Source organism: Cheilinus undulatus, linkage group 8 (genome assembly GCF_018320785.1).
Source record: "Cheilinus undulatus linkage group 8, ASM1832078v1, whole genome shotgun sequence".
NCBI classification, from domain to species: Eukaryota; Metazoa; Chordata; class Actinopteri; order Labriformes; family Labridae; genus Cheilinus; species Cheilinus undulatus.
This window is the reverse complement of record NC_054872.1, coordinates 12,662,566-12,786,828: the sequence shown is the minus strand read 5'-3', so window position 1 is coordinate 12,786,828 and position 124,263 is coordinate 12,662,566. Positions and strand designations below refer to the sequence as shown.

Sequence of the window (124,263 nt, the reverse complement as noted above, 5' to 3'; positions counted from 1 at the left end):
TGGTTACATAAATACTATTATACAATTCAATTATCACAGACAAATTCTTATTCTGAAGAGATATTCAAGGATTATTCCACAATGAAGTATGCTTTGGCAGTCTTATAGTTTCCTTTCAGAGACTCTTCATTTTTCTCCACATTGCTGAGAAATTTCTAACCATAAAACAAAGAGAGGTATTTTTTCAATTTGAGAAAACATGTAAGAAAACAGATTTTGAGAGCCGGCCTGAATATTTTTGACCTGAATCCATTGTTCTTCTTCGGTGTCTTCACCAGTATGGTGTAGGTAGAATGCTCGATTGGCAAGTTAATACAACTCTAAATCTGGAAGATTAAATCCTCCCTTACCTTTTGGTAAAACTTTACTTTTATTCTTGGAGTTTTCTTTCTCCAGATGAATTCTGAAAGAATGGAATATGCTTTTTTAAAGAACATTTTTGGTGGGGCCAGAGGAAATATGGAAAACAGAAATTTGGGCAGCCACATGATTGTAAATAGATTGATTCTTCCAGTGAAGGTTAAAGGAAGATTTGAGCATTTATTCATATCACATTTCATGTTGTTAAGTAGTGGAATATAATTGTCTTTGTATATCTGTTCCTTATTGTTATCAATGACACAACCTAAATACTTAATTTTAGTCATCCATTTAAATGTCTGTTGTAGAGTATGCTCTGTTTTTGGATCTTCCTACTGCAATTATTTCTTTTTTTCCTAAATTAATCTTATATCCTGAGACCACTGAGTATTCTGTAAATATTACAAGCACAGGCTGTATGGAATTTTCAAAATTAATCATATAGATAACAAGAGCATCAGCAAATACATTTAATTTGTATTGTTCTTTTCCAATAGTGACTCCTGTAATCTAATAATTTTTTGGCTAATTCTCTCTGCCAGAGGACAAATTCTTCTTTCTGATCGAAGGCAACCTGAAGAGACTATGCTAAGAGGTCTACAGGTAAAAAAAAAGCTCTGATAAGCTCTCCTCTCTTTCCATCGCCATTCCATCACCTATAGCAGACCAGCTGCCTTTCACTGTGGCTTCATGACCCCCAGTTTTACCTAAAAGTTTGGCACAGTCGGCCGGTTGAGTATAAAAAGTTTTCTTTACTTCACTGATATGCCATCTAAACATGAGTGCTGCAAAAAGCCCACCATTATCCGACGGACACACAACTCTTCCTGCCTCATAAGGATGACAGCCCTGCTCTCATCCTGAAGCTGAATCTTTATGCCACAAGACTTTTAACTTGCTGGAATGGTGGAAGAAACATGAATGGACTGACCTCTGCTCACTTCTGGATCTAAATTTAGTTGGATATCAGACTCTTATCACAAGTGATCACAAGAAAGAGGCTTTGATCTGGGCAGTAAAGCTGTCGGAAGTGCTTGTTTTGCATTTGTTGAATACTGCATTTGTTGTCTCGATGTCTCTGCTTGTGTGTTGTTGGTTTAAATTCTCATAAAGAGAAGTTGTCTGTGATTATTGTGCATACACATTGTAATATATTGCTGGTTGAGAGGTTGGAGCTGGAATTCCCACCTCCTGTTTATATAAATACAAACATCTATCAAATAATAATATTATCTTTATTTACATCTTAATTCTAAGACTGATTTTTGCTCCTTTTAGTTGATTTACAAGTTTATCTATTTATGTTAACAATTAGAATAATAATTATTGTTTTTTTTTTTCAAGTAACCAAAATCTAGCATTAAAATTCCAACAATATTCAGCCTTTCCAGATGTTTAAGCTGCCTGCGATATAGGCAATATAGCAACTCCATACCATCAGGAGCACTGTGCACTGATAAGAATCTGGATGGTCCCTCTCCTCTTCAGTCCGCAGGACATAACACTTGTGTTAGAATTTAACATTTTGATTAATCTGACCACAGAACAGTTTTTTATTTTGCCTCAGTCCAGTTTAAATGAGCTTTGACCCAGAGAAAACAACAGCATTTCTGGCTCATGTTCACATATGTGACTGAAGCCAAATAAAGTTCCTGCAAGTCGGCATTCCGGTGGTTGAGAAAAATGGATACAAAGTCGTTTTCTTCTAAATAATCATTTTCCGTTTTTCTCATTTTATGCAAGTCCGACATTTAAACTACTCATTCAATGAAAAAAGTAACACAAATATGATATTAAAAGGCGTTAATTTTGTGTTTTAAAATGCCCTATTCTCACAGTTGCTGCAAGGAGATTGAGGGGAGAGGAAAGCGAAACTGCGGGGTGATAATTGGCCACTCAGTCTTCCATTGTTCCCAGTTTTGCCCATTGAGATGGACAATAACAAACACGGCACGGCTCAAACGCCACCCCCCTCGGCACGTAACTACAGCTGTTTCTAGTTATCACCTTTAACTATTCAAATTTCATTATGAACCCTGCAGCGAAGAAAAGTGACGATGAAGAAGCAGCAATAACTATCAACAGACTTGGGAAAACTTCAGGATCACTCGACAGTGAAAGTTTGATGAAGGCGGATTTCCTGTGGGAATATGTTGATGAGCGTCACCAGTCCGATTCAGAAGCAGTTTGGGTGGACTTTATGTAAATGTGGCCCTATTGTTCACGCCCATCTCCCGGCCTGCCTGAAGTTAGGAGAAGTCCTGAAACTTTTGAGCCTGGTTTCCTCAGAAGAAGTAGGAACTAGAAGTTAACATTCAAATGAACATATCTTTGTAAAATATGCTCAGATTAAGGCGTATGATAGACTGTTAGAAAGCTTGGAATCTACATTTTCATAATGTGTAAAAAACTCAAAAATGACCTCGGACGAATTGCAGGAGTTTTTACCAGCTTTGGTCACATATGGTTTCTTCGTTGCATCGTACAGCTTTAACTTTTATTTTTGGGCAGCACAGTGAGCTGTGTAGACAGACAATTATTTCAGGAAGTGTTCTGAACCCATGCAGGGATTTCTAGTACAGAATCATGCTGGATTTTTAATGCAGTGCTGTCTGAGGGCTCAAAGATCGTGAGCATCCAGTGTTGACCTTCAGTCTGGATAGTCCCTCTCTCCTTTGGTCCAAAGGAGATGGCGTCTGTGGTCTCCAAAAGGAAATTCACATTTTGATTAATCTTACTGCAAACCATTTTTCTATTTTGCCTCAGTCCATTTTGAATAAGTTTGTGCCCTGGGAAGACAGCAGCATTTCTGGATCTCAGTCAACCAGTCATTAAACATTATTTGTACGCAAAATGATGCAGTACAAAGTGCTTTGTACATAAAATAAATGGAAAAAGAAAAGACCTTTTCCAGTCTTTTGTTGCCCTGTCCCTACTTTTTTGAAATGTGTTGCAGCTATCAGATTTAAAATGGGCCAGTATTCTTCATGAAGTGGTCAAATGTCTCAGTTCAACATCTGATATGTTGTTTGTGTTAGATTGTGGAAAAAATACAGGTTTATGTGATTGGAAAATCATTGCATTCTGTTTTTATTTACATTTTATACAGTGCCCCAACTTTTTTGGAATTTGGGTTGTACATCATTGATGTTTATCTCTTATAGAAATCAAGCTCAAACAGAATGCATGCAAATGAAAAGCTGTTTTGGCTTTCAAGCAGGTCACTGTTTTCTGACACTGAGTGAAAGAACAGGAGTGTTTTGGTCTTTTGGATCTATGTTGCTTCACATTCAAATTTTATCATGTTGACAGCACATACTGACTCTCCTCATGTTTGTTTTTGTCTGTGCATAATCAGACAGAAGACAAACACAGAACAACACTGGAGAGAGGGCCTGAAGGTCTTAAAATTAACCATCTAAAACTCATATTAAGTGAAAGTTATGAATATGGTGAGAAAACACTGTGAAAAGTTAATGAAAAGTACACCTTGCAAAACAACAGGGGCCAAATTGGGCGGGTTGACAGTATAATTAGTTTTAGTATGGCCAGATCAATTTTACATCAAACTAAGCTTTTTATTCTTGAATTAAAGATCATAAAGAAGATTTGCTGGCAGTGCTTGAATACTGTAATATCTGTTCCTCAGATAAATGGCATGCTATGTTGTCAGCTTTCTTTGATTTTCTTTGTTAATGTATGGACTTAGAACCTACTTTAGGGCTTTTTTTGTCAATTAATGTCCCAATAAAATGATTTGAAAAAATCTGTATTTTAGGTTTATTGTATGACAGGCCACTGTGTTATGAACCACCAGATCAAATTTCAGTCAAATTAAACATCTCTAAGCTTATAAAATTTAAGCTTCAGAAGTATGAAAAATGAGGCAGTAAAATCTGCTCCAGGGTGGTGTCAGCTGAATAAGCTGAAGCCACTCATGAGAAATCCAGTCCTCTCAAATATTAGAAAATGCTGAATGAAGGAATCATCTGTCTGCTATGCTGTTATGTTACAACGCCTCTTTTTTAAGCCATGGGAGAATCAATCCCATTTATGTCATGACAGGCAGTCTAGCTGAAAGTCTCAGTCATTTTTTTTATCTACCTGTATTTAACTCTTCAGGTAGGCTACTACTTTTATCTTATTTTCTGAGTCATGTGAAGTTATGTCTCTTTCCCTTTTAAAGGTTGCTGGTGAAAACAGTGTAATTCCTGATGTTCAAAATAAAAGTCTTCAGGGGTGATCAGCATTGGATTGTTTTGTTGGATTGACTTGGCAGGAAAGAATGTGTCTGTCATCAGATACTTCACTAAACTTTAGTAAAGCAGTGCTAACAGACATGAGAGGCATGACTGTTAATGCTTTGAGAGAGGCAAAGCAACAGTCTGCTTCTTTTGATCTTCCAGGACTAAAGACAAGTGAAATACAGATTAAAACACACCTTTAGCAGGTAAGATGTTTGCTGCTGCTGCATCTGGTTCAAGTAAAAAAACTAGATAAGCACCCTAGCAGTTAGCCTACCTCTGGGCTTTAAGGTTCACTCTGGTCAGAGCACAGCTGCTTGGATCTGTGTCATACTTTTAATGACTCGTAGGCAACCATGGCTTATATATTTTTGATATTTCTAACTCACAATGAACAAAAAAACAGCATGTAAGTGAATGTTAACTTTCAGTGAAGGCAGTGAAAACAGACTGCTCTGTGATTTCATGTCATTACGGCATTAGAGGAGAGGGGCAACCATAGATCACATAGATCTAAGTGTTTTCATGTTTGCACCAATTGTATTCCATATTTTGTGTGTTTATACATTTTGCATTTCACTTCACGGGGACTTTAACGGACTTTTCCAAAATTTTAAAGTTTGGTTGGATGAGGTGCTCGGCTATAGCAGTGGCATTAGCCTCCAGTGATTTCTGTGAAAGTTGATCCTGTGATTATTACAAGCTTAGTCAGAGAGATTCAACGCATAGTGGCTATAGACGAGATCGTTTTATCCACAAGTTTAACAAGTTTTACATAAGTTAAAGTCTTCTTTTAACCATCCAGGACTAAAGGCAAGTGAAATATGGATTAAAACACACCTTCATAGGTAGGATGTTTGCTGCTGCTGAATCTGGTTCAAGGGAAAACTAAACAAGCAAACCAGCAATTAGCCTGCCTCCTGGCCTTACATTGAACTCTGGTTAGAGCACAGCTGCCTGGATCTGTGCCAGAGCAGAGAGACAGAAGTAGGGGATTAAGTTTACTGTTTTCTGGCACAAATCCCTTCAATATGATGCTTTTAATTACTCTTAGGCCATCATGGCTGAAAGATTAGGGAAATTTGCCTAACAATAAACAAACACACAGCATGTAACCGATTGTTAACTGTCAATGAAGGCAGTGATATCAGCCCACAATAAACTGTACAGAGATATACTCTAGACTCCAAATGTGGCTGAATGTTTTTGGTAATGTGAAGCTGATATCAGCTGTAGCTTTGTGCCTCCATTCTCCACCTGAGAAAATCTACCATTAACTCTCTTCAACATCACAAGACACAAAACTGAGACAAGTCAGCTCAGGAAGTTTATTGCATTGACAATCCTCACCTTGTATCTCTTTTTGATGTTTGTAATGGTTAAATTAAAGGTCAGCTGTTTTTTTTTGTTTATGTTTGAGCTCCGTAGCTCCGCCCATCTTCTCACATACCTCCTCGCAGATGTGCATGTAAGCTGAATTGATTACTGACAGTGGCAAAGCTCCCGTGGATGATTTTTGCCCCACTTTTTCCATTGAAATCAATGACCGGATTACAGGTTAGAAAACACTTTGTCTCAGCATGAACAAATTCTACACAGGACCAAACACTGCTGGTAACTCTGCCATTGTATCAACTTCTCACTGAGCTGAGAGGCGGAAGCGCACCTACTAAAGCAGCCAATAGGAACACTTCCTCTGATCTGAGCCATGATTAACTACAGCTTTGATGAATTAATGTTTATTGTAATTATTAAACCTGGACTGTTAATTAACCTAATTCTCCTGCTGACTAATCTCAACTCATCATTTATGATAGAAGTGTCCTTATATGTGTAAACTGAAGTTTTAAAATTCATGTTAAAATAACAGATGACTTAGATCTGCTGCATCAAGGTTCACATTAAGGAAAGTTTTAATATCTTTTTTAACACTCTCTTTAAACATTACTGGAAAAAAATCAGATCATAGAAAAGGAACACTTTCACTTTATCTGGAAGAGACACATTATTCAAATTTTGAAAACTTTTGAAGCATAAACCGTAGACAGTTTCTTCTTCCAGAAGCTCTTGGTTGAACTGTTCTAATGATGCTATCCACGTCTTCTTAGCTCTTACAGAATGTTTTCTTAAAAGCCTGACACTTAGGTGACTTTCAGAGGTTTTAAAAGATGAAAACCACACCAGTAACTCTGATATTGAACGTCTTTTAATCCATCTATAATCAATTTCTCGATCATTCCGGCAGCTGGTCAGTTAGCCCACCACCATATCGTCTGTTTGTATCCCAGAATGCATTGTGCCTGGGCTGTGACAACCAATGGCAGACTGTTCCATCGTCACATCATGCTTTGCTACACAGCACATGTGCAAAGACTTATAAACTGGAGAAGAGAGACTGAATGACACATAATAGAGGAAAAAGACACAAAGAGGCCATGACGTGTCCCTCATAGTCACTGCAGACAGGAACTGCTTTAAATAATGACTCCAAATGTTAAAATATGAATATTTTGAAGACGTCTTGTCATAGATTCGTTAATGTATAATTCTTTATGCCCAAAGAAATGGGAGAATAAGTTTGTGCCAAATTTTTGGAGTCATTGATATTTACTGTTTGATGCATAAAAATCTTGGAGTTTCAATTTCTGGTTAGTTTTTCTTTCTGTTGTCTTTATGGACCTTTTTTTTTTTTTTAATTTAAATGACATTACTGCAGCATAAAGCCCAGGTTGTCCTGGAAAAAGGATGCTTAGAGTTTGATTGTGACCACAGCGTTGATGTTTTACAAGCTTTTTAAGACAAATGGTCCAGAAGAGACACAATGGTTAATGGAAAAGCTAAGAGCTCAGAGGGTTAAAGTAAAAGAAGAAAGTTCAGGTCTCTGTTTAACATCCAGTATTCCAAAACTTTAACAGATAGAAGCCTAAGTCTACACTAGCAACCCATATCCATGCGTGTTTGGTGGGTAGGGGTGTTGTTGTTATGTTTGCAGTGTTAAAGCCATCTCTGCTGCATTAAAAACACACAAATGATTGAAGACGCTGAGTAATTTTGAGGTCATTTTCACCAAAATATCCTAGAAATAGATCAAATGCACAGTTAGTGAAATATGCAGTGGCTCTGAGAAATTCCACCAGCCAAAGTGGCTAGTACAGGGCACTCTGGTACCCGCACGGCTGAATTCTACCTGCATTTGGCTAGTTGGCAGGTAGAAATGTCAAGCTCTGCTCTAAAGCCAGCTGATATATGATTGGTCAATACATCTTGGATTACAAATGTTCTACAGATGGAAAATAAATCACTTAATCACCTAATTAGTGCTGGATATTAAGACTTCAGTCGTGTCGTTTTTCTTTCACACAGATGCCAACATCAGAAGTGTGACAGTCCACTGAGATGCTGCCGCTGCCACACAAATTCTAGAGTTCCAACCACATGCATTATATGCTTTGATTGATGGCATAAACATAAAATGAAGTTTTCTGATATGACTTGTGTGCACTGCTTTAATCTCTTGTTCAAAGGAGTCTTATTGCACATTGACTGAGGCGAAAATTTTTAGAGTGCCATGTTGTGTAGTTGTGCATGATTAGATGGAGTGTTATGTGATTCCAAAATTTAAAAAAAGACAAGAAAAAAATAATAAAAAACAAATTTATTTGACCACCTGTCATGTTTGTCCCAGAGACCATCCAGCATCATGAAGTGCTTTAATGCGGACTCTTTCATTTTCAGTGAGCTCTCCACGTTTTACCACTTTAAACAGGAATGAGGGATTTCAAACTGAATTCACCCAAATTTGAGTGGCTCACTGGGCTTCTCTGAGGAGTCGGAAATTAATCAAGCATAACATTCAACCACCAAAACTAATTTTTCTCTTCAGAAATGCAAGTAAATAACTATAATTTCACATGTTAATTAAGAAATATTAATGTGCTTTAGTATTTTTTCAGTCTTTTTGTAAATCAGTACATTTGAAAATTGATGGAAAACAATAATAATTATATTTTAGCATTAAAAATATCATTTGGGTTAAAGAGCTTCTGCATATTGGTGTATTAACCATTGCAGAAAAATAAAAAATGATTTTGGTAATTACCAATGCTGTAACTGTGGCATAAACCTTATTTTGATTAGGATTAGGGTGGTCTAATAAATTTGTTAAGCACTGTGTATATATATATATATATATATATATATATATATATATATATATATATGCACTGATTAATCATTTACAAAAAATCATTTTTTGGATAAATAAATATTAACCATTTAAACCACAGATGATAAAGGTGTGTGTCGACTTCCTTACAAACCTACATTTCCAAAATAATAGGTAGCATGGTGGTATGTGATTCTATAAAAGTTAAACACTGTTGATGTACAACCCAAATTCCAAGAAAGTTGGGACACTGTGATTGTAAGTTAAAACAGAATGCAATGATTTGCAGATCTTGCAAAGGCATATTTTCTCACAATGGAGTTTAACACACATCAGATGTAGAAACTGACACATTTTATATTTCATGAAAAATATTATATCATTCAAATCCGATTGCATCAGGAGACCTCAAAAAAGTAGGGACAGGACCATGTTTTATTGCACAGAATCACCTCTTATTTTAATAACAGTCTGTAAATTTCTGAGAAGTGAGGAGACCAGTTTCTGGACCTTTGTGATAGGAATGTTGTCCTTGGTCATTTTTTTTTTAATTTTTTGTAATATTTTTTATTGTTTTATGATACACCAATTGTTTTCTGTTGGTGAAAGATCTGGACTGCAGGCAGGCCAGTTCAGCTCCCAGACTCCTGTCCTGCAAAGCCATGCTGTTGTGATGGACGTGGTATTTGGTTTACCATTGTCTTGCTGAATATGCAAGGCCCTACCTAAAAGAGATGTCTGGATGGGAGGATATGTTGCTCTAAAATCTCTTTATGTTGTCCAGCCATATGAGAAAACACTCAGCCACAGCAAAGGCCTGTTTTGTAGTTTTGGAGGGAAATTTCAGACAATGGGCCGTAAAACTGTTGGACTCATCATCCCAGGATCCACTGCATCTACAGAGAAGACATTTTATTCATTCTTTTTTAGAAAATATTTTATTTTATGTATTTTATCATAACTGTAATATCTATGATACAGAAAATTAAATATATGCATGTCTCCCTCAACAACTCATATGATGATCCTTTTTTTCAGGCATCGCTATTTCAACTGAAAAAATGAATAAATAAATAAATACTTCATCATCAGCACAGACAATTTGTACACAAACAACAGGGAGTCCCAGAATGCTATACCAGTGAGACAGACTAATCATGATGTTAAATGTTCAATTTTATATGAGCTCAGCACTTGTATTACTTTTCTCCATGTGTTTTAAAAATTAGTCACTTTATTCTTTTCAATTGCTGTGAGCTTTTCCATATTTAAATAATATGACAGTTCATTTTTCCATGATGAAGGGAAGGAGGATTTGTCAATTTGCAATGTTTTAAAACAGGTCTCTTTAATATCAATGAGGAAAAGAGAAAGCTCCAACTTTGTGGGGATCACACGCTATTGTTCCAAACATTTTGCAAAATACAAAGCAATGGATGGAAATTAAGCTTCATCTCCAGAGCCCCTGATAGCCACTTCTCTATTTCCACCAAATATTCCGGGATGTACAACATTCCCAGATGGCAAGAACCAGAGAATCTGTGATTTCACACTTTCATCATACCTATGCATTTTATCTCTGGTACAATATATTTGTAATGTACATTTTCATTAGTGGTAATATCATTTGTCATATTCCAACATTGTTCCCACTTGGAATTTATATCCTCCCTTTCTAAATCCTGGTTCCATGAACAGATTCTAGATCGCAGCAAAGTGTCAACCAAATAAGATTTCTGTAAGATTGTTTAAACTTTCCCTGTCAGTTTGTGACATGTTTCAGAATTAAATATAACTTCACTCTGCTGTCCAAAAGATTCAAGGTCAAAACTTTGAAAAAAACAATCAAACAAAAAACCCTCAGCTTCATGTACCTGAAGAATTCCCCATTAGACAGACCATATCTGCTTTCAAAGTCAATCCAGGAAATAAATCTGCTACCATTCATTAAATCCTCAACTGTTTCTATACCTCTCTCCCTCCATGTAGACCAGTTCAGCTCTTTATTCTGAAGAGATATCCAAGGATTATTCCACAATGAAGTATGCTTTGGCAGTCTTATAGTTTCCTTTCAGAGACTCTTCATTTTTCTCCACATTGCTGAGAAATTTCTAATCATAAAACAAAGAGAGGTATTTTTTCAGTTTTAGAAAACATGTAAGAAAACAGATTTTGAGAGCCGGCCTGAATATTTTTGACCTGAATCCATTGTTCTTCTTCGGTGTCTTCACCAGTATGGTGTAGGTAGAATGCTCGATTGGCAAGTTAATACAACTCTAAATCTGGAAGATTAAATCCTCCCTTACCTTTTGGTAAAACTTTACTTTTATTCTTGGAGTTTTCTTTCTCCAGATGAATTCTGAAAGAATGGAATATGCTTTTTTAAAGAACATTTTTGGTGGGGCCAGAGGAAATATGGAAAACAGAAATTTGGGAAGCCACATGATTGTAAATCGATTGATTCTTCCAGTGAAGGTTAAAGGAAGATTTGAGCATTTATTCATATCACATTTCATGTTGTTAAGTAGTGGAATATAATTGTCTTTGTATATCTGTTCCTTATTGTTATCAATGACACAACCTAAATACTTAATTTTAGTCATCCATTTAAATGTCTGTTGTAGAGTATGCTCTGTTTTTGGATCTTCCTACTGCAATTATTTCTTTTTTTCCTAAATTAATCTTATATCCTGAGACCACTGAGTATTCTGTAAATATTACAAGCAAAGGCTGTATGGAATTTTCAAAATTAATCATATAGATAACAAGATCATCAGCAAATACATTTAATTTGTATTGTTCTTTTCCAATAGTGACTCCTGTAATCTTATAATTTTTTGGCTAATTCTCTCTGCCAGAGGACAAATTCTTCTTTCTGATCGAAGGCAACCTGAAGAGACTATGCTAAGAGGTCTACAGGTAAAAAAAAGCTCTGATAAGCTCTCCTCTCTTTCCATCGCCATTCAATCACCTATAGCAGACCAGCTGCCTTTCACTGTGGCTTCATGACCCCCAGTTTTACCTAAAAGTTTGGCACAGTCGGCCGGTTGAGTATAAAAAGTTTTCTTTACTTCACTGATATGCCATCTAAACATGAGTGCTGCAAAAAGCCCACCATTATCCGACGGACACACAACTCTTCCTGCCTCATAAGGATGACAGCCCTGCTCTCATCCCGAAGCTGAATCTTTATGCCACAAGACTTTTAACTTGCTGGAATGGTGGAAGAAACATGAATGGACTGACCTCTGCTCATTTCTGGATCTAAATTTAGTTGGATATCAGACTCTTATCACAAGTGATCACAAGAAAGAGGCTTTGATCTGGGCAGTAAAGCTGTCGGAAGTGCTTGTTTTGCATTTGTTGAATACTGCATTTGTTGTCTCGATGTCTCTGCTTGTGTGTTGTTGGTTTAAATTCTCATAAAGAGAAGTTGTCTGTGATTATTGTGCATACACACTGTAATATTTTGCTGGTTGAGAGGGTCAAGCTTGAATTCACACCTCCTGTTTATTTAAAACCAAAATTTATCATATAAGAATGATATTGATCATTATTTTTCTACTTTTAGTTGTTGCTCACTGTTTCTAAGGTGCTACCCCATGTTTTTTTTTCATTAATAATTTTATTCATTTATATTGATAATTATTATTATCATTGATTTTTTTTAACCAGAATCTTGCATTAAAACTCCAGGAGTAGTCTTCAGCATTGATAGTGCTGTTTTCAGATGTGTTAGCTGTCTGTGCCATAACCACTAATGCAACCCCATACCATCAGAGATACAGACTTTTGAACTGTGCACTGATAACAGGCTGGGTGGTCCCTCTCCTTTTAAGTCCACAGGTCACTATTGTGAAAACATATGGGTTTATGTGATTTGAAAATCATTGCATTCTGTTTTTATTTACATTTTACACAGTGCCCCAACTTTTTTGGAATTTGGGTTGCACATCAATTATGTTTACCTTCTATAGAATTCAAGCTCAAACAGAATGATGAATAAAAATGGAAAGCTGTTTTAGACGTGTCCATCAGGTCACTGTTTTCTGACACTGAGTGACAGGACAGGAATGTTTTGGTCTTTTGGATCTGTGTTGCTTCACATTCAAATTTCCCAGGATGTACCAGGTTGGCGACACAGACTGACTCTCCTCATGTTTTTCTTGTCCTTGCATAATCAGAGAACAAACATAGGACAGCACTGGAGAGAGGGCCTGAAGGCCTGACAGGTAATAATACAACAATCTTAGACACACATGATGTGAAAATTATGAATATTGTGAGAAAACGCTGTGAAAATTTAATGAAAGGCACACCTGGACAAAAAAACAGGGAAAATTTGGACAGGCTGACAGTGCAGCTGTTTTAAGTATGGCCAGATCTCTCTCCTTCATATCAAACTAAGCTTTCTTTCTTTCTTTCAATTCAAGATCATAGAGAAGATTTGCTGCCAGTGTTTGTATACTGTAGGGTCATAATACACTGATTTATGTCATGTTATGTAGCTACTTTTTCTTAGATTTTATTTATTAATGCATGGACTTAGAAACTAAAAGATTGTCCAATCTTCCTTTTCAATGGAATTTACAAATGAAAAATGATATCGTGTTTGTTTTGGGGTTGTTTTTGTCATTTAACGTCCCTGTGAAATGATTTTTATAAATCTGTATTAAGGTTTGTTGTTTGACAGGCCACTGTGTTATGAACCACCAGGTCAAATTTCAGTCAAATTAAACATCTCTGAGTTTCTAAAATTTAAGTTTCAAAATCAGGAAAGTGGTGAAAATGATCTAACATAGATCTCAGTGCTAAGCTGATATCTAATGTAGCTTTGAGCCTCTAATCTCCACCTGAGAAAATCAACCATCAGCTCTCTTCAACATCACAAGACACAAAACTGAGACAAATCAGCTCAGGAGGTTTATTGCATTAACAATCCTCACCTTGATTCTGTTTTCATGTTTTAATGGTTAAATCAAAGGTCAGCTCATTTATTACCTTTATCAATTCTTTTTTCTGTTGTGCAACAGAAAATTCCTCTATGGATCAACACGTCTCTGAGTTACTCCATCATGGGTTGGGATGAAAGTTCATTACTGGGATGTTCTGCAAGTGATGAAGTAAAGCTGACCAGGATGAGTATAAATACAACACTGAACAACAAACCATCAGACACATAGTCACTGTAGGTTGCTCTGTTCTTACTGACTTCACCACTTCTTGTCTTCAAAGATGAAGATGTTCAGCGTTGCAGTGGCCGTCATGATCCCCTCATTTGCTCTGAGAGGAGTTCTGCTGTCCCCGTGGATGTAAGAGCTTCTGTAAACACATTTCCACTGTTCTTATCATGTACATGTTTGGTTGAAATGGTGAGACTTATTTCCTGTTTATTGAATTTACCAGCAAGGGCCTGCAGCCAGTGATGATCTGATTCCTGTAAATCAAGAGATTCCTGCTGAATCAGAGGAGGTATGTTGAGCACAGATTGAAGTTTACATTTTAGTGTAAATGGATGTGTTGATTTATTTCTCCATAGTATTTGATGCTGGAGATTAACAGTCAACCTTTTTCACACAGATGCCAGTGGTTAACAGGATGAAGCGTAGTTGTGGCACTTGCTGTGTGAATACTTCTAAAGGCAGAATCTGCACAAGATGCTGCGACATCTGATCCCTGTCTGTCTGTCTGGATGGATGGGAATTCCTCTGTAAGTCTGGTTACACCAGAGTGTTGTTTTACATCTTACTTTGTACACACCAAAGCAGGGCTTGACTTGCACTCTTTTACTCCCCAGCCGCTGTGGCTAGTGGTTTTTCAAAGGTATTAGCCACTCAGAATTTCTACTGGCCACAATTTTGTTTTTGGGAAAATCTGTATTTATGAGCCAAACAGTGTATGTGTGGATTTTTGTCACAGATTGATGAATGTATAATTCTTTATGCCCAAAGAGATGGGAGAACAAGTTTGTGCCAAGGTTATGGTGTCATTAATGTTCACTGTGTTTGATGTTTCAAAATCTTGGAGTCTTAATTTCCAGTTAGTTTTTCTGTTGTTTTTATGGATCCATAACTTTTTGTAAAATCAAGTGAAATTACTGCAGCATACATCTTCTTGAAGCCCAGGCTGTCCTGGAAAAAAAGGATGTTTGGAGTTTGATTGTGAGCACAGGGTTGATGTTTTACAAGCTTTTTAAGACAAGAAGTCCAGAAGAGACACAATGGTTAAAGGAAAAGCTTGGAGCTCAGAGGGTTAAAGCAAAAGAAGAAAGTTCAGGTCTCTGTTTAACATCCAGTATTCCAAATCTTTAAAAGATAGAAGCCTAAGTCTACACTAGCAACAACATACACATGTGTGTTTGGTGGGTAGGGGTGGGTGTTGTTCTTGTGTGTGTGTGAGTGTCGTACAGCGTTAAAGCCATCTCTGCTGCATAAAAACACACAAATGATTGAAGACAAGGAATCATTTTGAGGTTATTTTAGTGAAAATGTGACCCTTGTTTGTTCAAACAAGCATCTAAATCTTAAACTCTGATGTTGATAAACATGCACAGTTAGAGTGAAATATGTAATGGCTCTGAGAAATTCCACCAGCCAAAGTGGCTAGTTCAGGTCACTCTGGTAGCCACGGCTGAATTCTACCTGCATTTGGCTAGTTGGCAGGTAGAAATGTTAAGCTCTGCTCTAAAGCCAGCTGATATATGATTGGTCAATACATCTTGGATTACAAATGTTCTACAGATGGAAAATAAATCACTTAATATGCTGAAAATGGCAACTCCTGTCCACAGTCTACATATCTATCTGAAATTTGAAAATAGAGAATAATGATGATGATGATGATGATGATGATGATGATGTTCCTGGTATCAGTTGTATGAACTTTTCTTTGGCTGATTGTTTTAAACATCTGTGTTATACATTAACTGAAACAGAAGTTTTAGAGTTTCATTGTCATTCATGCTGGATATTAACACTTCACTCGTGTCGTTTTTCTTTCACACAGATGCAGAAGTGTGACAGTCCACTGAGATGCTGCCGCTGCCACACAAATTCTAGAGATGTAACCACATGCATTATGTGCTCTGATTGATGGCATAAACATGAAATAAAGTTTTCTGATATGACTTGTGTGCACTGCTTTAATCTCTTGATCAAAGGAGTCTTATTGCACATTGACTGAGGCAAAAAGTTGCCATGTTGTGTGGTTGTGCATGTTAAGATGAGGTGTTATATATGATGCCAATAATTGAAAAAGACAAGTAAAAAATGATAAAGTTCAATAAGAGAGAGATGAAACCTCACATTCATATTCAGGTAAAATACATTTACCTTGCTGGATGCAGGCTCACATGCAAAACTGCAACATTTGCATAATTTTGCTTTTTATTAAATATGATTATGTGTACAGGATGTAACTATGTATATATATGTATATATATATATATATATAATAGTGCTGTTAATAGATTAAAAAAACTAATCAAGTTAATCACATCACTATGCTGTGATTAATCATGATTGTAATAGTTTTAGTATTTTCTAATACATTTTAAGATTTTAAAACTTTCTTATCATCAAGTGTTTTATTTTTAATTGTCTTAATTCTATGATGAAAGTGCTTTATAAAAACATTATTTATAAACTATACCTATTAAATACTACCATTTACTCTATTTTGTTTTGGAAAAAAAATCAATCAAAGTAGTGTGTTTGAATCAAGAAATATTTAACAAACTATAGTTTTTAAACTTTAACATCTCAGCTTAGTTGTAATGATTTGTAAACCAGAGTGTCTTTATTCTCTGAGCAATTATGAGAAAACACTCAGCCACAGCAAAGGCCTGTTTTGTAGTTTTGGAGGGAAATTTCAGACAATGGGCCGTAAAACTGATGGACTCTTCATCCCAGGATGCACTGCAGCATCTACAGAGAAGACACATTCTTCTTTCTTTTTTTAAAATAATAATTTATTTTATTTATTTTATCATAACTTTAATATCTATAATACAGAAAATTAAATATATGCATGTCTCCCTCAACAACTCATATGATGATCCTTTTTTCAGGCATCGCCATGTCATCAACTGAAAAAAAAAATAAAATAAATGAATAAATACTTCATTGTCAGCACAGACAATTTGTACACAAACAACAGGGAGTCCCAGAATGCTATACCAGTGAGACAGACTAATTATGATGTTAAATGTATAACTTTTGATGAGCTCAGCACTTGTATTACTTTTCTCCTATGTTTTAAAAACAAGTCACTTTATTCTTTTCAATTGCTGTGAGCTTTTCCATATTTAATAATATGACAATTCATTTTTCCAGTGATGAAGGAAAGGAGGATTTGTCAATTTGCAATGTTTTAAAACAGGTCTCTTTAATATCAATGAGGAAAAGAGAAAGATCCATCTTTGTGGGGATCACACGCTATTGTTCCAAACATTTTGCAAAATACAAAGCAATGGATGGAAATTAAGCTTCATCCCCAGAGCCCCTGATAGCCACTTCTCTATTTCCACCAAATATTCCGGGATGTACAACATTCCCAGATGGCAAGAACCAGAGAATCTGTGATTTCACACTTTCATCATACCTATGCATTTTATCTCTGGTACAATATATTTGTAATGTACATTTTCATTAGTGGTAATATCATTTGTCATATTCCAACATTGTTCCCACTTGGAATTTATATCCTCCTTTCTAAATCCTGGTTCCATGAACAGATTCTAGATCGCAGCAAAGTGTCAACCAAATAAGATTTCTGTAAGATTGTTTAAACTTTCCCTGTCAGTTTGTGACATGTTTCAGAATCAAATATAACTTCACTCTGCTGTCCAAAAAAATTCGAGGTCAAAACATTGGGGAAAAAAACCCTCAGCTTCATGTACCTGAAGAATCCCCCATTAGACAGACCATATCTGCTTTCAAAGTCAATCCAGGAAATAAATCTGCTACCATTCATTAAATCCTCAACTGTTTCTATACCTCTCTCCTCCATGTAGACCAGTTCAACTCTTTATTCTGAAGAGATATCCAAGGATTATTCCACAATGAAGTATGCTTTGGCAGTCTTATAGTTTTCTTTCAGAGACTCTTCATTTTTCTCCACATTGCTGAGAAATTTCTAACCATAAAACAAAGAGAGGTATTTTTTCAATTTGAGAAAACATGTAAGAAAACAGATTTTGAGAGCCGGCCTGAATATTTTTGACCTGAATCCATTGTTCTTCTTTGGTGTCTTCACCAGTATGGTGTAGGTAGAATGCTCGATTGGCAAGTTAATACAACTCTAAATCTGGAAGATTAAATCCTCCCTTACCTTTTGGTAAAACTTTACTTTTATTCTTGGAGTTTTCTTTCTCCAGATGACCTCTGAAAGAATGGAATATGCTTTTTTAAAGAACATTTTTGGTGGGGCCATAGGAACTGTATAAAAAAGAAACAGAAATTTGGAAAACCACACAACTGTAAATAGACTGATTCTTCCAGTGAAGGTTAAAGGAAGATTTGAGCATTTATTCATATCACATTTCATGTTGTTAAGTAGTTGAATATAATTGTCTTTGTATATCTGTTGCTTATTATTAATGACACATCCCAAATACTTAAATTGAGATGTCCATTTAAATGTCTGTTGTAAAGTATGCACTGTTTTTAGTAATAATAATTAGTATTATTGATTTTTTTAACAGAACCAAAATCTTGCATTAAAACTCCAGGAGTAGTCTTCAGCATTGATAGTGCTGTTTTCAGATGTGTTAGCTGTCTGTGCCATAACCACTAATGCAACCCCATACCATCAGAGATACAGACTTTTGAACTGTGCACTGATAACAGGCTGGGTGGTCCCTCTCCTTTTTAGTCCACAGGTCACTATTGTGAAAACATATGGGTTTATGTGATTTGAAAATCATTGCATTCTGTTTTTATTTACATTTTACACAGTGCCCCAACTTTTTTGGAATTTGGGTTGTACATCAATTATGTTTACCTTCTATAGAATTCAAGCTCAAACAGAATGAATTAAAATGGAAAGCTGTTTTAGACGTGTCCATCAGGTCACTGTTTTCTGACACTGAGTGACAGGACAGGAATGTTTTGGTCTTTTGGATCTGTGTTGCTTCACATTCAAATTTCCCAGGATGTACCAGGTTGGCGACACAGACTGACTCTCCTCATGTTTTTCTTGTCCTTGCATAATCAAACAGACAACAAACTCAGGACAACACTGGAGAGAGGGCCTGAAGGCCTGACAGGTAATAATACAACAATCTTAAACACACATGATGTGAAAATTATGAACATTGTGAGAAAACGCTGTGAAAATTTAATGAAAGGCACACCTGGACAAAAAAACAGGGAAAATTTGGACAGACTGACTTAGAAACTTAAAGATTGTCCAATCTTCCTTTTCAATGGAATTTGCAAATGAAAAATGATATCATGTTTTGTTCTGGGGTTGTTTTTGTCATTTAATGTCCCTGTAGAATGATTTAAAAAGATCTGTATTTAGGTTTGTTGTTTGACAGGCCACTGTGTTATGAACCACCAGGTCAAATTTCAGTCAAATTAAACATCTCTGAGTTTCTAAAATTTAAGTTTCAAAATCAGGAAAGTGGTGAAAAATGATCTAACATAGATCTCAGTGCTAAGCTGATATCTAATGTAGCTTTGAGCCTCTAATCTCCACCTGAGAAAATCAACCATCAGCTCTCTTCAACATCACAAGACACAAAACTGAGACAAATCAGCTCAGGAGGTTTATTGCATTAACATTCCTCACCTTGATTCTGTTTTCATGTTTTAATGGTTAAATCAAAGGTCAGCTCATTTATTACCTTTATCAATTCTTTTTTCTGTTGTGCAACAGAAAATTCCTCTATGGATCTACACGCCTCTGAGTTACTACATAATGGGTTTGGATGAAAGTTCATTAATTGGATATTCTGCAAGTGATGAAGTAAAGCTGACCAGGATGAGTATAAATACAACACTGAACAACAAACCATCAGACACATAGTCACTGTAGGTTGCTCTGTTCTTACTGACTTCACCACTTCTTGTCTTCAAAGATGAAGATGTTCAGCGTTGCAGTGGCCGTCATGATCGTCCTCATTTGCTCTGAGAGGAGTTCTGCTGTCCCCGTGGATGTAAGAGCTTCTGTAAACACATTTCCACTGTTCTTATCATGTACATGTTTGGTTGAAATGGTGAGACTTATTTCCTGTTTATTGAATTTACCAGCAAGGGCCTGCAGCCAGTGATGATCTGATTCCTGTAAATCAAGAGATTCCTGCTGAATCAGAGGAGGTATGTTGAGCACAGATTGAAGTTTACATTTTAGTGTAAATGGATGTGTTGATTTATTTCTCCATAGTATTTGATGCTGGAGATTAACAGTCAACCTTTTTCACACAGATGCCAGTGGTTAACAGGATGAAGCGTAGTTGTGGCACTTGCTGTGTGAATACTTCTAAAGGCAGAATCTGCACAAGATGCTGCGACATCTGATCCCTGTCTGTCTGTCTGTCTGGATGGATGGGAATTCCTCTGTAAGTCTGGTTACACCAGAGTGTTGTTTTACATCTTACTTTGTACACACCAAAGCAGGGCTTGACTTGCACTCTTTTACTCCCCAGCCGCTGTGGCTAGTGGTTTTTCAAAGGTACTAGCCACTCAGAATTTCTACTGGCCACAATTTTTTGGGGGGGACAATTTGTATTTATGAGCCAAACAGTGTATGTCTGCTTTTTTTGTCACAGATTGATGAATGTATAATTCTTTATGCCCAAAGAGATGGGAGAACAAGTTTGTGCCAAGGTTATGGTGTCATTAATGTTCACTGTGTTTGATGCTTCAAAATCTTGGAGTCTTAATTTCCAGTTAGTTTTTCTGTTGTTTTTATGGATCCATAACTTTTTGTAAAATCAAGTGAAATTACTGCAGCATACATCTTCTTGAAGCCCAGGCTGTCCTGGAAAAAAAGGATGTTTGGAGTTTGACTGTGAGCACAGGGTTGATGTTTTACAAGCTTTTTAAGACAAGAAGTCCAGAAGAGACACAATGGTTAAAGGAAAAGCTTGGAGCTCAGAGGGTTAAAGCAAAAGAAGAAAGTTCAGGTCTCTGTTTAACATCCAGTATTCCAAATCTTTAACAGATAGAAGCCTAAGTCTACACTAGCAACAGCATACACATGTGTGTTTGGTGGGTAGGGGTGGGTGTTGTTCTTGTGTGTGTGTGAGTGTCGTACAACGTTAAAGCCATCTCTGCTGCATAAAAACACACAAATGATTGAAGACACTGAGTCATTTTGAGGTTATTTTAGTGAAAATGTGACCCTTGTTTGTTCAAACAAGCATCTAAATCTTAAACTCTGATGTTGATAAACATGCACAGTTAGAGTGAAATATGTAATGGCTCTGAGAAATTCCACCAGCCAAAGTGGCTAGTTCAGGTCACTCTGGTAGCCACACGGCTGAATTCTACCTGCATTTGGCTAGTTGGCAGGTAGAAATGTTAAGCTCTGCTCTAAAGCCAGCTGATATATGATTGGTCAATACATCTTGGATTACAAATGTCCTACAGATGGAAAATAAATCACTTAATATGCTGAAAATGGCAACTCCTGTCCACAGTCTACATATCTATCTGGAATTTGAAAATAGAGAATAATGATGATGATGATGATGATGATGATGATGATGTTCCTGGTATCAGTTGTATGAACTTTTCTTTGGCTGATTGTTTTAAACATCTGTGTTATACATTAACTGAAACAGAAGTTTTAGAGTTTCATTGTCATTCATGCTGGATATTAACACTTCACTGTCGCTTTTTCTTTCACACAGATGCAGAAGTGTGACAGTCCACTGAGATGCTGCCGCTGCCACAAATTCTAGAGATGTAACCACATGCATTATGTGCTCTGATTGATGGCATAAACATGAAATAAAGTTTTCTGATATGACTTGTGTGCACTGCTTTAATCTCTTGATCAAAGGAGTCTTACTGCACATTGACTGAGGCAAAAAGTTGCCATGTTGTGTGGTTGTGCATGTTAAGATGGGGTGTTATATATGATGCCAATAATTAGAAAAGACAAATAAAAATAGTAAAGTGCAATAAGAGAGTGATGAAACCTCACATTCATATTCAGGTAAAATACATTTACCTTGCTGGATGCAGGCTCACATGCAAAACTGCAACATTTGCATAGTTTTGCTTTTCATTAGCCTAATAGCATAAATGCATAAGTCATATTTGAACATTTTCAGAAAACAAGAAAAAACACAATTTTTACCAAGTGCGTTGGTATTTTCAACTGATATTTTAACTGTAATTTCAACAAGATGTGTGAACAAGTTTGCAAAAAGAAAAAGACAACATTGATTTCATAACAAATAAAAGTGACTTGGGCAGAATATGCCAATGACTTAGGCAATTTTTCTCTTATATATAAATACAAACATAACATAACCAAAGTTGTTTTACTTTCCTAAACATAACCCCATGGCTCTCCAGTCACATGTGGCTTAGTGCCAAGTCTACATGAAACCTTTATTTCTTTTTAATCTGTGTATTATTATCGTTGGGTGCGTGCAACAGAGGACTATACGTAAGAGAGCAGAGGAAGTCTGCTGGTGGTGTGTGTCTTCAGTAAGCTCAGTCATTGAGGTGTGCTGTCTTGTGTTCAAACTGAAGCTTTAATGCCCTTGTTTTAACAAATTTTTTCAGTCACTCCCTGCCCATGCTCTCCCATACATGCTCTCCCAAGTATCGCAACTGATCATTGTGATACACGTCGTCAGTGACCCTCATACACACAGATCACATGTTGAGATAATGTCATATCTAGTGAAACTTGTCCAAACATGAGTGTTTTACTTGATCTTTAGTGTACTGCTGATAATAAAAACTATCAAAAGAGCAGAAACAGGGAACCAAAGCTACTGAATGAGGCAGAGTGGAACGATGTGTCTATGAGAGCTGCAGGTGTGAGGCAGGGCCAGTTTTAGTCATTTTGAGGCCCAGGGCAAAGATCAATATGAGACCCCTCCTCCTTTAGCTAAAAGCATTAATAATAAGTTGGGGAAAAAAAATAGAAAACATCTCTTTTAAGTTCAACAGAGCTACAGAACTTAAGTAAATGTGGAGATTAATACCCAAATAGCCAACCTTAATTCCCCAGCTCTTTGAAAAGCATCTCAGAGCTCAAACTAATATTTTACCACATCATTGGACCAGGTGGGACTTGCATAAATAAAAAAATATATATGCTCATTATTAGTAACATATCCTTTTCTCTAAAACTATAAAGATTTTTATGTGACCTATGGCATCTCACTTAATTACAGAATAATCCAACAATTCACAGTTTCATTTTATTTCCACCATGGGTCAGTTAATCTGTGGATCTTCTTACATCCCCGGTTTTGGAATGTGGCTCTCTCTAAATTATTTTAAGACAATATGGCTCTTGGGTAGAATAAGGCTGAGGACCACTGGTGTAGACTGTCCTCAGACACAGAGAAATATCAGTGACAGGCAGAAATAAACTAAATAAGTTTGATTTGGAGAGCATGCACAGCCTGAAAGAAGAAAGAGAGGAGTTTTGAAACTACATATTTTACATCTTTTCCATGAAATCACTCCTGCATATAATCCCAACTCACTCAGGCTGTTATTAGAAAAAAGGAAGACTTCCTGAAGGCTGAAAGGACAGTCTTTTAAGGGAAAGAGAGTGAGCTGGATCATCGGTCTGATAAATGATCAACAACTAATAATTCATTAATTAAGTATTCTAAGTTGTGGAGAAAAAAATTTGGGATGCGCTATATGACAAGCATAACCTGCAACCCTTGGGGCTAAGCCCCCCATCTTTCCATCCTAGTGACGGCCCGGGTCATTTTTCTTCTTTCTCAGGTCTACTGTAATCTAAATCCTTCTCAAGTCCTTTTCTAAATTGGTATCAAGTTCATTCCTGACCCTGAAGCACAAGAAAACAAAGTTCTGCTGAGTGTTTTAACGCAGTAACACAATGTTAAATGAACAGGTGTACTGCAAAAACTCAAAATCTTACCAAGAATACTTCTCTCATTTCTAGTCAAAACAAATCTCTTGACCCTTAAAATAAAAAGCAAATATTCACTTGACAATTTGCTTGAAACAAGTGAAAAATGTCCAAAAAAGGTTACTTTTTTTAGGTGATGTGTCTTATTTTAAGTGTAAAGAGATTTGTTTTGACTTGAAATGACACAAATATTCTTGGTAAGATTTTGCTAGTGATAGCTAGCTTCTACACTACTTCATCATACCTTGTTGCAGAAATGTGATTAAAATTTAAACACCCAGCTCCTAACCCCAATGACTGACTGAAAGTACATTTACTGTCTAGAATGTTGAAGAAATAAAATAGTCTACCAGATGAATCAAAGAGAAGGGATAATGCTTCACTTGTGGTCAGCAGAGCCCTCTTTCTCATGTGATCTGCCATCTTTGAATGTAGCGTCAAAAATGCCTAAGTCTAAGAGATGACTTAGGCAGATAGTGATTTTGGACTGTAGTAAGTATTCTGATAGGCCAAGGACAAAAGCAATAAGGCAGGATGATGCAGCAGTGTTAGGAGAGTAAATTTAGGCAGAAATCACAGTTTGGCCAAAAAATGACTTAGGCAATTATGCGATTAGGCTAACGTTTTATTGAATATCATCATGTGTACAGGATGTAACTATGTTGTTATGACCCTGGGTCATATTGTTTCTGTTTTACTGCACATGTGCAGCTCTGTGAGTCCTCCCCTGCAGTGTTGAGTGTGTGAGTGTGTCTCTGTGTGGGTGTGTCTAAGTAATTAGGTGGTGATGCAGGTGGCTGTAGCCGATTGGATCATTGAAGAGGAAGGTGCTGCTGCTGATTGGATCTGACCACTCCCCCCAGCCTTTAAATGTCAGCTGCTGCAGTCTGCTCTCCCCTTCACCAGCCACTTCCAAAGAAGCCAGCGGCTCTGTGATATTGTAGCTTAGCTTTTTGTGAACTGTAGATTTGAGTATTTAGACTTAGAAATAGCTGTCTTAGCTTTGGTGACTTCACTTCGTTTGTGACTGTTGTAAATTTGTGAATATTTGTGTTAAACTTTAAGCTCTTGGCAGCAGGGAGTAACCACTTTTGCTAATTTGTTTGTTACTCTTATTAATTCAATTAAACTGCTGCTTAACTTTGCTTAATTTGTACCTGGCTTCCTTGGGAGTGGGATGAGTGGGGCCACACATTGTGTTATGTCCAGGTTCCCCTAGACTGGGACGTAACATATGTATATATATAATAGTGCTGTTAATAGATTAAAAAAACTAATCAGGTTAATCACATCACTATGCTGTGATTAATCATGATTGAAATAGTTTGAGTATTTTCTAATACATTTTAAGATTTTAAAACTTTCTTAGCCGCAGCAAAGGCCTGTTTTGTAGTTTTGGAGGGAAATTTCAGACAATGGGCCGTAAAACAGATGGACTCATCATCCCAGGATCCACTGCAGCATCTACAGAGAAGACACATTCTTCTTTCTTTTTTTAAAATTATATTTTCTTTTATGTATTTTATCATAACTTTAATATCTATAATACAGAAAATTAAATATATGCATGTCTCCCTCAACAACTCATATGATGATCCTTTTTTCAGGCATCGCCATGTCATCCACTGAAAAAAAAAATAAATAAATGAATAAATACTTCATCATCAGCACAGACAATTCGTACACAAACAACAGGGAGTCCCAGAATGCTATACCAGTGAGACAGACTAATCATGATGTTAAATGTACAACTTTTGATGAGCTCAGCACTTGTATTACTTTTCTCATATGTTTTAAAAACAAGTCACTTTATTCTTTTCAATTGCTGTGAGCTTTTCCATATTTAATAATATGACAATTCATTTTTCCAGTGATGAAGGGAAGGAGGATTTGTCAATTTGCAATGTTTTAAAACAGGTCTCTTTAATATCAATGAGGAAAAGAGAAACATCCATCTTTGTGGGGATCACACGCTATTGTTTCAAACATTTTGCAAAATACAAAGCCTTGGATGGAAATCAAGCTTCATCCCCAGAGCCCCTGATAGTCACTTCTCTATTTCCACCAAATATTCCGGGATGTACAACATTCCCAGATGGCAAGAACCAGAGAATCTGTGATTTCACACTTTCATCATACCTATGCATTTTATCTCTGGTACAATATATTTGTAATGTACATTTTCATTAGTGGTAATATCATTTGTCATATTCCAACATTGTTCCCACTTGGAATTTATATCCTCCCTTTCTAAATCCTGGTTCCATGAACAGATTCTAGATCGCAGCAAAGTGTCAACCAAATAAGATTTCTGTAAGATTGTTTAAACTTTCCCTGTCAGTTTGTGACATGTTTCAGAATTAAATATAACTTCACTCTGCTGTCCAAAAAAATTAAAGGTCAAAACATTGGGGGAAAAAAACCCTCAGCTTCATGTACCTGAAGAATCCCCCATTAGACAGACCATATCTGCTTTCAAAGTCAATCCAGGAAATAAATCTGCTACCATTCATTAAATCCTCAACTGTTTCTATACCTCTCTCCCTCCATGTAGACCAGTTCAACTCTTTATTCTGAAGAGATATCCAAGGATTATTCCACAATGAAGTATGCTTTGGCAGTCTTATAGTTTCCTTTCAGAGACTCTTCATTTTTCTCCATGTTGCTGAGAAATTTCTAACCATAAAACAAAGAGAGGTTTTTTTTCGGTTTTAGAAAACATGTAAGAAAACAGATTTTGAGAGCCGGCCTGAATATTTTCGACCTGAATCCATTGTTCATGTTTGGTGTCTTCACCAGTATGGTGTAGGTAGAATGCTCGATTGGCAAGTTAATACAACTCTAAATCTGGAAGATTAAATCCTCCCTTACCTTTTGATATATGTAAAACTTTAGTTTTATTCTTGGAGTTTTCTTTCTCCAGATGACTTCTGAAAGAATGGAATATGCTTTTTTAAAGAACATTTTTGGTGGGGCCATAGGAACTGTATAAAAAAGAAACAGAAATTTGGAAAATCACACGACTGTAAATAGACTGATTCTTCCAGTGCAGATTAAAGGAAGATTTGAGCATTTATTCATATCAGATTTCATGTTGTTAAGTAGTGGAATATAATGGTCTTTGTATGTCTGTTGCTTACTTTTATTAATGACACATCCCAAATACTGGATTTGAGATGTCCATTTAAATGTCTGTTGTAAAGTATGCACTGTTCTGAGTAATAATAATTAGTATTATTGATTTTTTAACAGAACCAGAATCTTGCATTAAAACTCCAGGAGTAGTCTTCAGCATTGATAGTGCCTTTTTCAGATGTGTAAGCTGTCTGTGCCATAACCACTAATACAACCCCATACCATCAGAGATACAGACTTTTGAACTGTGCACTGATAACAGGCTGGGTGGTCCCTCTCCATTTTAGTCTACAGGTCACTATTTTAAAAAACATATGGGTTTATGTGATTTGAAAATCATTGCATTCTGTTTTTATTTACATTTTACACAGTGCCCCAGCTTTTTTGGAATAAGGGTTAAACATCAGTTATGTTTACCTCCTATAGAATTCAAGCTCAAACAGAATGAATACAAATGGAAAACTGTTTTAGACGTGTCCATCAGGTCACTGTTTTCTGACACTGAGTGACAGGACAGGAATGTTTTGGTCTTTTGGATCTGTGTTGCTTCACATTCAAATTTCCCAGGATGTACCAGGTTGGCGACACAGACTGACTCTCCTCATGTTTTTCTTGTCCTTGCATAATCAAACAGACAACAAACTCAGAACAACACTGGAGAGAGGGCCTGAAGGCCTGACATAGGTCTGTCAAAATTAACGAGTTAATGCTGATTAATCCACCATCATGATTAATCTCATTAAAAATTTTAACGCAATTAACCCATCTAGAGCACAGAATGACTCAAAATCCCTGAAAAGTCCCTGGCAACGCATTTCAGGCAGTTTGTCCAAGTAGGGTTACCGTCCAGCATGCTGCCGCATGCGCAAACGGGCTGTTGATCCGGTAGTGACCAACCAACTTGATATGGGAGACGCTAAACAGCACGTTGGCCCTCTCGATGGGAAATTTGAGTACAAAAAACAAGATGGAACAAAAATTTGGTCCAGCTGATTTTGTAATTGAATAGCCCTGGCATATATATTCCCTTCTTTCTTGAGTCTGTTTGATTATGCAAAATGAAACACGATTAATAAAGATTAAAAATGACTGATATTTAATCATGATTAATCTAAATAAATCCACAGCAACCCTGCGATTATTCTGATTAAACATTTTCATTGTTTGACAGCACTAGTAATAATACAACAATCTTAAACACACATGATGTGAAAATTATGAATATTGTGAGAAAACGCTGTGAAAATTTAATGAAAGGCACACCTGGACAAGAAAACAGGGAAAATTTGGACAGGCTGACAGTGCAGTTGTTTTAAGTATGGCCAGATCTCTCTCCTTCATATCAAACTAAGCTTTCTTTCTTTCAATTCAAGATCATAGAGAAGATTTGCTGCCAGTGTTTGTATACTGTAGGGTCATAATACACTGATTTATGTCATGTCATGTAGCTACTTTTTCTTAGATTTTATTTATTAATGCATGGACTTAGAAACTAAAAGACTGTCCAATCTGCCTTTTCAATGGAATTTGCAAATGAAAAATGATATCATTAGCGCTGTAGTCAACCAAAGAAAAACTTGGTCGAATAAAATCGCATCATTGATCAACAATTAATCAATTGGTCGTGGGACGGACCAAATTCATCATTTTTAACAAAATGTTGCCACATCGCTGACTTTTTTGACATGTTGTTAATTAACTGGAAACAGAGTATAACGTGTTTCAAGGGCTTTGCTCTCCTCTAAGGTGGGAGGGTCCTAGTGACGTTGTGTTTGACTTTCTGGGTAATTAATCTGTAATTAATTACCCTTAAAGGCACATATAAATTATATTTGAATAGTTATATTCATAGGTTTTTTTTTTTTTTTTTGTAAATATGTTTTGTAACATAAAATTACTGAAAAAAATTTAAAAAACATTACGTCTACCTTCTCACCCCTCCAAAAAATGGATTCTTCCACTTAAAGTAGCATGTGCGATTGTTCAACCAATTGGATTTTGGTCAAACATGAGGTCATCGACCAATTAATCTACCAATCAACTTGAGGCTGTCAACCCTAGATATCATGTTTTGTTTGGGGTTGTTCTTGTCATTTAAAGTCCCTGTAAAATGATTTGAAAAAATCTGTATTTAGGTTTGTTGTTTGATAGGCCACTGTGTTATGAACCACCCGGTCAAATTTCAGTCAAATTAAACATCTCTGAGTTTCTAAAATTAAAGTTTCAAAATCAGGAAAGAGGTGAAAAATGATCTAACATAGATCTCAGTGCTAAGCTGATATCTAATGTAGCTTTGAGCCTCTAATCTCCACCTGAGAAAATCAACCATCAGCTCTCTTCAACATCACAAGACACAAAACTGAGACAAATCAGCTCAAAAGGTTTATTGCATTAACAATCCTCACTTTGATTCTGTTTTCATGTTTTAATGGTTAAATCAAAGGTCAGCTCATTTCTTTACTTTATAAATTCTTGTTTTTCTGTTGTGCAACAGAAAATTCCTCTATGGATCAACACGTCTCTGAGTTACTCCATCATGGGTTGGGATGAAAGTTCATTACTGGGATGTTCTGCAAGTGATGAAGTAAAGCTGACCAGGATGAGTATAAATACAACACTGAACAACAAACCATCAGACACATAGTCACTGTAGGTTGCTCTGTTCTTACTGACTTCACCACTTCTTGTCTTCAAAGATGAAGATGTTCAGCGTTGCAGTGGCCGTCATGATCGTCCTCATTTGCTCTGAGAGGAGTTCTGCTGTCCCCGTGGATGTAAGAGCTTCTGTAAACACATTTCCACTGTTCTTATCATGTACATGTTTGGTTGAAATGGTGAGACTTATTTCCTGTTTATTGAATTTACCAGCAAGGGCCTGCAGCCAGTGATGATCTGATTCCTGTAAATCAAGAGATTCCTGCTGAATCAGAGGAGGTATGTTGAGCACAGATTGAAGTTTACATTTTAGTGTAAATGGATGTGTTGATTTATTTCTCCATAGTATTTGATGCTGGAGATTAACAGTCAACCTTTTTCACACAGATGCCAGTGGTTAACAGGATGAAGCGTAGTTGTGGCACTTGCTGTGTGAATACTTCTAAAGGCAGAATCTGCACAAGATGCTGCGACATCTGATCCCTGTCTGTCTGTCTGTCTGGATGGATGGGAATTCCTCTGTAAGTCTGGTTACACCAGAGTGTTGTTTTACATCTTACTTTGTACACACCAAAGCAGGGCTTGACTTGCACTCTTTTACTCCCCAGCCGCTGTGGCTAGTGGTTTTTCAAAGGTATTAGCCACTCAGAATTTCTACTGGCCACAATTTTGTTTTGGGAAAATCTGTATTTATGAGCCAAACAGTGTATGTGTGGATTTTTGTCACAGATTGATGAATGTATAATTCTTTATGCCCAAAGAGATGGGAGAACAAGTTTGTGCCAAGGTTATGGTGTCATTAATGTTCACTGTGTTTGATGTTTCAAAATCTTGGAGTCTTAATTTCCAGTTAGTTTTTCTGTTGTTTTTATGGATCCATAACTTTTTGTAAAATCAAGTGAAATTACTGCAGCATACATCTTCTTGAAGCCCAGGCTGTCCTGGAAAAAAAGGATGTTTGGAGTTTGATTGTGAGCACAGGGTTGATGTTTTACAAGCTTTTTAAGACAAGAAGTCCAGAAGAGACACAATGGTTAAAGGAAAAGCTTGGAGCTCAGAGGGTTAAAGCAAAAGAAGAAAGTTCAGGTCTCTGTTTAACATCCAGTATTCCAAATCTTTAAAAGATAGAAGCCTAAGTCTACACTAGCAACAACATACACATGTGTGTTTGGTGGGTAGGGGTGGGTGTTGTTCTTGTGTGTGTGTGAGTGTCACAGCGTTAAAGCCATCTCTGCTGCATAAAAACACACAAATGATTGAAGACAAGGAATCATTTTGAGGTTATTTTAGTGAAAATGTGACCCTTGTTTGTTCAAACAAGCATCTAAATCTTAAACTCTGATGTTGATAAACATGCACAGTTAGAGTGAAATATGTAATGGCTCTGAGAAATTCCACCAGCCAAAGTGGCTAGTTCAGGTCACTCTGGTAGCCACACGGCTGAATTCTACCTGCATTTGGCTAGTTGGCAGGTAGAAATGTTAAGCTCTGCTCTAAAGCCAGCTGATATATGATTGGTCAATACATCTTGGATTACAAATGTTCTACAGATGGAAAATAAATCACTTAATATGCTGAAAATGGCAACTCCTGTCCACAGTCTACATATCTATCTGGAATTTGAAAATAGAGAATAATGATGATGATGATGATGATGATGATGATGATGTTCCTGGTATCAGTTGTATGAACTTTTCTTTGGCTGATTGTTTTAAACATCTGTGTTATACATTAACTGAAACAGAAGTTTTAGAGTTTCATTGTCATTCATGCTGGATATTAACACTTCACTCGTGTCGTTTTTCTTTCACACAGATGCAGAAGTGTGACAGTCCACTGAGATGCTGCCGCTGCCACACAAATTCTAGAGATGTAACCACATGCATTATGTGCTCTGATTGATGGCATAAACATGAAATAAAGTTTTCTGATATGACTTGTGTGCACTACTTTAATCTCTTGATCAAAGGAGTCTTATTGCACATTGACTGAGGCAAAAAGTTGCCATGTTGTGTGGTTGTGCATGTTAAGATGAGGTGTTATATATGATGCCAATAATTGAAAAAGACAAGTAAAAAATAATAAAGTGCAATAAGAGAGAGATGAAACCTCACATTCATATTCAGGTAAAATACATTTACCTTGCTGGATGCAGGCTCACATGCAAAACTGCAACATTTGCATAATTTTGCTTTTATTGAATATGATTATGTGCACAGGATCTATCCATCTATCTATCTATCTATCTATCTATCTATCTATCTATCTATCTATCTATCTATCTATCTATCTATCTATATAATAGTGCTGTTAATAGATTAAAAAAACTAATCAAGTTAATCACATCACTATGCTGTGATTAATCATGATTGTAATAGTTTTAGTATTTTCTAATACATTTTAAGATTTTAAAACTTTCTTATCATCAAGTGTTTTATTTTTAATTGTCTTAATTCTATGATGAAAGTGCTTTATAAAAACATTATTTATAAACTATACCTATTAAATACTACCATTTACTCTATTTTGTTTTGGAAAAAAAATCAATCAAAGTAGTGTGTTTGAATCAAGAAATATTTAACAAACTATAGTTTTTAAACTTTAACATCTCAGCTTAGTTGTAATGATTTGTAAACCAGAGTGTCTTTATTCTCTGAGCAATTATGAGAAACACTCAGCCACAGCAAAGGCCTGTTTTGTAGTTTTGGTGGGAAATTTCAGACAATGAGAAACTGATGGACTCTTCATCCCAGGATGCACTGCAGCATCTACAGAGAAGACATTTCTTCTTTTTTAAAATAATAATTTATTTTATTTATTTTATCATAACTTTAATATCTATAATACAGAAAATTAAATATATGCATGTCTCCTCAACAACTCATATGATGATCCTTTCAGGCACGCCATGTCATCAACTGAAAAAATAAAATAAATGAATAAATACTTCATTGTCAGCACAGACAATTTGTACACAAACAACAGGAGTCCCAGAATGCTATACCAGTGAGACAGACTAATTATGATGTTAAATGTATAACTTTGATGAGCTCAGCACTTGTATTACTTTTCTCCTATGTTTTAAAACAAGTCACTTTATTCTTTTCAATTGCTGTGAGCTTTTCCATATTTAATAATATGACAATTCATTTTTCCAGTGATGAAGGAAAGGAGGTTTGTCAATTTGCAATGTTTTAAACAGGTCTCTTTAATATCAATGAGGAAAAGAGAAAAGATCCATCTTGTGGGGATCACACGCTATTGTTCCAAACATTTTGCAAAATACAAAGCAATGGATGGAAATACTTCATCCCCAGAGTGATAGTCACTTCTATTTCCACCAAATATTGGGATGTACATTCTATGAACAGAGAATCTGTGATTTCACACTTTCATACCTATGCATTTTATCTCTGGTACAATATATTTGTAATGTACATTTTCATTAGTGGTAATATCATTTGTCATATTCCAACATTGTTCCCACTTGGAATTTATATTTTTCTAAATCCTGGTTCCATGAACAGATTCTAGATCGCAGCAAAGTGTCAACCAAATAAGATTTCTGTAAGATTGTTTAAACTTTCCTGTCAGTTTGTGACATGTCAGAATTGTATAACTTCACTCTGCTGTCCAAAAATTAAAGGTCAAAACATTGGGGAAAAATCATTTCATGTACCTGAAGAATCCCCATTAGACAGACCATATCTGCTTTCAAAGTCAATCCAGGAAATAAATCTGCTACCATTCATTAAATCCTCAACTGTTTTATACTTTCCATGTAGACCAGTTCAGCTTTATTCTGAAGAGATATCAAGGATTATCCCACAATGAAGTATGCTTTGGCAGTCTTATAGTTTCCTTTCAGAGACTCTTCATTTTTCTCCACATTGCTGAGACATTTCTCACCATAAAACAAAGAGAGGTATTTGTTCAATTTGAGAAAACAGGTAAGAAAACAGATTTTGAGAGCCCCTGAATATTTGAATCCATTGTTCTTCTTTGTGTCTTCACCAGTATGGTGTAGGTAGAATGCCTAGCAAGTTAATACAACTCTAAATCTGGAAGATTAAATCCTCCCTTACCTTTTGGTAAAACTTTACTTTTATTCTTGGAGTTCTCCAGATGAATTCTGAAAGAATGGAATATGCTTTTTAAAGAATATTTTTGGTCCAGAGAAATATGGAACAGAAATTTGGGAAGCCACATGATTGTAAATCGATTGATTCTTCCAGTATTAAAGGAAGATTTGAGCATTTATTCATATCAGATTTCATGATATTCATGGAATATAATTGTCTTTGTATATCTGTTCCTTGTGTCATTAATGACACAACCTAAATACTAATTTTAGTCATCCATTTAAATGTCTGTTGTAGAGTATGCTCTGTTTTTGGATCTTCCTACTGCAATTATTTCTTTTTTTCCTAAATTAATCTTATATCCTGAGACCACTGAGTATTCTGTAAATATTACAAGCAAAGGCTGTATGGAATTTTCAAAATTAATCATATAGATAACAAGATCATCAGCAAATACATTTAATTTGTATTGCTTTTCCAATAGTGACTCCTGTAATCTTATAATTTTTTCTAATTCTCTGCCAGAGGACAAATTCTTCTTTCTGATCAAGGCAACCTGAAGAGACATGCTAAGAGGTCTACAGGTAAAAACTCTGATAAGCTCTCCTCTCTTTCCATCGCCATTCAATCACCTATAGCAGACCAGCTGCCTTTCACTTCTTCATGAAGTTTTACCTAAAATTTGACAGTCGGTGGTTGAGTATGTTTACTTCACTGATATGATCTAAACATGAGTGCTGCAATCCACCATTATGACGGACACAACTCTTCCTACCTCATAAGGATGACAGCTGCTCTCATCCTGAAGCTGAATCATGCCACAAGACTTTTAACTTTTGGAATGGTAAGAAACATGAATGGACTGATCTGCTCATTTCTGGATCTAAATTTAGTTGGATATCAGACTCTTATCAAAGTGATCACAAGAAAGAGGCTTTGATCTGAGTAAAGCTGTCGGAAGTGCTTGTTTTATTTGTTGAGTACTGCATTTGTTGTCTCGATGTCTCTGCTTGTGTGTTGTTGGTTTAAATTTCATAAAGAGAAGTTATCTGATTATTGTGCATACACACTGTAATATTTTGCTGGTTGAGATCTTTGAATTACATCCTGTTTATTTAAAACCAAAATTTATCATATAAGAATGATATTGATCATTATTTTTCTACTTTTATTGTTGCTCACTGTTTCTAAGGTGCTACCCTTTTTTTTTCATTAATAATTTTATTCGTTATATTGATAATTATTATTACATTGATTTTTAACAGAATCTTGCATTAAAACTCCAGGAGTAGTCTTCAGCATTGATAGTGCTGTTTAGATGTGTTAGCTGTCTGTCCATAACACTAATGCAACCCCATACCATCAGAGATACAGATTTTTGAACTGTGCACTGATAACAGGCTGGGTGGTCCTCTCCTTTTAAGTCCACAGGTCACCATTGTGAAAAACATATTTATGTGATTTGAAAATCATTGCATTCTGTTTTTATTTACATTTTACATAGTGCCCCAACTTTTGGAATTTCTACATCAATTATGTTTACCTTCTATAGAATTCAAGCTCAAACAGAATGATGAATAAAAATGGAAAGCTGTTTTCTGTCCATCAGGTCACTGTTTTCTGACACTGAGTGACAGGACAGGAATGTTTTGCCTTTTGGATCTGTGTTGCTTCACATTCAAATTTCCCAGGATGTACCAGGTTGGCACACAGACTGACTCTTCATGTTTTTCTTGTCCTTGCATAATCAAAACAGACAAAAACCCAGAACAACACTGGAGAGACCTGAAGGCCTGACATAGGTCAAAATTAACGAGTTAATGCTGATTAATCCACCATCATGATTAATCTCATTAAAAATTTTAAGCAATTAACCCATGAGCACAGAATGCTCAAAATCTGAAAAGTCTGGCAACGCATTTCAGGCAGTTTGTCCAAGTAGGGTTACCAGAGCATGGCATGCGAAACGGCTGTTGATGTAGTGACCAACCAACTTGATATGGGAGACGCAAACAGCACGCTGTCTCGATGAAATTTGAGTCAAAAACAAGATGGAACAAAAATTTGGTCCAGCTGATTTTGTAATTGAATAGCCCTGGCATATATATTTTCTTTCTTGAGTCTGTTTGATTATGCACAAACTGTTAATAAAGATTAAAATGACTGATATTTAATCATGATTAATCTAATAAATCCACAGAACGCATTATTCTGATTAAACATTTTATTGTTTGACAGCACTAGTAATAATACAACAATCTTAAACACACATGATGTAAAATTATGAATATTGTGAGACGCTGTGAAAATTTAATGAAAGGCACACCTGGACAAGAAAACAGGGAAAATTTGGACAGGCTGACAGTGCAGTTGTTTTAAGTATGGCCAGATCTCTCCTTCATATCAAACTAAGCTTTCTTTCTTTCAATTCAAGATCATAGAGAAGATTTGCTGCCAGTGTTTGTATACTGTTGGGTCATAATACACTGATTTATGTCATGTCATGTGCTACTTTTTCTTAGATTTTATTTATTAATGTATGGACTTAGAAACTAAAAGACTGTCCAATCTGCCTTTTCAATGGAATTTGCAAATGAAAATGATATCATTAGCGCTGTAGTCAACCAAAGAAAAGAATAAAATCGCATCATTGATCAACAATTAATCAATTGGTTGGGGAAAATTCATCATTTTTAACAAAATGTTGCCACACGCTGACTTTTTGACATGTTGTTAATTAACAAACAGATATAACGTGTTTCAGGGCTTTTGTCTTGGAGGGTCCTAGTGACTTGTGTTTGACTTTCTGGGTAATTAATCTGTAAAATCTTAAACACATATAAATTATAGAATAGAAATAGGTGTAAATATGTTTTGTAACATAAAATTACTGAAAAATTTAAAAAATTAGCTACCTTCTCATCCAAAATGGATTTTTCCACTTAAAGTAGCATGTGCGATTGTTAACCAATTGATTTTGGTCAAACATGAGGTCATCGAAATTAAATCAACTTATGTCAACTAGATATCATGTTTTGTTTGGGGTTGTTTTTGTCATTTAATGTCCCTGTAGAATGATTTAAAAAGATCTGTATTTAGGTTTGTTGTTTGACAGGCCACTGTGTTATGAACCACCAGGTCAAATTTCAGTCAAATTAAACATCTCTGAGTTTCTAAAATTTAAGTTTCAAAATCAGGAAAGTGGTGAAAAATGATCTAACATAGATCTCAGTGCTAAGCTGATATCTAATGTAGCTTTGAGCCTCTAATCTCCACCTGAGAAAATCAACCATCAGCTCTCTTCAACATCACAAGACACAAAACTGAGACAAATCAGCTCAGGAGGTTTATTGCATTAACAATCCTCACCTTGATTCTGTTTTCATGTTTTAATGGTTAAATCAAAGGTCAGCTCATTTCTTTACTTTATAAATTCTTTTTTCTGTTGTGCAACAGAAAATTCCTCTATGGATCAACACGTCTCTGAGTTACTCCATCATGGGTTGGGATGAAAGTTCATTACTGGGATGTTCTGCAAGTGATGAAGTAAAGCTGACCAGGATGAGTATAAATACAACACTGAACAACAAACCATCAGACACATAGTCACTGTAGGTTGCTCTGTTCTTACTGACTTCACCACTTCTTGTCTTCAAAGATGAAGATGTTCAGCGTTGCAGTGGCCGTCATGATCGTCCTCATTTGCTCTGAGAGGAGTTCTGCTGTCCCCGTGGATGTAAGAGCTTCTGTAAACACATTTCCACTGTTTTATCATGTACATTTTTGTTTGAAATTGTGAGACTTATTTCCTGTTTATTGAATTTACCAGCAAGTGCCTGCAGCCAGTGATGATCTGATTCCTGTAAATCAAGAGATTCCTGCTGAATCAGAGGAGGTATGTTGAACACAGATTGAAGTTTACATTTTAGTGTAAATGGATGTGTTGATTTATTTCTCCATAGTATTTGATGCTGGAGATTAAAAGTCAACCTTTTTCACACAGATGCCAGTGGTTAACAGGATGAAGCGTAGTTGTGGCACTTGCTGTGTTAATACTTCTCAAGGCACAGTCTGCTCAAAGATGCTGCCACATCTGATCCCTGTCTCTCTGGATGGATGGGAATTCCTCTGTAAGTCTGGTTACACCAGAGTGTTGTTTTACTTGTTACTTTGTACACACCAAAGCAGGGCTTGACTTAACTTTTTACTTCCCAGCCACTGTGGCTAATGGTTTTTCAAAGGTATTAGCCACTCAGAATTTCTACTGGCCACAATTTTGTTGTTGGGAAAATATGTATTTATGAGCCAAACAGTGTGTGTGTGGATTTTTGTCACAGATTGATGAATGTATAATTCTTTATGCCCAAAGAGATAGGAGAACAAGTTTGTGCCAAGGTTATGGTGTCATTAATGTTCACTGTGTTTGATGCTTCAAAGTCTTGGAGTCTTAATTTCCAGTTAGTTTTTCTGTTGTTTTTATGGATCCATAACTTTTTGTAAAATCAAGTGAAATTACTGCAGCATACATCTTCTTGAAGCCCAGGCTGTCCTGGAAAAAAAGGATGTTTGGAGTTTGATTGTGAGCACAGGGTTGATGTTTTACAAGCTTTTTAAGACAAGAAGTCCAGAAGAGACACAATGGTTAAAGGAAAAGCTTGGAGCTCAGAGGGTTAAAGCAAAAGAAGAAAGTTCAGGTCTCTGTTTAACATCCAGTATTCCAAATCTTTAAAAGATAGAAGCCTAAGTCTACACTAGCAACAACATACACATGTGTGTTTGGTGGGTAGGGGTGGGTGTTGTTCTTGTGTGTGTGTGAGTGTCGTACAGCGTTAAAGCCATCTCTGCTGCATAAAAACACACAAATGATTGAAGACAAGGAATCATTTTGAGGTTATTTTAGTGAAAATGTGACCCTTGTTTGTTCAAACAAGCATCTAAATCTTAAACTCTGATGTTGATAAACATGCACAGTTAGAGTGAAATATGTAATGGCTCTGAGAAATTCCACCAGCCAAAGTGGCTAGTTCAGGTCACTCTGGTAGCCACACGGCTGAATTCTACCTGCATTTGGCTAGTTGGCAGGTAGAAATGTTAAGCTCTGCTCTAAAGCCAGCTGATATATGATTGGTCAATACATCTTGGATTACAAATGTTCTACAGATGGAAAATAAATCACTTAATATGCTGAAAATGGCAACTCCTGTCCACAGTCTACATATCTATCTGGAATTTGAAAATAGAGAATAATGATGATGATGATGATGATGATGATGATGTTCCTGGTATCAGTTGTATGAACTTTTCTTTGGCTGATTGTTTTAAACATCTGTGTTATACATTAACTGAAACAGAAGTTTTAGAGTTTCATTGTCATTCATGCTGGATATTAACACTTCACTCGTGTCGTTTTTCTTTCACACAGATGCAGAAGTGTGACAGTCCACTGAGATGCTGCCGCTGCCACACAAATTCTAGAGATGTAACCACATGCATTATGTGCTCTGATTGATGGCATAAACATGAAATAAAGTTTTCTGATATGACTTGTGTGCACTACTTTAATCTCTTGATCAAAGGAGTCTTATTGCACATTGACTGAGGCAAAAAGTTGCCATGTTGTGTGGTTGTGCATGTTAAGATGAGGTGTTATATATGATGCCAATAATTGAAAAAGACAAGTAAAAAATAATAAAGTGCAATAAGAGAGAGATGAAACCTCACATTCATATTCAGGTAAAATACATTTACCTTGCTGGATGCAGGCTCACATGCAAAACTGCAACATTTGCATAATTTTGCTTTTATTGAATATGATTATGTGCACAGGATCTATCCATCTATCTATCTATCTATCTATCTATCTATCTATCTATCTATCTATCTATCTATCTATCTATATAATAGTGCTGTTAATAGATTAAAAAAACTAATCAAGTTAATCACATCACTATGCTGTGATTAATCATGATTGTAATAGTTTTAGTATTTTCTAATACATTTTAAGATTTTAAAACTTTCTTATCATCAAGTGTTTTATTTTTAATTGTCTTAATTCTATGATGAAAGTGCTTTATAAAAACATTATTTATAAACTATACCTATTAAATACTACCATTTACTCTATTTTGTTTTGGAAAAAAAATCAATCAAAGTAGTGTGTTTGAATCAAGAAATATTTAACAAACTATAGTTTTTAAACTTTAACATCTCAGCTTAGTTGTAATGATTTGTAAACCAGAGTGTCTTTATTCTCTGAGCAATTATGAGAAAACACTCAGCCACAGCAAAGGCCTGTTTTGTAGTTTTGGAGGGAAATTTCAGACAATGGGCCGTAAAACTGATGGACTCTTCATCCCAGGATGCACTGCAGCATCTACAGAGAAGACACATTCTTCTTTCTTTTTTTAAAATAATAATTTATTTTATTTATTTTATCATAACTTTAATATCTATAATACAGAAAATTAAATATATGCATGTCTCCCTCAACAACTCATATGATGATCCTTTTTTCAGGCATCGCCATGTCATCAACTGAAAATAAATAAATAAATAAATGAATAAATACTTCATCGTCAGCACAGACAATTCGTACACAAAAACAGGGAGTCCCAGAATGCTATACCAGTGAGACAGACTAATTATGATGTTAAATGTATAACTTTTGATGAGCTCAGCACTTGTATTACTTTTCTCATATGTTTTAAAAACAAGTCACTTTATTCTTTTTAATTGCTGTGAGCTTTTCCATATTTAATAATATGACAATTCATTTTTCCAGTGATGAAGGGAAGGAGGATTTGTCAATTTGCAATGTTTTAAAACAGGTCTCTTTAATATCAATGAGGAAAAGAGAAAGCTCCAACTTTGTAGGCATCACACGCTATTGTTCCAAACATTTTGCAAAATACAAAGCAATGGATGGAAATTAAGCTTCATCCCCAGAGCCCCTGATAGTCACTTCTCTATTTCCACCAAATATTCCGGGATGTACAACATTCCCAGATGGCAAGAACCAGAGAATCTGTGATTTCACACTTTCATCATACCTATGCATTTTATCTCTGGTACAATATATTTGTAATGTACATTTTCATTAGTGGTAATATCATTTGTCATATTCCAACATTGTTCCCACTTGGAATTTATATCCTCCCTTTCTAAATCCTGGTTCCATGAACAGATTCTAGATCGCAGCAAAGTGTCAACCAAATAAGATTTCTGTAAGATTGTTTAAACTTTCCCTGTCAGTTTGTGACATGTTTCAGAATTAAATATAACTTCACTCTGCTGTCCAAAAAAATTAAAGGTCAAAACATTGGGGAAAAAAACCCTCAGCTTCATGTACCTGAAGAATCCCCCATTAGACAGACCATATCTGCTTTCAAAGTCAATCCAGGAAATAAATCTGCTACCATTCATTAAATCCTCAACTGTTTCTATACCTCTCTCCCTCCATGTAGACCAGTTCAGCTCTTTATTCTGAAGAGATATCCAAGGATTATTCCACAATGAAGTATGCTTTGGCAGTCTTATAGTTTCCTTTCAGAGACTCTTCATTTTTCTCCACATTGCTGAGAAATTTCTAACCATAAAAAAAAGAGAGGTATTTTTTCAATTTGAGAAAACATGTAAGAAAACAGATTTTGAGAGCCGGCCTGAATATTTTTGACCTGAATCCATTGTTCTTCTTCGGTGTCTTCACCAGTATGGTGTAGGTAGAATGCTCGATTGGCAAGTTAATACAACTCTAAATCTGGAAGATTAAATCCTCCCTTACCTTTTGGTAAAACTTTACTTTTATTCTTGGAGTTTTCTTTCTCCAGATGAATTCTGAAAGAATGGAATATGCTTTTTTAAAGAACATTTTTGGTGGGGCCAGAGGAAATATGGAAAACAGAAATTTGGGAAGCCACATGATTGTAAATCGATTGATTCTTCCAGTGGAGGTTAAAGGAAGATTTGAGCATTTATTCATATCAGATTTCATGATATTAAGTAGTGGAATATAATTGTCTTTGTATATCTGTTCCTTGTTGTCATTAATGACACAACCTAAATACTTAATTTTAGTCATCCATTTAAATGTCTGTTGTAGAGTATGCTCTGTTTTTGGATCTTCCTACTGCAATTATTTCTTTTTTTCCTAAATTAATCTTATATCCTGAGACCACTGAGTATTCTGTAAATATTACAAGCAAAGGCTGTATGGAATTTTCAAAATTAATCATATAGATAACAAGATCATCAGCAAATACATTTAATTTGTATTGTTCTTTTCCAATAGTGACTCCTGTAATCTTATAATTTTTTGGCTAATTCTCTCTGCCAGAGGACAAATTCTTCTTTCTGATCGAAGGCAACCTGAAGAGACTATGCTAAGAGGTCTACTAAAAAAAGCTCTGATAAGCTCTCCTCTCTTTCCATCGCCATTCAATCACCTATAGCAGACCAGCTGCCTTTCACTGTGGCTTCATGACCCCCAGTTTTACCTAAAAGTTTGGCACAGTCGGCCGGTTGAGTATAAAAAGTTTTCTTTACTTCACTGATATGCCATCTAAACATGAGTGCTGCAAAAAGCCCACCATTATCCGACGGACACACAACTCTTCCTGCCTCATAAGGATGACAGCCCTGCTCTCATCCTGAAGCTGAATCTTTATGCCACAAGACTTTTAACTTGCTGGAATGGTGGAAGAAACATGAATGGACTGACCTCTGCTCATTTCTGGATCTAAATTTAGTTGGATATCAGACTCTTATCACAAGTGATCACAAGAAAGAGGCTTTGATCTGGGCAGTAAAGCTGTCGGAAGTGCTTGTTTTGCATTTGTTGAGTACTGCATTTGTTGTCTCGATGTCTCTGCTTGTGTGTTGTTGGTTTAAATTCTCATAAAGAGAAGTTGTCTGTGATTATTGTGCATACACACTGTAATATTTTGCTGGTTGAGAGGGTCAAGCTTGAATTCACACCTCCTGTTTATTTAAAACCAAAATTTATCATATAAGAATGATATTGATCATTATTTTTCTACTTTTAGTTGTTGCTCACTGTTTCTAAGGTGCTACCCCATGTTTTTTTTTTCATTAATAATTTTATTCGTTTATATTGATAATTATTATTATCATTGATTTTTTTTAACCAGAATCTTGCATTAAAACTCCAGGAGTAGTCTTCAGCATTGATAGTGCTGTTTTCAGATGTGTTAGCTGTCTGTGCCATAACCACTAATGCAACCCCATACCATCAGAGATACAGACTTTTGAACTGTGCACTGATAACAGGCTGGGTGGTCCCTCTCCTTTTAAGTCCACAGGTCACTATTGTGAAAACATATGGGTTTATGTGATTTGAAAATCATTGCATTCTGTTTTTATTTACATTTTACACAGTGCCCCAACTTTTTTGGAATTTGGGTTGCACATCAATTATGTTTACCTTCTATAGAATTCAAGCTCAAACAGAATGATGAATAAAAATGGAAAGCTGTTTTAGACGTGTCCATCAGGTCACTGTTTTCTGACACTGAGTGACAGGACAGGAATGTTTTGGTCTTTTGGATCTGTGTTGCTTCACATTCAAATTTCCCAGGATGTACCAGGTTGGCGACACAGACTGACTCTCCTCATGTTTTTCTTGTCCTTGCATAATCAGAGAACAAACATAGGACAGCACTGGAGAGAGGGCCTGAAGGCCTGACAGGTAATAATACAACAATCTTAAACACACATGATGTGAAAATTATGAACATTGTGAGAAAACGCTGTGAAAATTTAATGAAAGGCACACCTGGACAAAAAAACAGGGAAAATTTGGACAGGCTGACAGTGCAGTTGTTTTAAGTATGGCCAGATCTCTCTCCTTCATATCAAACTAAGCTTTCTTTCTTTCTTTCAATTCAAGATCATAGAGAAGATTTGCTGCCAGTGTTTGTATACTGTAGGGTCATAATACACTGATTTATGTCATGTTATGTAGCTACTTTTTCTTAGATTTTATTTATTAATGCATGGACTTAGAAACTAAAAGATTGTCCAATCTTCCTTTTCAATGGAATTTACAAATGAAAAATGATATCGTGTTTGTTTTGGGGTTGTTTTTGTCATTTAACGTCCCTGTGAAATGATTTTTATAAATCTGTATTAAGGTTTGTTGTTTGACAGGCCACTGTGTTATGAACCACCAGGTCAAATTTCAGTCAAATTAAACATCTCTGAGTTTCTAAAATTTAAGTTTCAAAATCAGGAAAGTGGTGAAAAATGATCTAACATAGATCTCAGTGCTAAGCTGATATCTAATGTAGCTTTGAGCCTCTAATCTCCACCTGAGAAAATCAACCATCAGCTCTCTTCAACATCACAAGACACAAAACTGAGACAAATCAGCTCAGGAGGTTTATTGCATTAACATTCCTCACCTTGATTCTGTTTTCATGTTTTAATGGTTAAATCAAAGGTCAGCTCATTTATTACCTTTATCAATTCTTTTTTCTGTTGTGCAACAGAAAATTCCTCTATGGATCAACACGTCTCTGAGTTACTCCATCATGGGTTGGGATGAAAGTTCATTACTGGGATGTTCTGCAAGTGATGAAGTAAAGCTGACCAGGATGAGTATAAATACAACACTGAACAACAAACCATCAGACACATAGTCACTGTAGGTTGCTCTGTTCTTACTGACTTCACCACTTCTTGTCTTCAAAGATGAAGATGTTCAGCGTTGCAGTGGCCGTCATGATCGTCCTCATTTGCTCTGAGAGGAGTTCTGCTGTCCCCGTGGATGTAAGAGCTTCTGTAAACACATTTCCACTGTTCTTATCATGTACATGTTTGGTTGAAATGGTGAGACTTATTTCCTGTTTATTGAATTTACCAGCAAGGGCCTGCAGCCAGTGATGATCTGATTCCTGTAAATCAAGAGATTCCTGCTGAATCAGAGGAGGTATGTTGAGCACAGATTGAAGTTTACATTTTAGTGTAAATGGATGTGTTGATTTATTTCTCCATAGTATTTGATGCTGGAGATTAACAGTCAACCTTTTTCACACAGATGCCAGTGGTTAACAGGATGAAGCGTAGTTGTGGCACTTGCTGTGTGAATACTTCTAAAGGCAGAATCTGCACAAGATGCTGCGACATCTGATCCCTGTCTGTCTGTCTGTCTGGATGGATGGGAATTCCTCTGTAAGTCTGGTTACACCAGAGTGTTGTTTTACATCTTACTTTGTACACACCAAAGCAGGGCTTGACTTGCACTCTTTTACTCCCCAGCCGCTGTGGCTAGTGGTTTTTCAAAGGTATTAGCCACTCAGAATTTCTACTGGCCACAATTTTGTTTTTGGGAAAATCTGTATTTATGAGCCAAACAGTGTATGTGTGGATTTTTGTCACAGATTGATGAATGTATAATTCTTTATGCCCAAAGAGATGGGAGAACAAGTTTGTGCCAAGGTTATGGTGTCATTAATGTTCACTGTGTTTGATGTTTCAAAATCTTGGAGTCTTAATTTCCAGTTAGTTTTTCTGTTGTTTTTATGGATCCATAACTTTTTGTAAAATCAAGTGAAATTACTGCAGCATACATCTTCTTGAAGCCCAGGCTGTCCTGGAAAAAAAGGATGTTTGGAGTTTGATTGTGAGCACAGGGTTGATGTTTTACAAGCTTTTTAAGACAAGAAGTCCAGAAGAGACACAATGGTTAAAGGAAAAGCTTGGAGCTCAGAGGGTTAAAGCAAAAGAAGAAAGTTCAGGTCTCTGTTTAACATCCAGTATTCCAAATCTTTAAAAGATAGAAGCCTAAGTCTACACTAGCAACAACATACACATGTGTGTTTGGTGGGTAGGGGTGGGTGTTGTTCTTGTGTGTGTGTGAGTGTCGTACAGCGTTAAAGCCATCTCTGCTGCATAAAAACACACAAATGATTGAAGACAAGGAATCATTTTGAGGTTATTTTAGTGAAAATGTGACCCTTGTTTGTTCAAACAAGCATCTAAATCTTAAACTCTGATGTTGATAAACATGCACAGTTAGAGTGAAATATGTAATGGCTCTGAGAAATTCCACCAGCCAAAGTGGCTAGTTCAGGGCACTCTGGTAGCCACGGCTGAATTCTACCTGCATTTGGCTAGTTGGCAGGTAGAAATGTTAAGCTCTGCTCTAAAGCCAGCTGATATATGATTGGTCAATACATCTTGGATTACAAATGTTCTACAGATGGAAAATAAATCACTTAATATGCTGAAAATGGCAACTCCTGTCCACAGTCTACATATCTATCTGGAATTTGAAAATAGAGAATAATGATGATGATGATGATGATGATGATGATGATGTTCCTGGTATCAGTTGTATGAACTTTTCTTTGGCTGATTGTTTTAAACATCTGTGTTATACATTAACTGAAACAGAAGTTTTAGAGTTTCATTGTCATTCATGCTGGATATTAACACTTCACTCGTGTCGTTTTTCTTTCACACAGATGCAGAAGTGTGACAGTCCACTGAGATGCTGCCGCTGCCACACAAATTCTAGAGATGTAACCACATGCATTATGTGCTCTGATTGATGGCATAAACATGAAATAAAGTTTTCTGATATGACTTGTGTGCACTGCTTTAATCTCTTGATCAAAGGAGTCTTATTGCACATTGACTGAGGCAAAAAGTTGCCATGTTGTGTGGTTGTGCATGTTAAGATGAGGTGTTATATATGATGCCAATAATTGAAAAAGACAAGTAAAAAATGATAAAGTTCAATAAGAGAGAGATGAAACCTCACATTCATATTCAGGTAAAATACATTTACCTTGCTGGATGCAGGCTCACATGCAAAACTGCAACATTTGCATAATTTTGCTTTTATTAAATATGATTATGTGCACAGGATCTATCTATCTATCTATCTATCTATATAATAGTGCTGTTAATAGATTAAAAAAACTAATCAAGTTAATCACATCACTATGCTGTGATTAATCATGATTGTAATAGTTTTAGTATTTTCTAATACATTTTAAGATTTTAAAACTTTCTTATCATCAAGTGTTTTATTTTTAATTGTCTTAATTCTATGATGAAAGTGCTTTATAAAAACATTATTTATAAACTATACCTATTAAATACTACCATTTACTCTATTTTGTTTTGGAAAAAAAATCAATCAAAGTAGTGTGTTTGAATCAAGAAATATTTAACAAACTATAGTTTTTAAACTTTAACATCTCAGCTTAGTTGTAATGATTTGTAAACCAGAGTGTCTTTATTCTCTGAGCAATTATGAGAAAACACTCAGCCACAGCAAAGGCCTGTTTTGTAGTTTTGGAGGGAAATTTCAGACAATGGGCCGTAAAACTGATGGACTCTTCATCCCAGGATGCACTGCAGCATCTACAGAGAAGACACATTCTTCTTTCTTTTTTTAAAATAATAATTTATTTTATTTATTTTATCACAACTTTAATATCTATAATACAGAAAATTAAATATATGCATGTCTCCCTCAACAACTCATATGATGATCCTTTTTTCAGGCATCGCCATGTCATCCACTGAAAAAATAAAATAAAATAAATGAATAAATACTTCATTGTCAGCACAGACAATTTGTACACAAACAACAGGGAGTCCCAGAATGCTACACCAGTGAGACAGACTAATTATGATGTTAAATGTATAACTTTTGATGAGCTCAGCACTTGTATTACTTTTCTCATATGTTTTAAAAATGAGTCACTTTATTCTTTTCAATTGCTGTGAGCTTTTCCATATTTAATAATATGACAATTCATTTTTCCAGTGATGAAGGGAAGGAGGATTTGTCAATTTGCAATGTTTTAAAACAGGTCTCTTTAATATCAATGAGGAAAAGAGAAAGATCCATCTTTGTGGGGATCACACGCTATTGTTCCAAACATTTTGCAAAATACAAAGCAATGGATGGAAATTAAGCTTCATCTCCAGAGCCCCTGATAGCCACTTCTCTATTTCCACCAAATATTCCGGGATGTACAACATTCCCAGATGGCAAGAACCAGAGAATCTGTGATTTCACACTTTCATCATACCTATGCATTTTATCTCTGGTACAATATATTTGTAATGTACATTTTCATTAGTGGTAATATCATTTGTCATATTCCAACATTGTTCCCACTTGGAATTTATATCCTCCCTTTCTAAATCCTGGTTCCATGAACAGATTCTAGATCGCAGCAAAGTGTCAACCAAATAAGATTTCTGTAAGATTGTTTAAACTTTCCCTGTCAGTTTGTGACATGTTTCAGAATCAAATATAACTTCACTCTGCTGTCCAAAAAAATTCGAGGTCAAAACATTGGGGAAAAAAACCCTCAGCTTCATGTACCTGAAGAATCCCCCATTAGACAGACCATATCTGCTTTCAAAGTCAATCCAGGAAATAAATCTGCTACCATTCATTAAATCCTCAACTGTTTCTATACCTCTCTCCCTCCATGTAGACCAGTTCAACTCTTTATTCTGAAGAGATATCCAAGGATTATTCCACAATGAAGTATGCTTTGGCAGTCTTATAGTTTCCTTTCAGAGACTCTTCATTTTTCTCCACATTGCTGAGAAATTTCTAACCATAAAACAAAGAGAGGTATTTTTTCAATTTGAGAAAACATGTAAGAAAACAGATTTTGAGAGCCGGCCTGAATATTTTTGACCTGAATCCATTGTTCTTCTTTGGTGTCTTCACCAGTATGTTGTAGGTAGAATGCTCGATTGGCGAGTTAATACAACTCTAAATCTGGAAGATTAAATCCTCCCTTACCTTTTGGTAAAACTTTACTTTTATTCTTGGAGTTTTCTTTCTCCAGATGACCTCTGAAGGAATGGAATATGCTTTTTTAAAGAACATTTTTGGTGGGGCCATAGGAACTGTATAAAAAAGAAACAGAAATTTGGAAAACCACACAACTGTAAATAGACTGATTCTTCCAGTGAAGGTTAAAGGAAGATTTGAGCATTTATTCATATCACATTTCATGTTGTTAAGTAGTTGAATATAATTGTCTTTGTATATCTGTTGCTTGCTATTATTAATGACACATCCCAAATACTTAAATTGAGATGTCCATTTAAATGTCTGTTGTAAAGTATGCACTGTTTTTAGTAATAATAATTAGTATTATTGATTTTTTTAACAGAACCAAAATCTTGCATTAAAACTCCAGGAGTAGTCTTCAGCATTGATAGTGCTGTTTTCAGATGTGTTAGCTGTCTGTGTCATAACCACTAATACAACCCCATACCATCAGAGATACAGACTTTTGAACTGTGCACTGATAACAGGCTGGGTGGTCCCTCTCCTTTTTAGTCCACAGGTCACTATTGTGAAAACATATGGGTTTATGTACATCAGTAATGTTTACCTCCTATAGAATTCAAGCTCAAACAGAATGATGAATACAAATGGAAAGCTGTTTTAGACGTGTCCATCAGGTCACTGTTTTCTGACACTGAGTGACAGGACAGGAATGTTTTGGTCTTTTGGATCTGTGTTGCTTCACATTCAAATTTCCCCAGATTTACCAAGTTGGCGACACAGACTGACTCTCCTCATGTTTTTCTTGTCCTTGCATAATCAAACAGACAACAAACTCAGGACAACACTGGAGAGAGGGCCTGAAGGCCTGACAGGTAATAATACAACAATCTTAAACACACATGATGTGAAAATTATGAATATTGTGAGAAAACGCTGTGAAAATTTAATGAAAGGCACACCTGGACAAAAAAACAGGGAAAATTTGGACAGGCTGACAGTGCAGTTGTTTTAAGTATGGCCAGATCTCTCTCCTTCATATCAAACTAAGCTTTCTTTCTTTCTTTCAATTCAAGATCATAGAGAAGATTTGCTGCCAGTGTTTGTATACTGTAGGGTCATAATACATTGATTTATGTCATGTTATGTAGCTACTTTTTCTTAGATTTTATTTATTAATGCATGGACTTAGAAACTAAAAGATTGTCCAATCTTCCTTTTCAATGGAATTTACAAATGAAAAATGATATCGTGTTTGTTTTGGGGTTGTTTTTGTCATTTAATGTCCCTGTGAAATGATTTTTATAAATCTGTATTTAGGTTTGTTGTTTGACAGGCCACTGTGTTATGAACCACCAGGTCAAATTTCAGTCAAATTAAACATCTCTGAGTTTCTAAAATTTAAGTTTCAAAATCAGGAAAGTGGTGAAAAATGATCTAACATAGATCTCAGTGCTAAGCTGATATCTAATGTAGCTTTGAGCCTCTAATCTCCACCTGAGAAAATCAATCATCAGCTCTCTTCAACATCACAAGACACAAAACTGAGACAAATCAGCTCAGGAGGTTAATTGCATTAACAATCCTCACCTTGATTCTGTTTTCATGTTTTAATGGTTAAATTAAAGGTCAGCTCATTTCTTTACTTTATAAATTCTTGTTTTTCTGTTGTGCAACAGAAAATTCCTCTATGGATCAACACGTCTCTGAGTTACTCCATCATGGGTTGGGATGAAAGTTCATTACTGGGATGTTCTGCAAGTGATGAAGTAAAGCTGACCAGGATGAGTATAAATACAACACTGAACAACAAACCATCAGACACATAGTCACTGTAGGTTGCTCTGTTCTTACTGACTTCACCACTTCTTGTCTTCAAAGATGAAGATGTTCAGCGTTGCAGTGGCCGTCATGATCGTCCTCATTTGCTCTGAGAGGAGTTCTGCTGTCCCCGTGGATGTAAGAGCTTCTTTAAACACATTTCCACTGTTCTTATCATGTACATGTTTGGTTGAAATGGTGAGACTTATTTCCTGTTTATTGAATTTACCAGCAAGGGCCTGCAGCCAGTGATGATCTGATTCCTGTAAATCAAGAGATTCCTGCTGAATCAGAGGAGGTATGTTGAGCACAGATTGAAGTTTACATTTTAGTGTAAATGGATGTGTTGATTTATTTCTCCATAGTATTTGATGCTGGAGATTAACAGTCAACCTTTTTCACACAGATGCCAGTGGTTAACAGGATGAAGCGTAGTTGTGGCACTTGCTGTGTGAATACTTCTAAAGGCAGAATCTGCACAAGATGCTGCGACATCTGATCCCTGTCTGTCTGGATGGATGGGAATTCCTCTGTAAGTCTGGTTACACCAGAGTGTTGTTTTACATCTTACTTTGTACACACCAAAGCAGGGCTTGACTTGCACTCTTTTACTCCCCAGCCGCTGTGGCTAGTGGTTTTTCAAAGGTATTAGCCACTCAGAATTTCTACTGGCCACAATTTTGTTTTTGGGAAAATCTGTATTTATGAGCCAAACAGTGTATGTGTGGATTTTTGTCACAGATTGATGAATGTATAATTCTTTATGCCCAAAGAGATGGGAGAACAAGTTTGTGCCAAGGTTATGGTGTCATTAATGTTCACTGTGTTTGATGCTTCAAAATCTTGGAGTCTTAATTTCCAGTTAGTTTTTCTGTTGTCTTTATGGATCCATAACTTTTTGTAAAATCAAGTGAAATTACTGCAGCATACATCTTCTTGAAGCCCAGGCTGTCCTGGAAAAAAAAGGATGTTTGGAGTTTGATTGTGAGCACAGGGTTGATGTTTTACGAGCTTTTTAAGACAAGAAGTCCAGAAGAGACACAATGGTTAAAGGAAAAGCTTGGAGCTCAGAGGGTTAAAGCAAAAGAAGAAAGTTCAGGTCTCTGTTTAACATCCAGTATTCCAAATCTTTAAAAGATAGAAGCCTAAGTCTACACTAGCAACAACATACACATGTGTGTTTGGTGGGTAGGGGTGGGTGTTGTTCTTGTGTGTGTGTGAGTGTCGTACAGCGTTAAAGCCATCTCTGCTGCATAAAAACACACAAATGATTGAAGACACTGAATCATTTTGAGGTTATTTTAGTGAAAATGTGACCCTTGTTTGTTCAAACAAGCATCTAAATCTTAAACTCTGATGTTGATAAACATGCACAGTTAGAGTGAAATATGTAATGGCTCTGAGAAATTCCACCAGCCAAAGTGGCTAGTTCAGGTCACTCTGGTAGCCACACGGCTGAATTCTACCTGCATTTGGCTAGTTGGCAGGTAGAAATGTTAAGCTCTGCTCTAAAGCCAGCTGATATATGATTGGTCAATACATCTTGGATTACAAATGTCCTACAGATGGAAAATAAATCACTTAATATGCTGAAAATGGCAACTCCTGTCCACAGTCTACATATCTATCTGAAATTTGAAAATAGAGAATAATGATGATGATGATGATGATGATGATGATGATGTTCCTGGTATCAGTTGTATGAACTTTTCTTTGGCTGATTGTTTTAAACATCTGTGTTATACACACTGTAAAAAATGTCCGTAGAAAATACGGCAAAAGACTGTCAAATAGCAACAGTAAAAGACCGTAAAACAAATAAACATATATTACTGTATAAAATACACAGAATTGCTGTAAATCAAGCAACGGTATGAAACATAAATTTTTACAATTAAAGTACGTAAAAATTACAAAATTGTACCGTTTAAACGAAAGAAGATTGTGAAAATAAAGGAAAAATACTGTAATCTTCAAGACGGGCAATTACTCTAAAAATTACAGTAGTATTTTGTTAAAATTAAAGACTTTTCTCTCATGTACATTTAAATTCACAGTAAAAATCTGTGAAAAAAATTGCAATCACATACCGTAATTTTAGCAGGGACAAGAGGTTAAAAATCCTGCATGATCAGGAAAGTTCTGTAGAAAATACAGTAAAAACCTGTCAACCTGCAAAACCTGTGAACAAGCACCAATTTGTTGTTATGTTCACATTTGTTTCTCAGTGCTACACCACATGATGCTGCCTTGTGAAATAAACGGACAGTTACAGTTAATATGAAAACCTTATTGAAACAAGAATGGTACCAAAAATCATTTTGTTTGTTCTTAATTTGATGGATGAAAGTGGTCAATTATTTTAGTTTAACTGATTTATTGGAAAAGAATGATGTTAATTGCTCTCACAAAGGATGCCATTGCATTTGTAAAGCCATTCCACTTCCTTTAATGCATCTAACACAAAATACATTGATGTACTTTAATGTTTCAGTCAATCTTTCAGAACTGAAATTGGATGACACATATTACCGATAGGAAATATAACAAGAACTATTTTATATATACATAAAGAGAGAGAGAGATACATACTGTATATATAATATGTATATAATACAGTTGAATATATAGTATATACATTATATAAATACAATAGTTATTTTTACTGGTTAAATAACTTAAACATGAATGCAAATAGAATGACAAGAAACCCTCCATAATCAGTTTTAAAAATGAATGGGAACTGTACATATAGTCTATCAAATTGATTTCTAAGGGAAAAAAAATTCTTAAAAAAAAAAACAATATGAAACCATGGTTTAGTTTCTGAAATTTTAATTTACTTCTCATACCTTATGTAATTTAATCTAAACTTCTCTTTACCTGTATGTGGGGTTATTTATGTCTAGTAAATACGTTTTGTTTCATGTGCCAATGCTGTATTAACTATTGGAATCTGTTCAATAAAGTTGTATCAATATAAAAAATAAATATATAAAAATAATTTTGAAAAACTGTTTCCCGTCGCCATTCAACCCTGTCTACACAGGAACGTTTTCTATTCTGTCTGTACTAGAACAGCGATTTGGGTGATTAAAAATGGAACAATTTGGAAACGAGCTCCAGAGTGAACAGTTTTCAGTCACCTCCCTCCATGTACACAAACAGTGCTGCTTTCTCAAAAAGCGTTAGCGCACTGTGGTTGCAGTCAATTGCCATGCGCGAATACGGTTTCGCGCAGGCGCGGGGAAAGAAGGACCTTATACGCATGCGTGTGTGGTTCGTTGGAAAATCAAACCGCCAACGGCTGCCTGGTAAACTACAGCGTTTTCGTGTCTTCTGTGGTCTCGTGTGCGCGGAAATATTTCATAAAGTTGCTGTCTGCTCGTAGAACGAGCTGCAAACGAAGATGGAATACAAAGCAGGACATTGGCGTGTATTAATTCAACGTCACCCGGAGCATCAGCCTACGAGCTATTGGTAAGGTATGTAGAGCTTCTTTTGTCGTAGTGTCAAATGTTTCTGGAGTTCTTTTCATTCAGTAACACCACGTGTTTATAGGTAGAAGTTAAATGGGTCAGGAGGCATTTTGTTTCAGTTCTAGACCAGCCAACATTGCTGTTTGATTTGTATTTTTTGCTGTCATTTTAGCGTGGAGAACGTTTAACACTTGCTGTGTTGGGGACCATAAGTGAACCCCAAGCTCAGAGCTAACTCCGCCCACTTCAGACTTTTGAAAAATGCACAAAAAATGGGCGGTTGGGTACTGGGAACACTGGGAAGAGGGTAAGAAAGTGGAAAGAGTTTTCCAGATGAGGTGGGAGTGACCGTGAGGACCGTGATTTCCCCTAGCCAAAAAGTGAGAGTCCCGCCGCAGGACTGATGCTTCAGATGAAGGATTTTTCCCCTTCAGAGTCACATTCATATCTGTGTTCAGAGTCATATTCATATCTGTGTTCAGAGTCATATTCATATCTGTGTTCAGAGTCACATTCATATCTGTGTTCACAGTCATATTCATATCTGTGTTCAGAGTCACATTCATATCTGTGTTCAGAGTCACATTCATATCTGTGTTCAGAGTCACATTCATATCTGTGTTCAGAGTCATTCATATCTGTGTTCAGAGTCACATTCATATCTGTGTTCAGAGTCACATTCATATCTGTGTTCAGAGTCACATTCATATCTGTGTTCAGAGTCACATTCATATCTGTGTTCAGAGTCACATTCATATCTGTGTTCAGAGTCACATTCATATCTGTGTTCAGAGTCACATTCATATCTGTGTTCAGAGTCATATTCATATCTGTGTTCAGAGTCACATTCATATCTGTGTTCAGAGTCACATTCATATCTGTGTTCAGAGTCATTCATATCTGTGTTCAGAGTCACATTCATATCTGTGTTCAGAGTCACATTCATATCTGTGTTCAGAGTCACATTCATATCTGTGTTCAGAGTCATATTCATATCTGTGTTCAGAGTCACATTCATATCTGTGTTCAGAGTCACATTCATATCTGTGTTCAGAGTCATTCATATCTGTGTTCAGTCACATTCATATCTGTGTTCAGAGTCACATTCATATCTGTGTTCAGAGTCACATTCATATCTGTGTTCAGAGTCACATTCATATCTGTGTTCAGAGTCATTCATATCTGTGTTCAGAGTCACATTCATATCTGTGTTCAGAGTCACATTCATATCTGTGTTCAGAGTCATTCATATCTGTGTTCAGAGTCACATTCATATCTGTGTTCAGAGTCACATTCATATCTGTGTTCAGAGTCACATTCATATCTGTGTTCAGAGTCATATTCATATCTGTGTTCAGAGTCACATTCATATCTGTGTTCAGAGTCACATTCATATCTGTGTTCAGAGTCATTCATATCTGTGTTCAGAGTCACATTCATATCTGTGTTCAGAGTCACATTCATATCTGTGTTCAGAGTCACATTCATATCTGTGTTCAGAGTCATATTCATATCTGTGTTCAGAGTCACATTCATATCTGTGTTCAGAGTCACATTCATATCTGTGTTCAGAGTCACATTCATATCTGTGTTCAGAGTCACATTCATATCTGTGTTCAGAGTCACATTCATATCTGTGTTCAGAGTCACATTCATATCTGTGTTCAGAGTCATTCATATCTGTGTTCAGAGTCATATTCATATCTGTGTTCAGAGTCACATTCATATCTGTGTTCAGAGTCATTCATATCTGTGTTCAGAGTCATTCATATCTGTGTTCAGAGTCACATTCATATCTGTGTTCAGAGTCATTCATATCTGTGTTCAGAGTCACATTCATATCTGTGTTCAGAGTCACATTCATATCTGTGTTCAGAGTCACATTCATATCTGTGTTCAGAGTCACATTCATATCTGTGCTCAGAGTCACATTCATATCTGTGCTCAGAGTCACATTCATATCTGAGTTCAGAGTCACATTCATATCTGTGTTCAGAGTCACATTCATATCTGTGTTCAGAGTCATTCATATCTGTGCTCAGAGTCACATTCATATCTGTGTTCAGAGTCATATTCATATCTGTGTTCAGAGTCCCCTGAGGCAGGCTTTCCAGCTTATTCCTACCCCTCCATGAATATGGGCGCAACTTCCGCTCCGTTCTATCTAAATGGGACTTTGCATAGAAACGAGATGCTAAACGTGACTATTAAAGCAATTTTAATACCAAACTACATAAACTTAGACTGCTTCACCTCAGACGGGATAATATTATTATTATTTCTCTAGCCTCTACTGGAGAGTTCAAATTGATGACATTACTTTAGATAACCTACATGGGCATATTTAGCTAACTTTATTAGCTTTATATATATAAAAAGATACATTTCTAGTTTGTGGAGTTGCTGAAATTCTCATTTTACAAACTAATCCCTCTTAAATATGGGAATTATATTTATAAAATTATCCATGACTCAAGTTGCCAGCTCTTCATTTTGGTAAATGTCAAGTTTTGTATTAAGAATTAATGATAAATTAATACTAAAAGAATCACATCCCCGATGCACTTAGACAGTGGACAGCATGTTGTGAGAGACATATTTAACTTTGTCATAATATTAGTACCATGAACATAGCAACAGGTACTGAGCATTACAGAAAATATGATTAAAACATTTCAGCTCATTGATTTAACAAAAATGAAGCAGTATTTATTACAGCAAATATTTATTTATTTCAGAACAACCACTGTTGACACTAAATCACTTTAGTAAGCCTTTGGAAAAATCATGTTTTTGCTATTATTGTTACTGTACTGGAAGTTCCACTTCCATTCATAGCTACAGTAGACCCCCAGGAATAATGTGGTATCCTCCTTATTTACTTATCTACAGCTTATAATACAAACAATGTGAACATGTGATAACAAAAATATAAATATTTACAAATTCCAGAAGAATTCCTATTGAAACAACTGTGGTTCTTTGTTAGCGTCTATAGTTAGCTGCTGTACTAGAATACATGTATTTAATGTAGCCTACTTCCGTTTTGGCACCGGAGGTTTCACCCATATTCACATTTGCAGTAGCGGCCCCAGGAATAAGGGGGATAGTGTGGTGGTGGACTGTGGTGGTCCTGGGCACTACCTGTTGGCTCCAGCACCTCCTAAATGCACAATGGGGATATGTGCACGTCAGTGTCATGGCACTAAAGATTTAATAGCTCACTTGATTTTTGCAGGATGCCACAAAGCTCAAGATTCAGAGAGGACAGTTGGAGGGCTGCTCAGAGGACATAAAGGATATGGTGCTTCTCTCCTGTTTCACAAAAAGAAGACAACCTCTTTTGCCTTGTTGAAACATTCTTGCCAGATGGGGTACCAGTGGAAAGCCTGCCCCATGTATTGTTTTTTGTAGTAAGTGGATCTCAGAAACACTTTAAAGACTCATTTGGATGGATGATTTGCTTGTAATTCTTTTCTACTTTTATCATCCTCCCAGGAGCCTCTTGCTAGGCTTCAAGGCAGCTCATGCTATGCATTGACCAGCATTGGGATCCACTCAGGAGTTCCTACAGAGGTAATAATTTATCCTGTTTAGAGGTAGTTATATGGTATAGTGTAATGCTGGCAAAATGTTTTATTTCCTTCCAGCCGTGTGCATCATATGATACAATATCAGTTATTTTTATAACTGTGTTATCGTCACCTGTAACAACTGCTATCCTGAGGAAGACGGTTCAGGACAATAAGAGCCAAAACTAACAGACTGAAAAACAGCACATATCCCAGAGCAGTTGCAATAATAAACTAGAAAAGCACTCAGAGAGCGCAGACCTCCGCCATTAGCCCTATCTCCCAATAGTGAAGAGTCCTTTAAATTCCTAGATCCAGACGATGATCTGGATCAGTCCCAAAATCAAATCAGTTCTTCCTTTTGCCATTTCTGACATTCCTGAAATTTCATCAGAATCTATCCATAACTTTTGGGTTATGTTGCCAACAAACAAACTAACAAACCCTGCCGATCACATAACCTCCTTGGCAGAGGTAATAATAATTGCACTGAATGGAACTGTGCAAAATTTCGTTGTACTTGTGTACAATGACAATAAAGATTCTGGTTCAGATTTTTAGGTTTGATAGTATCCAAATTTTCAAATTTAAAAAACAAAAAAGAAATAGATGTGCAGCATTTTTTTCTAAACCAAAACTGTTGTGAGCAGAAAAAGCGCAAGGGCAAGCAAGATGACTTACAGAGCTGTGGGATCAACACACACTCTAAGTGGAGAGGGTAGCACCAGTCACAGCTTAGTGTTGATTTTAGAAGAACATATAAACACAGCAACACCCGTCTGATAACTGCTTAACAGCTGGATCACTCTACATGTATGTCTGCATTTTGTGTCTGCTGTAGCTTCTGCCACAAAACACAAGGGATGTGACAAGACATTCAGCTCACGGGACAAGAAGAGATTGGGTCCACTCTTTTTTGAGTGAATTCAAAAATTGGATAGTACTTTGCAATCAGTGCATACATAAGTGTTCAAAACTTCTAAGTTGACATGATTTGGTGCTTTACCTTGTCTTTCTATTTTTCCTTACTCTTTTTTAAGGTCCTGTTTCTTCTGCTAGTGGTGACTAGGACTCCATTACTTTATACTGTCTCCGGTATTCCACTCTTCTAAAAAGACGCCAGTTATCAAGGAAAATAATGGTAAGCCTTGCACAGCATTTGTACATACCTCAATAAATTCTTTAGATTAATCTTTCTTTAAGCAACATGAAGCCATTTTATGTTTATTTTATGTAGTTTACACCAAGCACTGCATTAATCTGGTCATGTAGAAATACCCAGAATACTGCCATGCCACTGCTTTGTCCAGCTTGTTCTCAGTGTTCTGATGATCACACCATATGGGGGCCAATACAGTTTTCTGTGTGAGTCATATGTTTTCATTATGATTGATTTAAAATTCAGCGCCCATCATCTTTGTTACAGCACAATCCTTTTGTACCCCACAGCATTTAGGCTACGTGTACCCATTAGGCCCACCAAAATCTAAGTTCACGATTTTTCATAGATACTAAGATGGTTTATAAACATGATCATTTGTTAGAATGAAGGATTAATCCTCATTTGAAGGTATATTTATTTACTTATGCATATTTTAGAGAACAAATTAAAGAAATATTATGAATAAAGTCAAAAGTCTGGCATGGCCTTAATTGGTACCTAAGTACCATTTAAGCCCTCGTGTGTTCCAAATAAGCCCACAACCACGTTTATTGACAGAAATTTAAAAAATTATTACATTTTTCAAGTAGTAAACATATATTAATTCAGTAACATGTTATACATGTTAAACACAATTTATTTTTTGAACTTGGCTTTAATGTTTGGCTTGTAACAATGGACCACCACAAACATGACTAAGCAGGCCTACAACTAATTTTCATTGGCTTCAGTATTTAACATTTCATTGAACATTTTATTTAATATTGACAAAATTTGATTCAATATTGACAAAATAAAAAAATGTGTTTGTTTTTAAAAGTATTAAATGACATTACAGTGAATCAACAATATCTTATTGAACTTGGATTTAATGTTTGGCTGTAACAATGATGATTTTAGGACAGTTGCTGTAATTCCTCTTTTTTGTTGGCATTTTTCTCACTATAAACAAATGATTATGCAAAATTAACTGACATAACAATTCTTCTGGTCAGTGTGTGATCTGTGATGTACTCGTGTTAATGAAGTTAGTATAACAACATCCAACACAGGATTACAGCGAAAAGCTATCAAACCTCAAAATTTCATTTTTTTCTATTGAAACATAAGATGGGCTTAAATGGAACACACTGGGCTTAAATGGTACTACAGTGACTACCAGGGAAATGAAGATAATATGTTCTCACCAACATGAAACAAATGTTTAAAGAAATGCCTGTAGCCTAAATATGCTGTAAAACTTGCCATCACAGTTATTCCTCTTCTGCCAAACTTTCTGAATTATCAAGGAATTCTTGTTCAAAGTTTTATGTAAGATTTATGTAAAATGAATCAGAAAACACTTAGTTTGTGTACTTATCATTTTTAATCATTAAGCAGTGTATCTATCAGTAGGGCTACATGTATTGACTAGTGATTAGCTTGCTACGCTAGCTAGCATGACTCATCTTTTCACATAAAACTAAATAGTAAGAAATTACAAAAAACTACCTGTTTATACACAAAAAAACAAATCAATAATCTCTCAAATTACATAATATGAATGTACTTAACAAGTCAGTGGCTGAAAATGGTTGAAAAGAGGTTCTTTCTGAGGGGTCCCAAAACACCAAAGTTTTGAGGCGACTTTATCTGAGCCTCCTTGAGACTGCACAAATGTAGGCGGGCCTTTTCAATATCTACAAATGTGATTGGTGTCAAACAAAAACTGACATATAATTAAGAAATTGTGTGATTGGACAAAATAATGTATAGCATAAGACAGGCCCTCTTTTTTTTTTTAAATTGACTTCAAAGTCGCAAGTGGGCTTAAATGGTGCCTGGGCTTAATGGGTAGGCTTACCCTAATACAATACAATAATAACTTTATTCATCCCCAAAGGAAATTATATAGAAATTATATATAAAATTATATATTATATTTACATGTAAAAGCAAATTCTATATTTATTTGGGTGGTCTTACAAGTAAATATATATATAAAGAGCATAGTTTGCAAATATTTATCTTGTGGTTCAACTACCTAAAATCACAATATAACCCTTATGAATGGTTCATACTAAGGTCTTTTGCTAACACTTGTGGTTTGGGCTATTGTGTGTAGCTTTAAACCAGTGTTAATTTCAGACTAAAACTATGACTAAAAATGTTCATCGACAGCTTTGTTTTCCATGACAAAAACTAGACTAAGACTAACAAAAATAGATCTGTGATGACTAAAACTGACAAAACTAAGTTTAGTTTTTGACTAGAATGTAATGTAGTTTTCCGGACATTCAAAATCCATGATATCTCTCCACTGTGGGTAATTCTGTCAAAAACAATGCAGCTGTAGCTCTTCTGTCTCTCAGCTGTAGAAAGCAGGGACCCCAGGTTTGGCAGGGTGCAGAGAACATCCCACTATGACTTGGTACCAGATTTAAGCAAGACAATAAATGCTTGGACTAAAAGTAAAACCTAAAATGTGAGGACTTTTATGGACTAAAACTAAATGGACAGAAATTACTAAAATGTGACTGAAACTAAAATTCATTTCACTTAAAGACTAAAACTAAGACTAAAATTAAAAATATCTGCCAAAATTAAAACTGCTTTAAATAATGACATCAATTCAAATTTATGTTTAGTTTTTACAGCAATAGCTATGTCACTTTTTTGTGTGGGTCCATATCTTCTTGGATATGTGAAGGAGGGGGAGCTCAGTGGATACAAGCCTGGGCACCACAGCTCTAAACTATAAAGGAAAAGCAAATTGCAATTAATATGTCATAACTGTCTCATTATAATCAATAACGGAAAAAGTAATTGGCTGTTGTTAGGTGATTGCTGACTTAATAGCTGGCACTTGTGGGTACATTTGCGTTTCTTCACCATATTCTATTATAGAAATGATCTGTATGTACTGTACACACTGTTTATTTTATTCTGTTGTGCTGATTGTAAGCATGGCTTATTAGAGCCTAGTTTTCTCAAATTTACATCTGTGTAGGCATTAAACTGAAGCACTGAATCACTCTAACTTTGCTTTGTATCTGTACTTCCTGCAGAGAGGATGGAGCCAGTCCAAAGTAGAACACCTGATGAACTGTGCTTGAGTCTTCAAGAAGATGAAGTTTCTTGGCCATGTGAAGCTTCCCAAGTGGACTTCTTCAGTCAAGACTGGACTCATTACTCTTGAATCATTTAGGGGCAAGTGACTTTGTTTCATCTTCATGCATTACACCAAGGACTACCTGTCATACATATGGACACAAGCTTTTTTTTCCAAGATCTAAACTGCTTTGTGAGTATACAGACAAGTTATCAGATGTGTTGAAAGGTTTTTTTATTGCAAACATATAACTGCAGAGTTTCTTATTGTTTATCAGAGAGCTTGAATCTTTTGTTAAAAGTAGGAGTATTAGGGCACTACTGCAAAAATCTAGCAAATTAACTGAAATTTCACATGTTTTGTCCTGTATTTTTTACAGTAAATTTCTGGCAACCACAGCTGCTGGTAATTTACCGTAAAATTTAAAGTAAGGCAGTATTAAGCTACTACTGTAAAATCTGCAAACATCAGCTGTAATTTCTCATGTTTTGTCCTGTATTTTTTACGGTAAATTTCTGGTAACCACAGCTGCCAGTAATTTACTGTAAAATTTAAAGTTGGGCAGTATTTTGCTACTACCGTAAAATCTGCAAATATCAGCTGTAATTTCTCATGTTTTGTACTGTACTTTTACGGTAAATTTCTGGTAACCACAGCTGCCAGTAATTTACTGTAATATTTAAGTAGTTATAATAAAATACCGTTTAACATTATACGGGTCTACTGTTTTTATTACTGAGATAGATTGTATTTAGGTTTACAGGATTTCTGGTGTTTTTACAGTAATTTACCGTAAACAGGTTTGTTTCATTATCTTTATTTTTACAGCCAATCCCTGTAGAAAATGTTGTAATAGAGCTGTAACTTCTACATCAAATTACAGTAAGTTGTACAGCAAATTACCGTAAATATGGTTACAGTATAACTGTTATTTTTACAGCAAATCCTTGTATAAACGGTTAAAATATTGTATTTTTTTAACAGAAATTTACAGTTAAAAAAAAACAGGTTTGAACTGTAATATTTACAGTTGTAGAATGAAAACACCGTTTTTTCTCATACATTCTCACCGTAATTTTTACAGTAAATCTCTGGTAACCACAGCTGCCAGCGTTTTACCGTAAATTTAACGGAATTTTTTTTACAGTGCATTAACTGAAACAGAAGTTTTAGAGTTTCATTGTCATTCATGCTGGATATTAACACTTCACTCGTGTCGTTTTTCTTTCACACAGATGCAGAAGTGTGACAGTCCACTGAGATGCTGCCGCTGCCACACAAATTCTAGAGATGTAACCACATGCATTATGTGCTCTGATTGATGGCATAAACATGAAATAAAGTTTTCTGATATGACTTGTGTGCACTGCTTTAATCTCTTGATCAAAGGAGTCTTATTGCACATTGACTGAGGCAAAAAGTTGCCATGTTGTGTGGTTGTGCATGTTAAGATGAGGTGTTATATATGATGCCAATAATTGAAAAAGACAAGTAAAAAATAATAAAGTGCAATAAGAGAGAGATGAAACCTCACATTCATATTCAGGTAAAATACATTTACCTTGCTGGATGCAGGCTCACATGCAAAACTGCAACATTTGCATAATTTTGCTTTTATTGAATATGATTATGTGCACAGGATCTATCTATCTATCTATCTATCTATCTATCTATCTATCTATCTATCTATATAATAGTGCTGTTAATAGATTAAAAAAACTAATCAAGTTAATCACATCACTATGCTGTGATTAATCATGATTGTAATAGTTTTAGTATTTTCTAATACATTTTAAGATTTTAAAACTTTCTTATCATCAAGTGTTTTATTTTTAATTCTCTTAATTCTATGATGAAAGTGCTTTATAAAAACATTATTTATAAACTATACCTATTAAATACTACCATTTACTCTATTTTGTTTTGGAAAAAAAATCAATCAAAGTAGTGTGTTTGAATCAAGAAATATTTAACAAACTATAGTTTTTAAACTTTAACATCTCAGCTTAGTTGTAATGATTTGTAAACCAGAGTGTCTTTATTCTCTGAGCAATTATGAGAAAACACTCAGCCACAGCAAAGGCCTGTTTTGTAGTTTTGGAGGGAAATTTCAGAAAATGGGCCGTAAAACTGATGGACTCTTCATCCCAGGATGCACTGCAGCATCTACAGAGAAGACACATTCTTCTTTCTTTTTTTAAAATAATAATTTATTTTATTTATTTTATCATAACTTTAATATCTATAATACAGAAAATTAAATATATGCATGTCTCCCTCAACAACTCATATGATGATCCTTTTTTCAGGCATCGCCATGTCATCAACTGAAAATAAATAAATAAATAAATGAATAAATACTTCATCGTCAGCACAGACAATTCGTACACAAAAACAGGGAGTCCCAGAATGCTATACCAGTGAGACAGACTAATTATGATGTTAAATGTATAACTTTTGATGAGCTCAGCACTTGTATTACTTTTCTCATATGTTTTAAAAACAAGTCACTTTATTCTTTTTAATTGCTGTGAGCTTTTCCATATTTAATAATATGACAATTCATTTTTCCAGTGATGAAGGGAAGGAGGATTTGTCAATTTGCAATGTTTTAAAACAGGTCTCTTTAATATCAATGAGGAAAAGAGAAAGATCCATCTTTGTGGGGATCACACGCTATTGTTCCAAACATTTTGCAAAATACAAAGCAATGGATGGAAATTAAGCTTCATCCCCAGAGCCCCTGATAGTCACTTCTCTATTTCCACCAAATATTCCGGGATGTACAACATTCCCAGATGGCAAGAACCAGAGAATCTGTGATTTCACACTTTCATCATACCTATGCATTTTATCTCTGGTACAATATATTTGTAATGTACATTTTCATTAGTGGTAATATCATTTGTCATATTCCAACATTGTTCCCACTTGGAATTTATATCCTCCCTTTCTAAATCCTGGTTCCATGAACAGATTCTAGATCGCAGCAAAGTGTCAACCAAATAAGATTTCTGTAAGATTGTTTAAACTTTCCCTGTCAGTTTGTGACATGTTTCAGAATTAAATATAACTTCACTCTGCTGTCCAAAAAAATTAAAGGTCAAAACATTGGGGAAAAAAACCCTCAGCTTCATGTACCTGAAGAATCCCCCATTAGACAGACCATATCTGCTTTCAAAGTCAATCCAGGAAATAAATCTGCTACCATTCATTAAATCCTCAACTGTTTCTATACCTCTCTCCCTCCATGTAGACCAGTTCAGCTCTTTATTCTGAAGAGATATCCAAGGATTATTCCACAATGAAGTATGCTTTGGCAGTCTTATAGTTTCCTTTCAGAGACTCTTCATTTTTCTCCACATTGCTGAGAAATTTCTAACCATAAAACAAAGAGAGGTATTTTTTCAATTTGAGAAAACATGTAAGAAAACAGATTTTGAGAGCCGGCCTGAATATTTTTGACCTGAATCCATTGTTCTTCTTCGGTGTCTTCACCAGTATGGTGTAGGTAGAATGCTCGATTGGCAAGTTAATACAACTCTAAATCTGGAAGATTAAATCCTCCCTTACCTTTTGGTAAAACTTTACTTTTATTCTTGGAGTTTTCTTTCTCCAGATGAATTCTGAAAGAATGGAATATGCTTTTTTAAAGAACATTTTTGGTGGGGCCAGAGGAAATATGGAAAACAGAAATTTGGGAAGCCACATGATTGTAAATCGATTGATTCTTCCAGTGAAGGTTAAAGGAAGATTTGAGCATTTATTCATATCACATTTCATGTTGTTAAGTAGTGGAATATAATTGTCTTTGTATATCTGTTCCTTATTGTTATCAATGACACAACCTAAATACTTAATTTTAGTCATCCATTTAAATGTCTGTTGTAGAGTATGCTCTGTTTTTGGATCTTCCTACTGCAATTATTTCTTTTTTTCCTAAATTAATCTTATATCCTGAGACCACTGAGTATTCTGTAAATATTACAAGCAAAGGCTGTATGGAATTTTCAAAATTAATCATATAGATAACAAGATCATCAGCAAATACATTTAATTTGTATTGTTCTTTTCCAATAGTGACTCCTGTAATCTTATAATTTTTTGGCTAATTCTCTCTGCCAGAGGACAAATTCTTCTTTCTGATCGAAGGCAACCTGAAGAGACTATGCTAAGAGGTCTACAGGTAAAAAAAAGCTCTGATAAGCTCTCCTCTCTTTCCATCGCCATTCAATCACCTATAGCAGACCAGCTGCCTTTCACTGTGGCTTCATGACCCCCAGTTTTACCTAAAAGTTTGGCACAGTCGGCCGGTTGAGTATAAAAAGTTTTCTTTACTTCACTGATATGCCATCTAAACATGAGTGCTGCAAAAGCCCACCATTATCCGACGGACACACAACTCTTCCTCTCATAAGGATGACAGCCCTTCTCTCATCCCGAAGCTGAATCTTTATGCCACAAGACTTTTAACTTGCTGGAATGGTGGAAGAAACATGAATGGACTGACCTCTGCTCATTTCTGGATCTAAATTTAGTTGGATATCAGACTCTTATCACAAGTGATCACAAGAAAGAGGCTTTGATCTGGGCAGTAAAGCTGTCGGAAGTGCTTGTTTTGCATTTGTTGAGTACTGCATTTGTTGTCTCGATGTCTCTGCTTGTGTGTTGTTGGTTTAAATTCTCATAAAGAGAAGTTGTCTGTGATTATTGTGCATACACACTGTAATATTTTGCTGGTTGAGAGGGTCAAGCTTGAATTCACACCTCCTGTTTATTTAAAACCAAAATTTATCATATAAGAATGATATTGATCATTATTTTTCTACTTTTAGTTGTTGCTCACTGTTTCTAAGGTGCTACCCCATGTTTTTTTTTCATTAATAATTTTATTCGTTTATATTGATAATTATTATTATCATTGATTTTTTTTTAACCAGAATCTTGCATTAAAACTCCAGGAGTAGTCTTCAGCATTGATAGTGCTGTTTTCAGATGTGTTAGCTGTCTGTGCCATAACCACTAATGCAACCCCATACCATCAGAGATACAGACTTTTGAACTGTGCACTGATAACAGGCTGGGTGGTCCCTCTCCTTTTTAGTCCACAGGTCACTATTGTGAAAACATATGGGTTTATGTGATTTGAAAATCATTGCATTCTGTTTTTATTTACATTTTACACAGTGCCCCAACTTTTTTGGAATTTGGGTTGTACATCAATTATGTTTACCTTCTATAGAATTCAAGCTCAAACAGAATGAATTAAAATGGAAAGCTGTTTTAGACGTGTCCATCAGGTCACTGTTTTCTGACACTGAGTGACAGGACAGGAATGTTTTGGTCTTTTGGATCTGTGTTGCTTCACATTCAAATTTCCCAGGATGTACCAGGTTGGCGACACAGACTGACTCTCCTCATGTTTTTCTTGTCCTTGCATAATCAGAGAACAAACATAGGACAGCACTGGAGAGAGGGCCTGAAGGCCTGACAGGTAATAATACAACAATCTTAGACACACATGATGTGAAAATTATGAATATTGTGAGAAAACGCTGTGAAAATTTAATGAAAGGCACACCTGGACAAAAAAACAGGGAAAATTTGGACAGGCTGACAGTGCAGCTGTTTTAAGTATGGCCAGATCTCTCTCCTTCATATCAAACTAAGCTTTCTTTCTTTCTTTCAATTCAAGATCATAGAGAAGATTTGCTGCCAGTGTTTGTATACTGTAGGGTCATAATACACTGATTTATGTCATGTTATGTAGCTACTTTTTCTTAGATTTTATTTATTAATGCATGGACTTAGAAACTAAAAGATTGTCCAATCTTCCTTTTCAATGGAATTTACAAATGAAAAATGATATCGTGTTTGTTTTGGGGTTGTTTTTGTCATTTAACGTCCCTGTGAAATGATTTTTATAAATCTGTATTAAGGTTTGTTGTTTGACAGGCCACTGTGTTATGAACCACCAGGTCAAATTTCAGTCAAATTAAACATCTCTGAGTTTCTAAAATTTAAGTTTCAAAATCAGGAAAGTGGTGAAAAATGATCTAACATAGATCTCAGTGCTAAGCTGATATCTAATGTAGCTTTGAGCCTCTAATCTCCACCTGAGAAAATCAACCATCAGCTCTCTTCAACATCACAAGACACAAAACTGAGACAAATCAGCTCAGGAGGTTTATTGCATTAACATTCCTCACCTTGATTCTGTTTTCATGTTTTAATGGTTAAATCAAAGGTCAGCTCATTTATTACCTTTATCAATTCTTTTTTCTGTTGTGCAACAGAAAATTCCTCTATGGATCAACACGTCTCTGAGTTACTCCATCATGGGTTGGGATGAAAGTTCATTACTGGGATGTTCTGCAAGTGATGAAGTAAAGCTGACCAGGATGAGTATAAATACAACACTGAACAACAAACCATCAGACACATAGTCACTGTAGGTTGCTCTGTTCTTACTGACTTCACCACTTCTTGTCTTCAAAGATGAAGATGTTCAGCGTTGCAGTGGCCGTCATGATCGTCCTCATTTGCTCTGAGAGGAGTTCTGCTGTCCCCGTGGATGTAAGAGCTTCTGTAAACACATTTCCACTGTTCTTATCATGTACATGTTTGGTTGAAATGGTGAGACTTATTTCCTGTTTATTGAATTTACCAGCAAGGGCCTGCAGCCAGTGATGATCTGATTCCTGTAAATCAAGAGATTCCTGCTGAATCAGAGGAGGTATGTTGAGCACAGATTGAAGTTTACATTTTAGTGTAAATGGATGTGTTGATTTATTTCTCCATAGTATTTGATGCTGGAGATTAACAGTCAACATTTTTCACACAGATGCCAGTGGTTAACAGGATGAAGCGTAGTTGTGGCACTTGCTGTGTGAATACTTCTAAAGGCAGAATCTGCACAAGATGCTGCGACATCTGATCCCTGTCTGTCTGTCTGTCTGGATGGATGGGAATTCCTCTGTAAGTCTGGTTACACCAGAGTGTTGTTTTACATCTTACTTTGTACACACCAAAGCAGGGCTTGACTTGCACTCTTTTACTCCCCAGCCGCTGTGGCTAGTGGTTTTTCAAAGGTATTAGCCACTCAGAATTTCTACTGGCCACAATTTTGTTTTTGGGAAAATCTGTATTTATGAGCCAAACAGTGTATGTGTGGATTTTTGTCACAGATTGATGAATGTATAATTCTTTATGCCCAAAGAGATGGGAGAACAAGTTTGTGCCAAGGTTATGGTGTCATTAATGTTCACTGTGTTTGATGCTTCAAAATCTTGGAGTCTTAATTTCCAGTTAGTTTTTCTGTTGTCTTTATGGATCCATAACTTTTTGTAAAATCAAGTGAAATTACTGCAGCATACATCTTCTTGAAGCCCAGGCTGTCCTGGAAAAAAAAGGATGTTTGGAGTTTGATTGTGAGCACAGGGTTGATGTTTTACGAGCTTTTTAAGACAAGAAGTCCAGAAGAGACACAATGGTTAAAGGAAAAGCTTGGAGCTCAGAGGGTTAAAGCAAAAGAAGAAAGTTCAGGTCTCTGTTTAACATCCAGTATTCCAAATCTTTAAAAGATAGAAGCCTAAGTCTACACTAGCAACAACATACACATGTGTGTTTGGTGGGTAGGGGTGGGTGTTGTTCTTGTGTGTGTGTGAGTGTCGTACAGCGTTAAAGCCATCTCTGCTGCATAAAAACACACAAATGATTGAAGACACTGAATCATTTTGAGGTTATTTTAGTGAAAATGTGACCCTTGTTTGTTCAAACAAGCATCTAAATCTTAAACTCTGATGTTGATAAACATGCACAGTTAGAGTGAAATATGTAATGGCTCTGAGAAATTCCACCAGCCAAAGTGGCTAGTTCAGGTCACTCTGGTAGCCACACGGCTGAATTCTACCTGCATTTGGCTAGTTGGCAGGTAGAAATGTTAAGCTCTGCTCTAAAGCCAGCTGATATATGATTGGTCAATACATCTTGGATTACAAATGTTCTACAGATGGAAAATAAATCACTTAATATGCTGAAAATGGCAACTCCTGTCCACAGTCTACATATCTATCTGAAATTTGAAAATAGAGAATAATGATGATGATGATGATGATGATGATGATGATGTTCCTGGTATCAGTTGTATGAACTTTTCTTTGGCTGATTGTTTTAAACATCTGTGTTATACATTAACTGAAACAGAAGTTTTAGAGTTTCATTGTCATTCATGCTGGATATTAACAAATCACTCGTGTCGGTTTTCTTTAAAACAGATGCAGAAGTGTGACAGTCCACTGAGATGCTGCCGCTGCCACACAAATTCTAGAGATGTAACCACATGCATTATGTGCTCTGATTGATGGCATAAACATGAAATAAAGTTTTCTGATATGACTTGTGTGCACTGCTTTAATCTCTTGATCAAAGGAGTCTTATTGCACATTGACTGAGGCAAAAAGTTGCCATGTTGTGTGGTTGTGCATGTTAAGATGGGGTGTTATATATGATGCCAATAATTGAAAAAGACAAGTAAAAAATAATAAAGTGCAATAAGAGAGAGATGAAACCTCACATTCATATTCAGGTAAAATACATTTACCTTGCTGGATGCAGGCTCACATGCAAAACTGCAACATTTGCATAATTTTGCTTTTTATTAAATATGATTATGTGTACAGGATGTAACTATGTATATATATGTATATATATATATATATATAATAGTGCTGTTAATAGATTAAAAAAACTAATCAAGTTAATCACATCACTATGCTGTGATTAATCATGATTGTAATAGTTTTAGTATTTTCTAATACATTTTAAGATTTTAAAACTTTCTTATCATCAAGTGTTTTATTTTTAATTGTCTTAATTCTATGATGAAAGTGCTTTATAAAAACATTATTTATAAACTATACCTATTAAATACTACCATTTACTCTATTTTGTTTTGGAAAAAAAATCAATCAAAGTAGTGTGTTTGAATCAAGAAATATTTAACAAACTATAGTTTTTAAACTTTAACATCTCAGCTTAGTTGTAATGATTTGTAAACCAGAGTGTCTTTATTCTCTGAGCAATTATGAGAAAACACTCAGCCACAGCAAAGGCCTGTTTTGTAGTTTTGGTGGGAAATTTCAGACAATGGGCCGTAAAACTGATGGACTCTTCATCCCAGGATGCACTGCAGCATCTACAGAGAAGACACATTCTTCTTTCTTTTTTTAAAATAATAATTTATTTTATTTATTTTATCATAACTTTAATATCTATAATACAGAAAATTAAATATATGCATGTCTCCCTCAACAACTCATATGATGATCCTTTTTTCAGGCATCGCCATGTCATCAACTGAAAAAAAAAATAAAATAAATGAATAAATACTTCATTGTCAGCACAGACAATTTGTACACAAACAACAGGGAGTCCCAGAATGCTATACCAGTGAGACAGACTAATTATGATGTTAAATGTATAACTTTTGATGAGCTCAGCACTTGTATTACTTTTCTCCTATGTTTTAAAAACAAGTCACTTTATTCTTTTCAATTGCTGTGAGCTTTTCCATATTTAATAATATGACAATTCATTTTTCCAGTGATGAAGGAAAGGAGGATTTGTCAATTTGCAATGTTTTAAAACAGGTCTCTTTAATATCAATGAGGAAAAGAGAAAGATCCATCTTTGTGGGGATCACACGCTATTGTTCCAAACATTTTGCAAAATACAAAGCAATGGATGGAAATTAAGCTTCATCCCCAGAGCCCCTGATAGCCACTTCTCTATTTCCACCAAATATTCCGGGATGTACAACATTCCCAGATGGCAAGAACCAGAGAATCTGTGATTTCACACTTTCATCATACCTATGCATTTTATCTCTGGTACAATATATTTGTAATGTACATTTTCATTAGTGGTAATATCATTTGTCATATTCCAACATTGTTCCCACTTGGAATTTATATCCTCCCTTTCTAAATCCTGGTTCCATGAACAGATTCTAGATCGCAGCAAAGTGTCAACCAAATAAGATTTCTGTAAGATTGTTTAAACTTTCCCTGTCAGTTTGTGACATGTTTCAGAATCAAATATAACTTCACTCTGCTGTCCAAAAAAATTCGAGGTCAAAACATTGGGGAAAAAAACCCTCAGCTTCATGTACCTGAAGAATCCCCCATTAGACAGACCATATCTGCTTTCAAAGTCAATCCAGGAAATAAATCTGCTACCATTCATTAAATCCTCAACTGTTTCTATACCTCTCTCCCTCCATGTAGACCAGTTCAACTCTTTATTCTGAAGAGATATCCAAGGATTATTCCACAATGAAGTATGCTTTGGCAGTCTTATAGTTTTCTTTCAGAGACTCTTCATTTTTCTCCACATTGCTGAGAAATTTCTAACCATAAAACAAAGAGAGGTATTTTTTCAATTTGAGAAAACATGTAAGAAAACAGATTTTGAGAGCCGGCCTGAATATTTTTGACCTGAATCCATTGTTCTTCTTCGGTGTCTTCACCAGTATGGTGTAGGTAGAATGCTCGATTGGCAAGTTAATACAACTCTAAATCTGGAAGATTAAATCCTCCCTTACCTTTTGGTAAAACTTTACTTTTATTCTTGGAGTTTTCTTTCTCCAGATGACCTCTGAAAGAATGGAATATGCTTTTTTAAAGAACATTTTTGGTGGGGCCATAGGAACTGTATAAAAAAGAAACAGAAATTTGGAAAACCACACAACTGTAAATAGACTGATTCTTCCAGTGAAGGTTAAAGGAAGATTTGAGCATTTATTCATATCACATTTCATGTTGTTAAGTAGTTGAATATAATTGTCTTTGTATATCTGTTGCTTACTATTATTAATGACACATCCCAAATACTTAAATTGAGATGTCCATTTAAATGTCTGTTGTAAAGTATGCACTGTTTTTAGTAATAATAATTAGTATTATTGATTTTTTTAACAGAACCAAAATCTTGCATTAAAACTCCAGGAGTAGTCTTCAGCATTGATAGTGCTGTTTTCAGATGTGTTAGCTGTCTGTGCCATAACCACTAATGCAACCCCATACCATCAGAGATACAGACTTTTGAACTGTGCACTGATAACAGGCTGGGTGGTCCCTCTCCTTTTTAGTCCACAGGTCACTATTGTGAAAACATATGGGTTTATGTGATTTGAAAATCATTGCATTCTGTTTTTATTTACATTTTACACAGTGCCCCAACTTTTTTGGAATTTGGGTTGTACATCAATTATGTTTACCTTCTATAGAATTCAAGCTCAAACAGAATGAATTAAAATGGAAAGCTGTTTTAGACGTGTCCATCAGGTCACTGTTTTCTGACACTGAGTGACAGGACAGGAATGTTTTGGTCTTTTGGATCTGTGTTGCTTCACATTCAAATTTCCCAGGATGTACCAGGTTGGCGACACAGACTGACTCTCCTCATGTTTTTCTTGTCCTTGCATAATCAAACAGACAACAAACTCAGGACAACACTGAGAGAGGGCCTGAAGGCCTGACAGGTAATAATACAACAATCTTAAACACACATGATGTGAAAATTATGAACATTGTGAGAAAACGCTGTGAAAATTTAATGAAAGGCACACCTGGACAAAAACAGGGAAAATTTGGACAGACTGACTTAGAAACTTAAAGATTGTCCAATCTTCCTTTTCAATGGAATTTGCAAATGAAAAATGATATCATGTTTTGTTCTGGGGTTGTTTTTGTCATTTAATGTCCCTGTAGAATGATTTAAAAAGATCTGTATTTAGGTTTGTTGTTTGACAGGCCACTGTGTTATGAACCACCAGGTCAAATTTCAGTCAAATTAAACATCTCTGAGTTTCTAAAATTTAAGTTTCAAAATCAGGAAAGTGGTGAAAAATGATCTAACATAGATCTCAGTGCTAAGCTGATATCTAATGTAGCTTTGAGCCTCTAATCTCCACCTGAGAAAATCAACCATCAGCTCTCTTCAACATCACAAGACACAAAACTGAGACAAATCAGCTCAGGAGGTTTATTGCATTAACATTCCTCACCTTGATTCTGTTTTCATGTTTTAATGGTTAAATCAAAGGTCAGCTCATTTATTACCTTTATCAATTCTTTTTTCTGTTGTGCAACAGAAAATTCCTCTATGGATCAACACGTCTCTGAGTTACTCCATCATGGGTTGGGATGAAAGTTCATTACTGGGATGTTCTGCAAGTGATGAAGTAAAGCTGACCAGGATGAGTATAAATACAACACTGAACAACAAACCATCAGACACATAGTCACTGTAGGTTGCTCTGTTCTTACTGACTTCACCACTTCTTGTCTTCAAAGATGAAGATGTTCAGCGTTGCAGTGGCCGTCATGATCGTCCTCATTTGCTCTGAGAGGAGTTCTGCTGTCCCCGTGGATGTAAGAGCTTCTGTAAACACATTTCCACTGTTCTTATCATGTACATGTTTGGTTGAAATGGTGAGACTTATTTCCTGTTTATTGAATTTACCAGCAAGTGCCTGCAGCCAGTGATGATCTGATTCCTGTAAATCAAGAGATTCCTGCTGAATCAGAGGAGGTATGTTGAACACAGATTGAAGTTTACATTTTAGTGTAAATGGATGTGTTGATTTATTTCTCCATAGTATTTGATGCTGGAGATTAAAAGTCAACCTTTTTCACACAGATGCCAGTGGTTAACAGGATGAAGCGTAGTTGTGGCACTTGCTGTGTTAATACTTCTAAAGGCAGAATCTGCACAAGATGCTGCGACATCTGATCCCTGTCTGTCTGTCTGTCTGGATGGATGGGAATTCCTCTGTAAGTCTGGTTACACCAGAGTGTTGTTTTACATCTTACTTTGTACACACCAAAGCAGGGCTTGACTTGCACTCTTTTACTCCCCAGCCGCTGTGGCTAGTGGTTTTTCAAAGGTACTAGCCACTCAGAATTTCTACTGGCCACAATTTTTTGGGGGGGACAATTTGTATTTATGAGCCAAACAGTGTATGTCTGCTTTTTTTGTCACAGATTGATGAATGTATAATTCTTTATGCCCAAAGAGATGGGAGAACAAGTTTGTGCCAAGGTTATGGTGTCATTAATGTTCACTGTGTTTGATGCTTCAAAATCTTGGAGTCTTAATTTCCAGTTAGTTTTTCTGTTGTTTTTATGGATCCATAACTTTTTGTAAAATCAAGTGAAATTACTGCAGCATACATCTTCTTGAAGCCCAGGCTGTCCTGGAAAAAAAGGATGTTTGGAGTTTGACTGTGAGCACAGGGTTGATGTTTTACAAGCTTTTTAAGACAAGAAGTCCAGAAGAGACACAATGGTTAAAGGAAAAGCTTGGAGCTCAGAGGGTTAAAGCAAAAGAAGAAAGTTCAGGTCTCTGTTTAACATCCAGTATTCCAAATCTTTAACAGATAGAAGCCTAAGTCTACACTAGCAACAGCATACACATGTGTGTTTGGTGGGTAGGGGTGGGTGTTGTTCTTGTGTGTGTGTGAGTGTCGTACAACGTTAAAGCCATCTCTGCTGCATAAAAACACACAAATGATTGAAGACACTGAGTCATTTTGAGGTTATTTTAGTGAAAATGTGACCCTTGTTTGTTCAAACAAGCATCTAAATCTTAAACTCTGATGTTGATAAACATGCACAGTTAGAGTGAAATATGTAATGGCTCTGAGAAATTCCACCAGCCAAAGTGGCTAGTTCAGGTCACTCTGGTAGCCACACGGCTGAATTCTACCTGCATTTGGCTAGTTGGCAGGTAGAAATGTTAAGCTCTGCTCTAAAGCCAGCTGATATATGATTGGTCAATACATCTTGGATTACAAATGTCCTACAGATGGAAAATAAATCACTTAATATGCTGAAAATGGCAACTCCTGTCCACAGTCTACATATCTATCTGGAATTTGAAAATAGAGAATAATGATGATGATGATGATGATGATGATGATGATGATGTTCCTGGTATCAGTTGTATGAACTTTTCTTTGGCTGATTGTTTTAAACATCTGTGTTATACATTAACTGAAACAGAAGTTTTAGAGTTTCATTGTCATTCATGCTGGATATTAACACTTCACTCGTGTCGTTTTTCTTTCACACAGATGCAGAAGTGTGACAGTCCACTGAGATGCTGCCGCTGCCACGCAAATTCTAGAGATGTAACCACATGCATTATGTGCTCTGATTGATGGCATAAACATGAAATAAAGTTTTCTGATATGACTTGTGTGCACTGCTTTAATCTCTTGATCAAAGGAGTCTTACTGCACATTGACTGAGGCAAAAAGTTGCCATGTTGTGTGGTTGTGCATGTTAAGATGGGGTGTTATATATGATGCCAATAATTAGAAAAGACAAATAAAAAATAGTAAAGTGCAATAAGAGAGTGATGAAACCTCACATTCATATTCAGGTAAAATACATTTACCTTGCTGGATGCAGGCTCACATGCAAAACTGCAACATTTGCATAGTTTTGCTTTTCATTAGCCTAATAGCATAAATGCATAAGTCATATTTGAACATTTTCAGAAAACAAGAAAAAACACAATTTTTACCAAGTGCGTTGGTATTTTCAACTGATATTTTAACTGTAATTTCAACAAGATGTGTGAACAAGTTTGCAAAAAGAAAAAGACAACATTGATTTCATAACAAATAAAAGTGACTTGGGCAGAATATGCCAATGACTTAGGCAATTTTTCTCTTATATATAAATACAAACATAACATAACCAAAGTTGTTTTACTTTCCTAAACATAACCCCATGGCTCTCCAGTCACATGTGGCTTAGTGCCAAGTCTACATGAAACCTTTATTTCTTTTTAATCCGTGTATTATTATCGTTGGGTGCGTGCAACAGAGGAATATACGTAAGAGAGCAGAGGAAGTCTGCTGGTGGTGTGTGTCTTCAGTAAGCTCAGTCATTGAGGTGTGCTGTCTTGTGTTCAAACTGAAGCTTTAATGCCCTTGTTTTAACAAATTTTTTCAGTCACTCCCTGCCCATGCTCTCCCATACATGCTCTCCCAAGTATCGCAACTGATCATTGTGATACACGTCGTCAGTGACCCTCACACACACAGATCACATGTTGAGATAATGTAATATCCAGTGAAACTTGTCCAAACATGGGTGTTTTACTTGATCTTTAGTGTACTGCTGATATTAGAAACTGTCAAAAGAGCAGAAACAGGGAACCAAAGCTACCGAATGAGGCGGGGTGGAACGATGTGTCTATGAGAGCTGCAGGTGTGAGGCAGGGCCGGTTTTAGTCATTTTGAGGCCCAGGGCAAAGACCAATATGAGGCCCCTCCCCCTTTAGCTAAAAGCATCAATAATGAGTTGGATTAAAAAAAATAGAAAACATCTTTTTTAAGTTCAACAGAGCTACAGAACTTAAGTAAATGTAGAGATAGGTACCCAAATAGTCAACCTTAATTCACCAGCTCTTTGAAAAGCATCTCAGAGCTCAAACTAATATTTTAACACATCATTAGACCAGGTGGGACTTGCATAAATTAAGAAAAAATATATGCTCATTATTAGTAACATATCCTTTCCTCTAACACTGTAAGGATTTTTATGTGACCTATTGCATCTCACTTAATTACAGAATAATCCAACAATTTACTGTTTCATTTTATTTCCACCATGGATCAGCTGATCTATGGATCTTCTTACATCCCCGGTTTTGGAATGTGGCTCTCTCTAAAGTATTTTAAGACAGTATGGCTCTTTGGTAGAATAAGGCTGAGGACCACTGGTATAGACTGTCTTCAGACAGAGAGAAATATCAGTGGCAGGCAGAAATAAACTAAATAAGTTTGATTTGGAGAGCATGTACAGCCTGAAAGAAGAAAGAGAGGAGTTTTGAAACTACATATTTTACATTTTTTCCATGAAATCACTCCAGCATATAACACCAACTCACTCAGGCTGTTATTAGAAAAAAGGAAGACTTCCTGAAGGCTGAAAGGACCGTCTTCTAAGGAAAAGAGGGTGAGCTGAATCATCGGTCCTGATAAATGATCTACAACTAATAAGAAATTAATCAAGCATTTTAAGTTGTGGAGAAACAAATTTGGTACGCGCTATATGACAAGCATTACCTGCAACCCTTGGGGCTAAGCCCCCCGTCTTTCAATCCTAGTGACGGCCCTGGTCAGTTTTCTTCTTTCTCAGGTCTACTGTCATCTAAATCCTTCTCTAAGTCCTTCTCTAAATTGGTATCAAGTTCATTTCCTGACCCTAAAGCAAAAGAAAACAAAGTTCTGCTGAGTGTTTAAACACAGTAACATAATGTTAAATGAACAGGTGTACTGCAAAAACTCAAAACCTTACCAAGAATACTTCTCTCATTTCTAGTCAAAACAAATCTCTTTACCCTTAAAATAAGAAGCAAATGTTCACTTGACAATTTGCTTGAAACTAGCAAAAATGTCCAAAAAAGTTACTTTATTTAGGTGATGTCTTATTTTAAGTGTAAAGAGATTTGTTTTAACTAGAAATGACACAAATATTCTTGGTAAGATTTTGCTAGTGATAGCTAGCTCCTACACTACTTCATCATACCTTGTTGCAGAAATGTGATTAAAATTTAAACACAGTTCCTAACCCCAATGATTGACTGAAAGTACATTTACTGTCTAGAATGTTGAAGAAATATAAACTAGTTTACCAGATGAATCAAAGAGAAGAGATAATGCTTCACTTGTGGTCAGCAGAGCCCTCTTTCTCATGTGGTCTACCATCTTTGAATGTAGCGTCAAAAATGTCTAAGTCTAAGAGATGACTTAGGCAGATAGTGATTTTGGACTGCAACAAGCATTCTGATAGGCTGAGGACAAAGGCAATAAGGCAGGATGATGCAGCAGTGTTAGGAGAGTAAAGTTAGGCAGAAATCACAGTTTGGCCAAAAAAATGACTTAGGCAATTATGCTATTAGGCTAACGTTTTATTGAATATCATCATGTGTACAGGATGTAACTATGTTGTTATGACCCTGGGTCATATTGTTTCTGTTTTACTGCACATGTGCAGCTCTGTGAGTCCTCCCCTGCAGTGTTGAGTGTGTGAGTGTGTCTCTGTGTGGGTGTGTCTAAGTAATTAGGTGGTGATGCAGGTGGCTGTAGCCGACTGGATCATTGAAGAGGAAGGTGCTGCTGCTGATTGGATCTGACCACTCCCCCCAGCCTTTAAATGTCAGCTGCTGCAGTCTGCTCTCCCCTTCACCAGCCACTTCCAAAGAAGCCAGCGGCTCTGTGATATTGTAGCTTAGCTTTTTGTGAACTGTAGATTTGAGTATTTAGACTTAGAAATAGCTCTCTTAGCTTTGGTGACTTCACTTCGATTGTGACTGTTGTAAATTTGTGAATATTTGTGTTAAACTTTAAGCTCTTGGCAGCAGGGAGTAACCACTTTTGCTAATTTGTTTGTTACTCTTATTAATTCAATTAAACTGCTGCTTAACTTTGCTTAATTTGTACCTGGCTTCCTTGGGAGTGGGATGAGTGGGGCCACACATTGTGTTATGTCCAGGTTCCCCTAGACTGGGACGTAACATATGTATATATATAATAGTGCTGTTAATAGATTAAAAAAACTAATCAGGTTAATCACATCACTATGCTGTGATTAATCATGATTGAAATAGTTTGAGTATTTTCTAATACATTTTAAGATTTTAAAACTTTCTTAGCCGCAGCAAAGGCCTGTTTTGTAGTTTTGGAGGGAAATTTCAGACAATGGGCCGTAAAACAGATGGACTCATCATCCCAGGATCCACTGCAGCATCTACAGAGAAGACACATTCTTCTTTCTTTTTTTAAAATTATATTTTCTTTTATGTATTTTATCATAACTTTAATATCTATAATACAGAAAATTAAATATATGCATGTCTCCCTCAACAACTCATATGATGATCCTTTTTTCAGGCATCGCCATGTCATCCACTGAAAAAATAAATAAATAAATGAATAAATACTTCATCATCAGCACAGACAATTCGTACACAAACAACAGGGAGTCCCAGAATGCTATACCAGTGAGACAGACTAATCATGATGTTAAATGTACAACTTTTGATGAGCTCAGCACTTGTATTACTTTTCTCATATGTTTTAAAAACAAGTCACTTTATTCTTTTCAATTGCTGTGAGCTTTTCCATATTTAATAATATGACAATTCATTTTTCCAGTGATGTAGGGAAGGAGGATTTGTCAATTTGCAATGTTTTAAAACAGGTCTCTTTAATATCAATGAGGAAAAGAGAAAGATCCATCTTTGTGGGGATCACACGCTATTGTTTCAAACATTTTGCAAAATACAAAGCCTTGGATGGAAATCAAGCTTCATCCCCAGAGCCCCTGATAGTCACTTCTCTATTTCCACCAAATATTCCGGGATGTACAACATTCCCAGATGGCAAGAACCAGAGAATCTGTGATTTCACACTTTCATCATACCTATGCATTTTATCTCTGGTACAATATATTTGTAATGTACATTTTCATTAGTGGTAATATCATTTGTCATATTCCAACATTGTTCCCACTTGGAATTTATATCCTCCCTTTCTAAATCCTGGTTCCATGAACAGATTCTAGATCGCAGCAAAGTGTCAACCAAATAAGATTTCTGTAAGATTGTTTAAACTTTCCTGTCAGTTTGTGACATGTTTCAGAATTAAATATAACTTCACTCTGCTGTCCAAAAAATTAAAGGTCAAAACATTGGGGAAAAAACCTCAGCTTCATGTACCTGAAGAATCCCCCATTAGACAGACCATATCTGCTTTCAAAGTCAATCCAGGAAATAAATCTGCTACCATTCATTAAATCCTCAACTGTTTCTATACCTCTCTCCCTCCATGTAGACCAGTTCAACTCTTTATTCTGAAGAGATATCCAAGGATTATTCCACAATGAAGTATGCTTTGGCAGTCTTATAGTTTCCTTTCAGAGACTCTTCATTTTTCTCCATGTTGCTGAGAAATTTCTAACCATAAAACAAAGAGAGGTTTTTTTTCGGTTTTAGAAAACATGTAAGAAAACAGATTTTGAGAGCCGGCCTGAATATTTTCGACCTGAATCCATTGTTCATGTTTGGTGTCTTCACCAGTATGGTGTAGGTAGAATGCTCGATTGGCAAGTTAATACAACTCTAAATCTGGAAGATTAAATCCTCCCTTACCTTTTGATATATGTAAAACTTTAGTTTTATTCTTGGAGTTTTCTTTCTCCAGATGACTTCTGAAAGAATGGAATATGCTTTTTTAAAGAACATTTTTGGTGGGGCCATAGGAACTGTATAAAAAAGAAACAGAAATTTGGAAAATCACACGACTGTAAATAGACTGATTCTTCCAGTGCAGATTAAAGGAAGATTTGAGCATTTATTCATATCAGATTTCATGTTGTTAAGTAGTGGAATATAATGGTCTTTGTATGTCTGTTGCTTACTTTTATTAATGACACATCCCAAATACTGGATTTGAGATGTCCATTTAAATGTCTGTTGTAAAGTATGCACTGTTCTGAGTAATAATAATTAGTATTATTGATTTTTTAACAGAACCAGAATCTTGCATTAAAACTCCAGGAGTAGTCTTCAGCATTGATAGTGCTGTTTTCAGATGTGTTAGCTGTCTGTGCCATAACCACTAATGCAACCCCATACCATCAGAGATACAGACTTTTGAACTGTGCACTGATAACAGGCTGGGTGGTCCCTCTCCATTTTAGTCTACAGGTCACTATTTTAAAAAACATATGGGTTTATAGGATTTGACAATCATTGACTTCTGTTTTATTTAAAATTTACACAGTGCCCCAACTTTTTTGGAATTTGGGTTGCACATCAATTATGTTTACCTTCTATAGAATTCAAGCTCAAACAGAATGATGAATAAAAATGGAAAGCTGTTTTAGACGTGTCCATCAGGTCACTGTTTTCTGACACTGAGTGACAGGACAGGAATGTTTTGGTCTTTTGGATCTGTGTTGCTTCACATTCAAATTTCCCAGGATGTACCAGGTTGGCGACACAGACTGACTCTCCTCATGTTTTTCTTGTCCTTGCATAATCAAACAGACAACAAACTCAGAACAACACTGGAGAGAGGGCCTGAAGGCCTGACATAGGTCTGTCAAAATTAACGAGTTAATGCTGATTAATCCACCATCATGATTAATCTCATTAAAAATTTTAACGCAATTAACCCATCTAGAGCACAGAATGACTCAAAATCCCTGAAAAGTCCCTGGCAACGCATTTCAGGCAGTTTGTCCAAGTAGGGTTACCGTCCAGCATGCTGCCGTGCATGCGCAAACGGGCTGTTGATCCGGTAGTGACCAACCAACTTGATATGGGAGACGCTAAACAGCACGTTGGCCCTCTCGATGGGAAATTTGAGTACAAAAAACAAGATGGAACAAAAATTTGGTCCAGCTGATTTTGTAATTGAATAGCCCTGGCATATATATTCCCTTCTTTCTTGAGTCTGTTTGATTATGCAAAATGAAACACGATTAATAAAGATTAAAAATGACTGATATTTAATCATGATTAATCTAAATAAATCCACAGCAACCCTGCGATTATTCTGATTAAACATTTTCATTGTTTGACAGCACTAGTAATAATACAACAATCTTAAACACACATGATGTGAAAATTATGAATATTGTGAGAAAACGCTGTGAAAATTTAATGAAAGGCACACCTGGACAAGAAAACAGGGAAAATTTGGACAGGCTGACAGTGCAGTTGTTTTAAGTATGGCCAGATCTCTCTCCTTCATATCAAACTAAGCTTTCTTTCTTTCAATTCAAGATCATAGAGAAGATTTGCTGCCAGTGTTTGTATACTGTAGGGTCATAATACACTGATTTATGTCATGTCATGTAGCTACTTTTTCTTAGATTTTATTTATTAATGCATGGACTTAGAAACTAAAAGACTGTCCAATCTGCCTTTTCAATGGAATTTGCAAATGAAAAATGATATCATTAGCGCTGTAGTCAACCAAAGAAAAACTTGGTCGAATAAAATCGCATCATTGATCAACAATTAATCAATTGGTCGTGGGACGGACCAAATTCATCATTTTTAACAAAATGTTGCCACATCGCTGACTTTTTCGACATGTTGTTAATTAACTGGAAACAGAGTATAACGTGTTTCAAGGGCTTTGCTCTCCTCTAAGGTGGGAGGGTCCTAGTGACGTTGTGTTTGACTTTCTGGGTAATTAATCTGTAATTAATTACCCTTAAAGGCACATATAAATTATATTTGAATAGTTATATTCATAGGTTTTTTTTTTTTTTTTTTGTAAATATGTTTTGTAACATAAAATTACTGAAAAAAATTTAAAAAACATTACGTCTACCTTCTCACCCCTCCAAAAAATGGATTCTTCCACTTAAAGTAGCATGTGCGATTGTTCAACCAATTGGATTTTGGTCAAACATGAGGTCATCGACCAATTAATCTACCAATCAACTTGAGGCTGTCGACCCTAGATATCATGTTTTGTTTGGGGTTGTTCTTGTCATTTAAAGTCCCTGTAAAATGATTTGAAAAAATCTGTATTTAGGTTTGTTGTTTGACAGGCCACTGTGTTATGAACCACCAGGTCAAATTTCAGTCAAATCAAACATCTCTGAGTTTTTAAAATTCAAGTTTCAAAATCAGGAAAGAGGTGAAAAATGATCTAACATAGATCTCAGTGCTAAGCTGATATCTAATGTAGCTTTGAGCCTCTAATCTCCACCTGAGAAAATCAACCATCAGCTCTCTTCAACATCACAAGACACAAAACTGAGACAAATCAGCTCAAAAGGTTTATTGCATTAACATTCCTCACCTTGATTCTGTTTTCATGTTTTAATGGTTAAATCAAAAGTCAGCTCATTTCTTTACTTTATAAATTCTTGTTTTTCTGTTGTGCAACAGAAAATTCCTCTATGGATCAACACGTCTCTGAGTCATTCCATCATGGGTTAGGATGAAAGTTCATTACTGGGATGTTCTGCCAGCGATGAAGTAAAGCTGACCAGGATGAGTATAAATACAACACTGAACAACAAACCATCAGACACATAGTCACTGTAGGTTGCTCTGTTCTTACTGACTTCACCACTTCTTGTCTTCAAAGATGAAGATGTTCAGCGTTGCAGTGGCCGTCATGGTCGTCCTCATTTGCTCTGAGAGGAGTTCTGCTGTCCCCGTGGATGTAAGAGCTTCTGTAAACACATTTCCGCTGTTTTTAACATGTTTGGTTAAAATGGTGAGACTTATTTCCTGTTTATTGAATTTACCAGCAAGGGCCTGCAGCCAGTGATGATCTGATTCCTGTAAATCAAGAGATTCCTGCTGAATCAGAGGAGGTATGTTGAACACAGATTGAAGTTTACATTTTAGTGTAAATGGATGTGTTGATTTATTTCTCCATAGTATTTGATGCTGGAGATTAACAGTCAACTTTTTCACACAGATGTCAGTGGTTAACAGGATGAAGCGTAGTTGTTGGAGTTGCTGTTTTGAAACTTCTCAAGGCACAGTCTGCTCAAAATGCTGCCACTTCTGATCCCTGTCTCTCTGGATGGATGGGAATTCCTCTGTAAGTCTGGTTACACCAGAGTTTGTTTTCACTTGTTACTTCGTACACACCAAATCAGGGCTTGACTTAACTTTTTTACTTCCCAGCCACTGTGGCTAATGGTTTTGCAAAGTTTTTAGCCACTCAGAATTTCTACTGGCCACAATTTTGTTGTTGGGAAAATATGTACGTAGATGCCAAAAAGTGTGTGTGTGGATTTCTTGTCACAGATTGATGAATGTGTAATTCTTTATGCCCAAAGAGATGGGAGAACAAGTTTGTGCCAAGGTTATGGTGTCATTAATGTTCACTGTGTTTGATGCTTCAAAGTCTTGGAGTCTTAATTTCCAGTTAGTTTTTCTGTTGTCTTTATGGATCCATAACTTTTTGTAAAATCAAGTGAAATTACTGCAGCATACATCTTCTTGAAGCCCAGGCTGTCCTGGAAAAAAAGGATGTTTGGAGTTTGACTGTGAGCTTAGGGTTGATGTTTTACAAGCTTTTTAAGACAAGAAGTCCAGAAGAGACACAATGGTTAAAGGAAAAGCTTGGAGCTCAGAGGGTTAAAGCAAAAGAAGAAAGTTCAGGTCTCTGTTTAACATCCAGTATTCCAAATCTTTAACAGATAGAAGCCTAAGTCTACACTAGCAACAGCATACGCATGTGTGTTTGGTGGGTAGGGGTGGGTGTTGTTTTTGAGTGTGTGTCAGTGTCGTACAGCGTTAAAGCCATCTCTGAACACACAAATGATTAAAGATGCTGAGTCATTTCGAGGTGATTTTCATCAAAATATCCTCAAAATCACTTAAATCCACTGAGTGAAATATGTAGTGGCTCTGAGAAATTCCACCAGCCAAAGTGGCTAGTTCAGGTCACTCTGGTAGCCGCACGGCTGAATTCTACCTGCATTTGGCTAGTTGGCAGGTATAAATGTCAAGCCCTGCTCTAAAGCCAGCTGATATATGATTGGTCAATACATCTTGGATTACAAATGTTCTACAGATGGAAAATAAATCACTTAATATGCTAAAAAATGGCAACTCCTGTCCACAGTCTACATATCTATCTGGAGTCTGAAAGAAAGAGTAATGATGATGATGATGATGTTCCTGCTATCAGTTGTATGAGCCTTTCTTTAGCTGATTGTTTTAAACATCTGTGTTACACCTTAGCTGAAACAGAAGTTTTAGAGTTTCATTGTCATTCATGCTGGATATTAACACTTCACTCGTGTCTTTTTTCTTTCACACAGATGCAGAAGTGTGACAGTCCACTGAGATGCTACGGCTGCCGTACATATTCTAGAGATGTAACCACGTGTATTACTGTATGTCCTGTGATTTATAGCATAAAATTAAGTTTTCTGATATGACTTGTGTGTACTTCTTCAATCTTTTGTTCAAATGAGTCTTTTTGCACACTGAGTCAAAAAGTTTTAGTTTAATTTTTGAAGGACAAAAAAATCACTGAATATTTGCTCATTTTGCTAAAAGGCAGAGTAGTTTATGCATGATTAGATAAAAGTAGGGTGTTATATGTGATTGTATTAATTAAAAAAAGATTAGCAAAAATAAAAATGTGAAATAAAGGAGTGATGAAACCTCACATTCACATTCAGGTAATAACATTTACCTTGCTGGCTGCAGGCTCATGGAAAACTGAAACATTTGCATAATTTTACTATTATGAAATATGATTATGTGCACATGATGTAACTTTACTATTTATACAGGTGAAATCATTAGGGATGCATGATATGTGACTGATAAGTTATCAGCTGATATTGCAAATTTTCTATTGAACTTCATTTTTTGGATAATGAAATAATAACTATTTAAACAGGTAATAAAGGTGTATGTTTACTTTCTCACATGATGACACTTTCCAAAATAGCAGGGAGCATAGTGGTATGTGTATAAAAGATAAAGGCAAATGATGTACAACCCAAAATACCCAAAAAGTTGGGACACTGTGTAAAATGTAAATAAAAGCAATGCAATGATTCAAAGATCTCATGAAGTCATATTTTCTCACAATGGAGCTGAAATAACATATCAGATGTTGAAACTGTGAAATTTCACCATTTAAAGAAAAATATTTACTCATTTTGACTCTGATGGCATCAGTACATCTCAAAAATGTAGAGACAGCTGGACTGTAAAGAATGACCCCGTAGCCCCCACAGGGCAGGGGGGAGGGGCCTGCAGTTCAAAGGGAGCAGCCCTTGCCTGACATTTTTTAAGGACGTGGGATGCACGCACCACTGGGGAGCCCTCATTTGCCCACTGCAGCAGTGGTGTGGGCATAATATGCATGCAAATGATACATGGTAACCAATTACAGCTCTGCGCTTGGTAGGCTACAGTCTGCCTCCTGTAAGCACAATGAGTACAGATGACAGACATGTCAGTCAATCACCTCTTAGTCTCATCCAATCCTTGCCTCCCGACTCAACTTTCACTACCAATGACAGCCCTGCTTACTGACACAAACTTAGTGGTAGTTTGCTTACAAAGTTAGCTGGTATAGCAGCATGTCCAAACCACTGATATTATCTGGATCCAAGCTCCAAAAAGGACATTACTAAAGGAGGAAGTAATTCTGAAGCAAAGAGAGAAGTTGTTGAGATTTATTTTTACAGTGAATGTAAGTGGGAATCCTGATAGCTCAAACCCTGCGGCTGCAGGTGATAGCAAGCCATTAGGCAGGTGCTGCCGTCAAACTCATCGTCATGTTCACAGATTGATAGACCATCACTCCGCTCTTAAACTCAAGGGGAAACAACATCATCAAATCAGAAGCTAATCTCTCTTTAAAACCATCATCAAGCCCAGAAACAAGTTTTGAGCTCTGAAAATGAAACACTGCATGAAAAACTGGATTTTTCATCATCATCATCAACCTTTATTTAAATCTTGACATCATTGAGGATTCCCTCATTTACAATGATGTCGAGTTACAGGATGATAATTATAATAATATAATGATAATAAAAGAAATAAAAACACTACTACTACTAATAATAATAATAATAATACATTCAAATACTTACAATAATGATAATAAAGTACAATTACAGATTATGAGCAAAGTTAACAAGATTTTACTCGGAGAAAACAATCACAAAATGTGCCAAAATGATTTGAAATAATCAACACAAATTGTCTCAGGAAAATGAGAGCGTCAGTCCTTAGTGTGTTTTGTAAAAGATTCCACGTTTGGAGCACGTAAGCTAAAAGCCGATTCTCCCAGTTCAGAGTAAAGAAGCGCTACCTGAAGCATGAAACAGTCAGTAGAGCGAGTTTGGTAGGGTCTTGATGACCAGTACAGCACTAATGTTATATAAGACGGTGTGCAACAAATTAAGGATTTATAAAGAAAGAGCTACAGGTGTTTATTATGCCTCTGTGCCAGAGATGGCCAACCAACTTTGTTATACAGAACACAATGATGAGTGTTATAAGGATCTCCTGTTATAAATCTAAAAGATTCAAAAGAGCACAGATTTTTGTCTTTCAAACTGATTAAAATAACACCATCTCAGCAGTTTAACAGAACAATAGGGACATAGCAAACTTCCTACAAACTGTACAGAGGACAAACTGGCTCAGAAAACTGAAAAGATTCTCTGTGAGGGCGTGTAAGCTGGCTGAGTAAAGGAAGGCCTTATTTCACCTGAGATCATGTTTGATAAATTAGAATTTTAACCTGGAAGTGTGCTTGTTTGAAAGTTGAGAGGAGCTGCTTGGTGGCACAGGGGTTAGAGCTATTGCCTCACAGCATGAAGGTCCTGGGTTCACTTCCTGGTCAGGACCAAACTGTGTGGAGTTTTCATGTTCTCCCCATGTATGTGTGGGCTCTCTCTGGGTACTCCAGCTTTCTCCCACCACCAAAAACCTGCTAGGTTAATTGGTGACTCTAAATTGGCCATGGGAGTGAATGTGAGCATGCCTGGTTGTCTGTCTCTATATGTCAGCCCTGCGATTGACTGGCGACCAGTCCAGGGTGTACCCTACCTCTTGCCAAATGACAGCTGGGAAAAGCTCCAGCCGCCCCCCCCAGCCCGCGATCCCGAACGGGATAAGCGGGATAGAAAATGGATGGATGGATGGATGAAAGTTGAGAGGTGATCATATGGCCTAGAGCTGCTGTCTGTGTTGTCCCACACCTGCTGTTTCAGTTTAGCTGTTGTTCTTAGTACATGCAGTTGCAACAGGTCTGCATGTTGACTCATGCAGACTATAATATTGTTGAGACTGTTGTGTTGCAAAAGCATGATCTTTTTCCTTTTATGTGCTGTCATACAAATGGAAAACTGTTTCAGACGTGACCATCAGGTCACTGTGTTCTGACACTGAGTGACAGGACAGGAATATTTTGGTCTTTTGGATCTACGTTGCTTCACATTGAAGTTTCCCCAAACTTTATCATGTTGGCGGCACATACTGACTCTCCTCATGTTTGTTTTTGTCTGTGCATAACCAAACAGACACAAACACAGGACAACACTGGAGAGAGGGCCTGACCGCCTGACAGGTAATAATACAACAATCTTAAACACACATGATGTGAAAATTATGAATATTGTGAGAAAACGCTGTGAAAAATTTAATGAAAGGTACACCTGGACAAAAAAACAGGGAAAATTTGGACAGGCTGACAGTGCAGTTGTTTTAAGTATGGCCAGATCTCTCCCCTTCATATCAAACTAAGCTTTCTTTCTTTCAATTCAAGATCATAGAGAAGATTTGCTGCCAGTGTTTGTATACTGTAGGGTCATAATACACTGATTTATGTCATGTTATGTTGCTAGTTTTCTTATATTTTTTTCTTTATTAGTACATGGACTTAGAAACTAAAAGAATGTCCAATCTTCCTTTTCTAAAGAAATTGCAAAAAAAAAAAAAAAAAAAAAAAAAAAAAGAAATAACATCATGTTCATTTTGGGGATTTTTTTGTCATTTAAATTCCCTGTTAAAATTATTTAAAGAATCTGTATATATGTACGCGTGTTGTTTGACAGGCCACTGTGTTATGAACCACCAGGTCAAATTTCAGCCAAATCAAACATCTCTGAGTTTCGAAAATTCAAGTTTCAAAATCAGGAAAGAGGTGAATTCTTTTTTTTTTTTTTTAACATAGATCTCAGTGTTTTTACACGTTTACAGCAATCTCATTCCAACATATCTAGTGTGTTAAGAAGTTTTGAATTACACTATGCAGAGATATTAAATACATCAACATATTCACATGGGACAGTTCGATAGATTGTTGCTGCAAAGTCTTTCTTCCTCTAAAATATCTGCCAGACTTCAAATTCAATGTGACTCTGACAGTTTTTGGTTGTGCTAGGCTGATAGTAGCTGATGTAGCTTTGAGCCTCCACTCTCCACCTAAGAAAATCAACCATCAGCTCTCTTCAACATCACAAGACACAAAACTGAGACAAATCAGCTCAAAAGGTTTATTGCATTAACAGTCCTCACCTTGATTCTGTTTTCATGTTTTAATGGTTAAATTAAAGATCAGTTCATTTCTTTAGTTTATAAATTCATTATTTATTTCTGTTGTGCAACAGAAAATTCCACAATGGATCAACACGTCTCTGAGCTATTCCATCATCAGTTGGGATGAAAGTTCATTACCAGGATGTTCTGCCAGTGATGAAGTAACACTGACACAGATGAGTATAAATACAACACTGAACAACAAACCATCAGACAGATAGTCACTGTAGGTTGCTCTGTTCTTACTGACTTCACCACTTCTTGTCTTCAAAGATGAAGATGTTCAGCGTTGCAGTGGCCGTCATGGTCGTCCTCATTTGCTCTGAGAGGAGTTCTGCTGTCCCCGTGGTTGTAAGAGCTTCTGTAAACACATTTCTGCTGTTTTTATCATGTTTGGTTAAAATGGTGAGACTTATTTCCTGTTTACTGAATTTACCAGCAAGGGCCTGCAGCCAGTGATGATCTGATTCCTGTAAATCAAGAGATTCCTGCTGAATCAGAGGAGGTATGTTGAACACAGATTGAAGTTTACATTTTAGTGTAAATGGATGTGTTGATTTATTTCTCCATAGTATTTGATGCTGGAGATTAACAGTCAACTTTTTCACACAGATGTCAGTGGTTAACAGGATGAAGCGTAGCTGTTGGAGTTGTTGTTATGAAACTTCTCAAGGCACAGTCTGCTCAAAATGCTGCCACTTCTGATCCCTGTCTCTCTGGATGGATGGGAATTCCTCTGTAAGTCTGGTTACACCAGAGTTGTTTTTACTTGTTACTTCGTACACACCAAATCAGGGCTTGACTTAACTTTTTTACTTCCCAGCCACTGTGGCTAATGGTTTTGCAACGTTTTTAGCCACTCATCATTTCTACTGGCCACAATTTTGTTGTTGGGAAAATATGTACGTAGATGCCAAAAAAGTGTGTTTGTGGATTTCTTAATGTTTACTGTGTTTGATGCTTCAAAGTCTTGGAGTCTTAATTTCCAGTTAGTTTTTTTCTGTTGTCTTTATGGATCCATAACTTTTTGTAAAATCAAGTGAAATCACTGCAGCATACATCTTCTTGAAGCCCAGGCTGTCCAGGAAAAAAAGGATGTTTGGAGTTTGATTGTGACCACAGGGTTGATGTTTTACAAGCTTTTTAAGACAAGAAGTCCAGAAGAGACTCAATGGTTAAAGGAAAAGCTTGGAGCTCAGAGGGTTAAAGTAAAAGAAAAAGTTCAGGTCTCTGTTTAACATCCAGTATTCCAAATCTTTAACAGATAGAAGCCTAAGTCTACACTAGCAACAGCATACACATGTGTGTTTGGTGGGTAGGGGTGGGTGTTGTTTTTGTGTGTGTGTCAGTGTCGTACAGCGTTAAAGCCATCTCTGAACACACAAATGATTAAAGATGCTGAGTCATTTCGAGGTGATTTTCACCAAAATATCCTCAAAATCACTTAAATCCACTGAGTGAAATATGTAATGGCTCTGATAAATTCCACCAGCCAAAGTGGCTAGTTCAGGTCACTCTGGTAGCCGCACGGCTGAATTCTACCTGCATTTGGCTAGTTGGCAGGTATAAATGTCAAGCCCTGCTCTAAAGCCAGCTGATATATGATTGGTCAATACATCTTGGATTACAAATGTTCTACAGATGGAAAATAAATCACTTAATATGCTAAAAAATGGCAACTCCTGTCCACAGTCTACATATCTATCTGGAGTCTGAAAGAAAGAGTAATGATGATGATGATGATGTTCCTGCTATCAGTTGTATGAGCCTTTCTTTAGCTGATTGTTTTAAACATCTGTGTTACACCTTAGCTGAAACAGAAGTTTTAAAGTTTCATTGTCATTCATGCTGGATATTAACACTTCACTCATGTCTTTTTTCTTTCACACAGATGCAGAAGTGTGACAGTCCACTGAGATGCTACGGCTGCCGTACATATTCTAGAGATGTAACTACATGTATTACTGTATGTCCTGTGATTTATAGCATAAAATTAAGTTTTCTGATATGACTTGTGTGTACTTCTTCAATCTTTTGTTCAAATGAGTCTTTTTGCACACTGAGTCAAAAAGTTTTAGTTTAATTTTTGAAGGACAAAAAAATCACTGAATATTTGCTCATTTTGCTAAAAGGCAGAGTAGTTTATGTATGATTAGATAAAAGTAGGGTGTTATATGTGATTGTATTAATTAAAAAAAGATTAGCAAAAATAAAAATGTGAAATAAAGGAGTGATGAAACCTCACATTCACATTCAGGTAATAACATTTACCTTGCTGGCTGCAGGCTCATGGAAAACTGAAACATTTGCATAATTTTACTATTATGAAATATGATTATGTGCACATGATGTAACTTTACTATTTATACAGGTGAAATCATTAGGGATGCATGATATGTGACTGATAAGTTATCAGCTGATATTGCAAATTTTCTATTGAACTTCATTTTTTGGATAATGAAATAATAACTATTTAAACAGGTAATAAAGGTGTATGTTTACTTTCTCACATGATGACACGTTCCAAAATAGCAGGGAGCATAGTGGTATGTGTATAAAAGATAAAGACAAATGATGTACAACCCAAAATACCCAAAAAGTTGGGACACTGTGTGAAATGTAAATAAAAGCAATGAAATGATTCAAAGATCTCATGAAGTCATATTTTCTCACAATGGAGCTGAAATAACATATCAGATGTTGAAACTGTGAAATTTCACCATTTAAAGAAAAAATATTTTGACTCTGATGGCATCAGTACATCTCAAAAACGTAGGGACAGCTGGACTGTAAAGAATGACCCCGTAGCCCCCACAGGGCAGGGGGGAGGGGCCTGCAGTTCAAAGGGAGCAGCCCTTGCCTGACATTTTTTAAGGACGTGGGATGCACGCACCACTGGGGAACCCTCATTTGCCCACTGCAGCAGTGGTGTGGGCATTATATGCATGCAAATGATACATGGTAACCAATTACAGCTCTGCACTTCTGATAGCTCAAACCCTGCGGCTGCAGGTGATAGCAAGCCATTAGGCAGGAGCTGCCTTCAAACTCATCGTCATGTTCACAGATTGAGAGACCATCACTCCGCTCTTAAACTTTAGTGGAAACAACATCATCAAATCAGAAGCTAATCTCTCTTTAAAACCACCATCAAGCCCAGAAACAAGTCTTGAGCTCTCAAAATGAAACACTGCCTGAAAAACTGGATTTTTCATCACCATCATCATCATCCAAGAGGGTCTTGGCTGCAGCCCTCGATCAAACCGCTACGCTGGGGCATTCGGCTGGAGACCTCTACGGTGGGGCGAAACCTCTTCGCTGGGGCGTGACGTCATTGCCCAAGCCTACGCTTGGGCGTGCAGCGTGTTAGCTGTTGTTAGCATGACCTAGCTGTTGTTAGCATGACTACACCGCTGTGCTTATGACACATTAGCATAGCCCTGTACCTGACGGCGCTATATTTGGGTGTGCAGCAACACACGTAGTGGTCTACGCTGGACCGTGCAGACACCAACCCCCAGCATATGGGTCTACGCTATTAAACCCCGACTGGTTCAGTTTCGGCGTTTAAATCTGACTGGTTAGATTTAGGCATTAAAATGGTGAGACTTCATTTCCTGTTTATTGAATTTACCAGCAAGGGCCTGCAGCCAGTGATGATCTGATTCCTGTAAATCAAGATATTCCTGCTGAATCAGGGCAGGTATGCTGAACACAGATTGAAGTTTACATTTTAGTGTTAACGTTTTTACTGCTTCGTGCTCTGATATTTCTCCAGATTTTGCGAGAATAATCAGAATATTTCATGCTGGAGATCAACTGTCAACTCTTTCACACAGGTACCAGTGGTCAACAGGATGAAGCGTACTTGCAGCTATTGCTGTGATGACACTCCCGACAGCAGAGTCTGCATAAGATGCTGCGATGGTCGAGACCCGGTTGATGTCCCATTAATAATCGATGTCTGATGGATGGAACGTGTCCCTCTGGACGGATGAGAATTCCTGTGTAAGTGAGTTTTTTTTTTTACTGTTACTTTGTATACACCAAAGCAGGGCTTGACATGAAGTTTTTTGCTCCCCAGCCAAAGTGGCTAGTGGTTTTTGAAAGTTACCAGCCACTCAGCATTTCACAAGCCCCATTTTGTTGTTGGCAAAATATGTATTATATGCCAAATGTGTATGTCCGGTATGTGTCAGATAAAAGCAACACATATACTTCAATACTCAGGTCGCTCCTAGTCTGACCTGCTGATATCAGTCTTTTTTTGCCTGTTTTCCTTATTTGAAGCACTTTGGTTAAAACAAAAACAAACCTTTGGGAGGTTTCATAAATATATCTAATCTCCACTAGAGTCAGTCAGATGTCCTTGTTTCTTTTATTTTACTTATACTTCTGCCATCATTTATGATAGAAGTGTTTTTATCCGTGTAAAATAGAGCTTCAAAATTCATGAAGTTGCCTGTTAAAATAACAGATAACAGGATTTTCTATATTAAGTTCCATCGGGAAATTTTCAAACATTAGTTTTAACACTGATCCGATTACTGGAATAAATCAGATCATAGAAACAGGACATTTTAACTTTATTTAGCTGAATTCCATTTGAGTTATGAGTTACAGACTTTCATCAGTCCATCTCTGTTTCCACCAGCCTCAGTGAACCTTACTTTAAGTTTCACAGTTTCTATTGTCGTTTATGAACTATCATTTAACAGGTATAAATCAGTGGTTCTAAAGTGGTCTCTTTGATGTTCACTGCAACCCCCTTTTTTTAAAAAATTAATGTAATGAAAAATGTTGCAGTATGGACCTTAGATGAAAAAAAAAAAAACAAGCAAAAACAAATAACTGTACAAAGAGACAAAACTTTAGGGAGACATGCATTCCAATATTAAAGAAAACCCAACTTTCCTGAAGATATTTCCACCCAAGATAACCCAAGATAACAGGATACTTAAGTCAAGATCTCAAGATCCCACCAGTTGAGACCCACTGATCTAAATCAGGCCCTGCAAATACTGTTCATGCATGTCCAATGTTTCAACAGTGTTTGATCATGCATGCTTATTCAAAAGTTTTCACATGTGTTTGTCCCTCCATAAAGATAAAATATGAAGGTAATATTAATGAAATAATATTCTAACACAGCACACATCCCTGGCTTGAGCAAGTGACAGATACACAGAGCAGCATTAGCATTAGTATCTTCTTCACTTTATAATGTAGTTGTCATATCCTGCTAACTGAGTCATGCAGTTATTACAGTATAATGATTTCATAACGCTGCTATTGTATCTTGGTCATTTTATAATGTAGCTACTAAATCTTGGTAGCTCATAATGCTGCTGATGAATTTTGGTTTCTTTTAAATGGAATGGTTATATTTAAGGCATTACTTTACGTCACTATTGTGTATTAGTCATGCCATCCCCATTGCCTTCCTGTATTTCTATATTGCTGCTATTGTATCTTGGTCATTTTATGATAATGCTTTGCAATTTTTATTTATGGTTTCATTAGTGTGCAGGTCTTAGCCTAAAATACATTTGTGAAACTTTTAGACTACTTTTTTACTTTTATACAGTTTTTACTTAGTATGACTTATTTATAGTCCTCTATAATGATCATCATTACTTTATGTAGTACTTTGTCTTGTCAGCTGTGGTCTTGTCAGGTGTCTGCCCTTGTTTCTGGGATTTTTATGTACTGTATTCTTTGTGTCAGTTTTATGTGGGACTACAGATGGAAATTAGCAACTTGCAAAATCCAGTGAAACCATGTTTTCATTTACTTTGTATGAATGATCAGTGTCATTCAAAACTTCAACAGAAAGAAGCCTAAAGTCTACACAACCAACACACCCGTCTGCATGTGGGGTGGGTAGGGGTGTGAGTGTCGTGTTTGACGGCATAAAAATGCACAAAGACGCTGGGCCAATTTGAAGTGTTTTGGGTGAAAATTTGACCCTTGTATGTGCAGACAGGCCTCATTTAACCCTCTGATTCTCCAATTAAAAAGGGAAGTTAAGCATACATTTTCACACTTGTGTGTGTTGAGAAAAAACAAGCTTTAAAAAATATTATAAAAGTATATATATATTTTTTTATTGTCCTGTTAACCATCTTCTGCCCTAATTATTGATGGCTTAAAAAACATAATAAATGACATATTTTCGATAAACCTGATGTAAACTTGAATTTTTCTGATTCAATTATTGGAAACTGGTATATGTGAAAGATTAGCATCAATATTTCTATGAAAAAAAATTTTATATTTCTGCTGTGTCATAATTCATAAAATACTCACGTTAAGCATAAATTTTCACACTAGTGTGTATTGAGGAAAAACAAGCTATAGAAAATATTATAAAAGATTTTTTTTGAGAGTCCTGTTAACCATCTTCTGCCCTAATTATTGATACCAAATATTCATGATTTATTTACATTTTTAACCCTTTAATTGCCAAGTTTCTCTCATGATGCAGCCCAATTTTATGGCCTCAACACAATCAACTATATATTTCCAATAATCTTGATATAAACTTGATGGATGTCCAATGACGTCATCAGTAAGGGAATCCCACCATAAACAAACTTTGCAGTCACAGGCTTCAAATGAAGCAGAAAGAGAAGATGATGCATGATCCTCATGTTGTATTCAAGCAGGATCAAAAACAGAAATTTGAATGGGTTTCAGTGTGCACACTTTTGTGCTACGGAGAACAATAGGGTGGATGCTGCATAACTATGTGACACAATGTGACAACTTCTCCTTTTTTTTTTTTTTCTTTTTCAAAACACCCCCAAAAACAACCTTGACATTAGTTATCAACAATATGCGTGAAAATGAAAACAATTATATAGAAAAAACAAAACTCAAAATCACACTAGTGTGCATGGAGAATTATAGAGTTAAACAAGCATCTAGATCTTAAACCCTGGTGCTGATAAACATGCATGATTAGAGTGAAATATGTGGCTCTGATAAACTCCACCAGCCACAGTGGCTAGTTCAGGTCACTCTGGTATCCACACAGCTGAATTCTACCTGCATTTGGCTAGTTGGCAGGTATAAATGTTAAGCCCTGCTCTAAAGCCAGCTGATATATGATTAATCAGTACATCTTGGATTATAAATGTTGTACTTGGGTGTTCTCTTTCTGCACCTTCTTGACTGGTTTAGTCATCTGTTTTATACACAAAGTGAAACAGAAGTTTTAGAGTTTCAGAGTAATTAATGCTGGAGGTCAAAACTTCACTTGTGTCTTTTTTCTTCCACACAGATGCAAACATCAGAAGTGTGACGGTCCACTGAGATGCTAACGTTGGTGTCATGAAAATTCCCGGGCTGGAACCACCTCTATTATTTGCTGCGAGTGATGGCATTTCAATAAACACATTTTTCTGATGTGTAAACTTCTTAAATCTCTTGTTTAAAGGATTCCTATTACACACAGACAGAAGCAAAAACTTGTAGACAGCCAGAAACTCCAGAAACACAGTATAGTTAATCACAATGTTAAAGCCAGAGCTGGCTGTGAATGATCGATAGTGTCATATGCAGGGGTGGAAAATAACTAATTACATTTATTAAAATTACTGTAATTGATTAGCTCTTTTGCGTACTTGTACTTTCAGTACTTGTACTCTTACTTAAGTCTATATTGTATGATATTTTACCGTATTACATTTTAAAAAGCACTGAGAACTGAGTAAAAAAATTTTAAAATCCATGACAAGGAGGTCCAAGCTTTCTGTCAGCAACATGAAAATGACCAGTAGTTTGGCTTTCACAACACTTGACCGTGAGTACATGTCCACAGCAAGAGCATGATTCCATGTTTCATCCCAAAACAGCTGTTGTATTGTACTTTAGGTTAGGTCAAACTGTAGTGGAGAAATAAGGATTGGTTTGGTTGGGACACTGGTAGAGACTGGCCAGAACACCACTTAAAGCCAGAATATTCCAGAGTAGACAATAATGAGCGTTGAGATTTGTTTATGGATGTTTACTTCCTTTCCATCACAGTAACATGTACAGTCTGCCAGTGATCATGCAGTACAACTTTGCATTTGGGTCTGGCTGAGTTCTTGCTGTGGGTTAGCTGTGGGTTTAGCTGTGGTTTCTATAAGGACAGAGCATAACACAGAACTATGTGTAAGTATGCATCATCTTACGGCAACAGAAATAATATAGAGTAAATAAGGAAGCTATCACAAGATTTTAACATAAAGTCACATCATGTTAGCTGGGGAAACTATTAATAAACATGCCTGTGCTGCAATGTTAGCTAATTAGCATGGAGCTAACATCTAAACACAAACTTTACTACACAGAACAATGTTAGCGAACATAGAATTAACACAACATAGCTCTCATTATCACATTTATCACAGCACATCAGTACTTACTCCTCTCATTCACGCACAGCAAACCTCTGATAGAGTCGATCCACAGCACACTGACTGCATGGCACTCTGCACTACACTGCTTATTTTCCTGATATTATTTGCTGGTAGCCAGCAGGGGGAGCTCTTTCCTCAATCACCCTTCTATACTGAGGAAACTTAACAGCTATCTAAGAATAAATGGAACAGCAGAACTAATAACTTTAAAGTAACTTTGGGGCCTTTTCTACACAAACATTCTAATAAATAACCTGGTTGGAGGTCCATATCGTTGGTATTTCACAGTTAGGACAGGTTATATTTCACTGTGAAAGCCCCATGGGTTTCAGAAGTAGCTACTCAGTACTTTGAGTACATTTTAAATGACTTACTTTTCACTTTTCCTTGGGTAGATTTACAGACCAGTACTTTTACTTCTACTCCAGTAAATTTTAACCAGAATAACTGTATATTCACTTGAAAGCAAAAGTCTGGTACCTTTTCCACCTCTGATCATATGTGTTGCGCCAGGCTTTAAACTTGTCAAATCTAACCCTAACCCAAACTTTTTGCTGGTAGATTAAAAAGGACAAATAAGAATCCAACAAAATGCAAAAAAAGAAAATACTAAAGTGAGGAAAGCTCATATTTTCAAACATGTACAAATGAATATTATTGAAAAATCTCAGGGCAGAGAAAGCATAAGTAAGGCCTTAGGTAAACATTAATCCATGCTATCAGAGGACTGAAAGCAAACCTCATTTTTGTTCCCTTGTTTCACCAGAATTCCTGCAACAGGAAACTATGATCCTTGAGTAAAATTATTTATAATACGACAACCAAAAATCACTTTTCAGTTATTGTCCACCAAAATAAAACAGCACCTTCAATTTAAACTTTGTGTCCCAGCAGTTCACTGCCCGTAGTTCAATTTTCCCCAAATTGTTAATTAATTAATTAATTGCCTCCAAGGTTCCTTCAGTTCAGAAATCAAGTAGCCTCAAAACATTCTATTCACTTCATAAGTTAGTGATCTAAAAGAAATTCATTCAAATAAAAAAATCACATTTCCCTGAACAGTTCCACCAGTTTATGATTCATGTCGTCATATCAGAGGTGGAAAAATACACAACTACTGTACTCAAGTAAAAGTATAGTTACTCTGATTAACATTTACTTGACTAAAAGTCTGGTCTATAAATCTACTCAAGGAAAAGTAAAAAGTGTTTTACTAGCAGACAGCATTTATGAAGTCAGGAACGGATGCTGGATGAGAAGGCCCAGTTCACAATCCCTGTTCCAGTTCATCCCAAAGGTGCTCAACAGGGTCAATGTCAACACTCTGTGCAGGCCAGTCAAGTTCTTCCGTGCCAAACTCATCAGACCATGTCTTTATTGTCTTTGCTTTGTGTACTGGGGCACAGTCATGTTGGAATAGAAAAGCGCCTTCTCCAAACTGTTGCCACAAAGTTGGAAGCATAGCATTGTCCAAAATGTCTTGGTATGCTGAAGCATTAAGACTGGCTTTCACTGGAGATAAGGAGCCCTGAAAACCAGCCCCACGTCATTTTCCCTCCTCCACCAAACTTCACAGTCAGCACAGTGCAGTCAGGCAGGTAAGGTTCTCCAGGTATCTGCCAACCTAGACTCACCCAGCCAAACAGAGAAGCAAAAGTCCTCACTCCACTGAACAGGTTTCCACCGCTCCACAGTCCAGTGTCACTGTGCTTTACGCCACTCCATCTGATGCATGGCATTGGACTTGTGAGGCTGCTCAGCCATGGAGACCCATCCCATGAAGCTCCTGTCACACCGTTTATGGCTATGGACTCAGCAGAGCAATGGTGACGTTTACATACCATGCCCCCTAACAGTCATTGACCCCACACTGTGATTTTACATGGTGTTCTGCTTTGTGGCTGAGTTGCTGTTGCTCCTAAATGCTTCCACTTTCAAATAATATCACTTGACTGTAGAATATCCAGTGGGGATGAAATTTCAAGAGCCCTTTCATTGCAAAGGTGGCATCCATTACATTACCGCTCTTGAAGTCAGTGAGCTCTTCAAAACGAGTCGTTTGGTATCACAAACATTTGCTAGGTGTTTGATTTTATCCACCTGTCTTAACAGGTCTACTTAAAACACCTACATTCAATAACTAACAGGTGTAATCAAACACTTTTGTCCATAAACTGTATGTTCAACATCTTTTTGAATTCAGGTCATCTCTCCAGTGTCAGTATTGTCCTCGGTCTGCCCTCTGTTTGATAGTGCCCTGACAAAAGCAAAAAATTGGGGGAGTTGACATGTGCAACAAACATGATAAAGCTGAATTCTGAGCCGCAGTTTTTCAAACATCTTGCACATTATTAAAAACTATATAACTCAGTGTCAGAAAACAGTGACCTGATAGACACATGTCTGTGAAAAGGGAAACTGCTGCTGCAGCAGCAGCAGCTTTATGCATGTACTTGAGTTTGATTTCTAGAGAAGATAAAAACTGTTCATCTATAAAATGCATGGGGATAATTCATAAAAGTCATGAACAGTTAAATGGTGATACATCTTTGATCATTATTGTAATTATTGTTGAAGAATATCTGAACAATGTAAAAGGCATGAAAAGTTTTTTCTCATGACATTTTTTCCACCTGTAAAGATGACTTATACTGCCTTAATTTCATTTAATGGATCTGAGATGAACAAACTATCAGCATGTTTGTGCATGAGAGGCATAAAGGTTTGGCACATCAAGGATGACTGCGAATAAGAAATACAAAAATGTGAATTTGACTCACCTTTCTATGCATATCAGGTGCAACATGGTTTTCTAGATGAGTTTTCTAGCAGATAAACAGAGGTTTCTTCATTTTGCCTTATTTTTGTCAGAGCTTACTTTTATTTTTCTTCTAACGCTTTACTTTTTTCTGCATTGGGTAACCTACTGATTTTCTGGTAAACTATTTGCTTTTTTTAGAGTAATGTTTTGCAGTTGTGAACTAGTTGAACTGTTTCATCCTTAACCCTCTACTGCATAATGTTGCCCTCAGGCAACGAACCAGTTTTATTGTCATTACACTTCCCCCTATAGTGTCTTGGTGTTCTTTTTTTAATTTAATATCACAAGAACTAATTGTTAGCAATAATAAAAGGGTTAGTAGTGGTTATGATATTTTATAGGGGGGTGGGGCATCAATTTTTGGAGCCAAAATGGCATAGGATACAGCGCCAGAGATTGGCAAGTTAAATACTGTTATTTCACATGATTAAATTGAAATAACTTCATAAATAAAAATATGTGCTTATACATCAATATGTTAAGAAGTATCTTTTATTGTTTAAAGACATATTATGATATTTTTTAGTTACAAAAAATGAGTTTTTAGGTTCGTTGCCTGAGGGCAACATTGTGCAGTTAGGCCACTACCGTTAGAGTCATTTTGATGAAGCAGTGGTTTTCAACTCTGGCCCTGAAGACATCCCACCCTGCATGTTTAGATGCTTGTCTTCTTCATTACATCTGAACCAAATGATCAGCTTGTTGTAAATCCAAGTGATAAAATAAATCAATCAAAAACAAGTGAAAAGGGTCCCAGGGACCAGGACTGAGAGGCACTATGTTACAGTTTTCAGATCACTGTTATTAGTGATTAGTAATGTAAAAATTAGTATTTTGAATTGGTCATTAGCCAGTCAGATATCATTTTTGATATAATTGAGTTAGCTGTGGTGTATGTGTAGATGCCAGTGTTTTGTGAGTCCTTTTTTTGGAAGGCTGGAGAAGTCCTATTGCGACTTTGTATATTTGACTGTCTTTTATAGGAGATGGTCTATTTACATCTGCCACTGCAACTATACTGCATCCACAGCAACAGCTTCCCTTGGTTCTACACCAAATAATGTTGCAAAGAAACACTGGGACTGAAATATGTTCAACTAACACCTTATTCAGACTCACAGAATCACTTCTACTGATATGAGCAGACTAACTCCTGCATGTAAAACATGCATTCAGACCTACAAAGGCATAGAAAAGTACAGTTGTTTCCTTACACTAAACTTTGCCTACTTATAACAAAATGTAATACAGGGGTAGAGCAGGGTTAAAAACATGGAGTCTTCATGGGGGGAACCATTCTGTCCTTCACTGATAGATCTGACTCCATCTTTATAGGGAAAAGTGCTGAACATAATGCAGTTTAAGCTCTAAAAAGCAAGAAAGTTTACAGTTAGGTTCAGATTATCTTTTCTTTTGCCATCACATATGTAGAAGGTCAATTAGATATTTATTCCCTAGAGTAGTAGTATACTGTAATAGGTGACCACAATACTACTACTATCATATGAGTAGTATACAGTGGTATATCACTAAAAAATAGTAAATGGAATGGAATAAATGCTTGATTATAGAATATATGAATATAAAGTTGTTTTTTGATGTGCTGCTTGTTAAAATATAATTTGATTTATTTTATGAACTGCTTATTTGTTTTATTTTGTATTTATTGTAAACCATCACGTTTTGGTACCCTTATTGCACACTGTTGCCCTGAGGCAACGAACCAAAATCTGGAGTGTGGGTGGTGGTGGGAAATTTTTTTTTGTTGATCCCTCAGTAAGGGCCCCCAAGCTACCAAAAAGTAGGGTGAAATATTTTTTTCTCAAAAAAATAAAAAGTCATGCAATAGAGGGCTAAAATAAAAATTTTTGCTGACTTCTGTTTCCTGCTCTGTGAGTTTTCTAGGCTGAGTGAGTGGAGTGGGAAGCGGTGTGTATGTTGAAATAAGCTCAGCTTTGGCAGATAAAAAATGATGACAAACACAAATCAGGTCCAGTCCAACTTTTCCAGTGCTTATTGCCAGAATCCCTCAGAGAGTGACGCAAGTTTGACATTAGATAATGTCCTGTAGATGGTACAAATATCTACACATGATCTCGTCCCCAACATCAGACAGAGGGACAGTCAAAGGAGTTGCTCACAAACAGAACTTCTTGAAGATGAAGACGTTCAGTGTAGCAGTTGCTGTGGCCATCACGCTGACATTTATTTGTGTTCAGGAGAGCTCTGCTGCTCCTCTACCTCAGGTAAGATCTTCAATTCACTTCATTTGATTTTATTGGACATTCATTTCATTTTTACAGAGATGCTAAAATTGGGTTTCTTCTTTGCAATTTCAGGGATTTGATTTGCCACCTCAGGTAAAAACTTCAACTTATTCAGTTTTATTTGACATTCATTTCATTTTTACAGAGGTGCTAAAATTGGGTTTCTTCTTTGCAATTTCAGAGATTTGATTTGCCATCTTAGGTAAAAACTTCAACTTATTCAGTTTTATTTGACATTCATTTCATTTTTACAGAGATGCTAAAATTTGTTTTCTACTTTGCAATTTCAGGGATTTAAGATGCTACCACCTTGGGTAAAAATTTCAACTTATTTGGTTTCATTTGACATTCATTTCACTTTTACAGAGGTGCTAAAATTTGGATTCTTCTTTGCAATTTCAGGAATTTGAGTGGCCACCACCTCAGGTAAAGACTTCAACTTATTCAGTTTCATTTGACATTCATTTCACTTTTAGAGAGGTGCTAAAATTTGGATTCTTCTTTGCAATTTCAGGAATTTGAGTGGCCACCACCTCAGGTAAAGACTTCAACTTATTCAGTTTCATTTGACATTCATTTCACTTTTAGAGAGGTGCTAAAATTTGGATTCTTCTTTGCAATTTCAGGAATTTGAGTGGCCACCACCTCAGGTAAAAACTTCAACTTATTCAGTTTCATTTGACATTCATTCCACTTTTAGAGAGATGCTAAAATCTCTGGGCAGTCCAGCTTTGACAGTATAAGTTCCCTTAGCATGTTTGATCCATCACATCCCTTTGGCACATTTTCGTTTGACCAGCAGGTGCCTTTCAACCCACAAAAAATCGTGGTGTGGTGACAAAATAATGACAAGATGAGAAGATAATGGTAGGTTCAATCAAACAAAGCATCCTGAGTTATACACAAACAACTGGATGTGTTTAAAATCCTCTGACACTCCATCCACATAAGCAGAAATATTTAACTGAGTGAGTGATGAACACTTTCTTTATGTCTGTTGTCTCCATGCAGGATTGTATCAACAATCATGACATACGCTGTGGTGGGGTGTTGACTTAAGATGCCGATGGGGAAGATTCCTGCTGCAACAAAGATCACATTTTGTCTTTAAGCAAATGTCACCAATGATGTAGCGTAATCAGGTTTCCTTTTTGGATTCTGTCATTAACCTGATAATATTTTCTGTCACTTTGTGGCAATACAGCACAAATAAGAATGAAGATTAGCAAGTATTAAATTTCCATAAGATGGTGTGTAAATTGTCTTCATTTGGTCTTTTTAAATCATTGTCTTAATTTCCTGTGCATTGCATTGCTTCAACAGACAATTCATAATGTATATAAAAGGAACAATGATTTGCCAGATAACTTTTAAAAAAACCTCAACAGTATAGATGGCAGTCAGAGCTGAGAATCTGAGGCACTCTGATGTAATAAAAATCATTTGTTAAACAGGAATATCTACGTGTTTCAACTCTAACGAGTCTTCATCAGAATATGGCAGTTCATAAAACTAAAGGTGTGCTAGAGAGTGGCATCATGACTGGACCTCTTCTCTGGATTATTATGAAGGTGTGGACAAGTTTGTTTGACTAACATCTTCACTAACGTTGATTTTGTCGAACTAAACATAGAACAAAAAGTAAGGAAATTTGTCTTTGGTACATTATTTCTTTGTTGTAACATGCTTCTTGGCAGTAAAAAAGCCCACAAAAGGCAAACTCCACACAGAAAGGCTCTGATTGACAGGGACTCTAACCAGGAATCTTTCTCCAATGTAGCAACAGCACTAATCCCTGCAGCACTCCTTAGGAATTCCATCTACTGTGAAGAAATTCGTCTGCGTTCAGCAGCTACATCCAGCATGTTGCAGATGTCCTTGTGTCAAAGGTTATCATGTTGCATCAACTATTGGCTGAAAGTTTGTTTTCTTGAAGTCAGTTTGAAGTCAGTTTGTGATAACAAACGAGCCGTTTGGTATCACAAACATTTGCTAGGTGTTTGATATTATACACCTATCCTAACAGGTCTACTTAAAACACCTGAATTCAATAATTAACAGGTGTTGCCAGACACTTGAACACCATAAACTGTATGTCCATCATAATTTTGAATTCAGGTCGTCCCTCCAGTGTCAGTATTGTCCTTGGTCTGTCCTCTGTTTGATAGTGCCCTGACAAAAGCAAACATTAGGAGAGTCAATGTGTACAGCAAACATGAAACATCAAACATCTTGCACAATTTTTAAAATCCCTGTTATATAACTCAGTGTCAGAAAACAATGACCTGATAGACACATGTCTGTGAAAAGGGAAACTGCTGCAGCAGCAGCAGCTTTATGCATGTACTTGAGTTTTATTTCTAGAGAAGATAAAAACTGTTCATCTATAAAATGCATGGGGATAATTCATAAAAGTCATGAACAGTTAAATGGTGATACATCTTTGATCATTATTGTAATTATTGTTGAAGAATATCTGAACAATGTAAAAGGCATGAAAAGTTTTTTCTCATGACATTTTTTCCACCTGTAAAAAATGATGACAAACACAAGTCAGGTCCACTCCAACTTTTCCAGTGCTTATCCCAGAGTCCCTCAGAGAATGACGCAAGTTTGACATTACATAATGTCCTGTAGATGGTACAAATATCTGCACATGATCTTGTCCCCAACATCAGACAGAGGGACAGTCAAAGGAGTTGCTCACAAACAGAACTTCTTGAAGATGAAGACGTTCAGTGTAGCAGTTGCTGTGGCCATCACGCTGACATTTATTTGTGTTCAGGAGAGCTCTGCTGCTCCTCTACCTCAGGTAAGATCTTCAATTCACTTCATTTGATTTTATTGGACATTCATTTCATTTTTACAGAGATGCTAAAATTGGGTTTCTTCTTTGCAATTCCAGGGATTTGAGTGGCCACCACCTCAGGTAAAAACTTCAACTTATTCAGTTTTATTTGACATTCATTTCATTTTTACAGAGGTGCTAAAATTTGACTTCATCTTCCAATTCTGGGCAGTCCAGCTTTGACAGTATAAGTTCCCTTAACATGTTTGATCCATCAAGTCCCTTTAACACATTTTATTTTGACCAACAGTTACCTTCCTTTGACTTTGGCATTCGAGAACCAGAGCCTTCCTTCTCTGACAAGATAATGGTGGGTTCAATCAAATGAAGCATCCTGAGTAATACACATACAGCTGGATGTGTTTAAAATGCTCTGACACTCTGTCCACATAAGCAAAAAGGTTTAACTGAGTGAGTGATGACCACTTTCTTTATATCTGTTGTCTTCATGCAGGATCGTATCAACAACCATGATACACCCTGTGGCCCATATGTTGGTGGTGGGGGTATTGGCATAAGATGCCGATGGTGAAGATTCCTGCTGCAACAAAGATCACATTTTGTCTTTAAGCAAATGTCACCAATGATGTAGCGTAATCAAGTTTCCTTTTTGGATTCTGTCATTAATGTGATAATATTTTCTGTCATTTTGTGGCAATAAAGCACAAATAAGAATGAAGATCAGCAAATATTAAAATTTCCATCATTGTCTTAATTTCCTGTGCATTGCATTGCTTCAACAGACAATTCATAATGTATTAAAAGGGAAGAATGACTTGCCAGATAACTTTTAAAAAGTCTCCACAGTATAGACGAATCCGGAGAAACATTGGAAGTTGACAAGCCGCCATTACCGCAGTGGAGAAAGCCCCTTAACTAGCATACGTTTGCATGAAAGCAGTCCGTACAATCAACATAAACTGAAGTATTTTTGTTTTATCATGATAAAAAACAATGCCAGGGCATTCTGGGAGAACATGTGCCGTTTTAGGCTGTCATAACAGCAGTGGAAAACTACAGCTTTTGAAAAAAGTGAGTGTTTTGAGCACCTGCCTTTACTTCGGGAGGAGTGTCCTGTATGACACCTTATGGACTGTACAGATTCCTGGACTGGCGGAGGAGAGAGTCATTGATCTATGAAAGCAGCACATGGCAAATTGAATATTCATGAGATAAAGAAGTAGGAGTTGGTTAGCATGCTAAAGGCTATCAAGGCTCACAGCAGTGAAGACATAACTTCAGTTGATGAAGGGATTCATGACAAAAGGACAGCACTAAACTATCAACAAGCAGAGGACAAAACTTAACTATTGCTGAACCAGAGGAACCATTTTTTCTTTCTAACGGCGAGGCTACTCAAATTAAAGCATGATGGCTGAATGTTAAAGTTTAAGGTGAACAGCAGTTGCAGCTGAATTCATCAGCTTATGAGGACCAAAACTGTCAATCAGTGAACAACATAGTTCATTTAAAATGTAGAGTTTTTTGTTGGTGTTTTGTGTGGAGGATATGTGGCTGTTAGCTGCTAATGATGGCTAATAAGCCATGGGCTAACTGGGAGTTTACTGAACCTACTGGTTGTTTAATGTGTTAAATGCGACAAAAGGCAAATAAGAAGCAGCTCACCATACTTCAGGATCTTTTCTATTCAACTTGCAAGCAAGCAGATGGAATTATGTCTTATCAGTCATTTTTAAGTTCCAGTCATGTGTAATCTGTGTTAAAAGACGGGCTGTAATAACAGGATCATCAGCTCAGGCTAAGGTTGGATTTGGTGTTTACTATCTTGAGCTCAGGTGGAATTTTGTACAGAAATACGTGGCTCCAGCCTTGCTCTTGTGAGACATGATACTGGATCAGTGTTTGTGTTTTTGTCTGTTTTGTTGCTGTTAATAATGGTTATGCCCGATAGTGGTATATTTTTTTACGTTATTTTTTAAATAGACATTAGACATCAGTAAATCCTTAATCTGTGAAATATAATTGAAGTCATAGCCCTCTGATTACAGTGCTCTTGTGGTTCTGTAAGGTTTTTATTACAAACACCTCTGCCACTGTCAGAGCTCGCAGATGGTAGTGGACTCCGCCGTTCCACCTCAGTATTGGTGGCCGCTCAAGATGGCAGCGCCCACAAATCAGTAGGATTGGTCTATAGATGGCAGTCAGAAACAAGAATCTGAGGCACTCTGATGTAATAAAAACTCATTTATTAAACAGGAATATCTACGTGTTTCAACTCCAATGAGTCTTCATCGGAACATGACAGTTCATAAAACTAAAGCTGTTCTAGAGAGTGGCATCATGACTGGCCCTCTTCTGTGGATTATGAAGGTGTGGACAAGTTTGACTGACAGCTTCACTAACATGATGATTTTGTAGAACTAGTTTAGGAGGTAGCACTGGGCGGTATTTGTTTTTGTTATACCGTCATACCCTTCCTGAATTTTACCAGGGTATACGGTATTACCGCCAGGGGTACAAAAATCACATTATACAGGCACTTGTTGGCGTGCACGTGCAAGCACAGCGAGTAGAGTGTGTTCCTCCATGGGTGTTAAACTCTTTATTACAATTTTCTGTCGCTAAAACTAACATCATGTATAAGGCAAGGTTTACAGGGCACTGGAAGTGAATTACAGTTGAAGAATTGTTTTCACACTTAAAACCCTGGAACACTAATGCACTGTTAATAACACCGGCACTAATCTTGGGTGTATTTTACCCAATAAAATATACTTCTTATCAAAATATATTAAAGGAAAAAATACATGACAATTTGAAGTACTCTTCTTTTATTCTCCTCTATACAACGTCACATAAAATGAAAGAAACATATCATGGTGGACCCTATAAAAGGCTCTAAAATTAGTTAAAAGACTTTTTTTTTTTTTGAGAGAGGGGAAAAGTGACCGGCTGTCTTTATTGTTATTTATTTCTGTGTTATGCTTCAATGGTGAGCTCCATCCAGCTGCAGGTTCACTTCTTATAAAGCTGATAAAAAAACATTACCGACTACTTCAGCCCCTAAAATAACCACCAAGCCCCGATAAAGTTTATTTGTCTTTGAATTTTAAAAGGGTCGTTTCAACTTAGAAAAAAAAAACAAACAAAAAAAAAATGGTGATCTTAATTGTGTCTGGTGTTGCTGCTGCACAACAAAGCTCATATGATCATTAATAAACTTCATAGCTTCACATCACTAATCTACACACAGAAAGGCTGTGATGTCTTGGATCACATTGCAGCCAGTGCTGCATGTTTAACGGTTTGGCTTTAATAGTTTGACTAGGGAAGACCGTACGCAGTGTCAGCACTGTGCCGCCTGTGCCATGACATGGTGTGCGAGGATATATGCACCGGTATTTATGCACACGGTCATCGTTTGCTAAATTAGCAAGACATCAAATCAATAAAAGGATAAAACATCCAAGTTCTATAGACACTGTTTAATTAATCTGGCCTGAAGACAGCTCAGGAGCCTCCAGGTGGAGCTGAAATATCACTGGGGAGTGGGATATCTGGGTTAACTTGCTTAGCCTGCTGCCACTGTGACCTGGCCTGAATAAGTGGAAGAAATTATTCATATATGGATGGATGCATGGGTATAAAGGCCTGTTATTTAACCCCTACCAAGAAAAAACATCATCAATGAAAATGATCATGCTGTATAAAAAAACAAAATTTCAGCCAGTAGTTGATGCCACATGATAACCTTTGACCTGATGATATCTGCAGCATACTAGATGTAGCTGCTTCACACAGAAAATGAAGAATTTCCTAACATTAGATGGAATTCCTAAGGAGGGCTGCAGGGGTTAGTGCTGTTGCTACACAATATTTCTGGTTAGAGTCCCTGTTAATCAGAGCCTTTCTGTGTTGAGTTTGCCTGTTGTGGGCTTATTTCTAGCTTCTCCCAAAGTCCAAGGACATGCTCTGCTCATAAGGTTCAATGCCCATGAGTGAGGGTGTTCTCTGTTGTTTGTCTCAATTTTCTCCCCCAAACAGCCTCTCACGCTCTTTTCTCTTAACATTTGCGGTGGAAAACGAATCTGGCTGCTAAAAAGAACATTTTGATGTCCAAAAGTCATAATGGGGTCCGAGTGCTGACCTAAAAACAGCATGACATGCATAACTGAGGCACAGCCTTTGCTTAAATGGGAAAATGCACAAACAAAGCATTAGATTGCAAACCATAACAGCACTAACTTTACTATCGAGGTGCTGAGCGAACTTGGCAACTTGACATTTACCTGGGGCAAATATGGAGTGTTGATGTCTTACATTAGCAGAGTTTCAGGCCAGAAAAAAAGAACTTGGTGACAAAAAGGACAGCAGAAAGAATTTCCTATTCAAACTATTCAAATATTGTAGCAGTAAAACATGAAAAAATTGGTGGCATAGAAATGAATCATATCTTAGTGGCACAAAAGCAGAATCAAAGAAACTAGCAAAATACCTGCTTTTAAAGCATTTCCCTTTGGTTTGGGATGTAGTGGTGTAGCGAAAGTTAGCATGATGAATGGAGAGTTCCTGTTGGAGGAAATGAAGACAATAAATCCCAAAATCTGGATATCGATCTAAAAACCCTGAATGTTACTTTTTGAAAAATGAAATTGTGCTTCTATACAGCCTTACAGACACATGAACTCCAATCTTGTTCAGTTTCAGAGTGTCAAATGGGGACCAACTTAACATAGCAGCCTTTAATTTCTTTTCAGATTTTTCCTGTTTGCAGAAGCAAGAAAGAAAGAAAGAAAGAAAGAAAGAAAATCTTGGTTGTCAGTTAGCTTACGCTTTAATTTTAACCCTTTATTGGGAAAGGAACCATATATGGTCATTTTGGTAGACTTCCTTCGTGTCCTCCCCCAACTCTCTGTGACACAGCTGAACTAGAAGAATTTTGCCAGCCAATCAGTGGAGATCAGTCGGAAAATGGCATCACACCATCCAACCAACCAACAATTTCCCACAGCCTCTCAAACTTCCTGTTTTCTCCAGAATTTGAAAAATGCAGTTTTTATTTCTTTTGATCTTAAACAAATGTCCCTAAAAAACTAACTTTCCATGATAGGTTGATTAAACTCACACATTATAAAGTATTTCCTGCAATTACTGGCATTTAATCCTAAAACATGGAGGAACTATATTTGGAAATACTCCCATTTAGGGGCGTTAAATGTAGTCTATATTAAGACATATGGCCTACTCATCTAGTAACCATATTAAAGAGTATTTTCTTGAAAGATATCTAATTATAATGTAGGATAATAGTTCTCTATTATGTAGTGGGATGTTGCCACGCACCCAGTGATAAATCTATTGAAATTTTAATCAGGAGAGACTTAATATGAGTTTAACAGTAATTTATTTTACAAATTTAATAAAATGTGCAAAGTCCTTGACAATTAGACCCCATCGTGATGCTTCATGTATTTGAAGGGGTAGTGAGGCAAACAGCAGGAATAGGATTCCCCCTTATGGAGTCTAGACACTGGTGGTGGTGTTGATGAGGGAGGAAGGATTATATGAGGAGTAGACCTCTGAGAAGCTTGCCCAGGAACCAATGAGTGGGCTTGGAGGAGGACTCTGAGGTATGCAGACTGAGATGAGCAGGAGACCTGTGAGGATCTGGACTAAATGCTGAATAACTGAATGGAGGTGGCTGTGGTGGAGGAGGGTTGCAGCGTCCGCACAGGACTACAGTCTGACTCTGAAAGAGACAGTCACGGATTTAAAATATGACAGATGCATGATGATTGGTCAAACGAGGTTGTGGTAAAATCTGATTAGCTGAGTTCTTAGGAGGGTGAACGCCCATAATCAGCTGATCACCAGCGGGTAGAGAAAAAGAAAGGAAAAGGGAGAGATGTGAACGAGTGGTGACTAAAGAATGAGCAGAAACAGTCTTCCTGCTTGATCTTTCCCTGAGCTCCATTTTAAAAGAATAATTATAAAAACAGCTGGGATTTTTAGTTGGTTTTACAACCCTAATACGGTTTTAATATACGTATATAGTTTTTATAAGTTTTTACTGTTAGCCTTACTTTTGCCTTAATAAATTCAGACATTTCATAATTATTCTTACATTTTTTTCTGATGAAATTATGAAGAAAATAAATGGTATTAATAGTGAAATGTGTTATTTTAGTCAGTTTTACAACAGTTTGACAGTTTTATTAAACTTAAATGGCAATAAATCTCTTTCATTTTTTTGTGAGCCTCATCACTGCTTAAATTCACTTAGGTATTCAATATTTGGGGTTTTTACAGGTGACCTGTTGGACCTCTTATATTTTGAAGTCCCATGTATTTCAGTGAGTGCACTATAGAGGGTTAATTGAAAACAGGCCTTAAGAATGAGTGATAAAGAGTTTCAAATAACTAATAAATGCCTTTACCTTTTATTTACACAACACCACTAACATTTCAGTCACATACTTTAATCACATTGTGATGAGTTGAAGAAAGAAGAATGAGGGTGTACCATTTTGAAAAACAGGGGAATTCTGGTCACACTTCCTATCTGTAACAACACAGGCCAGAATCCTGCGGTGTTAAGGATGTAACATCCTCCACTGACCTCAAACAAACAACACCACCCGAGGCTGCTTCATTTTCCAGGGGTGGTCTGTCCAACTGCTAAGCAGACCCGCCCCAGCTCTGCCGTGCTCTGCTTGTTACCCTGTACAGTGAGGGGAGGTATGGCATCTCGCCATGGTGGTATGCATGCTATTGTGTCACTGACAGCATGGCTAGATTGCACCTCACAATTGTAATGAACACAAAGGTCAAGTAAATGGTCTGGTGTTAATTCAGTGCAGAAATGGGATGGACTCTGTGATAATGTTCCTGTGAAGAAAAGAAAAACATTGAGAGGTCAAAATATTGCGAGTGACAAGCAGAACAATGGTGAAACTGTGGTTGCTATTTAAACGATTTAATGACCCCACACACTGAAGTCCATGTACATGCCAAAAAGCTCACACATGCTCACACTCACGCACAGTCTAGCAGTCTGGAGCCTGGCGGACTCCCGCTCTGATCCCACCCTCATGCAGCCTTGCAGGGGGCTGAGCGGCATGCCAGGCCTGCCTCGCGCCCAGACGGATGCCCGTTGCACGCCCCCATAGCAGCAGAGCTGCTGCCAAACCACACAAGGAGATAGTAAATGGGAGCAGAGGGTTCTGTTCAGCTTCCTCACACAACCACACACCATGTGGTTTATTTTATCTGAGTCACACACACAAAACACAATGAAGGCAGGCTGCAATTAGGGGCCTGTTCATCGTTGAACTACAGTATACTAGGTCCATAAATCTTCAGGCCTGCATTTGAAAGTGACTAAGAGGTTGAGTGGGCAGAAAGGTGGATGTGATGTTCATTTGACTGGTAGACACAAGGTAAATCTTAATGACTTCACCCACTATTGATAGGGGAATCCATGCCCTGCCTCTTTTTGAGAGAAAAAATCAAATCAACATGAATGTAACTGGAAGAAATGGGCACTTAAGCAATGTAACAGCCAAAAAATTACACTTTTTGATGGTTACTGGGATCCCCATTTGAACACTTCTCTCCCCTCTAGTTTGCACCCAAAGCCACAGAGCTCTTCTTTTACACTTCTTCATCATTTGAGAATGGAAATTGTGATTCTGCCTTCTAAAGGAAAGGTTTTTCTCCACTGTAACAATGCTAAATACTGCTAGTGCTATACTTAAGGGGATTAGCACTGTCCCTTAAAATAGCTAGAAGTGTACCCAGCCAAGGATGTGCAACTTAGTATTCTCAAAGGAAGTAATGGTACTGAAATTTACTGTAGGCACTTGTCATGTCAGACAGAAAAAAACCCAAACCTCCTGAAAAGTAAATACACCAGGGATTGCTAAGGGGTTGAACAGTTTTTTTCACTGTGGTTGACTCTGATGTTTTGAAATAAGAGGGATAGAACAAAAACTGGCAAAAGGATTAACCATGGACAGTTCTGTGCATTATTAGTTGAAGCACATGATCTGATCTCCCGTTCTGCCACTGTGAGCTACTCACAAAGCATCCTGAAATTGTTGCAGCACAAACTAAAAATGGCACTTTTAACAGCTTTTCTCCCTCAATATGAGAAATTCATGCATGAAACGAAGATATCAATTTACTGTTTGGTAATACACCATGTTGAGTGCAGCTCTTAGAGAACAGAGTCCTTAATTTAGAACAAAAATGCTGTGGTAGTGGGCTCACTGAGCAGAGCTGTAGCTTGCTGCACCAGCTATCCTAAGCTCTGCCTTAAGTTATGGTGTAAAGTCTGCACTAAACCCTACGTTGAAACTAGTTATGCTCTAACTTAAATTGTGTCATTGTTAAGTTGCACCACAGAGATATAAGGTTGATCTCAACTAGTAGAGATTTACGTCCTAACTAACCAAAATATTGTCGCACATATGGCGTTTTTTTAACCTTGCAAAGCAGATGGATTTGCCCATTTCCATGTTTCTCACTGGCAAATCCATCTCGCAAAGCTCCCATCTAAATAGTTTGGACCCGGTTAGAAAGTGACAGGACCAATCAGCATTGAGGGGCAGTACTTTCGGGTGCGGTGGAGTCGTGACGTAAGCAATCCGCAACAAGAATAAAAGGTTAAGATTGTTTTTTTTTAAGCTCAACAGAAGCGGTGGTTCAGTAGAAAAGGCCACATCCTGCTGAGATTTCTTCGTTAAAAGAAGAACAAAGAACAACAGTGAGTTGATTTCTTTTCAAAAATGACAAAAATCGTGTACTGACTTGTCTACAGTCGCCATGGTTTGCAGTTTTCTATGGAGTTTACTCCTTCAGTAGGGGCGCAGCTCAATAGCGGCAATGTCACGCGTTTTGATTGGCCAGTAAAGATGTGACAGACAGAACTTTCACTAAATCACCCTCCAAGTTTTTTTTTTTTTTTTTTCCAAAGGCTCTGCCCTTTCCTAAACCCTGACTATGAGAGGTGACGCCAGATGGATGTGTTTCACACATCCATCCGGCGTGCCCAGTTAGCATTTTCTCTTACTTTGACCAATCACTGAAAAGCATTTTCAGATGCTAATAGCTAAAAATAACTTATGCTAACTGCCCTTAATTTTCAAACAGCATCCAGTGTGGATAAGAAATATGACAAGGCATTTTGCATATGTGAGTATTGAAGCCTACAGCCTAAACCTAGAGCCAGTATAAAATGACAACACTGACATCAAGCAAAGGAATTGCTAATAACATGAGATAATTCATCTGTAGACGGCAGAAATTATCTCCACTCATGGTAACAACAGTGTTACTCATCATGGAGAGCACAGTGTCTGACACCAAATTGCTGGTAAAATCCTCAACTCCTCGTCATCCCTCGGTGGGTTATCCCATTGGGTCTCACAGCCGCCGCATTACAGGCAAAGTTGAGGGAACAAAACATCATGGAGCTCAGGCTGCTCTGCCTCTGGAGCGGACTTTTCTTTTGTGTGTTTTCATATGCCAGGCCGGCTACTTCCCCTTCTTCATTAGTGGTTTACTAGCAGTTAGCAAACACCGGCATTACTGTCACCGGGATCGACAATAAATAAGGTGATATTTGTATTATTTTCCTCCCTTGTTTAAATGGTTTGGATGTATTCATCGTGGGACTATGTGCACCGAACTGTGATTTACCGAGCTGCAACGGTTCGGGATGAATACAAACACTGTTACACTTCTACAGAAAGGTATTATGAAGCAGTATAAGGAGTCCACAACGGCGTGATTCATCATCTGCTATTTTTGTCACATGATAGCATGAAAACATCACATGTTGCATTGCAATCACTTGGTGTGGAAAGTGTGATTTTTAATTTTTCTTACAGTTTTTGTTTGATGTCAGTGTGCCAAGTAAAACAGGAAATATGATCATTTGAATTTGGTATAAAAATTAATTTTACATATAGGGGACAGTGGACCATACTGTACAGGACTGGCACTGGTATTTTCATTCATAATTTCAGTGTTTTGAATTTTTAAAAAAAAAATGATAATCAACTGTTTCATTTTTTTTTTTTTTTTAAAAGAGGGGTGGGGGGTGGGGGGAGTTGTTTTTGGGGGTCCTATATCTAATACAGTACGTCAAACTTAAAAAACATAATTTCACTTCATAAAGTCATGCATGAAAAGGACACCACACATGGGCATGGTTCATTTTCTGAATGGTTTATACTGTCAGAAGTAAAGTATTGACAAAATGGTAAATAGGCCGTGGACTATGAAGCGTCAACATGACACAAAAAGGTCACAATGACCCTGTCATGGCATGGCAGTAACACAGATCCTGTTACAATTCAAAAGTTACCAATTTCTGTGACTTTGAAAACTGTTGGAAATATGTGTGGTAATGAGGACACAACTAACCATATAGAAATAACAGGAGTAGTCCAAATTTTGTCCAAAAGAGGGACAACTGGACTTGATAGAGGCTCTTAAGATCAAGTCCAAAAACAAAATGGTTTAAGACAGGCAGAAATATTACAAAAATGGTCAGATAAAGAGGTGAAAAGGAGTCAGTGAGTGGCAAAATTGGTCATGGAGTGGCACAAAGAGACAAAAATGAGCAGGAAAAGGGGAGAAAATAGGTTAAAATGTTGCAAAAATTGGTAAAAGAGGGGGAAAAATGGCAAAAAGTTTTAAAATGGGTTGAAGCAGCAAAATAAAAGGTGCAAAAAAACAGGGAAAAATGGATAAAAGAGTGGCACAAAGGGGATAAAACATGCAGGAAAGTTGTTTCAAAGAGGTTTAAGAATGGCTAAATTGGATTAAAGAGGCAAAAAGGGGCAGAAAGTATTAAAAAATGGAATAGAGCGTCAAAATTATAGCAAAAATGGCCTGGCAAAGTAGTTAAAGGGGTTAAAGAGTGGCAAAATGGGTGAAAGTTAATTAATTAAGTTAGTTAATATTTGTGCTAAATCACTGGTCAGGGGCCCAGCCAATGTTGTGGGCAGATCTGTCTCCTTGTGGCCTGCTGCATTATCAATAATATGGATAGATCTCACTGGCAATGCCTAAAAATGTCATACGTTTTGAGAGAAAATACAAATACTAATGCAATAATATGTTATTTATTTATTTTATTATGTTTATTTGAGATTCTCTGTCAAGACTAAATCTGGCCCTTGTGCAAATGTACTAGATGACCCCTGCTTACCTGTGACCACTAGTTACGACATAAGATTTTTTAAATGTTTATTTGGACAACAGCCTGTCATGCATCACTAAAAAGGCCTCATTCATTTTAAGCTACTAGATCAATTTAAAAGGATACATTGAATAAAAGTTCTCCTCTATCAGGCAATTCAAAGTTGAGTAGTTGCAGTTCTCTGTGGCTGGCAAAAAAAAAATAATAATAAAAAAACATCGCACTGACTCACTGGAGAACTGTAACACTTTTTGAAATGAATATCTAACACTTTGGAGTAAAACTTTGGACTCACTCTTTATTAATTTTTCTCTTGACTGGATCCAGAAGGCCTCGTTATATTCAATATTGCCTGTAATATTTCATGCGCTGACAATTGTTTTAGACTGAAAACCGACAGATTAGTCATCACTTTCTACAGTTAATCATTGAAACCAGCAACAGCGGAGAGCAGAGTGTGAACCAGAGGCTTCGCCACAGGTCACACTCCACGGCAAAGGCTGGGAGCCATACACAAATACACTCACACCCGCCCACTCACACAAAACAAACAGAATCACACAAAATCAAGGCGTGGAACCACTGACATGAGGTCAAGACCTCCCCCGACAGCTAAGTTGATTAAACACGTCTCTATAACCCACACGGTGGCCAATAAAACGAGCTGTGCTGAGGATGATGGCTGTGTGGAGCACACTGGGAGCATCGCCGCCTCCAGGGGTCCCCCCCCCCGGCTCAGCCTGGCCAATCAGGCAGAGCTACAGCGCCACGCTGCAGCGGCTACACTTCCACCTACGCACCGAACCTGGGGGGAGTAATCATCCTGGGTTCTTATTAGGAGGATAATGCCTGTTTGTACACGTGTATATGTATGAATGAATATTTCCTCCACAGACCCTCCAAGTGGAGGCAAAGGTTGCTCCAGAACCATGGTGCTGCATAATCCTGCCCTGAATGAAGGCGGGGGGCAAGATAAACATTCCTGGACAATGAGACCCTCCTGTACCCCCTGCTGTACTCATACCCACTTAAATCTGCTTACCCACAATGCAACACTTGGCTCAACCAGAAAGCCCCCCTGGAACCGGTGCAGTGGCACTGCAGAATAACGCGGCCCCGCTCCTTAGAGCCACAAGTGTCAGCTAAGGCTCCGATACAGTCCCTCTGGGCCCTTACTGGGCACATTATATCCACTTCAACTGGCCTTAATATACTTTAATAAGACCTGTTTTCGATTAATTCTCCCTTGAAACCGGTAGTAACACAGCTACTAGGCACGTATAAAAACTGAATGAATGGAGCCGGGCTGCCAGAGATTCAGGAGGGGGAAAATAGGGATCCTTGTGGATTTGTCCTCACCAGCTGGCTCTTGAGCCCAATATAATGGTTGTGCCCATGGCTCTCAGAGCACCAGTAAGAGGAAATATTTGTGCAGCCTGTAATGCCTTTAAGGTGCACGCTATGATTCAGTTCAAGCCATAAAGAAGTTGCGTGTCACATCCTGCGAATGAGGATGGAGCTGCTCTGGATATATTCCCCTCAAATGAACAGGGACAATAGCTTTGTGTTGAGTTTGAATCCCAATGCAGGAAGAAAAGCCAGACATTTTAGAGGAACATTGAGTTAAATAAGCCAAAATAATACTTACAGCACCCATAGGAAACACCACACTGGGTCGGTATGGAAATACTTGTCTGTTTCGTGTAATGGACGGCGATAAAAAAGCCCCGTGCACCTGCTGTTCTGAATCTGAGCTGCAGAAACTACCACAGCAAGTGACTCATAAATATCCCCCATTTGTCATCCAAGAATGAAAATATTAACACAGCCCACTGTGATATTAATGCACAAGGTGAGCTCTGAGGACACAAATCTTTTCTGCTTCCTCTCCAGCAGGTGAGGCAGCTGTGCAGGGCCAAAGCGTCTCTGAATCTTCACAGACTTCCAGTGCAGCTAAGATTTCTTTTACAGCTTCCCTTTTGAAACTTTCCTGCAGCAAAGCAAATAACTGTCACAGACAATTAGCTTTTATTGAGGTACATATTTATTTTTGGGATTAACTTGTTACTTAGCAACTCCACATGGAGCCAGAATGTGCAATGAGAGTTGACTTTGGATTGCAATTTAGCAATTAGAAGCAAGTTTAGTAATAAAAGTCACCCGCTAATGCCACCATTTAGCGGGGTTGTACACACCATGACGGCTAACATATGGCAAACTTGTTCAAAACATTAAGATCTGCTTTCCCTTTGACACCACTATGTTCCTTCTCATTGCCGTTTCGGCTCGTGCCAAACACCACGGCTAACCCATATGAAGATTAATGATTCCAGATTTCCCTCAACTCGAAGGGCAAGTGATGGCTCATTATAATGTTATTAAAAACAGCACATTACTGCAACATTTATTATCCTGGGCAATATTATTTGCCCCACCAATGTCATAACTTCCATTTGGAAGGAACAAATGTGTCACATGTGCCATAACTGCACGCTAACAGCAGGCTGCAGTTTATGAATGAAAGGAGAAATCTCTGCTGAACTCTCTAAAGCCTGGCACATGCTAAAAGATTTTTAAAACCTGAACCCATTTGGAAAATTTGAAAGACCCCACACATGAGGACAAATAATGACACATTTAACTGTTTTGCTCTTATAGTGTGGTGTGCAGTGACATGACCAACACTGCAAACTGCACACTAACAGATTCAGTCACTTAGAACCAGACTCTCCATAATCACAACTCCCAATCTCACACAGTCAAATGTGATTTTAAAGAAGACAAAGCTACCTGATCCATCCATCCTAACTTTGGACAAACTCCTCTGCTTGTAGGTTCAAGTGAGGCAGGCCTTCCCTGGGCAGAGTCAGAGGACTCCAGTGGAGACACCTTATAATAGCTACTGTTGCAATGTTTGGGGAAAAATATTGTCCAGATTAAATGCATTAATCACTATTTGTTAAGGACCACAATTAATGCACTAATTAAAAAAAAAAAAAAAAAAAAAAGATGTGATTATTGCATGATTTTTTATTCAGCAAACTTTGGTTTAGCTTAGCTTTAGCAGCCTGATCCTGCAGCCACTGTGATAGAAAATTATTTCCCCCAATGTCTCATTTCACTTAAAAAAAAAAACAAAAAAACAAGTCAAAGAACACCTGTTCCTTGTGTTATCAAACATTTACCTCTTTACTGGTCCCTCAGGGGTGTCAAACTCAATTACAGCAGGGGCTTGATTCTGGATTTAGGTCCACCCTGAGGGCCTAACATTTAACATTTAACCTAAAGTGTCAACCTCATTTTTACCAGTAATGACTCATGGTGAAAAAAAGGATTTTGAGATTTTAAAAAGTCAAAATGATAAGTTTTAAAGCTCAAATCTGAGATAAAAATTCAAACTTATAGTTTAAAAGGTCAAAACAGAAAACTAAAAGTCAAAATGGTGTTTTAAAAGGCAGCTATATAAGGTAGAAACTAAGATAATATGTTTTAAAGGAGTAAATAGGAGATAGTCAAAATCATGAGTTTATAAGATCACAACATGAGATAAAAAGTTTTAATTTGGAGTCTAAAAAGTGAAAGTAAGGAGTGAAAATTCAAAAACAGGAGTTTAAAAGGTCAAAATATGAAGTAAAAAGTCAAATCATAAGGTAAAGTCATGAATTTGTGATGTAAAATTGAAAATATGAAATGAAAACACAAATTAATTTCTTTTCCCGCATTCCTGACTTTTTATCTCATCATTTTGCTCTCTACTTTTTCTTTTCTTTTTTTTTTCTTAACAAGGATATTCTAAATCATCAAGTTTAAGTTTACATTTTTGTACTGGAGGAAAACTGCAGACCTCATACCGGTGGGCCAGTTATAATAAAAATATGATGATCATGCAGGTTGAGTATAATTGTACCACAGGTCAGATTTTGCCCCCTGCCTTGAGTTTGACACCCCTGCCTTACGTCTTTTTAGATACAGAAAAAGTTCCTCCTACTGTGGTTAAGTTCATTCTACTTAAAAAAAACAAAGTCTGTATCAAAACAGCTTCACCTCCTCCAGCATTAAATGTTGGCTTTCCTACAGCATTGTAATAAATTCTACAATTAGAAATGTTGGGACAATTGTTCAGAATTTCCACAGAAGTTTTAGTAGCTGTTGTGCATGTCTGGGAAATTTGCTTTGAACCTTATAGGAACTTTATTGTAAATTTCTGCGCACATTTTTGTATATGTTGACTGGGTGAGGGACCGACTTTGAAATTTTTAGGTACATTCATGGGAATTTATCAATTTTGGGGAATTTGCTTGGAAATTGGCATGGGGAATTTCTTTTGAAATTTTCAAAAATTTTTAATGAAATGTTTGGAGGTTTGGTGGACTTTTGTTTGATGGACATTGTTGGACGAGTTTATTTGTATATTTTAGTACAGTAATCTGCTTTAAAATGTGTTTTTTTTCCTTGAATTTTTGATGAATATTTATATCAATCATTGAGGGCTTTTCTAGGTTTTTTAAAGGTTTACTGAGAGGTTTGGCGAATATCTGAGAACATTTTGGGGTATTTTTAAGGGATTAAAAAAACTGTTTGAGAATTTTCACTGGAAGTTTGGTAAGTCCTGAATATTTGAACAAAATTTAGGGGGATTTTTTTATGTTTTTGAAATCTCATAATTTTTTTCTTTCAAGAACTTCTAGTGGAAATTGAGTTCATATCTGGCCTTAACAAGTTCTTGTGGTCCATCATCAGGTGGTCAAATACCTACTCAGCCTTCCTGGGTAGTGTTGTTTATCAGTTTTTCTTGGAGCAGCCATCTTTAAAAAACAAATTATTTGTGAAAATTACTTAGAAAAGGTATGGAGATATTGTATTTTTTGTACAGCTCAGGTCTCAGGTGTTTAGGAAAATCCAAAATGACACAAAAACAGTTTGAATGCAAAAAAGCAGATTTTTAAAATGTGATTAGAATAGGATGCACTTAATTCCACTTAACTGAAAAAATTCTTTGATAAAATGAAAATTACATTTTTGATCTTTTTACAGCCCTTTCAGCAAAATGGATATACTTTAGTAAGTACAGAAAGAAAGGACAGGAAATAAAAGAAGTCTGACCACAACTATTTAAACTTGATTGGTCCTGATGAAGCTCAATGGCCCCAGTGTGAAATATGGAATTTGTTGGCTATGACAGCATAAAGCTGTGTAAACCTTTGCACTATAAAGAGACTAAGCACCCAAGTTTGGTGACCAAGCAACAAGATGTGTTTGACAAGAAACTAAAGGAACTGCATTCTAAGAAAAAAAGTAACTGAGATGTTGAGCACTGGCAGCATTGACAACAATCAGAACCAAGTACCAGGCAAGGCTAAGGGGCAGGCTGATCTGCAGTTATTCCTCAAGGTTCAACCCTTCATTAAAGCAGAAGCAAACTCACTGTAACCATCAGATAGCCAGGTATTTGTCGACTTTGGCTGGACGGGGGAATCAGACCCAAAAGGGCAAATTAGATTTCCCAGTTGTGTGTTTCCCATCCTAAATATTCCACTGTCTTGTTAGGCGTTTAATTTAATTCATGCACAATAGATGCAGTCCTATGCCATAGTGACCTGCTTCTTTAACAGCCCAAGATTGCCATCACTGATCCATACAGCGGAGAGACCACTGGGTCATTTCCTGCTGGTGTGGTTTCACTTGTTGTGTCTTTGAAGCAGCCTTTAATAATAGGAGCCAACAGAACTAATGAAAATGCTCTCTGTCAGATTAAAAGGGAGCTTCAGTCTCAGCCACCTAACCACATTGAGCACAAACATTAAAACACACGCAGACACAGTGGCATGTGTGCACGGGTACACACAGTTTACAGAAGTGGTTTATACAAGGAGTCCATTCTCTCTGATGTGTGGATGACTGTTCGCCCTCTTAACAACACTGAGAATACCATCAGTGTTCTGTTTCTCATGGCAGAGGGGAAAAAAGAGTGGATTGATGTCGAACAGGAAAGGTGAAGGGAAACAAAGAGACCCATTCCTACCAAAAGCACTGTGATGGCATTCTTTTATACCCTTTTTTTTTTCCATTGCAGACCATGCAATGCGTGCTGTAGTGGTGGTCTTGAGCTTAATGAATCCACTTCAGTGCAGTTCCTCTTTGTAAGCTTTAAGGTTTAATCCCTCAGTCTGGAGCAGTGATAGTCTGGCCCACGGGATGACATCTGTGAATCGTTCATTAACGAGTAACCAGCAGCAGATGTCTTCAAAAACAACTCACTACATCTACGTCTCTTTCAATTCAATGTTAACTCTTAATTTTTCTTCTCTATTCTCACAGTGTGATTCGGCGGGGACAGCTACACCTTCAAGGTTTTCTCTTTTACGATAATGTAGCCTTTTATGAAGCATCCAAACGTTAACCAGCCATGACTAGATTGAACAGATTTGCTTATTGAGAAGCAAATTGCTATTCATAGCAGCCATTTTCCAGCTAAAGTGACATTCAGCCACTACCATGCTTTCATTACATAATTGAGGAAACTTTGAGCTAATATTAGGTTAACTGGGAATTTAGGCCTTTCTTATTTACCGCATTTTATCCCAGAAGCTTTAAGCCATGGCATAGCTTTTACTGTTTCACCATGTGCACCAAACTGCTTAAAATTCCCCTTAATTCATTAGGGTTGGCTGCATGTGTAAATGAATAAAACCTTATCTATTATTTTAAACCTTGCTTTTATGAAGACTTTATTTCTTTACCATCCATCCATGCGTCTTCTTCTGCTTATCCTGGGCTGGGTTGCGGGGTAGACGGTTAAGCAAGTCCACCCAGACGTCCTTTTCCCCAGCGACATTTTCCAACTCCTGCTAGGGGATCCTGAGGCTTTCCCAGACCAGACAGGATATGTAAATCCTTTCAGCGCATTCTGGGTCTTCCCTGAGGTCTCCTCCCAGCCAGACGTGCCCAGAATACCTCCACAG

General features: G+C 36.7%; 1 protein-coding gene and 9 long non-coding RNA genes across 11 annotated transcripts; all 10 read left to right on the top strand.

Moving 5' to 3' along the window:
- Window positions 1–14,036: 14,036 nt before the first annotated feature.
- On the top strand, window positions 14,037–15,895 carry LOC121514028. The gene is made up of 4 exons (XR_005992247.1): window positions 14,037–14,081; window positions 14,176–14,241; window positions 14,350–14,479; window positions 15,775–15,895. It is a non-coding gene; the product is annotated as an uncharacterized LOC121514028 (long non-coding RNA).
- Window positions 15,896–19,769: 3,874 nt separating this feature from the next.
- LOC121514025 lies at window positions 19,770–21,724 on the top strand. The gene is made up of 4 exons (XR_005992246.1): window positions 19,770–19,930; window positions 20,025–20,090; window positions 20,199–20,332; window positions 21,629–21,724. It is a non-coding gene; the product is annotated as an uncharacterized LOC121514025 (long non-coding RNA).
- Window positions 21,725–29,598: 7,874 nt separating this feature from the next.
- On the top strand, window positions 29,599–31,576 carry LOC121514038. Its single transcript, XR_005992250.1, has 4 exons — window positions 29,599–29,759; window positions 29,854–29,919; window positions 30,028–30,161; window positions 31,456–31,576. It is a non-coding gene; the product is annotated as an uncharacterized LOC121514038 (long non-coding RNA).
- A 5,710-nt stretch (window positions 31,577–37,286) lies between these two features.
- Window positions 37,287–37,784, top strand: LOC121512967. The gene is made up of 3 exons (XR_005992160.1): window positions 37,287–37,458; window positions 37,552–37,617; window positions 37,726–37,784. It is a non-coding gene; the product is annotated as an uncharacterized LOC121512967 (long non-coding RNA).
- Window positions 37,785–43,397: 5,613 nt separating this feature from the next.
- On the top strand, window positions 43,398–46,325 carry LOC121513222. The gene is made up of 5 exons (XR_005992184.1): window positions 43,398–43,425; window positions 44,228–44,507; window positions 44,602–44,667; window positions 44,776–44,909; window positions 46,205–46,325. It is a non-coding gene; the product is annotated as an uncharacterized LOC121513222 (long non-coding RNA).
- Window positions 46,326–49,360: 3,035 nt separating this feature from the next.
- LOC121513223 lies at window positions 49,361–62,994 on the top strand. Its single transcript, XR_005992185.1, has 5 exons — window positions 49,361–49,388; window positions 50,193–50,472; window positions 50,567–50,632; window positions 50,741–50,866; window positions 62,874–62,994. It is a non-coding gene; the product is annotated as an uncharacterized LOC121513223 (long non-coding RNA).
- Window positions 62,995–67,104: 4,110 nt separating this feature from the next.
- LOC121513988 lies at window positions 67,105–70,035 on the top strand. Its single transcript, XR_005992240.1, has 5 exons — window positions 67,105–67,132; window positions 67,935–68,214; window positions 68,309–68,374; window positions 68,483–68,616; window positions 69,915–70,035. It is a non-coding gene; the product is annotated as an uncharacterized LOC121513988 (long non-coding RNA).
- A 3,877-nt stretch (window positions 70,036–73,912) lies between these two features.
- LOC121513152 lies at window positions 73,913–85,649 on the top strand. Of its 2 annotated transcripts, none has more exons than XR_005992177.1 (4): window positions 73,913–74,072; window positions 74,167–74,232; window positions 84,173–84,298; window positions 85,530–85,649. It is a non-coding gene; the product is annotated as an uncharacterized LOC121513152 (long non-coding RNA). The 2 variants fall into 2 exon arrangements; XR_005992176.1 differs by lacking the exons at window positions 73,913–74,072; window positions 74,167–74,232 and adding exons at window positions 83,754–83,911; window positions 84,000–84,065.
- A 17,919-nt stretch (window positions 85,650–103,568) lies between these two features.
- On the top strand, window positions 103,569–105,813 carry LOC121513195. The gene is made up of 6 exons (XR_005992182.1): window positions 103,569–103,594; window positions 103,683–103,706; window positions 103,795–103,818; window positions 103,907–103,930; window positions 104,083–104,147; window positions 104,292–105,813. It is a non-coding gene; the product is annotated as an uncharacterized LOC121513195 (long non-coding RNA).
- Window positions 105,814–105,906: 93 nt separating this feature from the next.
- LOC121513194 (hepcidin-like) lies at window positions 105,907–106,824 on the top strand. The gene is made up of 4 exons (XM_041792771.1): window positions 105,907–106,092; window positions 106,186–106,209; window positions 106,379–106,438; window positions 106,583–106,824. Exons 1-4 carry the CDS (start codon window positions 105,907–105,909, stop codon window positions 106,658–106,660), a joined length of 348 nt encoding a protein of 115 aa, XP_041648705.1. The 3' UTR covers window positions 106,661–106,824.
- The last annotated feature ends 17,439 nt before the right edge of the window (window positions 106,825–124,263 follow it).

Bases quoted from the DNA above. Each gene is read 5' to 3' on its own strand.
- LOC121513194 (XM_041792771.1), top strand. From the start codon at position 105,907: ATGTCCTGTAGATGGTACAAATATCTGCACATGATCTTGTCCCCAACA. The intron at 106,210-106,378 runs GTAAAAACTTCA...TTTGACCAACAG, and splicing joins TTGAGTGGCCACCACCTCAG to TTACCTTCCTTTGACTTTGG. The intron at 106,439-106,582 runs GTGGGTTCAATC...GTCTTCATGCAG, and splicing joins CCTTCTCTGACAAGATAATG to GATCGTATCAACAACCATGA.